At 43.6% G+C, this 136,710-nt stretch overlaps 10 protein-coding genes, 1 long non-coding RNA gene and 2 pseudogenes across 20 annotated transcripts; 4 read left to right on the top strand and 9 right to left on the bottom strand.

Moving 5' to 3' along the window:
* Positions 1-830: 830 nt before the first annotated feature.
* LOC120105895 (uncharacterized) lies at positions 831-12,363 on the bottom strand (annotated as a pseudogene). Its single transcript, XR_016395629.1, has 4 exons — positions 11,003-12,363; positions 7,410-7,632; positions 4,106-4,454; positions 831-1,312 (listed from the first exon to the last, which is right to left on the bottom strand). The product of XR_016395629.1 is annotated as an uncharacterized LOC120105895 (transcript).
* Positions 12,364-15,016: 2,653 nt separating this feature from the next.
* Positions 15,017-17,553, bottom strand: LOC103700882 (thiosulfate sulfurtransferase 18-like). Of its 2 annotated transcripts, XM_008782778.6 has the most exons (6): positions 17,371-17,553; positions 17,093-17,278; positions 16,938-17,011; positions 16,793-16,863; positions 16,653-16,706; positions 15,017-15,616 (listed from the first exon to the last, which is right to left on the bottom strand). In XM_008782778.6, the coding sequence occupies exons 2-6, from the start codon at positions 17,257-17,259 to the stop codon at positions 15,527-15,529; spliced, it is 456 nt and encodes a 151-aa protein (XP_008781000.2). In that variant the 5' UTR covers positions 17,260-17,278; positions 17,371-17,553; the 3' UTR covers positions 15,017-15,526. The 2 variants fall into 2 exon arrangements, with proteins under 2 accessions (XP_008781000.2, XP_017696745.2); XM_017841256.5 differs by lacking the exon at positions 17,371-17,553 and having other exon boundaries at positions 17,093-17,364.
* A 3,476-nt stretch (positions 17,554-21,029) lies between these two features.
* Positions 21,030-27,230, bottom strand: RMR1 (receptor homology region transmembrane domain ring H2 motif protein 1). Of its 4 annotated transcripts, none has more exons than XM_008782780.6 (5): positions 26,812-27,130; positions 26,448-26,690; positions 22,532-22,588; positions 22,193-22,408; positions 21,030-21,678 (listed from the first exon to the last, which is right to left on the bottom strand). In XM_008782780.6, exons 1-5 carry the CDS (start codon positions 26,990-26,992, stop codon positions 21,590-21,592), a joined length of 786 nt encoding a protein of 261 aa, XP_008781002.3. In that variant the 5' UTR covers positions 26,993-27,130; the 3' UTR covers positions 21,030-21,589. The 4 variants fall into 4 exon arrangements, with proteins under 4 accessions (XP_008781002.3, XP_038974584.3, XP_008781001.3 ...); XM_039118656.3 differs by having other exon boundaries at positions 22,193-22,414; XM_008782779.6 differs by having other exon boundaries at positions 22,193-22,588; positions 26,812-27,230.
* Positions 27,231-31,494: 4,264 nt separating this feature from the next.
* On the top strand, positions 31,495-35,201 carry LOC103700928 (endo-1,4-beta-xylanase 5-like). The gene is made up of 7 exons (XM_026802165.4): positions 31,495-31,652; positions 32,722-32,878; positions 33,293-33,465; positions 33,564-33,671; positions 33,790-33,936; positions 34,046-34,687; positions 34,818-35,201. The coding sequence occupies exons 1-7, from the start codon at positions 31,530-31,532 to the stop codon at positions 35,151-35,153; spliced, it is 1,686 nt and encodes a 561-aa protein (XP_026657966.4). The 5' UTR covers positions 31,495-31,529; the 3' UTR covers positions 35,154-35,201.
* Positions 35,202-45,420: 10,219 nt separating this feature from the next.
* Positions 45,421-48,924, bottom strand: LOC103700884 (thaumatin-like protein 1). Its single transcript, XM_008782781.6, has 3 exons — positions 48,272-48,924; positions 47,494-48,172; positions 45,421-46,458 (listed from the first exon to the last, which is right to left on the bottom strand). The coding sequence occupies exons 1-3, from the start codon at positions 48,342-48,344 to the stop codon at positions 46,272-46,274; spliced, it is 939 nt and encodes a 312-aa protein (XP_008781003.2). The 5' UTR covers positions 48,345-48,924; the 3' UTR covers positions 45,421-46,271.
* Positions 48,925-49,594: 670 nt separating this feature from the next.
* Positions 49,595-50,729, top strand: LOC149753421 (uncharacterized). The gene is made up of 2 exons (XR_016395630.1): positions 49,595-50,524; positions 50,621-50,729. It is a non-coding gene; the product is annotated as an uncharacterized LOC149753421 (long non-coding RNA).
* A 29,419-nt stretch (positions 50,730-80,148) lies between these two features.
* LOC103700885 (thaumatin-like protein 1) lies at positions 80,149-82,917 on the bottom strand. Of its 2 annotated transcripts, none has more exons than XM_008782782.6 (3): positions 82,578-82,917; positions 81,773-82,481; positions 80,149-80,838 (listed from the first exon to the last, which is right to left on the bottom strand). In XM_008782782.6, the coding sequence occupies exons 1-3, from the start codon at positions 82,633-82,635 to the stop codon at positions 80,673-80,675; spliced, it is 933 nt and encodes a 310-aa protein (XP_008781004.4). In that variant the 5' UTR covers positions 82,636-82,917; the 3' UTR covers positions 80,149-80,672. The 2 variants fall into 2 exon arrangements, with proteins under 2 accessions (XP_008781004.4, XP_088580134.2); XM_088724008.2 differs by having other exon boundaries at positions 81,773-82,472; positions 82,578-82,901.
* Positions 82,918-83,494: 577 nt separating this feature from the next.
* Positions 83,495-83,977, bottom strand: LOC149753422 (uncharacterized). Its single transcript, XM_089923747.1, has one exon. The coding sequence runs from the start codon at positions 83,975-83,977 to the stop codon at positions 83,495-83,497; it is 483 nt and encodes a 160-aa protein (XP_089779873.1).
* Positions 83,978-101,672: 17,695 nt separating this feature from the next.
* Positions 101,673-105,731, top strand: LOC103700886 (auxin transporter-like protein 2). The gene is made up of 7 exons (XM_008782784.5): positions 101,673-101,984; positions 102,083-102,268; positions 102,382-102,494; positions 102,608-102,791; positions 102,899-102,996; positions 103,744-104,209; positions 105,113-105,731. Exons 1-7 carry the CDS (start codon positions 101,811-101,813, stop codon positions 105,476-105,478), a joined length of 1,587 nt encoding a protein of 528 aa, XP_008781006.4. The 5' UTR covers positions 101,673-101,810; the 3' UTR covers positions 105,479-105,731.
* Positions 105,732-108,524: 2,793 nt separating this feature from the next.
* On the bottom strand, positions 108,525-110,319 carry LOC103700929 (ferredoxin--NADP reductase, chloroplastic-like; annotated as a pseudogene).
* A 5,588-nt stretch (positions 110,320-115,907) lies between these two features.
* On the bottom strand, positions 115,908-118,680 carry LOC103700930 (uncharacterized). Its single transcript, XM_026802157.4, has one exon. The coding sequence runs from the start codon at positions 118,085-118,087 to the stop codon at positions 116,189-116,191; it is 1,899 nt and encodes a 632-aa protein (XP_026657958.2). The 5' UTR covers positions 118,088-118,680; the 3' UTR covers positions 115,908-116,188.
* Positions 118,681-123,409: 4,729 nt separating this feature from the next.
* LOC103700887 (chaperone protein dnaJ 11, chloroplastic-like) lies at positions 123,410-124,348 on the bottom strand. Its single transcript, XM_039118652.3, has one exon. The coding sequence runs from the start codon at positions 124,337-124,339 to the stop codon at positions 123,764-123,766; it is 576 nt and encodes a 191-aa protein (XP_038974580.1). The 5' UTR covers positions 124,340-124,348; the 3' UTR covers positions 123,410-123,763.
* Positions 124,349-132,798: 8,450 nt separating this feature from the next.
* Positions 132,799-135,805, top strand: LOC120105603 (uncharacterized). Of its 4 annotated transcripts, none has more exons than XM_089923656.1 (6): positions 132,799-132,915; positions 133,958-134,347; positions 134,439-134,531; positions 134,760-134,864; positions 134,960-135,393; positions 135,538-135,805. In XM_089923656.1, exons 2-5 carry the CDS (start codon positions 134,219-134,221, stop codon positions 134,993-134,995), a joined length of 363 nt encoding a protein of 120 aa, XP_089779782.1. In that variant the 5' UTR covers positions 132,799-132,915; positions 133,958-134,218; the 3' UTR covers positions 134,996-135,393; positions 135,538-135,805. The 4 variants fall into 4 exon arrangements, with proteins under 4 accessions (XP_089779782.1, XP_089779779.1, XP_089779780.1 ...); XM_089923653.1 differs by having other exon boundaries at positions 132,819-132,915; positions 133,903-134,347; positions 134,760-134,868; XM_089923654.1 differs by having other exon boundaries at positions 132,821-132,915; positions 134,760-134,868.
* The last annotated feature ends 905 nt before the right edge of the window (positions 135,806-136,710 follow it).

Raw genomic sequence — 136,710 nt, forward strand, 5'->3', positions numbered from 1 at the left:
TAACGTTGTTGAAGTTGCGCCAACGCACGCACTGTATCTGGCTCATCCGATTAACGTAAGAGGATTGAATGAACCTACATAGATGATTTTGACTTCCATATGTCCATGCCTAAAGTCCATGCCTGAAGGAATAAAAGCTTTGGTTAATGCTGATACTGTCGAATCTGTTTTCTTAGAATCTAGCTCTCTTTTTCTTTTTTCTTTTTTGTTTTTGGGGGTCGTTGGACCCCAGATGCATTGGGGGAAAAATAGACTACATAGTAACGTGAGCATCGCACGTATCATCGTGTGCACATTTCTCTTAATAAAATCAGTACTGATTAGATTAGAGTACTTTGAACTGCAGTAACCATTGTTTTGATACACCTTGGACAGCCGAACCATTTTGTAGGACGTAGCCACGTAGGTGAAGCATTTTTGGTTAAACAGGCCACAAAGAAATATCAGAAGTTCCTTTGTAATCTGGTGCATGCAAGATTCTCCCGTGAATAAAAGTGAAGAAAACTTGGAATCTAGGAATATGTATACGAAGATGGTGGAACATGGAATGGAAGCACAAAACTCAAACAAAATATACCACAGTGCAAGCGAGCAAAACACAAACAAGCCATCACAACAAGAGACTCCATGACAGTGGCTTACAGAGGCTGTTCGCTCCTGGAAAAAGAACCTGAAATATGGGGAAGCTCTCCGAGGAAGACATGACAGCTCTTCGAGGAAAGGTACAGCATCACAAACCCTACAAGGTATTCTGAATTGCCCATGGATTCAATAAACAATCCAGATGCAACCAGAACTGGAGCAAATAAAGCATACAAGAAGCAACTTCACCATCAAAAGATGTCATATTATCAGAAGAAATATGATTGCATTACTTGTACAGTTGAGGAACAATCAATTTAGGTATCATGCAAGCGCTGATGATTTGGAGGCAAAAGATGTGCATGCAATTAGTTAACCTTCCTGGTGGCAGCAGAGCGCTTATTGCTCATGTCATCTCCATGAAATGACATTCTCAGGATTATACAGAAGGGTGAGAAGCAGATCATTATGCAACAAATGGAGTTCTGTCGTTAAGGAAGGCTCTACGATTTCTACTGACAGGGAGAAGTACATAAACCTCATGGACCTCCTGCTTACACGCTTCCCCTTTATCCCTGTCTATGGCATAGCACACATAAATGGTATCAATAACGTTATCCAACACATGAACAAAGTAACACAACACCACCATGAGCAGCAACCATGCAGGGGCTGCAACAAGATACGTTTCAACCCCGAGAGCACTAACAGCTTTCAAAATCGCATAAACCTGTTTCAAGACACAGATATACTGATATTCATCAGAACATAAAACAGAAATCCTTGGATTTCTGATTCACAAAATTTCACCAAATTTAGTTACATAACAGCATCTAACAAATGTGTGTTATTCATAACACCAAGAGAAACAAAAATCTTATGAAGGTGGATATGTTTTTTACTGGCAGTTTATTAATGTTCCAGTTTTAATATCTTGGCTCTTAGAAGAAGGCTGCTACAGAACAATTGTTATCAGACACTCCAGAAATAAAAAACTATAACCCACATGCTTAAATTTCTTGCATAGACAATAGATCTCAATATGGCATGTGTCATGATATAGGGAAGAAACATTGTTAAAAGGATCCCACTCTCATCACACACACACACACCCCACCGTAAACAATCAAACGGAAATGTCTATCTCGTTATGTGAATATATACATTAACTTGTTAGTATTCTTTTATAACAATGAATACCCAGAAGTTCCTAGATTCAAATTCTTTGGAAGTCCATGTATCGCTCAGGAATGAAACATTTTAAAGTTAATTTTGCCATTAGACAGAGATTAATGAGTATTAAAAAGCAATGAGCAATAATTATAAATTTTCAAAAGCTAAATTTGTATTGGTGGAGTTCTTCAATGCTCCAGAACTATAAAGGATGACAAAACAGCTATGTAGGGATCACAGCCTAGGCATTTCTTAGTTTACCTAACGAAAAATGTTCTGGTTTGGGAAGATTCTTGCTATCATAAGATGAGTGTAACAAGGATGAGAATGCCAAATGAACATGACGTAAAAAATAAGACAAGATACATAGACTAGATTTGTACTGCAATGTTTTCAGTCTAAAATGGAATGAGCTGTGGTCTACACAGAGCCCATCAAAACATGGTTTCTTCCAAAAGTTAATCCACCAGAATGCAATTGCATGAAGTTTTCAAATAAATATAAGTTTATTTGTCCCTTTGTCCAGACTGTAACAACTTTCTTTTCAGCACACTAACAGATTTCTAGATTGAGAGTCAGAAAGACCTTTCTGAATGGAATGAGAATTTTTTTATCTGCTCCATCCTTGGTTCTTCGCATAAACAATCACGAAAACAATGTTACACATGATTAGAACACTGGATGCCCATAATCTCAACAAAACCATGCCCATGCCATCAAGCCTTCTCCCAACATTATCTAGAAGTTATATTCTAACTATAACTAAAGCCCCTTAGCTATTTACATGGAAAGAGTTTTAGCCAATTTTACACAATTTTCTAGCATATTTTGTGATAGAGTTTTAAATTATAGGTGTGCTTCCAATCCTCATCATCCTATAGCTTTTCAAATCCTTACAAACCTTTTTGCCGGAAGAGTTTCTTTCAATCTTTCCAGTTTCTTGTGAAACATCTAGTGAGTATGAAGGTTGACCAGTCTTGACCTTACAGAATGATACAGTAAGGTTCCTTCATGACTTTAAACATAATATTAGGAGACATAAGGCTTGCCTCTGTTCAAGTTGTAATATCTCTCTCTTATGCCCCAAGTTTAATTGTTTAAGTGACCAAGGGATCTTGTGATAGAAGCGTGGAATCTTTAGGTGTCGCACAGCTCTCTAACAGCACGAACATCCTCTTGATGCCCAACGCCATAACCTCTATCCTTGGCCTTATCCTCTTAGTAAGAACTCTCAGCTTGGTGTATAAGTTTCATGGTACCAATTTGATTTATCTTCCTATAGTTGAGACATGTACAAGGTACAGGGAGATTAATAGATAGGATTATCAGTGTTTTAAGGGATTTATAGGTCTGCTATCCAGAAATTTGTCCTCCAATGGATCTAGACATATCTACAGAATTTGGGTAAAGAAGGGCGAAGAAAGGGGTTTCTTGGGACTATGATTAGTAGGAAACTAGGTTAAATTAGGGGAGGGGTGCAGGGGGGTGTTTAATTTTGGACTAAGAGCCAAGAAACGGCAGGACGTAAGAAAAAATAGAGAGGAAGAAGCGTGATATAGGGAAAAGAGAAAAGGGTAAAAGAGAAGCTAAAAATAAGCAGACATTACAAGGAGATGAAAGCTGGCTGAAGATGGCCCTTTCACTTCTTCCTTGCCTGGATAATGGAAAACTAGTCCCCTTTCTGACCAACCTCTGCACTTCTATAGAATTGATAGCTATAAAATATGGAGGATAAGTCAAAAAAGATTATAGACAAATGCCACTAATTTTCTCCCAAATTCTTGCAAAGGAAGAAAGAAATCTAAATTCATAAAAGCTAAATACGTCCCTTTAGTTTCTTGCTGAAGATTCCAAAAATTTCCATGATAGCATCCAAAGGATGTTATGCTGTCAACCACAAACATTAGACCATTTCTGGAAGAGGTGGGGGGAGGCCTGATCCAAGGATTACGAATGGATGCTAAATTAAAAAACTAAGGAGATTTTTGAAAATGCAAGCTCATGAATCAGTAGAATCAATTGTATGCAGAATCCAATTTCAATGAGATTTTGAACAAAATTGCAATCCATCCAAAGCATCTCAGTGTAAAACTAGACTATACATCTTTGTCCCAAAAATGTTCCACTAAAGACAACCACTAAACCTAGAGAGAGATAGCTGGGTGATAGCTTTGTTCACAGTAAAGATAATTTTCTAATTAGATGAAATATTATGGCCTAAATGTAAACACTTCATCCATCATAGGTATATGCATTATTTGTTGCTGACTGCAGACAGAAACTTACAGAAACTTATATGCATTATTTGTTGCTGAGATTTATGAAAAATAAATTTACAGGTTTCACATACCGCTATAGCATACAATGCTGAGAGAACAAAAATAATTCCAGCCAGTATGCGTGTGGAGACTGTCTCAACAAAAACAGCAGAAAGAAGATTTCGTTTTAGAAGCTCATATGTCATCTTAGAAGAAGAACAGTAACCTTCACCCATTATTGCAGCAAAATTTATGGTAAACTTGTTAACAAAGTCAAATGCTGACAGCAAGAAATTAGCACAGCACTTGAGCACTAGATTCACAAATCCTGGAGCTACATCTTCTTGCTTTGCACTATCTACAACAGCACGGACAACACGGATAGCACCCATTACCATTCCAGAAAAACATACTGTACCAAAGGAGGGACCAAAAGCATTCCTGCATATATTAGGAAAATAATCAAGAACAGCAATGAAATGTTTCCATGAAAGTATCCATGTATAAATATATTAAACCATTAATTTGAAGAGCAATAAAGAAAAGCTGAGGTTTCTGTTTGACAACATCTGCGACCCAGGTTCTACATCTAGGTCCTGGACCTAGTATCGGTCAGGGACCGGGTTGGGACTGGTATCATCCTGACACTTGGGCCAGGTTGGCATCTTGATAATTCACTGGGTACCTTTTTTTCTTATTTTTTCTGGTTGTTTGTTGTTTTTTTAATGTTTGTTTAGAGGGTTTTTAGGGTTTGCTTGTCATAATTTAGGATTAGGGTAGGTTTTCGGAGCCAATGATTGGATTTATGGTGCCCATACTGATGCCAATTTCATATTAGGTTTATGGTGTCACACAAAGATGTAATAGGCTATTGTATGATTATGAGTGTTAGCTTTGCCTTGTGAATTTGTTGTAAAAAAAGTGGTTAGTTTGACTCATGAAAAAATAAAGATTCTGATTTTAGATATTCTTCTTTCAACAGCTATATAATTTTATAATAAAAGCAAAGTAAGTATTGGTTCTCTACTTTCAAACCTTGCATGTACAAAAGATACATAATGGAGAAAAGAAGCTAAGTTTGTTCAGTGACTAAGTTAGATTACCAACCTTTTTAGGTTTTCAAATATTTTCTGGCCTCTAAATTTTTTCTAGAAGAATATTAGAACAAACCATAAAACAGAATAAAATTGTCACAGAAAATAGAATCATGAGTGCATATTATATTCCAGATCTAAATTTGAAAAATGTACATTACTCATTATCATCAAGTGAAAGCAAACAACCCCATAATCCATAATCATCACAATCAAGCCTTACTGCCTTACCAAATTATTTGGGAATCATCTTTATATCCTCATTCACCAATCTTTCCCATAAGCTTACTCCAACCAGTGTTACTGCTCCATCAATGCTAGTGTAGGCCGTCCTCTCCCTTCTCTAGACACTTCAACATAGATTCAAACACCTGTCACTATCAAGGACTCATCACTGCAACTCCTATGCCTCTAATATATGTTCTTAGCTCTGTCCTTCCTAGTTTTACCATTCTTCTACATCAACAATTTCATTTGTTCCATGTTCATCTTGTTCTCTCATCCTTCTTATTGCCCAATATTATAAAGCATACAGCAATATGGTCATATCCTTCTTATTGCCCAATATTATTGCCAAGGAACACATCAGTCACATAACACACAATAAGCATCTCTCCACTTTATCCGCCTAGCTCTAACTCTATTGAATGCATTAGTCTATCTTGCCACTATGTTTTTACAATAAATCCAAGAAAGCAAAATCCTACTGCCACGTAGTATGTCTTGGCCAGTAACTAAGACCTCATTTTCATTTGTAGTCCATTGGATTTCATTCCATAAACTATATTTTGGCTTTACTGATTTTTAAGGCCCTCATTTTCAAAGATTTTACTCCATATTTCCAAAAGAACCACATCCTATTCTCATCCATATCATCTGAAAATAACACAACCTATAATATATTTTCCAAAAAAATAGCAGTAAGTTCATCTGCAAACTGATAACAAAGTTGTATATCTGGTCCATTAATTTTCATGAAAGCCTGACTCTGTATGTATTTATGTATGTACATATCTATGTATGTATGTGCATATCTATGTATATATGCACATGTGCCCATTTAAAGCGCATTCCAACTGAACAGTCAAATCTCATCCGCTTCTCATTAATCACATAATAATAACAAACTTTCCTGAATATTATCAATAAGTTCAACTAGGGATAGACTAAGGATACAGAATATATCGCTAATCCTCGGCGTAAACTCACGGTGACTAAAATTGACTTTTCTCTCATCGTAACCGCTAGCAACTGTCACTGCCTTAAAATACATGCCATCAACAATTTCAATGTATCATTTACTCTCAACTTACTTCCTCAATTCCCACCAAAATGCATCTCACGATACTCCATCATATGTTTTCTCCAAGTTGATAAACATGTCTAGGTTTTATGCTTCTCCCAAAAACTTCCCATCTATTACCAAAGCAAAAAAGATAGGCCCCATTAGTTATCTGCCAAACATAAGGCCATATTCACTCTCCTTTAGTTTGTTATTATATTTGTTAATTCTTTGTTCTTTCTCTCTTTCCCATAATTCCCCATATTTTGTTAATAGTTGGTACAAATTTATGAATCAACTTAAAGGTCAACAGCATGCAAGCAAATGAAAACTAGGGCATGGATTAGGTCCTGCTTCTATACAGATAACTAGTTTGTTAGTCGAGCTCATGAGCTCACAAACGCAATATCTTGACTCTTGACCAAATAATCAAAACTAATCACCAATCTACCAAAAAACAGATGCATCCTGAACAAGGGAAATTCCTGCATAAAGCAGCCAGTGTAAACAGCCACCATTAGTTCTAAAATGCTTTCTTTCACTTCAGGAGGTGCATGCTTGAACCTATTAAAGGTTCTACTTCAAGATAGCAGAACAAAAGACAGAAAAAGGGCCACCAAGGTGGTAGCTCAGTTGGAACGGGGCGTTTGCTTCCAACCAAGTGGTTACAGGTTCGAAATGCGCGGGCGTCGATTAAATTCGGGGACTGGATGCCCCACGCCTGGACACGGGGTCTGGAAGCGCTACTGGTCGGCTGGTAGCCTTGGTGGTGCTAGGTGTGACGTACTCACATGGTAGGTTCGTGCCAGAGCCCAGAAAGGTAACCGAGCCGGCCCACGGGTGGGAAGGGTATGAGTAAAACCGGTCGGGGTGCCCAATACACGGTCATTTCTGCCCGCATCGAATATTCTTCTGGCGGGGTGGGGGCCCAGTGGGGGTTGCTATGCGGGGTGGGCTCCCCCCTTCCCCTTTTCTTTAAGCAGAAAAAAAAAAAAGACAGAAAAGGGATAAGAACATCACCTTAAAGAGCTCCTTATGCTCCGGCTAGGCTTGGACCCCTCCTTGGAGAAATACCACTGTGCGATCGTCCCACTAATGACATACACCTGTGCCTCCACCATTACAGCTACTGACCACACCATCGTGATGATCGCCAGTGCAAACTAAGCCGGAACCCACCCATCCTGCCTCCACACGCACAAATAATACTCCCCCCCACTGGCTCCCTCCTTCACCTTGGGCACTAGAGATGGGCACTGGGCCGGGCCGCCCACGGCCCGGCACGGCACGGCACGAAGCGGGCCGTGCCTGGCACGGCCCGCCAGCTACAGTGCCGGGCCGTGCCTGGCACGGCCCCTTTGAGAGGGCCGTGCTGGGCTAGAGGGTCCTGGCCAGCGGGCCGTGCCTGGCACGGCCCGCTTCGGGCCTGGGCCGGCACGGCCCGGTCTAGGCCCGCGGGCCAAGCACGGCACGGCCCGCGGGCCAGCACGGCACGGCCCATAAGGGCCTGGGCCGGGCTGGCACGCGGGCCTGGCACGGTCCGGGCCTGGGCCCGGCTCGGCCCGATAAAAATTAATGCTTCATAAATTTTTTTAATAAATTAATAAATATTGAACACTAAGAATTTATGATTTATGAATATAAAGCCACCTTAATGGTGGGGGGTTTGGCATAGACCCCTACCAGTTTATTAATTTAAATCAAAATGGTACATGAAGGGAGGTTTGGACCTTGGTCTGACCTCTAGAATACAATAAGAAACTAAAAAAGGGCCGAGATTTGGACCTTGGTCTGACCTCCAGAATACAATAAAAATGTACAATTATAAAAAATTAAGAAATCTTACTAATCATCAGTGATTCAATGAATCAGTATTCACTCTTCAGTCTTCAGTCTTCAGTCTTCAGTAGTGTTTGTATCATCATCATCAGAGGATGTTGTATTATGTCCACCTTTATCTTGAAGTCTTGCCTCAGCATCCAGCCAATCCTTGAAGCAGAGAAGCATCTCCACCGTTTCGCCCGTCATCCTACTTCTCTTTTCGTCAAGAACACGCCGACCTGCACTAAAAGCGGATTCCGATGCTACCGTGGACATCGGCACAGCTAAAATATCGCGTGCAATTGCAGACATAACAGGATATTGATTTCTAACACTCTTCCACCAAGATAATACATCTAGATTCTCTATTTGATTTTCATCATATGCAGAATGAAGATCATTTCGTAAATAAAATTCTAGTTCACTACTTAAAGATGAAGAAGATGAAGAGGAACTTGAAGCATGTGTGTGTCTTCTCTGTGCAATGAATGAAAAAATAGATGACGAACGAGAACTACTAGAAAGAGAAATAGAGGTTTGTATTTGTGTTCTAGATCCACGAATTTTTTCATCATATATAGCATAAATATCATAAAGAAGTTTTTTTACCTCATCTTTAGCAGATTCAGCATCTTGATTCATATTTTCAGAGTATGCATCAAGTAAAATTAGCACGCCATTTAATTTAACTCTAGGATCAAATACAGCAGCTAAGTTATGCATAGGACATATCCTGTCCCAATACTCATTCCATTTAGATTCCATTAGGTCAATAATAGGCATTAAAACATCATCATATCTATGTTCTGCAAATTTTTGACTAATTATATATGCTTGTTGTAAAAATGAACATGAAGTAGGGTAATAAATACCAGAAAGAACATTGGTAGCATTATAAAAACTAAGCAAAAAATCTTCCAAAATTTTTCCTTTATTCCAATCAGTTTCAGTCACTGTAAATCCTAATCCACGATCATTAATATATGCACTTAATAAATTTTTATATGGGTATGCATCATGTATCATGCTATATGTGGAGTTCCAACGAGTAATTACATCAAGTTTAAATTTTTTAAAACGTTTACCATGATTTATGCATAATTCCTTAAATTCTTGAAGTCTTGATCTAGAAGCATGAATAAAAGAAACTGCATTTCTAATTTTTGAAATCACATCTTGAATCATGCCCATGCCAGCTTGAACAGAAAGATTTAAGATATGACATGCACATCTAATATGCAGTAAATTTCCATCTAATATGGGATGCAATGAGTCTTTTAATAATACAACAGCAGAATTATTATTAGATGCATTATCAAAAGTAATAGACATAATTTTATCATTAATATTATATGAACATGCAGTTTGATAAATTATATTTAAAATTTGTTGCCCAGAATGTGGAAAATCAAAAGCACGAAAAGCAAGAATACGTTTATTTAATTGCCAATCATTATCAATATAATGAGCAGTAATGGCAATAAAACAATTACTACCTACAGATGCTGACCAAATATCAGAAGTTAATGAAATTTTTACATTTAAAGTAGAAAGTGTTTCAATTAAATTTTGTTTCATTGCTAAAAAATTGGTCATAGCTACTCTTCTAAATGAACGCCTACTAGTTCTTTTGTAAGCAGGTTGTAGGTTTAATTGAACATATTCTTCAAAATTAAAAGATTCACATAAACTAAAAGGTAATTCATCCTTAACTATCCATTTTACAAGTGCTTTTCTTTGATTTTCATGATTATATGCAAAATTACCTACAAGTAATCCCCCTTGTATATTAGGGGTACTTTGAGTTTGAGCATGAGAATCATGCATCCTATGACTCTCTTGATGTCTTTTTAAATGCCCTGTTCCCCCACTACTACTACAACTATAAAGTTTGGCACATTTTTTACATTTAGCTTTTCAGACTCCCTCAACCATAACTCTATCAAATTCATTCCATACAGTACTAGTCCTCTTACGAGAAGAGGTTTGACCTTCACTCGGTTCACCAGTTCTAGAGGAACTAGGAACAGGGGGTTGGGGATTAGTTTCTTCTCCCTCAGAAACAGGAATGCCAAACTGACTTTCCTCAAAAGATGACATATCTATGATTAATTCAAAAAATAAAAACTAACCGCAAGGAGGAATTGAGTAGAGGGTCGGAGGGCAGAGGCAGAGCCGAGATTCCGAGCTTCCTCTTGTGCTCTCAACAGAAGCGACCTTCTCTTCTCAACAGGAACCTCCTCTTGTGTAGCACTTGAACAAACTAAAAATTAAATTGCTAGAAGAGCACTTTAGAAGAGAGAAATAATAGCAGTAGAGAAGGAGAGAATGAGAGGTTTGGTGTGGTGAGAATGAGGGAGGAATGGACTATTTATAGAAGCCCAAAAAAAAAATTTTCCCAAAATACCCCTCAATTCAGCCGTTATTGGACTGTTGGGAGGGGTAAAAGGGTCATTTTCACGAAAATAGCCGTTGGAAACGGCTATTTTCCTCCCCCCTCTCCAGACGGGCCGTGCCTGGCACGGCCCGTTTGGAGCCGTTACGGGCCGTGCCAGGCACGGCTCGTTTGGAGACGTTGCGGGCCGTGCCTGGCACGGCCCGTTTGCGCCCGTTACGGGCCGTGCCTGGCACGGCCCGTGGCGTGCCGTGCCCGGCCCGGCCCACCAATAGAGGGGCCTGGAGCCGGGCCGGGCTGGCCTTCCGTGCTGGACGGGCCGTGCCAGGCACGGCCCGTTTAGTCTTTGGGCCCGGGGGGCCTGGGCCGGGCCGGCCCGACACGGCCCGTTGCCCACCTCTATTGGGCACCACCTTCCCGTTCCACGTGGAAAACACCAAGAACACCACGACTGGGGCAAAGTAGACCAGGAGGCCGAGCCCCAGCGCGGGAAGCACGGCGAGCAGGCTCATGTTGCCGGCGAGGGCGGCGGCGGCGATCCGGACGGTCAGCTCGACGCGGTGCCAGTTGGCGACGATGATCCAGAGGATGATGGCAATGAGGAGGAAGATGAAGATAAGGGCGAGGATGCGGTAGGCAAGGGGAAAGGAGTGGCGGCAGCCGTGGCTGAGGGCGCAGGCGGCGAACCAGTAGACATTGACAAAAGCCGGGATGAGGATGAAGAAGGGAAGGGCTGCGTACACCAACTGTTTGGCGTAATGTCGGAGGAGCCAGAGGACGGCTAGGGCGATAGGGCCGGCGAGGAGGAGGGTGACGACGAGAGTCCAGCTGAGATCCTTCAAGAAAGGGGAAGAAGAGGAGGAGGAGAAGGAGAGGGAGTTGGAGGAAGACAGGACGCAGGAGGAGGTGGCCGGGTCGAAGACGAATGAGGAGGCGCGGGAGGCGGCGGGGTTGCGGCGGGCGACGGCGACGAGGCCGAGGGCGATGGTAGAGAGGGAGAGGAGGAGGAAGAGGACGAGAGCGGGGAGGTCGCGGAGGGGGCGGGGGCCGTGCTGGTAATTGATCGGGGGGTAACTCTCGTCGGCGGCGGCGGAGAGGAGGGGCTGGGAGGCGGAGGAGGGGTCGTATAGGATAGACGGCTTGGACTCGTCGCCGCTTCCCATAAGACGGGGCGGATTGTATGGACGGCTTGGTGATCTCGGGGGCGGTGGGTCCCGACCAACGATGAAGGGTCGGAGGGCCCGGGTTGGGTGATGAGCAAAAAGAGACGGCGATGTGCGATGGCGGAAATAGGCCTGCGAAAATTAGGCGTGTGCAACAAACCAACAGAATCAATCCAGAGCTGTAACGGGTGAAAAAATAAAGGGTTTGAATACGGTTCTTCGGCAGCCTGCATAAATACTGCAGGTTAATCATCCCCAAATCAAGCATAATCCTTAAGGAACGTTTAGTATAGGTGATCATCCCAGGATCAAGAATGATGTAAGTGGAAGTGATGAGATCACCGCATTTAGTTGCACCACAATGATCCTACGTTGTGGTGATTCTAAATTACCTCTACTCCTCAAATCACCGTCCAACTCGGTGATGGAAAATCCGTCCTTAAGATCCGAAATCCAAGAACACCCTAGAACAGTGGTTCTAAGTTAAAAGTTAAAGACAAAAATATCTTTTAATTTAGCAGAAAAATTGATATGTCAATATACCATCAATATATTATGACAATATTTATATATATATAATATTATGTTGGCATTATATATTATATTACGATTATCCAACAAGGCAGCATGTGATTGGAACAACAAGTCGTGGTTCGTGTGTTCACATGGGGCTGGACCAATCATGGGGAATCATTTTCCTTCACCAATCACGGCTATTACGCCTTGCAGTTTTGGCTCCCGTTACAGTCCATGAGAGAAGACCTTTTGAGCCATCCAAGGTATGATGTGCTCGCGAAAGCTAGAAATGCTGCAGCTTGCCTTTTGCAAATCAGGATTAATAACGAAGAAGGTCCAGTTCTAGGCTCCTTGATGTATGATCGACACCCCTGATCTCAAAGGGAAAGGGTTGTGAAAATATTCTTTGCTGCAAATCAGGAGACAAGAATGGGATGATGGAGTCTGCTATCAGGTACGAATAAAATGAAAACAAAGGTCGTGTTAAGAGTTAGGTTAAAAAAGTTACTAGTGCCATGATTTGAGTGGAAGTCGTCATCGGCCAGAGACAATCGCAGTGTTCCCATTACAAAAAAGTAACGGCTGAGCCAAAGGAGGACCTCTTGGATCAGCAACACAAACCTCCAAGGCATTTTCAAAAATAATGACATAAGACTCTAATATAAGATATTGGAAAGGAGTTATCAGGGAATTGACTCTTGCAGTATGTTCTCTCACGGGAAAGACCTGGAATCTTGCAATATGGAGCAGGTCTCCATGCATGGAGGCATTCCCAAATCTTACTCTTAAGTGCCAACATGGAGAGGAAGATGAGCTTTAATGACTAAGCCGCAGGCTCATTTGATCAGAGCGAGACAAGAGGTGTAACCTCGAGAGCAGTTTGAACTTGGATCCATTTGTATTTCAGTTTAGAGCGCTAAATCTTTAATTATTTATAATGGAGCTCGAGCATTTATTTCTCGATAAGTTTATAAGAGCAGCATGGGAAGGATTGAAGGATGCTGTTTGCCAGTTGAATGCCAGTAGAATATGATTGGAAGGGGATTCATTAACAGCCATTAATTGGATTAACAGCCCTCGGTTGTGTTCGGTTAGTCACCATCCTATTCTAAAAGACATCTGGATCTTGGAGAGAATCCTCCAACTATTCCATGCTAATCACATCTCACAAGGAAGCCAAGCTGAGACTGGCTGGCTGATACAGGAACAGAGGAAGATTACTTGTCTTCACAGGACAAGCAACCTCGTTATCATTATTTGTGCATGCTGATAACTTTCGTTGTTCTTTCTTGCCATTTTGAGTTCTTGAGATTTCAAATCCAAATCAGACAAAAAAAAAAAAAAAGAAGAAGAAGAAGAAAAATTCCTTGCTTAAGAAACTTGAAATGTACGACGATGACTCGAACTGATCATCATTTTGAACCAAACATCATCCATTCTAGTAATGGTTCCTGACTCAAATCCAAACTCAGCATAGATAGCATGATCTCTATTGTGGTTGAAATCTGACCTGAGAGTGACCACGCCGGAAAGAAGCTAAGGAGACGCCGGCCGGGATGGAGAAGAGGGCTACCTCCAATGCTCCGGGGTGCCTCCGAGAAGACGCCGGCTGGGACGGAGAAGAAGGGCCACCTTCTGCGCTCCGAGGTACTTGCACAGAGCCTTGGCCGGGGATTCCGACTAAGGCCCTTCGATAGCTAAGTTAGCCGGGCCTTTTTGTGGAGAGAAGAGTTTTCTGAGTGCCTTTGATGGCCTCTTGTAGCTCAAAATAGCTCGTAGAAGCTTAAGAATGCCTTTAAAAGCTTGTCCAGGCTTATCCAAACTTACTGAGGGCTTTTTCCTACCCCTTTTTTTATACGGTGAGGGTTTCAGCTGTTGCTTGAAGTCTCGGGCCGATTTGTGATTGATGGGCCATTAGCTGGAGGCGGCGTGTTGGCAGGTGCGGCAAGATATGACCCTTGGCAGGTGTGGCAGAATATGACCCTTGACAGCAAGCATGGCTGGGACAACAAAGTGTTGTCCTTGGTTGGCACGTCATGGCATGGCCAACAAGTAATGGTTCATAGAAGGGGGCTGGCTAGGCTGAGGTGTTCGGCCATGTGTGCGAGCGTGGGCGTGCGTGCAGGTACGGCTGCGGGCGAGGTCGGGCAGGCTTGGATGCCGCGACATATGCTTGACAAAGTCGGCTTGGGCCTCTGGCCGAGGTCCGCTGGCTCTTGGCGGGGCTGAAGTCTACCTCTCCGGCCGACTCGGCCAGAATTGGATGACTCCATGCCGGAATGGGATGATCCATTTTGTCTCCCATCAATCTCTTTTTCGTTTTTCTTTCCCTTCTTTTCCTACTTTTTTGTGGAATGCAATTAGATGCATCGGCTATGAAATATCATGGGCATCTTGAGAGCTTTGTAGACTCTGTTCTAAATCAAGCGAGTGCGAATTACTTAATATCTCGTATTTCATGCATGCACTGCATCGAACTCGTGCAAGGGCTGGAACAAACTCTAGAAGGTGTCATGCAGCCTAACGATGAAGTATTTTGATCGTTGTACCGGACATGTTGGATCAAATCCAGCCCTGGTCGAGATCAGAGAAGAGTTCAGGTGGATTGAGATTTGAGAGGATTGCTAATGGGTATATGATCCTTAAATGCACGCATATATAATAATCAAATATAAATTTCTTAGGTAAAAAAAAACATTTGCTGGAGCATTATGAGCTTTAACAATCATGGATTTTAGGTGTGCTAACATGATTGAATTTAATGTGCAAATTCAACTCTGATCTCAGTATCAAAATAATACAAAAATTCCCAGCATTTGGAACAACAACTGGGGCTTAGCATGGCAATTGGACAAACTGTCAAAGATCCTTGCAGTCCCTCATGCACCATAAACATATCTACTTTATCCTAATCAGTGCTACTGAATTCGGATTAGGTTGTATCTTTTGCACGAAAGAATGATTAATTTTTTTTCATGATATCAACTGTTGGAACCCACACATGTCTCAAAGCATTCCAAACTTTTCCTTTCATCCATCGATATAGATCTTGAAGCGGCTACTACATGATCCAACAATCGACATCGACGTCGCAAAAGAAGATGAATCATTCTTTACCATGAAAGATACAACCTGAACACATTAAATTCAAGAATAGCACTATACATATTCTTAGCTGATATTTGTTTCAATATTATTTTATTTCTATAGACGTACATATGTGAATCAACTTAACACGAGCACTACAGCTCTTCTCGAGGTTTCTTCACGGCAAACCCATTCTCTACCCATGCGGCATACCCACCTCCCATGTTCTGAACATGCTTGAAACCCTGCAATTTAATTGAAAACACCACCTCAATTTCATATAAAAAACAAAACCATGCATCTCCACTCCAAAAGAATGGCCATGTCTGCTAGCACCACAGAGCTAAGGGTTGAAAGTAAAGTAACCATTTTTTTTTCCCTTTCTGGTTCAAGCTGAACCTGATTGTATTCTTTACTAAAATCCACGGCAGTTCTATAGATTTGGCTTAGTTTTCTAGCCAAATTACAAGGTCATTGGATCTATAATAGATTAGAACAGGCATATAGATTAAATTATATATGGTTAGCAGATCAATTTAATCTATAGTGAAGGAGAAAGAGCAACAAGCTTGACCTAGTTTACCTCAGTGTGGAGGTTCTTAGCACAAATTAAGGTATAACAAATGAAAAGGAGAATTACATCAAAAAAAAAAAAACAAATTAAAAGGAGATAACCTATAAATGTAGACACAATTTTCTTAGGCTATCTTCTTTTTTTTCTTCTTGTTCTCTTTTTCTTTTTTTTTGCTAAAAAAAAAAAAAAAGAGAAGAGGGGGTGAGGAGAATCTCACCCGCGTAGCAACCTCCACTGGGCTCCCTCCCCACTGGAGAGTGTTCGATGCGGGTGGAATATTTTTTACTCATACTCTCTCCATCTGTGGCAGAGCTCCACCTGTGTGGTAGCCCTATCTCTGTGTGAGTACATCACACTAGCACCACCTAAATAATGGCACGACTTCACCAGACAAACCAGACGAAGGGCATCCGGTCTCCACATTTAATCGACGCCCACATGTTTCAAACCTGGGCCACTCCGGTTGAAATCAAAGCCCCATTCTCACCGTGCTACTACCTCGGTAATTTAGGCTATCTTTATGGTAGCTTACTCTTCAGATTTCTAGTAATCACATTAAAATACGGTGTCTTTCATCTAATGGTATAATAAAGTCTAGACATGGCTCTTAGCTTTCCCTGTAACTTCTTATTTATTTCAATGCCTTTGTTTTTATTTTCGCTCCTTCATTACCGAAATCTGTAAGAAGAAGGGAAGAAACCACTCACAGCGTCGAGAAGATCCACAGCAGCTTGGAGGGACCGCACTCCGCTTAGACATCCCTATTCAGGAAGAAGGAAAAAAAAATTATTTCCACATGAAAGGAGAAAAGGGCAAAAAGAGAGAGGAAAAATTGAAGATGAGCTACCACAACTATGTGATCATCCTTGTCGCAAACCAACGAGACCTGCTCCACGAACTTGGGATTTTTCTCCTTTCCTGATCCACGTTACCACAATTTCAATGACATGAAAGAAATCGATTCCAAGGAAAAGAAATTAGCAGAGGCTTACCTTGTGGGGTGAAGAAGAGATAGGGGACGTTTATGGCGTTCTCCAAATGGCCCTTGTTGAACTCCTCGACCGTCCTAATGAATTAGTAAAAACAAATTGAAGATTAGAATAAGGGGGAAGAAGGAAAGGCGAAGGGAGAAGAGAGGAAAGCGCACCTGACGTCCAGGTAGCGGTGGCCGGAGTACACGAGGCGTTTCGCGGCGTGGACGTCCACGGTCGCAACTGCTTCCGAGCTACCAGAAAGAGGCGGCCACAGGAAAAGAAGAAACAAGGCGATAACATTACAAGAACAAAACCATTTCAACGCCCAATGAGAAGCCATGGCCTTCTATTCTTTAAAGCTGGTGAATTAGAGATTAGAAAAAAAATAGAGGGGAAATTGGGAGGGAGAGTGAGGAGAGAAAAAAAGATTAGAGGGAATTAATTTGGTTACCTTAAAATGGGACTCGTCGACGGATCAAAGTAGAAGGAAGAGGAGGCGAGAATCGGAGGGCGGAGGAGGGAGGGTCTGTGGGTGCCGCCGGTGGTTTTCCAGGCTCTGGTTTTCCTCTCCAACGGCGCCGACGGGGATAGAAAGGTCCCCCGATTCCATATTTCCGTATTATTTTTCTACGAGCAAGAAGGAGAGGTTTTCCCCATACGTGACCTGAAGTGGGAATTGTAACATATCAACTTCCAATTGAACGCGAGGCGCGACATCTGTCCAGTATTTTTCTTGTACGGACGTAATGAGCGATGGCACGCAACACCATTTATATTTTTAAAAATAAAAAAAAATATAATTTAGAATTATTTCATTCTAAACTTATAATAATTTTAATTTATTTACATAATTTTTTTAACAATAACTTCTGATATTAGTCGTGTTAGAATGATGCTGGTGTTGCATGCAAAATGGCAAAAATTTTGGGCCTAAAAAAGAAGCACGCCACTGACGTGGTAGCTCAGAGAAATTGGCTTTTACTTCCACCCATGTGGTTCGAATTCGAAACGTGCGGGCGCCAATTAAATACGGAGACCGGATGCCTCTTGCTCAGATATGTGGGATGGGAGGGCTTATTGGTCCGTTGATAGCATCAGTGGTGCCGGGTGTGATGTACTCACACAGAGGTTCGAATCGGAGCCTAGAGGAGTAACCAAGCTGGACCACGGATGGGGAGAGTATCAATAAAAACGGCCGGCATGCCCAACACACGGTCAGTTCTACCAACATCGAACATTCTCCTAGCCGGATGGGAGCCGGGTGGAAGTTGCTACGCGGGGGTGAGCTTGTTCCTTCCTTCCCTCCTTGCCTTTTCGCCTAAAAAAAAAAAACTCTAAAATTTTAAAAATATTTGAATTATATATATGTATATAATTTTTTAATTAAAAAATTGATATGTATTAATAGAGCACCAGCGAGATAGAGGAAATACATGTAAAATCTTAGTGGTGGCTACGAGACCTGATGCACTTTAGACTATGGAAACCGATGCCATAAATGGTGCTCAGCTGGTCTTATTCTGCCTTCCAAAGCAAGTTCAACAACAATATTCGGCAAGCAAACAAGAAAAGCTGTTCTCGTGCATGGTCAAATAAGTATTTCTATGGAGAAGCCCTGAATATTCAACATCACCATCATTATTCAAGCATTTTGTGATCAAATTAATGCAGGATTGGCTATGTCATACTTACAGGAAAAAACATAGCTAATTAAGGATATACAAGTGTTCGGGAAACATATTTAAGGAACAAATTCAATTTGGTTGCTCCAAAATTATGATACACGTATTTGCAAACAGTGTGAAAACCAGGTTGTACTCAACATACTTCGGATATATCTATAACTAATGCGAGAGATTTGTTCAAACTAATCCTTTGCTGAAAGCACTAGAATTGAGAAAAAAAGAAAGGAGGAGACAATATTGGATTGGGCAAGATCTCATTAGAAGTGTATTATATATCCTTTTAATTATATATAGACCTCTTTTATGTCACAGTATATAAGATAAAAAAATAACTAACGATGGTGTCTGGACGCACACCAAGAGATTAAGACTCACTATAGCATAAGAGAAAAATAAAATATTAACAAAGAGTAAAGGTGTGTTTTAGCATGCATCCATGCACAAAAAGAGAACAAAATCAAGCCAACAAGAGGAATAGCTTTTGCTTAATTGGTTGACTAAAATTTAACTTATTTATAGAATTACCCTTACCTCAAAATACTCCAAGGAAAACAAGTAGAAACCAATTTCTCATTAATTTATATATACTCTTTATACATGCTTTTCTTTTATAGTTTCCACAACTAACATCCTTCGTCATTCTTTCCTGTTTTCCACTTTGCGGACTCTAGTTGTTCTCCCCGGTAGACTGAAGACCAAACATAGCCACCCGACTTCCATTTCTCTGCGTCAAATATATTTGTTACACAATTAGGTTGGTGTGTGGAAGCATTGCCAAACATCGACTTAAGCCTGACTCATCATGTAATACTCGTCAAAATCATTTTATACCGTGTCGAGACGGTGGTTAAGTGATACCGCTTGGAGGAGTCAATGACCTGCAATTTTTGGTCGTAAGATATTTCTAGATTTGGTACGCGTGAAACCGCGTCTAACTTTAGGTGGTTTAGGGTGGTGAATTTTTTTTTTTTTTTTTTTTTTGGTATGTGTGTGTGTTTCAGTCGGATACACCATACTATTCTAATATGAGTACATTCAAAAAAATCAGAATAAAGAAGTGATGCAAAGGAGAGGTGGAGCGAATTTTTAGCTCTCAGAAAGTTAGCAGCTGAAATGCTGCACAACAAATGAGACGACCCAATCAACTGCGTTGTTCATTTTATGATAAGCATGAGTAATCTGAAAAGCCACGGATGTTCCATAGCCGTGAGTGCTCATCTCCTACTCTCACACAGCCCTGGATCTATCTAATCATAGTAGCCGAATCTCTTTCTAGATGGTTGGTTTTGAATGGAGAAAAAATTATCAGTATTTTTTGGTCAATCAAGACTTTCCATATGCTAAACTGAGATGGTTTCATTTAATTATATTTTTAAATTTTTTGTATAGATATCCTTCTAAATATCGAATTTTGCATAAATACCATTTCAAAATTGATATTTGCATGTATACCCTCATAAAACTTTGTTATTGTATAAATGCCCCTAATATAACGATTGTTTTAACAATATTAAGAAAAATTATATTTATATTAATTAAAAATAAAATAAAATATAAAATTATGCTATTGTCCCTATCTTTTTCTACTATCGGGATCGCGATCTATTTGCATGTCTATCCATTAAGGATATTTTAGTTATTTTAATTTAAAACCGTTAATTTTTTAGCGTCGTTAGATAGCATTGGTATACATGCAAAAACAAAAATAAAAATAGAATATAATAGCAAAACAAGTATTTTACGAAGATATACATATAAATATCAATTTTGGAAAGATATTCAAGTGAAATCTAATATTTTAGGAGGATATTTATGCAAAAAACTCTTTATTTTTTATTGGCTCGTTTTTTTTTTTGGAGCGACTTTTCGTTTTATTCACTCTATTCTCATCTCATTATTCATATTTTTCATTTTTGATATCGTTTTATTTTTATTTATTTATTTTTATATGCGCAATGCGCACGCCAGTTTTCTAGATGATGCAAGGCTCCCGTTATTTAACCACCAAAGTGGAATCAACAAAACAGAAGCAAGCCAACCCGAGAAATTAAAAGACCAAAAAAGGGCAGGTCAACCGGAGAAGTTCCGCATGGCAGTCTGCCCTCCCACTTCTCGCCGTCATCATCCCCAGCCCCTCTCACCGTCGCCTCATCATCCCCGGCCCCTCTCGCCGACGCCGCGATCACAAAAGCCCAAGGCCCGGCCCGACGTCCCAAGCTACCAGGCCAGATGGGGCTCCAGTCTAGCTAGTTTTGGTCATATGTGGGGCTTAGCCTGGGCCGAACCCGGCCCGGCCTGCCTGATAAGCAGGTCTAGTAGCGGACGTACCGTCTCTCCAATATCGGAGGTAAGGGCAGAGACTCCCATACAAGGTTTATCACGGTACAAAAAAAAAAGAAGAAGAAAAAGAGGAGGAAGAAGAAGATTACAACAAACAGTCATTTTATACAGTCACTGTATGCTGACATCATAAAAATAGGTTACATGCTAAAAGAAGAGATCAATTCAGTGCCAGTTCCCGAGCAGCTCCGTATCAGCTCAACACCCTCTCATGCTCATCAAAAACCAAACACGCGAGTGAGACACATCCGCGTCAGAACACAGCTAAACACCGAGTACTCTCAGAAGGGTACACGAGAATACAGAAGATGCACAAATGGGTAGAAGGATTAATAAATGAGAGCATGACGAGGCAAACATGACAAGAAGCATGAAACAGATGGTTGGAAAGGACAGTTGATTGCTCCCAGCTTTTGCCTGCATTGCATTGTCCATAGAGAAGTGCATGCTCTAGATTCATATGCACACCCCTCGGATCTTACAGAAGGCACGAAATTCCTTGACATTCGAAGCGGAAGCGTAAGCTGCCAATCTTATTCCACTTACAGATGCAACACGAGTAGAAGATGGATAACTCGTAAATAGTTGCCAAACTTATTCCATCACTCAGCCCAATGCAAGTTGATTTGCTTAAAATCAGGTAGCCTATTCTCCCGAGCTCATTTCATGCTTGCAAATTGGGCAGAACGTTCCCCATTTCGTCAGCCATGAGTCCACACAAACTGCATGGAAATCTGTGAAGGAATTTATGAGTTAATGTTGACAAGTGGGGAAAAAGATGCAAATCGCATCCTCCATGATTAATAAGCTTAAAGTAGTCACCTGCGTCTGGCTTCATGTAACCAAATTCAAATGCAGAAAGTAATTTTGCCAGGTCCTTATCATCAGGAACACAGGTTTTAACTTAGTTAATACTCAGGAATTAAAAGATATTAACCGTTCCAAGGTTTGAAGAACACACGCTATTTTACAATTCACCATGCAGGGAACATCACATTTGACTTCAAGTGACAGTAGAATCTAAAAGTATAAGCTCTGGTGACAGCCCAAGAATCAAACATTCTAAAGTGGTCATGTTGCGGTTATAAATGCCAAGATTCTTGTCCAAAGAAGCATCTGGTTTTCAAGTGCACACAAGCCCCTCGGTTGTCATCCAACAACAGAATTAGCAATCAAGTAATGGTTCAACTAAAACAAGTATAACTTTTCATTGAATAGATTAAAACTAAATATGCGAATCCAGCTTACCATGAAGACAGGGAAGAACCCTCAGTCTCTCTCCATCTCTGTAATCCTCAAGACAAATGGCACAAGTTTCTGCCATGCGCTTGCTATTGACATAGGAACTTTTGAATGTGAAAGAAGGAAGTAGTTCCACTGCCTGTCTGTTCATACTAGGAGGCCGCTTATGGGCTCCATGCCTTAGAAGCCGACAATTTCGAGCAAAGAGAAATGCTGCAAGAACTGATACTATGACAACAAGTGAGACAAAAGAAATCACCAACACTGTTCCAGCAGTCTCATCCATAGAAGAACCTATACAACATTCTCCTTCTTCACCTCGAGCAAATTTCTTTAGTGTCTCACCTGCCATCTTTGAAACAAATACTGCATGTATATAAATGCCCGTGGAGTCCCCGATCACTACAGCCAAAAAACAAATGATTAATTGACAGTGTAAAAGAGGGACAAGAAACTGCACAAGAGACAAAAGTGTGCAGCATTATGAATGGACTAAAAGATGATATGGATCTGCCATAGTTGTCACAGTAGCAGTATAGGGCAAGCAGGTATTGGGATTGTTATATCAACCCAAGCAAGTGGAACAAAAGCCTAGGATAAATTTATCCTACAAGGTTGACAAAAAAGTCAAGCATAAAATCCACATATAGATTCGCTTCAAGTCAACCAAACCCTCCTTGAACTAATCTACAAATATGGCAAACCAACTACTTCCTGACATCACAATCTGGCCAAGACTTAGGATTGAATGCCAAGCCCATCTCAATGATATATCCTTCATGAAGCATGAAGAATAAATTAAGTATATTAATCGTAATAACCAATTACACAGTCGATATATACATGGATTTGACATCGCACAATTGGATACCAGTGTCGAACATAACAGGTTCTCAAAATCCAAGTATGTTGACACAGGGGTTATAGATCTATGCACATACATATGCATGTCCTCATGTGGCCTATGCTGCTAATGTACATACAATTATGTATGCACTAAATGAAATGTTTGCATGTGCCAGACACTGCAAAATGAAAACCTGTTCGACTAGATTAACAAAATAGGATTCTCAGTTTATGCTACATGAGACTCCTGTGGTGAAAACAAACCAAACTAAATTAGATAAACATGGAAATTTTCACTCAAGAAAAAAATGAAAACAATGAAAAGTTGAATTCTTTGTTTATTTGCATGTTATTGAGTAGTAAGGATTTTGATTTGGTGTATCAAGTGGAGAGAACCTAACAACTTATAAATTTAATTTTACCAATGTGCTAGCTTAACTTCTGGGGTGGACTCTGTAGTTTCCTAAAAGTTCTAGATCAGTTGCCTTTGGTCCAACTTCGCAATGCATGGTTATGTCTATTAAATTTAAGGGTCATTACAGATAGGTTGAGAGCCATCTATGATCACTGGAACCTTTTTGTGATGCATTTGGAAGTGATTCAATGTGGAAATGATTTCAAATAAAAGAACTCAAAATGCTTAGATGTTCTTGGCAAGAATCTATAAGAGCATATGAATCAATCAATATTGTTTGGTTGTCAGCTCCACATCTGTCTTCTTTGTCTTCTTTGCCTTTCTTCCACTTTCAACATCTCTTATTTACCACCACTGTATCAGACTATTTGCATCATGATCTGTTCCAGGGCCATCTGTTTTATGATTGTTTCTTTTGGCAGAAATTGGTAAAACTTGAGTTGTTTATCTGCCTTCATGAGGACTGTCTAATAAAGAAGATTTTTCTGTCATAACTTCTTTGAATAATAACTGAAGGTGTGTTAACCTTAAACAGTAATATAAACTTGTTCCATCAGTGTAACGTATCTCCTTACATTTAATCCCCGATATTCACAGTCATACTTCTATAACCTTCCCCCAACAAGATATACTACACATATAACCTGAACAACTCCATAACCACGGGGGGAATGAAAAATGTATATTCATACTTAGATTTATAAATCCAGCCTCTTACACATTGATCCCCAACCCTTACATCTTATTCATTTATACTACTTAGAGATATTCTCCCATTATCATTTTTGCTGACAATTAGTACCACTGTGGTCTTCTGTCTATCTGAACAGGTAAAATTACAGTCCAATTAGACCTTCCCTTAGGTTAAAACTCAATCAACCCTTTCATATTAGATTTTGCTTTCGACTAAGTAAAAAGAGGCTGTTCAAAAGTTGATCGCACCAACATCAACTGCTAGATAATAGTAACAATATTTGAAACTTATTCAAAAGAGACTACAATTCCAGCAATTGACGATTAGAATAACAGCATCACTATCAAACTTCATGAAAGTTAACACTCACCAAACATGAGTCATTTGGTTACACCCTATAGGTTTCGAACATGAATCTTTTTGGCTCATGAACCTATAAGAAGGAGAATACTCTATTACAAACATAGGATTAATCCACTATCATTCAGCCTTCCCTAATTCTCCTGAGGAACATAAAAGACAAGAACACTTAGCCATCAAAAGAGAGGGATTTTGGTTAGGTGGCAGTCACGAGTCAAATGGACTGAATTAGGCTAAATGAAATATGGCCCAACAAGGTAATTAACCTAATCTAAGCTTGTTAGAATTAATAGGGCTTTAAACAGGTGCATCCAACCCAACGACTCTAAAGGTCCGTCAAATAAATGTTGGGCCTGAGATCAAAAGTTAAGCCCCATGATTTGGCTCCCACTTCATCATAAAGGCCTGAAGTAATCAGTGCCAGGCTTGGGCTTAAATAGGACAGATATTAGGTGATTAATTTTCTATTGTAAGAGGAGCCCTTTGTAATTATTGCTCAACCTTTTCAAGTTACTTTGAACAAAACTAGAACTTGAGATGATATGTAGATGTTTACTTTATTCAAATCATAAAAATCATAAACCTGAAAGAATTCATATAAATCGGAATGGGAGTCTTACATGTTCAAATTCTAACTAGGCCCAATTTATAAAGGACGAACCACCAAAGTTTAGCTTGATATTGATGCCATAAATAAAATTTACATGTTCATTGTCCAAAACAAGTTGGATTCTGCTAGATTGAATATTCACTTCCCATTCAGATTGTTTCTGTTTTAAAAGACTTTTGATATAGCTAATGTTTATTAAAAATGATTGAGGATTTGTAACAACCTCTAGGGTATCAAGGTGACTTCTGTAACATATGTATCATTATATACTGAAATGATGCTATAACATGGAATACTCTTGTCTCCTTAAGGTGAATTCTTGTTTTCTTAGATCAAGCCTTTGCCAGTGAATTTATACATCTATCTCTTTTTCTCTCCTTTTTTTCTTCTAACGACTCTTAACTTATGCATCTTAGTTATTATGTTGGATCAATTCACAGAAAATTTAATTATCCAGCCATACTAACTTTGGTTAGTTTGTACTAGAGATAAAGATCCAAATGATTGGAGGCAACACAGAATGACAAGGAAGTACATAACAAGATGAATTAAATGTTTTGACAAGATGCCAATGCCTTTTCAACATAAAACTACAGAAGATGATATCCATGTTAAAGGCACTAAGATTATCAAATCTCATTCATCACCACATGTCCCATACCTTGATCAACATGAATTTTTAAATCAGGCATGACATACGACAAACCGAACCTCAAAATTGTGTGGATATGCCTACTGTAAAGCTAACAGACACCCATTCTCACAAAAACTTGAAATCTAACACTAGATCCCCTCCCATCAAAAATATACTGAGTCACCCTTGGACATACTTCCGATGAAATACCCATTTCCACTCCTTCAAAAATTAATCTTACCACTCCAATGACAAACAAACATATATAAGAGATTTTCACCATCTCAAGGTTTGCTTAACCAATAAATCTCCACCACCATTTTCCCAACAGCACCCGAATAACCATTAACCATCCTGAGAATTTAAACATCAACATCACTGTCTCGACATAAACAACAAACTTATTCCTGCATCTTTCACTTGATAATACCTTTTCAGGTTTGTGCAATCATATAGATGAATTATCGAATTGCACGTTCAGACTAAAGCATCCCTTTACCTTAACAAAGTATTCGCTTAAATTAGGAAACAATGATTAGACATAGCAAACCCGAAATTAATGGGTTAAAAATCCTATTCTGTTTTAATTGACAGTCAACAACGTGGACGCCACAGAAAAGCAATCCTTCAGAGATAACATTACATACATAGAGACATGAACAAATTTGGGAAAGAAATAAGAAAGACAACTTATATACTCACTCGAGTACAAGCTGCCCTTCTCCTGGTCGTCGTAGATGATTGCAGCCTGGTATCCAGCATCCTGAGCGATCCTGACCTTATTCTCGAAGCTGCAAACACCTCTCACGATAAGAATAAAATCGGAATGCGCCGAACCCCCGCCTCGGCCTACAGCGGTCCGATTGCTCGGGAGGGTAGAGCAAGCATCGATAGGATCGGCAGTGTGCAGAGCTCCACAGACCCCAGAGCCACGAACAGGAACAGCTGACAACAGGCAAAAGAAAGAAGAAGAAGAAGAAAATCAGGTCATTTTCTAATCTTTAAAGAAGGGGGAGAAAGATTTGGAAGCCCTAACCCTAGAAGTAGGAAGGAATTGGAGAAATACCGAAGCGGGCTGGGGCGTCGAGGAAGGTAAAGGAGAAGGACTTGGCACGGAGGTTGACGAGGGCGGCGGAGGGGCGGAGGAGGGAGGAGAGGGCGAGGAGGAAGGAGGAGTAGGAGACGAAGAAGGTGGTGGCGGTGCAGGGTTTGGAGAAGGAAGAGGAGGAGCGGCGACAACACTTCATCTCCTCATCTCTCTGTGTCTATCCTTGTAATCGTCTCCGTCGCCTCTCCGTGATGTGTCCGCACCGCAGGGAATGTGGGAAATTGGTAAAGGCCAGGCGGTCGGACGCATGGGATGATGCAACACGAAGGCGTGAGGATAACGCTTCATTTATCGCCCACGGCGCATACATCACTTCATTTGTCGCCGGGGAATACGTGTCACTGAATACGAGAGTTGATGAGAAGCGGCCTATCTACAGTGCTTTTTTTTCCCCCCTCTGCGGCTGATGAATATATACGATCTAACGTTAATATATTCAAAAAATAATAATAATAAATTTTAAAATATTTAAAATATTTTTTTAAAAAAAATAGACGGCCACAAACCCAATTTATAACCTTATTAGTCTCTTTACAAATATACTTTTTAATTTTTATAAATATATCTATATCCAAATAATCTAATTTATCTGAGTTATTAAAAAATATTTTTTATATTTTTTTGGGGCATGGGGCCATGGACTCCGAGAAATTGATATCCCATCCACATCATCTGCAGTTAGATTTTTACCAACGGCTATAAGAGCACAAACTGGTTTCTGTTGTCCGCATAGTTGTGGACTATTCAATGCACAAAGCATACTAACTATATAGAGAGGTGAAAAAGTAAATATGATATGACCGTTGAAATCAAGATTTGGGAATGAAAATTTTTGTCAACCATGATCAAATGTAAAATTTCAGCGAATCCAAGATTTCATATTTGGACAGTGCAAGGAAATATAATTTATATGGATAGATATTTTGAATACCAAATGCATGTACTGGTGCGTTGCACACTTACACACTGGAGTCTGGAGTATGTCTATGAAGCCAAGTTCAAAAATTTTCAAACATTGGATTATTCTTGAGAGAGGGAAAAAAAAGACAGCACAAATCTGCGAAATGGATAGTGAAGCAAGCTATTTTTGCAAAATACCCTTGTTTCAATTTTAACCTGAAGGTCGCAATGAGATGCAATGCATGTAAACCAACTAATCCAACAAATTTTCCAACCGAACAGCAAAGGAATAACTAAGTATGTAGCCCTAAGAAGCCTTTGAAACTGTTTTATGTTTGTCTCCAGTTCTCTCTCAGAACCATCATATCACAAGAGTCCCTCTCTATTTGGGAAGCAACATAATTTACATGAGTAAGATGCAACTTTATAGCACCTTTATATTGAAATATCGCTTGCCTCCATTGAGGCAGCTATATGGCTATAATTTACAGCTAATAGGCACAAGTTAAAAAGTAAACATAGTAGCACCTGAAATTGAATGGTGGGTACAAATTATATATACGCAACTCCTTGCAAATTATACTGGTTCCCTCTGAATGTGCAATCCCAATATGACTCATTTGGAATGGCCGTAATAGCAGAGAAACACTTGTAACCAAAGCAGCATCTGCTTCGATGTGCGAGAAAGAGATTGTGACTAATGAGTTGAAGCTTTCCAATTACCATTGGCTCTTTGGTTGTCTCCTGAGGCATCAATGATAACCTTCTTGCTTGGTTTCCCATCGTAAGTCTTAGCGATCCCCTCTATCGCATAGACTGTGTCCATACCCTGAATGACTTTGCCAAAGGCAACATGCTCGCCATCCAACCTGGAATCCCATTAATGAAGCAGTATCAGTTTAGGTAGACCTTTACCTGCAGCTTGCATTGACTGTCGTTATGAAGAATTGGGACCCATTAGTTTTGGGACCTGAGTTTGCCATGGAAACGATACCTGGAATAGAAAGCAACACTGAGGCAACCAAGGATCATGAACTCAACAAAGGACGCAGTTTAGCAAGCATGCTACACAAACGACACAGCTTTTTAAGTAGACTCCATACAATACATGCTTCCGAGCTACCTCGGCTTTGTGGGCTGCAATGTAGGTTTATATTTTCATGGAACATGTCCCAATAGATTTGAAGTATAGAAACACTACCCTTCAACAAGATGGACAGCATTTGAAGAGGAAGAGGTGTAAAGCAGGAGATTCAATCTCTCATAGTTGCAAGACAAATAGTTTGTGCTCAGAAAAATAGTGTGAAAAGGCATGATTCAATCTCTCATAGCATGATGGACAGCATTTGAAAACACAGAGGTGAAAAGGCAGCCTTATAATTCCCCTGGAAGATATAAGAAAGACAAAATAGTTTGAAAATAAACAAGGAATATGACATGGCTGTTGTGCTTAGATTTGATGAAAAACTGTGATGATTAGGATCCCAACAATTGAGACGTGTGTGATGTACATGACATCTTAGAGCTACTATTTGACATGCGCAATGCACGTGATAAATGTAAGGAGAATGTATCTGATTAATTGCCATGATCCCATCAACAGATGAAATGTCTCAAGTAATATTTTCTTATTTCCTAACGTGGTTGTTATATCAATTAAGGTTATTTTAGTAAGTTTTTAATTTTTTTTGTCATAGCATTGGAGTCTTATTTATGGTTGATGATTTGATTGATATTTTTCTAAGTTATGTGTTAAAATATTGGATAAAAATAAACTGTAAGAGAGTAAGCTAAAGTTTTTCAAACTATTAGATATAACGGTAATTTATCACTAATTCTAGAAGAAATTTTGTAATTTATTTTTTAAAATTATATAATAAAAATTATATATCTTTTCAATTATATATCTAGTTAAATATTATTTTATTTTTTGAGTAAAATATTTTTCTTGATCTCTTTCTCGAGCATACTTCACTTGATGTCTTAAATAAACACAACAAAACTAAGACTACCGCATTTTAAGTTGAGACATATTATTAATTTGAGCATTCATATGGTGAATAGAGAACTCAATATGAACCGAAGCTTTATTTTAGTTATATATCATACATAATAAACTAGCATATAACTCATGAAATATGCAAGGTAAATTTTTTTTCCTTTTTCCATGAAATACCATGTAACAATGTAATGTATTATAATAAATAGAAGGCTTTAAGAGACAAGTTTCTACCACACATTAAATAATGAATTTTAATGATTGCCTTGTAAGAACGCTCATCATTAATGAACTTTAATAATTACCAAGGAAAATTTTCATTATTAATACTAGTGTTGTTAATACCAATGTCGAAATAAATGATTCTATACAGTGCAAAAACTCTCATCATTAATACCAATTTCTTTAATATTGACCTCACTCAATGAGTGGCGCACATTTTTTTTAGTAATTTTTGAAATTCAATATGATAATGTAACAAATTTAAATAGAAGTTTAATAACCTAAATTTTGTTTCACATTAGGTAATGGATTTTAGTAGTGATCGAGCACATTAATATTTGTTGCATATTAAGTGATGGAGCACATTTAATGGATTTTAATTCTATTGTCATTAATATTTGATCAAGCATATTAATAAATTATAATGATGGTTGAGTATATTAAGATTGGTGTCGTTAATACTAGCATCCATATCAGAAGTCCTGTACTGAGCCTCTATTTTAGAGGAGATAATAATCCATTTCATTAGACAAATATTGCACGCACACATTATATACTAATCCATTTCATTAGACAAATATTGCGCGCATGCATTATATACTAATCCATGGCGTCAGATAAATAATAACCACTCAAGTTCCCCAGGGACAAAAGAAGAAAGAACGAAGGTTGGCACTCGCTTTTTTTTAAACTATTTTTTGAACTCAATATGACAGTGTAAGAAATTATAATAAATAAAATATTTTAATAACCTGATTTATGTTGTACATTTAGTAATAAATTTATAATGGCCAAGCACACTAAGACTGTTAATAAATTTATATATCATTAATGTTTATTGCATATTAAATAATAAACTTTATTAATGACCGAGATACCACTACACTTACAGTGTATGAAGAGCTGAAGAGCTTTGCACAAGCTGAATCTCTATTATATATATATACTATCTCAAAAGGTTTGCTTGGTGAAAGCTTGATATATATATATATATATATATTTAAATATTATTTCAAAAGGTTTGCTTGGTGAAAGCTTGCAAGGCTAGCTGCATGCAAACATAAATTATTTAACGGGTCAAATTAGGAAGCGTCCAAGCGTTGTATACCAATCCACGAGAGTTCCCCCGAGAGAGAGAGAGAGAACGAATGGGGGTTAGCATTCTCTATAAAGAGAACATATGAACGAGGCATGGTGAACCATAAACAAAAGACTAGCAGCGCGCTCCTTGTGAGCGAACCATAAATGAAAGACTAGCAGTGCGCTCCTTGTGATCTCAGCCCTTCGATCTCTTCGAGAATTCCGCCGGCACCCGTCAACCATCTCCCCCATCATATCATCAACTTCTTCATGCTCCCAAGCCGCTCCTCCTTTAAGCTTTCCACTCTCCTATATGAACACAAGCAGAGACCTGGATATAACGGACACTTCACAAACACAGCAAGCAACTTGCCAATGAGTGGGAGCATGAGAGGCTTGTCCCATGGTTTCTTTGCTCTATTTCTGAAACTTCTACCTTGGTTGATCTTGCCCTCACACCTTCTTGCTGCATCCTATGGTCAGTTTCTCTCTCGCTCTCTCTCTCATCTTATGTTTGATTGGCATTGACACGACATCATGTTGTATATTTCGTTGCACTGCAGAGGGACCGTGGTACGATTTTTCTGCTTATACCGAGGTATTTGTTATTGCCTTCGGCACTTCGTGATCTTTGGCTCGATATGTTCATTGGTAGTATCGGTTTAGTGGTCACACCAAGCCAGCTCGAGAACACACAGCCCAGCCGGAATCAGGCTCATTTTGGCAGTGATATGTATCCGGGCCGAGCCCATCGTGTGCTACTTCTTTTATGCCCAAATGAGGGCAGACTGAATCCAATGCGAATAGAAAGTCTAAATATCAAACAAACTATTCTGTTGCCACCAAGATAGTAGCACAGATGGAACGGGGCGTTGGCTTCCACCAGGATGGTCCAGGTTCAAAATGCTCCAGCGTCGATTAAATTTGGAGACCGGATGCCCCACGCCTGGACGCTGCTGGTGGGAGTGCTACTGGTCCGCTAATACCGAGGTGACGCTGGGATGACGTACTCACACATGGGTGACGAGCCCAGTGGAGGAAGCCCATAAGTTGGAGGGGGTACGCAGAAATTTACGACATGCATCGAACATTTTCTAGTGTAAGGAAGATTCAGTGGGGGCTGCTACGCGGGTGAGGCTCGCCTCTCCCCCTCCCCTCCTATCTTTGACCAAAAAAAAAAAACAAACTACTCTGTTCCAATAGGAACGCGCCGTGGCAAGGCTGGTGGGGTAGGGTAGAGCTGCCCCTTGTGCCCGATGCTCTGAGGAATGGTCACGAAATTAAGGTCCATGTCTTGAACGTGGATCCCATGCAGTGTGCGGCCGCACCGTGGAGTGCTGTGTAGTTCTCTATGACCATTACCAGAAAATAGATGACTATCAAAATCTAACAATCTATAAAGACATACCATACTATATGGTGCATATTGTTTGATGGCTATCTATTTTTTAATCGTAACTATTGAAGGTTGCACAATATTCTGTAGTGAGGCAGGGAATCTTGGTTGCCCTGTCTTACTAAATGTTTTCTTTTTCTTTTTTTGTTTTTTTGATGTGGATACATCGGCCAATTGATGGATGGATCCCAGATTTCTATTTAATAAAGCTCTTCGATCTCACAGAAGTCTCCACGACACTTGACATCGATTTCATCTGCTAATATTTCAGTGCAAACCAGACCCTGAGCCTCCTCTTTACAATGGTGGGATCCTACAATCCGAGAATGGGGAGATTCCAATGGCATACGATACGACGGAGACAGGAGCTCACCGACCGGCATTTGTGCTGGGCAACCTAACCGAGACCACAAGATACAGCTTCTCATGTGAGTCTCCAGCAACTTCACTCCTCATATATAGATGGTCCTGTCATGCTCTGCCAGATACTAGAATGGAGAGCCTGGTCTTATTACTGATACATTCATTACTTGTTTATCTTTTTTTTGGAAATTCTATTACTTGTTTATCAAACAAAGTCTTTGAAGTTCGAGGCACTGAAAAATCCCACACAATTATGTGATTCATATTAAGCATTACATTCTAGAGGCCTTTATCTGAATGCACATAAATAATCCACCCTTCTGTCAACTTTGCTCGATTTCCATAGGCGAGTGAACGTATTACATACTATGCTTGTCAATTTTGGCAAATCGTATTAGCTACCATGTCGAGCGAGAGTTCTTCACTCCGTAGTCGCAAAATACCCCAGAATTTTCATTTAGGTGATTCATCTTCGGCAGGTTGGGTGCAAATCCAAGGAACTGATTCAGCTCTCATAAGAGCAGTGTTAGCAACGGATGATTCGAAATTTAGATGCGTAGGAACAACAACGGCACAAAATGGCTGCTGGTCTTTTCTCAAGGGTGGCTTCATCCTCGATGCGTCCTCCAAAACCTCAGTACTTTTCCTTCAGGTGCCTTCAACTTTGACACTTTGGCATGCAACGTAACAACGATCCTGATTGCTCCCGAGTTAATTAACCGCACAAGTTCCACTTCTTTTTAAATTCAGAACACTACCAATGAGGTCGATGGGATCGAGATCTTGGTGGCAAGTGCTTCACTGCAGCCATTCTCGGTCGAGCAATGGGAGATGCACCAGCAAGACAACATCAGAACAGTACTCCCTGCTGCTTTCTATTGCTCTGTTCTTGAATATTGTAGCATTTTTAGGCCAAGGTTTCTCTTCACATCATGTAGTTGAAATCTCTAACAATGGCAGCGCTTTATCTGGGCAGAAAAGGAAGCGCATGGTGGTCATCCATGTGTCAGATACACAGGGAAATCGAGTGATCGGAGCATCCGTATCGGTACAGCAGCTCGCGAAAGACTTCCCATTTGGCTCTGCTATAGCCAGCACCATCGTAGGAAATTTACCTTATCAGGTTTACAATCTTTTGCACAACTTTAGTCTCTTTGCATTTCTACTACCGAAGTGCTCAAGAAGTATTTTGATCCAATATTGTTTTCTACTAAAACATATGTCGCTGCAAGGCTTGGTTTCTGGAGCGATTCAATGCGGCAGTCTTCGAGAACGAGCTTAAATGGTACACGACAGAGCCCCAACCAGGGAAGCTCAATTACACTCTAGCTGACGAGATGCTGGAATTCATCAGGGCCAACAAGGTTGTGGCGCGTGGCCATAACATATTCTGGGAGAACCCAAGCGTCACCCCATCTTGGGTTCGCAACCTCACCGGCGACGACCTCCGATCAGCTGCGAAGTCTCGCATCCAGAGCTTGATGTCCAGGTACAAGGGGGAGTTTGTTCATTGGGACGTCAACAACGAGATGCTGCACTTCGATTTCTACGAGCAACGGCTTGGACCCAATGCTTCTTTGGAATTCTTTGGCACGGCCCAACAAGCTGACCCCCTTGCTACTATGTTCATGAATGAATTCAATGTCCTGGAGACGTGTGATGATGTGAACTCAACGGTGGATTCCTATATATCAAGACTAAGGGAGCTGAAGGAAGCAGGAGCCGTATTGCAAGGAATCGGATTGGAGGGGCATTTCTTCACCAAGCCAAACCTGCCTCTGATGAGAGCTGTGCTGGATAAATTGGCTACTTTAGACCTTCCCATTTGGTTAACGGAGGTCGACATAAACCACATATTTGATCATCAAACACAGGTGAGAGGTTTCTCTTCATGTCTTAATATAGATTGCAACTATAAGCTCTTTTTGTTTTTTTTTTTCATGTCTTAAACGTAGACTATGTTTTAGCATCGATCTGATCTTGTGTTCTTCAAATCTTCTGCAGGCTATATATCTTGAGGAGGTGCTGAGAGAAGGATTCTCCTATCCATTTGTGAATGGAATAATGTTATGGACAGCACTGCATCCATATGGGTGCTACGAAATGTGCCTCACAGACGAGGACTTTCACAACCTCCCTTCTGGAGACGTTGTGGACAGGCTCTTACAGGAATGGGAAACAAAAGAAACAGCGGGGGTGACGGATGACCATGGTTTGTATACCTTCAGTGGATTTCTGGGAGAGTACAAGGTCTCTGTGAGTTACGCTAACAAATCGACAGAGACGACATTTTCCTTGGGTCGAGGAGACGAGACAAAGCATTTGAACGTTCAGCTCTGAGAATTCTTTCCTCCTAGCAACTAATGATCCAAATGGCGTATGGGAAGCCAATGTTTCCGATGCATCAGTGTCCTCGTGCTCGCATTGTCAAGTGGCAGTAGGATAATGACAAGCCCGCCGTAGGCAAATTTGCTGTACAATGCTGGACCTAATAGGTTTTTAAAAATTGAGACTCTGTTCAGCCATGTAGCTAATTGTTCATTGCACCGAGGCATTTGCACATGCAAAGGGAAAGCGGATGATTCATGTTATAAACAATACATGCCGCAATTTGTGATTCTTTTTCCCCTCAAGTCAAGTATGATATGGGAGGACCCATGTCGAACACTTGGGGAAATATATTTTGTGATTCGAGAACTCCTCCCATCTGAAGATGAGTGCATATACTGTGCTGCAGTAGTTTAGTTTCTTGTCCTTGACTTGATTCTTTACCTCTTCTCTCTGAATTTAACCTGCAAAGGGGAAGTTCCCACCATTAATTATCATCAAAAAGGACTAAGAGAAGGACCGTTTTTGTTACTATGCCTGAAGATATTATGCTAATGCTTTCGCTATGATTTGAGCCCCCCTCCCCCAAGCATAGCGGTCAGCTTCTTGTTATGGTAACGAGCCTTTCTCCATGAACTTTTTAACTTGCAGAGGAAGCTAAACACATGGAAAAATTGAAAAGAAAAGCTTGTTGAAAAAGACAATATCTTTCTTATTAACTCTTTGATGAATTAAAAAGATTAAAAATTGATGCGTCGAAACTTCTTGATTGTTATTTGACATGCAGCTTAATGTGTCATACATAATTTTATATTGCATGATACAAAAATTGCATTGAACAGCTATATTTGTGCACCGACAATTGACATACAGTTATTTTACATTGATTTACTGAACTAATGAATAAGATTGACATGATGGAATCTACTATTAACGCTGATTTGACAAATAAATGAACATGCATTAACATTTTGCTGAACATAAACTCCATCTCTTTGATTTTGAGACCGGATCCATGCTTTAGGGCATGATCTGGTGTTCGAAAACAAAGACTCGGGTTAAATCATGTTCCCTGCCGAAACATATTGAAATTGCCCTTGATTTAGGATTGGAGTTCTGCAAATATATACAAATACAAAAGGGGTAAGGAAGGCACCACCTAGCTAGAGGCAATGTTCTAGCTTCTCATGAATGTTTTACCTCCTAGTGAACTATCTTGAAAGGCACATGTCTTCATCATGAGAGATCTTTACCACTTCTTGCTGCAATTCCCACCTTGAAGTGGTGAGGAAAATAATGAATAGCTTTTAAAGAGGTCCCAATCAGCACTAAACAATTCAGGCACATTATGGTCCTTGTGCATTTTCAGATCAAATGTGTAAATTTTTAATTTATATGCTACGGCATGCGAACACCTTATCTTCTCCAATATCTCCAATTTATTCTCAATCCATACTTGATTTATAAATGGGATGCCTCCAAAGAATTTGAGTTTTAGTTTTCAAACATTTAATTGTTCTCAATCTTAACCAGCAATTCGGAATGTCATTCGCATGCTTCAATTCATACTTGCAGGGAAGTCATCCAACCCTCTGCCCCCTCCTCTCCCTTATGTACATACCTACGCTTGTCCATATTTACGATATATTACGCATCATGTAAATGTGTGCACGTATAGACATGCATGTGTCAAAGGGATGGTTGTAAAGCTTTATTGTTCACAGGATAACTTTGTTAGAATAACCTGGTATTGAAATTCATGGTGATCAGCAATCTGCATCTGCCATCATGATGACCTTTGTTCAAACCACCTAGAGACCAGTTTAGAGATGTTTTGGAAACTCAATTATCTCTTCATCAATTGGTCACAAAATGAATAGCTAGCTTTTCCAAAAACAGTAAAGTTTTTCTTTCAGAAACTCCATGGATTTTGGCACTAGGACTTAACTATGTTAGTTGCACACTTAAGCATGAGCAGATATGGAAGAGAAGTTTTACGCCAAAGAAAGCAGGTCTGTGTTCGTTGTCTAAATCTTCTTTAACTGTTAACTGCTATGTTTTTAACTTAATAGGATTCTTGACTGAAACAAGCTTTATTATCAAGGTCCAAAAGTGTAATTGAACCTGGATGAGGCCATGGATTAGCTGGATTGGTTATTGCTGTAGGCTCAGATGCATGCAAGGTAGTAATTTCTGATGGAAATCCACAAGTTGTTGATTGTATCCTATCCAGCAAGGTAATACTCCATATTCTTTTATAGTTAAGTAGCATTTATGGTTATTTCCATCAAAATGCACAATTGTACTTATAAAGTTATATAATCTGTTGCTTACCTGAACTTTGCAGGTGCTGTAGTAGGATAAGTCTCTCTGGAGTCTGTTTTAATAAATATCATCATAACAGTAGTCTATAATAACATGAGTGTACATCTATCATAAAGATTGTTGCTACTGGCTGAAGCCCATAAGATGATCATTAAACACCATTTAGCTAAGAATTTTCTTCACTTTTGAATTGTAAGGCTGCTAGTTTATGTGTTGATTGCATTTTAGCAACACAATCCCAGAGCAGGAAGCAGCACAAACAAAAAAGTCTCAGACCATACAGATGACCATCTTCCCTCGAGGGGGTCGCAAGACAAATAGTTGAATAAATAAATAAAAAGAAAAGTAAAAGACAGAAATTTGGCCAAATTTAGTGGTGTCGGATAAGATCAGTGTGTAAACATTATTATTCACACCATGAGCCTGTTAATTTTGCTTGCCTTGGATGGCAGTATGAGATCTCCTCGAGGCTGGATATTGGAATTGCTATACTAGGTTCACATTTCTTAGAAAATTGTACTGTGCATTGCATGAGGTACTGAAGTCCTAGTAGTATGTTGATTACTCTATTTCATGCCAAGGTTTAATTTAGACTTCCTAGCGATCCCTTCTGTTGCTGCTTGTACATAAAGAGACGGCGACTCCCATGCAGTAACTATGGCTCTTGATCTAGTCAGAATCACAGTTTGCCACTCTGGGAAGCTTATTGTTGTGCCTATCTGTAATTCTTTTCATTATTACATAAACATCTTTCTTGAGGACATGCATGAGTGGTCCTTGCAATTATTCTTCCTTGTTGATGTCACATTGCTTTGCCACTTATGACTGGTCCTTGCACCTTGAACTTTCAAAGCAGCAGATGATTCCCTATCCTCTGGCCTTGCACAACGATCGCATATTAAAAGTTTATTAAGCGGCCGTCCGGAGACATTAGGCCAAAAGGAAGTGGTGCACAGGCATGCTAAGCATAGCCAAATAACAATATGTAGCAAGTATTGTAGTTCAAGTAGCATCAAGGTGATTGAGGAATGTGATAGGTGCTTTGTTATTTTTCAATGATACACTTCTAACGCCCTTGTGCATTGAAATCAACCGTGAGTTGCTTGGCACAGAAGGAATTGGAATCTTGTGGGGCAAGTGCCATTATTTCAAATGCTAGGTTTTGTTTCTCTCAACAACTTAATGGAATTCCCTCATCATATCGAACATAAAACATAGTTTATGAATGTCTGCAACTGATTTTGGAATCCGATCTAGAGATAGCGTAGATTTAGGATGCTAGTGTTGCATTGTTTGGTGTGGCATCACTTTCACTATGTGGTCGCTTTGATATGCTTGATGATCCTTTAGTGGAGTTAATTGCTATCGATGATCCCTTTGAATTCCTTTCTTATTGATGCACAATAGCAACAGCGGAGAGTCCTTTTGCCCCTTCTTGTATGACATGCACTCAGGCAAATGGTTGTTAAGAAGACTTCAGCAGTTCATCTATGCCGGTGATGCTCTGAAAGGGTACACATAAAGCTTTAAGAGGGAGAAACTAACAACATGGTAAAAGAAAATGCGTAGTTCCACTTTCACTATGCTAAGCAAACTATAATTCTATCTGCTGGTCGGGTGAAGTAAGTACTTGTTCGGTTTGACGCCCACCCTATATTGATAGATGCCACAAGTTAGAACATGTTCTAAACTCTTTTCCTAGGCAGCAAACAGAAAATAAATAAATAAAAATTTAAACTAAATTTTTGGTCGCCGGGACTTGAGCCCTAGGTCTCTTGGGTGAGAGCCCGGTGTCCCAATCCCAACTAGGGCTGTCAGTTGGGTCAGGCTAGATTGAATACATAGTAGATCGAAAATCTATCAACTTGAATCTAAACTATTAATTAAACGAGTCAAAAGTCCGCTTTCGAATCTGACTATTTAACTAAATAGATAATCCAATCTAATTTATAATAGGTTGAAACAACTCAAACGAGTCAAATAGTTAAGCATTGTCAACCCTAATTCCAACTCATGGCTTCACCAACTGGAAATACGCTGCAACAAAAGAGAAAACTAACTTATTCCTTGTCATGTGAAATCACATGATGGTAGGACTCAGAAAAAGGGCTTTCTGTCTGCTAAAGTTTTTTCTTTAGGTCTCCGGTACAGTAGCAAGGTAGGTTAGTATAACACTATCAGCTACTAAAGTATCGTTTCTTCGATTGTTTCTAAACCCTCGCAGGCCTCCAGTGCACACAAGTTGGGACAGCAGAGTCGAGCACCACACGAAGCTGCTGCCAAATAAGAATAAGAATCCCCCCCTATCCGGAGTCCTTTGAGGCTACTTGCCCGAGCTTTTCCTGGGTTTCTTTCACTTTATCAGTATTTCTTTTTTTTCTTACTTGCATATTGCTGGGGACTTTGGCAAAAGGCTAGAAAACTGTATCCTTGAGGTTGCTTTTGAGTATTAGACTCTTTTGAAGGCCAGCATCTGCAGGTGATTGAGAGCATAAACTTAGAGGCAAGCATGTGAATACATTTGGGGATAAAGCGGATTGGGTGGGAGAACTGTTCCCTTGTGGATGGTGGCAATTTTAGGATGAGGAAATATGGATGGACAACATAGTACCTCATAAGGTAACGAAAGCAGCGACTTCCATGTCTCGGTGCCCAACTCTATTTTGCTTGGGCTAAGAACAATATCAGGCTGTGCTCAGAAAAAAAAAGGGACCTTTTTTTTTTTGTTGTTTTTGGATACAAACGAGGCGGATGCAAAGTTCCTGAAACAGCAAAATAAGAAGTTGCATGGTAATCCAGTTCATGATGGATCCCATCTGTTTCTGAGATGCTAAAGTCAACCTGACATGCCTGAGCAGCTTACTAATCTGCTGCATAATTTCCTTCTCTGCATATTTGTCGTGCCTCAAAACCCCTACCCGGGTCGGGCACCTGACACGGCCGGATACCCTCATAGAGCAAGGCCCTAAAGAATATCCAAGGCTTGAATTTTTTACGAGCTCAATATATGTGAACAAAAATTATCTCATTTCATTACAAGTAACAAACTTGTATAGAATTAAAAAATTATTCATCCAACCAAAAATAATGATGCTTTTTCTATTCATCTATTTTTCATGCGAACTTAATCAAAGCCAAGCAACTATAACAAAGTACTAAACAACCTGCAACTTACAACTCTAAAAAAAAAGAGGAAGGAGGTTGTGAGCTTTATAGCCCAGTAAAGATAGCTGCAAATTTGCACCAATATAATAATATAGTTTGAAAATAGCAATAAGCGACACCAAAATGAAAATATAAATGATGAAACTTCTTCTTAAATATCTAATATAACTCAATTAATCCAACAAATATCCATATACGCATGCATAAAATATCCGGCTTACTAAAAGAGATAAACATCATAAATACGAACAAAGACCCTCTATTGGGGTCAACCTAGGTCCACAAAGAGAATATCTAGGACCCTCCTACTGGATTTATTAAATCATGCAAAGAGAGAGGAAGAGAAAATAGAGAGAAAGAAAAAAAAAAAAAAGAGAGGAAGGAGAGAGAAGAGAGAAAGAAGAGAGGGCTCTCTTCTTCTTACCCAAAATAGGGGAAGATCCCATCTCTCTCTCTCTCTCTCTACTTTTTTCCGATCAAGGATAACGCCCACCAAGGCAGCCCAGCCAGCCCCGGCGACGGTGGCCATGGGCGGCCTTGAGCTGCGGCACCACTGGCGATAATGGTCGGCCAGTGGGAGAAAGAAGAGAGGAAAACGAATCACAAAGTGCAAGGGATGATCAACATCAATCTCGGCCTAAATCATGGCTGATTTTGCAGACCAATGGTCACACGATCTCAAAGGTCTTCGGAGATGGCAAAGCTCGACCTATTCCAACGGTCGGTGGCAGTGAATAAGGGAAGAAAATAACTGAAATAGAGCATCCTATTTTAGATTGAAAACTCGGCGATTTGCCGGCCCAAATAAAAATACCAACAGCTACAAAACTAGAAAAAGAAATTGAAGGAGACGTAGGGCAATTACGTTAGTTCGGCGAGGTGGTCCGATGGAAGAGAACCTTGGGATTGGCGGCTATTCCTCGGGGGATAGTTGTGGTGCTCAATGAAGGAGGAGGATCTTTAATAGATGAGTCCCAGAGTTTTAGATGAACTCGAATTGCCCTGGGAGTGTCCGATTCTGCCGAGATCGAGGGAAGAAGAAGACTCCAACCGAAGTCTCTTCTCTACCTGCTTTGTGCCATAGAGCGTGATTTTTCTGAGGCCTGGCCTCTTCGGGCTGGGCTGCTACAATATATGAGTAACTTTGGTTTCCCAAATAGAAGCCATCCACGTGTTAATATACTACAACAATGGAAAGTTTGCATATTTAGAGGAAGAAGGATTAGTAATCCAACTTATTACTCTTGTGGAGTCTCCCTCTATCTATAACTGCTGAGCTCCCAGCTTATGTACAGCAATTTGTATACCATTGCAGACAGCGGCAAGTTCAGCAAAAGCCACTGAACAACACAAACGCTTACCACCAGCTGTAATCAACTTCCCCTGAAAATCACGGATTATGAAAGTAGACCCTGCAACATTAGCTTGAACTGAGCCATCAAAGTTTAAGTTTCAATACTCCAAGGGATGGGTGCAGCCAAGAAACAGATATAGTATTTGCTGAGTTAACAAGGGTTATTCAAGACACTACTCTAGTACCTTGGTTGAGCATGAAACAAAGATTTTTGCTGGATCTGAAACATATAACAAGGTTTATTCGAAACACTACTCTATTACCTTGGTCGAGCATGAAACAAAGATTTTTGCTGGATCTGAAACATATCCACTAAAAACACAATAGAAGACTGAAACAGAGTCTCATTTCTAGTATTCCAAAGCAACCAAGTAAAATGGGCAACTAAGGCTCATTGCTGCAGTCCCATATTAGGTACAAACCAATCCGTAGCCATACTAGTTACTATGAGAGCAAACCGAGGATTACAAACACATTCCATGATCCACCGTATAAACCTGCGATGAAAGCCAAAATGGATGAGGAATTGAGATAAGTAGTGCCAAAGAACTTTATCATATCCTGAAACAAATGCATATTAATGACTTGATCTCTAATATATCTAACACAGCTAACCTTGGCGCATATACCTGGCCTCATGAAAAAAAAGAAAAAGTATGTCTTTTTAATCATATATTAGTTGCCCTATGTTTAACTAGTCTCATTATTCTTTCTCGGTCTTGATTCGTTCTTTTCTCCAATCTCATATCACCCTTCCTCAAAATGAGTTTCTCGCATTCATTTGTTTTATAAACCCTCTCTTAAGGAATAAATTACAGCACACAAATAACACAAGAAACAAGAATGGACAAAGGCCCGTGACAAGTAGCAGAGCTAACATATATCAAGTACAATTTGCTCTAAGATGTGACTAGTGCTGTCCCTAGCAAAATGTACTAATGCCTAATAGACAATAGTGCACTCAACAAAATTGGACTACGATAAATGCTTCAAGAGTTAAAATAGGATTAGTCACATATAACGTATGGTTATGGCTTTTTCCTTCCTTTTCTTATCCTCTTTCTAGATATTCAAAATAAACAAGTTATCTAAAAATCTGATAGCTACTAATTTATTCAATTTCATTTTGCATCATGTGGTCATAAAGTGAAGGTTTTGCACTTTGCTGGTATAGTCGTAAGGGGGAAAAGGAAGTCTTTTTATAAATAATGCGAACCTTTGCAAGCTTGCAAAGATACTTAATGTTACGGTAAATGATTAATTGGGATCCTATGTTTGGATGACTAATATTGTTACCTCATATCATTAAAAAAAAAGCATGGGAGCCGTGAAACTAGTTTATATTTTAACTTTGTTGTCTCCATCTGCTCGCGTTATGGATATGCAGCGGCTCTATTTTCTGCTTCTAAACCAAGATTTCTAGCGTGGACGGTAACTGCTGACCTTGACTGCGACTTCACACCAAGCATCACGTTGGCTCCGTCTAATTAAGTAATGGTCCCCGAAGCTGCTGATATAAATATTCTTGCATGAACAAATAAAAGATACATAGGTATTCTTGCACTTTGAATTGAAGCGTAGGTAAATGTTCTCAAATCACATGGTCAAATGCTTCAGCATGTCTCAGAAATAATCCGAAAAATTTTATTCTATACCGCATGCACCAACACGACCATCTACCATATCAATCACCTAATCTTATTTTTATGGGCCAATTTTAAAGACGAACATATGATCAATAGAATTTACAGAAAAAAGATAAAGTGATTGACATGGTGCACGATCACATGGCACATACGGTATAATTCGAGGAAAGCAACCTCTGCTTTAAATCTCTTCGTTGATAGACAATAGGTAAAGAATGGTGTTTTGCTTCCAAAAAAAATAACTAATTTAGTTGGTTGGCCATCCATTACTTTGCTTGATAATAACAGAAGATTAAAGACCCGAAAATATCGCAATCATTGCGTCCTCTTCTTTTTCTTTCCCCTTTCGTCATTTTCGTGCGCTTCTTGGACGGTACTCGAGTTCTCCATCACCATTATTGTGTCGCAAATGAATCCTTTTTACATTTCTCCTACTTAATTACTGCTTATAAGTGTAGCAATAACAATTTATTTTTTGGTTAGGCTGTGATTTGATAAAAAATATTACTTCGAAAATAAAATGCTAAGATCTTTGTTCAAATAAGAACTTTATTTAATTGTTATTCTATTATTTCAATGAATATCCCACTTTTACCCACATTGAATTATCTTACATCAATTTTTCTGTGAATATCTAAATATGCACATTTAAAAATTATACTATTATCCACTAACAATTGGCATTTATGATGAAGTATAGCCAAGATCTTATTTAATTGTACGTCACTATTATTTGAAATGCAATAAATTTTTTGGTACCTGTGCACTTCTATTTTTTTCTCGCGTAAGTGTTGGATTAGATTGTCGAGAGATAATTTAGGACTCTATGGAGAAAAACATTAGAAAGTGAATCAATAAAATAAAAGATTTAAAAATTATAATTAAAAAATATGGTTAAAATTATAACATTATATTATATATAAAAATATGTATAGCCGATTAGATTTACGAGCTTTCGAGTCGACTATTGTGCCGCTTGAGCTCGATTGGAGCTCGCTAACAATAAAGTCGAGTCGAGTTTGAGCAACTCACGAGTAGCTTGACTCATTTATATCTCTAATCTAAGCAAATGATAACTAAAAAATTATATTATTATTTTATTTTAAAGAATGCTAAAGATCATCTATACTGTCGCCGCTCGCTTCACCATATACGTGAAAGCCACCACTAGAATAGAATATAAGGCTTTTGACTAACGCTCTTCTATTTTTGGTCTATTGCATGAATCTTCTATTATCATCCAGCAAAAGCTACATGATAATATAGCACAAGCTATGTTGGCCTTCCTTAGAATCAAAAGAGCAAAAGAAAATGCAGCACAAGCTGAATTGGCTGATCTGTAGGAGAATATCCTTAGAGAGCCGTTATAATACTTGTCAACCGAAAAAAGAAAAAAGAAAAGAAAAAGAGCCGTTATAACGGGATAACGGCTATTAATGAACCGTGGGCATGCTCTCCGAGATATCTGCCATGATAATATCTCCCATTGTTTAATATGAAAAAGGCCCACTCGGTCTGACGATTTTTCTCACCTAGCTATCGCAAGTTCTTAAGCGGCCAACTTTATTATTGCCCCAAGACAAACTCATTAGTGGTGCCAACTTTTTTCTTAAAAAAAAAAGTTTTTCAACAGTCACCTCACATTCTTTCTTGCTCACTCTTGCCTAAACAAGAAATTATATAAAACAGGGAAGAGACATTAAACCCTGACAGCTGACCTACCAATAGCCCTACTTCTTTGCCGTTCTGGAGACGAAAAGCAGCACCGACGGCGTTCCTTTCGTGTGTGCACAGTTCTAGGCTATCTAGAAGTTGGGTTCCAATAACTTTTATCAAAAACAAACTAGCCTTTTTATTTTTCCCGGTCGAGTTAGCTAAAAAAAAAAAAAAAAACCTAAGACATCTGACAACTGCATTTCCCAGCTAAGCTGGATTCAAAACACCTAAGACATCTGACAACTGCATTGAAAAATATTTACTTACAAAAATTTGGAGCCATTAATTCATCATACAAGTTAAGTTTTCACTAAATCTGCTAATTGATTTGCAATTAGTAGCTCAAAAAGATAATTGACGCTATAAGGAAAACATATACATAGCTCCGGGCCTTTTGCAAGCAAAAATAAAGTTAGGGGGGAAGAAAAGTGCAGTTTAGCTGCTACAGAAGTCTATAAGGGAGATCATTGCATCCAGCCACCAAAGCGTCCCACTGAAGCAAAGTAACGAGAGGTCCAGCTCACCACCATCATCATCCTAGTCACTGAAGTTAATAAAACTATTCTTTTCCTCCGCTCTTTAGAGAAAAAAAAGGAATTAAAGAGTAAAAAGCCATCCCACATAATTCCTAGATCCCAAACACCCCCCGTGATCATCAAAACAACCATATGAATTAACGAGCATTCAAATGAAATCTATAAAATACAATACAAAACCATTGGGTTACATCACTTGGCTTCAGTCAAACTTCCATTCCTTGAGAAGGATGAGAACAGCCTTGGGTCGCCACAAGGCTTTTTCTCTTTGGAACTTGGAAGGCGACCACCTATTCCTTTCTGTGTCTTTTTTTTTTTTATAACCAGTCCTCTGAAGTGGGAGAGAAAGCAGTGTACAAAAAGAAAAGGACTGGAAGAATTTTTAATGCTATAGCAACAATAGGATGAAAGCCGTGGTGGAGAGGATCAGCAAGGATTGGTGGAGGAAAGAAACCCTCGTTTTGGTGTTAGGAGCAGCCCCGGCGGCCAGACTTGCAAGCCAAGAGTCGTCTTCCAAAACCACCCCTCCAGTTCTCGGAGTTGGATAATCTCTAGCGGATTTCTGACTGTTTTGGCTATCAAAAAACAAAAATTAGTAAGTTAGGCTTGATCAATATATTGGTTGTGTCTAATTTTAATAAATCAACAGTTAGGGAAATGACATTGAAGAAAAAAAAAATTAAGTCCAGTTTACTTGGCAAAGAGTGCTGAAGAGCTAACATTACAAAACCTTCTATTAACGGGATAAAGTTAAGGGAAGGAAAGCAAGAAATTTAATTTAATAAGCTAGTAGTTAAGGCAGTGATGTTGAAATTGACTGAAGAGGACCTTTCCAATTATATTGGCTGATTAATGAAATCAATCACCAAAAAAGAACTTCTATCTAAAAAAGAAAAAAGAGTGTTAAGGAGGAGAGTTAATTTACTGAGCTACCAGTTAAGGTGATACTTAAATAAAGCAAAGTCCATCTTTCCAATTTACATGGCCGAATAATGAACTCAACACACCCCGATGAAACCAAAGAAGAGCTTCGAAACGGGTGCGTGGGAACAGAGCAAAGTAAAAGAGAACAAGAAAGCAGAACAAAGCGGAGAAGACATCATTGTTTCTCTTTTTTTTTTACTTTGTTATTTTCCTCTTCTCTTAGCTCTGTGAAAAAGAAAAGGCAACAGTTTGCCAATTTGCCAAAAAAAAAAAAAAGCGAGAACCAAAAAAAAAAAAGTATGCAAAGGAACCACCATTTGTGCAAGCAAATATCCAACTTGGCAACTAGTCGTTGGAGATACCAGCTTTCCACCATAAAATTCCGTCAGAAGAAAACTTCCACCATAAAAACTTATCAAGAAAACCCAAAATCATAAAACTCACTCCGAGTTCCAGTCCACTACACCATCCAAAAGTTAGTGTGAAAGGCACTTCAAAAAAAAAACAAAAAAAAATTTCTATCTAGCACCATTCTATACCTCTCAATTGCGACATCAATTTGCAAAAGAGCACCTAACAAATACGAAATTCAAACACGGACAAATGAGAATCAAATTTACCTCATAAAAGCCTAGGAACCTGAAAGCAGAAAACCATCCATGCAAAAGATCGGTATGCTAGCGTACCTGGGTGCCGAATCCGGGCAGAAGGTGACGGTATAGTCGGCGCCGGAGCAGGTGAAGGTGCTGGTGGCGTCGTCGAAGGCGTAGCTGTAGGACTTGGGGCACGCCGACTTGAACATCTGGGAGTAAACCGAGGGCCGGCAGGTCCCCGGGCTCGCGTACGCCCCGCTGCAGCAGAACTCCGGCTTCCCGAATGCCTCGCACGCACTGCGGCACGCCTCCCCGACCCTCAGCTCCGCTGGGCACCGCCGGCTCAGATCCACCACGCATCCCGTCGACGCGCACCCCCCGGTGCCGCCTCGGACATCCACCACCATCGGCAGGTTGTACCCGTCCACCAGGCTCACGTCGTAGAAGTCCTTGGCCGACGCCGGCCCCGCCAGGGTGAACTCCGCCAGCGTCGCCGGCGGCGCCGCCCCGCTCCCCTTGCACTCCACCCCGCCGGTCCCGCAGTCGCCGGTGGCGCAGGACCCCTTGCCGGCGCCGTCGAAGCTGCACTCCGTCCGGCCCCAGAAGCGGCCGGACCACCCGGTCGGGGCCTGCAACGACCGGGAATCGCCGGTCGCCAGCTCGAAGCCGGTCGTCTCCAGCTCCGGGCTGCCGGAGCCCGACAGGATCCCCGGCCACACCGTGTAGCCGCACTTGTTCACGAATGTGAATGCGGTGCACTCCACCAGCATCTCTGCATGCATACAAATCCCAAAAAAAGAAGAAAAAATTAAAGACCCGGACCATAAGTATAGCCTAATTGGGTCAAAGGAATCGTGGCAAGAATTAATACCGCTTGAATGGAAAAATATGAGGAAGAATGAGAGGGAGAGAAAGTGGACTGGGGATGAAAGCATGGGATCCATTAAAATGAAACAATTGGTGGGCTTTGTGCCTCCTTTTCTTTCTACTTCTCGATTTGGTCTATTGCCTTTTTTTTCGTTCTTTGCTTTCTTGTTTCTTCAAATTTGGTGGGTTGATGTTCTTATAGTTCTTGTCAGGGTTTAGATGGATGGGTACTGGGAATGGTGGAAGTGGGGGATGGGATGCTGGTTATGGGAGAAAGGAAAGGAGGAGGGGGAGAAGTGAAAGATGGCAGTGAGAGAGGAGGAATGGAAGACCCAGTGCAGGGCACCAACATCCATAAAATTATCGAGAGGGGAGGGAGGTGGAAGGGGGAAATCTAAGTACAGCCTCTTGGCCTCTATTTATAGAGAGCTTCACTCATTCTTTCAGTGGAGAAGACCACTTTTTTTTAGTGGGTAATTAAGCAAGGTGACCTTGATATCCTCTTCGACTTTTCTTTTTGACGGAAAGCTTGAGCCCTTGGGTGCCTGGCTTTCAGCTGCTGACATGATAGGAACATGATGATGGGGGATGATAGCTGAAAATTAACCAACTTTGATAGGAAAAGCTAACCTACTGAATGCAATTTGCATTCATAAGATGGTAGTTAGTTCTTTTGTTATTATTATTTTAGAAACAATTTGAGCAATATTGAACATTCTTTTAGATTATATGATTTGCAGTGGGGGCATAACAATAATTGGAGCGTTATATCACCATTAGGTGACTCCTGTGTGCTGCTGGCCGCAGTGGGATTGGGCCAGGCCAATCCACAGCTATTTGCTCCAACAAGCGTAGCAAATGGGTGGGTTACAATACGTTCCGCTGACAATTGGAGAAGCCCTTCCATACCGTGTATTGAGCCAGATTCTCGGCTAAGCCGAATCTCACCTGGGTCCGGGTTCTATCTTTCGTGGCAAAGAATGATTCACCTCCTTTTGCATTATCCACCATTAGATTGTGCAATAGCTACTCCAAGATTTGTGAAGACGGTGCAAGAAAGAAGTTGGATTGCTTTGAAAGCTATACAAGATGCGATACGGTGGTTGATGTTGCAAAAGTAGATCGATCGTTCGTTTGCATGAAAGATGCAACCGAACCATCTCACTTTTTGAAAGTTTAGGTTACACTTGGAAAGATTGAAAAATGTTTGAGTTGGGCCGGGGTTGGAGTAGTGTTGGCCACCCTAGGCCGCACTAAACCTCAGTGGGGTGTCAAGGGTATGGGCTAACCAGTAGATAATCTCTGAAGTGGCCTAGTTCAATTAAGGCTGCAAATGGGTCGGGTCGACCCGGGACCCGACCCGACCCGACCCGCTTTAGACCCGACCCGACCCGAATTTTAGGACCCGCGGGGCCGGGTCGGGTCCTAAATTTAGACCCGATCTATTTTTCGGGTCGGGTCGGGTCCACCCAATCTTGATCCGGGACCCGACCCGACCCGTTACTATATAAAGCTAAATGCCTAAATCCTGCCTTCTCGCCTTCGGCCGCCCACGTGGTCCTACTCAAGCGCCGTACTGCATTCTCCAGTCCACTGTCCATTCTCCATCAGTCCGTCATTGTCCGTCTCCATTCTCTCGATATCTTCTCTAGAGACTTCTTCCCTGGACGCTGGTTCTCTTCCCCTGTTCCACTTACCATCCGATCTTTCATCCTTGAGGGTTTTGAGGTTCTTCGGTTCTTCCATCCACCGATCACTATAGGTACTCCATGAGTCTGTCCATCTCTATTCTCTTCTCTAGCAACTTCTTCTCTGGTTCTCCGCCACATTCCATCTAGTCTTTGAGGGTTTTGAGGTTCTTCAGTTCTTCCATCCACCGACCCCCGTTCCTTAGGGTTTCCAGGTTTTCTTCTATTGACTAAACTACTAGCCTACCCATTCACACCTTTGCCGCTTCCATCAACTGATCAACCAACTCCGAGCGGTGAGAGCCTGAAATCTTGCTGCATGGGAAAGATTGACCTCTAAGGCTCTAAATCCCTCTAGATCGACAGACTCCGAGCTTCTTTCCTCAACGATCTAGTCTTCCTCAAACCCTAACTCCCTCAAAAGTTAAAACCTCCATCAGCTTCTTCAAGATACCTCATCTCAAAGACTAAAACCCTTTCTATTCCGATTTCTCTCCTCTGTCTCTTGATTTTCCATCCTTTCAGCAAGAACTAGAGAATCTCCAAGGAAGAGAAGAAGAAGATGCACGGTAAGATCAACTTCTTTTTTATTTTTCATCTTTTTATATTTTTTCTCTCTCTTTTTTTTTTCTCAATATAGTTTTGATTTGCTCGATCTACTGCAGTGTGGTGTGGATCCCTCTGCGAAGAAAGACTGGTAAGAGTGGTGCTGCAGCAGCCACTGTGGCTCCTTCCATTTCCACTGCCCTGCAGCCCAAAAAACCAAAAGAAAAAGCTAAGCCACTATCTCTTTTTTTTTTTTTAGTTCGTTTTCTCTTAAAAAAATAATCTTACTATTTATGAAAATGTTAATTAATTAATTTGAGTTTTTTACCCGATTTCGGATGGGAAAGGGGAGGGGGGCCGCCCATATCTTTAGCCGTCCCATCATCATTAAGGGCGACATGATATTCGCCACGTGTCATAGATGCCATTTATCCGGACCCGACCAGATCCGGACCCGACCCGACCCGAATGACCCATCGGGGTAGGTATGGACCCGACCCGACCCGATCCGTTTTTCAACCGGGTCGGGTCTGGGTCCAAAATTAGGATCCGAACATGCAACCGGGTCGGATCGGGGTCACCTAGGACCCGACCCAACCCGACCCATTTGCAGCCCTAAGTTCAATGGATATCAATTGCTAACATTCGTTGTACGATAACATTCTAATCGATGGACGAGTCTAGTCTCTGCAGGATTGACAGCGCCATTATAAACTACTGCTCAAGTTTCGTTGGATTGTGGCACAACCGAAACAAATATACGTTTGGGTTTTGATTAGGTGGTCATTTTGATCCATAGTAGAGCAATCTAAGATACATATTGCCCTAATTTAACCCAAGTTTAATGGTTCTGGTTGCTTGGGTTCAGGTCGACCTGGCCTGAGATGTACCCCATGTAATGGATCAGTCAATAAGTTGAAACACCAATTTCCGCCATTGCACAACCATTGCAAATGTATGAAGAAAAAAATTATATGTATCTATTAAGATATGATCACAAAAAATCTGATATTTTCTCTACATTCTAAAACAAGCACGAGGCCATATACAAGCTCACAAATTTGTTGACCTAATTGTATTTAGCACTTAAACTATCCAATATTATAGAATATATCATGGAGTCACATTCACTGAATGACGCAATATGTTTCTCACTGATCATGACCAAGTTCTAAGAAATAAAACCTGCCAGGCCTGAACAAGATAAATGCACTGCAACTAATTAAGCTTGGATGGACTTGACTTGAACTTCGCAAACATCTTCATAGATCCAAATTTTGACAAAGGAAAGCATCACAGCCCCTCACATGTAATGCTAATGGGCTCGTCCATTATGATGCCTATTAATTAAATTAGGCTTACATCAATATTCATGATACCGCATAACTGAACTAATAGGATCCAAAATAATTGTATGATCACAAATTAAGTATGAACTCTTTAAATATTTATTTAAACAATTTAGTCTGTATTATATAATAAATTATAATAGAATTAGTTTATAATAAATGAAAGCTTATCTTATAAGAAATTTTAATATTATAACATTGGAAGGACCCTTCTTGGAAGATATCTTGTCTCGTGCTGCTGCAACTGAGTGGATGGTACCCGATTCTCAAAAAAATAAAAGAAAAAAAAAACTCGTGTTACTTGCGTGGAGGCGTTGTGATGAAGTGGGGCTGCCACATTGCGTGAGACACGCATTAGATGCCGCTGGTGGGGCATGATGATACGAGCCCGTGTCGGCACGTGTCGGCGCGGTACATGAAAGGAACTTAAGCACGTTCAACGACAGAGTTTTGATGGGATCTGGTACGCTAGAATAGGTGCCATGTGCATCGCTTGCCGACGCCAGCCCAAGAACTGGTTACTGAATCGGGCCTTAAAAGGCCAGGTCCGACCTACTGGGCTAACCTCCTGGGCCAATGACTACATGTGCAGTGGTAGATATTCAGGCCACAACTGAGTTTACAGTGTAGGTTTTGCAAAAATGGCCACTTTACTTTTCTTTGAAAAAATAGCCTAAATGGTGACTAAAAGCCTCCTGCAACACTAGAGGTGCTAATGAGTCGAACAGCTTGAACAATTTTTTGAATCTTACAAGCCTAGTTGAGTATATATTCTTAATAATATTATATTTTTTTAATATATATATTATTAATTTAATATTTTAAAATATAATATTTGTTTTAAACATATTTTTTAGTTATTACAAATGTTTGAACATGAGAGAAAGTATGGCTCGACTGGTATTTGAATCCATTTCGAGTATTATTATTATTATTATTATTATTTGATCGAGACGAGTTTGAGTATTAAGGCTCAAATCGATTTTGAGTTGAGTTTCAAACCCACGTGTTTTGAATTGAGTCGAGCTAAGGCTCTAGCTACTTGACTCAATTTGGCTCGATTGTGTCCTGCATGCAACAACATAGGGCATGATGGGCTGTATTTAGGGCTACTATCCTGTTGGAAAATCCAATTGAAAAGCCCAAAAAGTGCACCATCATCCTATAAGTGCCTATCTAACTCTAGTTTCTACTTTTTTTCCTTGGAGAATAACAATAGGATCGCTACCAAATAGAGTTTGATCTAACTAGTTATAATGCATATGCAAATGCGTACAATTGCTACTAATATACTGAATATAACTTAAATTTGAGAAGATTTCAGTGTGGATTAGATGGCAATATAACTTCTCTAAGAATTCTTTATGATGCATTTGCTATATTATATTTTTAATCTAAGTTAGTTTAAGTTCTGTTGTCCAACTGTATACGCTGCTGCAAAACAAATAAATAAATATATGTTGTTTTTTAAAAGAGTGAATTAGATGCTTATATGCTGTCTTCATGAAATTGTGTATAATTTATTCTGTATGCTATAATTGTTTTGTAAATAAGCTTAAGTTTTATTATGATCACAAATATCTATGAATTTCGGTTGAGGATCTCGGATTTTTATTATGCATAGAATTATGGAGATCTCTAATCTCAAAAAAAATTATGGAAATCTTGACTTAGTAAGATGTTTTTCCTTGGCACCTGAATTTTAGGTTATTTTCTAATAAAAATTAAACATGGCTTAAATCTTTAAGTGAGAAATATAACTAGAATTATTACGAGAATCGAAAAAGATGGGAATTTAACTGCTCTTGTAAAGTGATAGGATGATTAAAAAACAATGCAACTTCGATTCTTCAAAACCTTTCTCCGAAGGATGCAGCTATTCAAGCATAGTCGCGTTCACGTGGCTGCAATACTTTTGCCACGCCATTAATGCATCTTTTTACGCGAGAAGAAGAAAAGAAGAACAAAGAGAACTCTTGACCTCCAAGCCACGACTTCGGATAGACCTCCATTGATTGATGGATGTCGTGTAAAGTCCCTAAGGATGCTGTACCATAAAAAAAAAAAATTCCCTATCGATAAAGGGTCAAGGAATGAAGTCTTTCTCTTCTCCATCTGATGTCATTCTCCGTCTCTCTCCTTTATAAAAGGTTTTTTGTCACTGCCCACTACGTTATACCTCACGTAAAGGCTTTGCAGAATCTAGGGGAAAAAATGACTCTCTTCTCCGTATGGTTCTTCTATCCCTTGCTTATTTGTTTGCTTTTTGGGCATGCATAAGATGATAACTTAAAGCGAAATCGACCACGAGCCATGTCGCATAGCTTATGGAAGACAACAAAGATGCCAAGTAAGCTTTGCCAACGCAAGAAAAGCATGCGCGGACGTTAGAGTGGTTTCATCTGAATTGGGCCGGAAGGGGAGTAGCGACCTCATTGCTAAGATGGCAAAATGGCAATTTATGTAAAAAGGATTTAGTGTTAGCGTTGCTTTTGTCTGGTACCAAGTTCCTTGAAAGCCTGTTCGGATAATTGGACCGAAAATCATATGGGATTCATGGGTTGGGCTGGTACAATTAATAAAATTATATAATTTATAGGCTAGACTAGGTCTATAATTATAAATACCTATAGGATCGGGCTGGCTCACTCTAAAGCTACTCCTAATCCTAGATATTTATGAATATAGGCCGAGCTCGGCCCGTAATTCAATGATTTTGCTGGTTGTACTAAGCCAATTTGCGAATCTCATAGAATTTTCAGCCAAATTATCCAAACTAGCTCTAAATGCCTTTATTGCTTTTGTTGCTGGTGGTCCAAACCGAGAACGATTGGCACTGCGGTGTGAACGGGGTTCCGTCTGAGTTGTCTTGGTTGGTGTTGGTTGCGCTCCACCTTCCGCCAAGAAACCTGCAAACAAGCCTTGCACCACCACCAGGGTGGTGATGGCCCTCCGACGGTCAAGTCAGAGGAGATTGGAGGAGGAGGAGAGGTGATAATCGCAAGTAAGAGAGTGCTCTGGGAGATATTGCTCACCCCTCCTTTCTCCCCCCAGCCGCATATATACCTGGCTGGGGGGTCTCTCAGGGGGGTTCGTTATCGTGGGGCACGATGGTGTGGCCACTGACATGGCCGTTACAGGGCGTCGTGGAGCAGCACCGGGTACGGCCACGTCAGGGCATAGTGGGGCTCCGCTTTGTACGGCTGATGCAGGAGATCGTGGAGCAGCATCGGATACAGCCGTTGTAGGGAGTAGTGGAGCAGGAGGCCGCGGCGTGCCTCTGGGGAATAGCCTGTCGTTATCAAGAGATCTCCGACTCGGGGTCGGAGCGCTGGATCAAAGGGCAGCCGACTCGGGGTCGGGCTGCGGAGCCGAGGATATCCGACTCGGGGTCGGATTGCTGGATCAAAGGACAGCCGACTCGGGGTCGGGCTGCGGAGCCGAGGATATTCGACTCGGGGTCGGATTGCTGGATCAAAGGACAGCCGACTCGGGGTCGGGCTGCGGAGCCGAGGACGTCCGACTCGGGGTCGGAGCGCTGGATCAAAGGGCAGCCGTAGTCTTCCTGGGCGCGCGTGCCGGTCACGTGGGGCATGGCGGCTTAGTTCCCCCGTAACAGTAGCCCCCCACTTCCGAGCCTGGAACCAGAAGGGGAACAGGTGAAGGGAGTGATGTTTCGGGATTGCCGCCGTTCCTCGGAGAGGCGCGCGCGCTTCGAGCTCCCCGCCCTTTTTATGGCGTATGGCGGTTATTGCTGACCTGGCAGTCTGAGGATTTCGGCGGACATCCTTCCCTAATGGTGTCGATTCGCCTTTGGGGCGCGAGCGACCCTTTGGCAGCCAGGCGTCCTCTGGCGTCATTGAGGCGTTACTTGCCTTTCCGCCTATTTAATCGGGGGCCTTTCCCCGTCCGTCTTCTTCTTTACAGATATTTTCAAGTTTCCCCTTTGCGCTGCTGTTGCTGCCGTCGGACTGTTCACTCGTTTCTCCTTTGGCGCTCTCGGAGCCGTTCTTACCTCTTTTCCGGTGAGTTTTCCCCATTCTTCTGCTTAGGGCTCTCCATACTTTCCCCTCTTATACTAGTGTACTCCAGTCGCTCCGGTCTTTCCCCCCTTCCGGTCCCCGTCCTAACCGTAGGTTTATTGGCCATTAGGAATGGGCGAAGTGAGAGCAGACCAAATTAAGTCGGAGCTGGTCGCCACAGATTTAGACAGACTCGTGGCTCGGTACCACCTTCCCGAGGCCTGCAACGCCACGCTCCCGGGGCCTGAGGAGAGGATGTCCCATCCTCCTCCAGGGAAGATCGCCATCAATGAGGGCATTCTCCAGGCCGGGTTCCGCTTTCCCCCTTCGGACTTGGTCATGCAGGTGCTACGGGGTTTAAGAGTGGCACCGACGCAACTGGTGCCGAACTCGTGGCGGGCCCTGACGGTCTTCCAGGTTCTCTGCCGTATGCACGAGATTCCCGCCACCCTGAATATTTTTTGGGAGTTCTACAGCCTGAGCGGCCACCCCCAGGACAAAGGGTGGTGGTGCTTCGCAGCGCGGCGAGGATGCGGCCTCGTCAAGGAGGCTCCTACCTCCATTCACAAATGGAAGGAGCGCTTCTTTTTTGTTGATGCAGATCCCTCTTGGGAAATCAGGGCGACCTGGGAGACCCCAATGAAGTCTCCGATCGGCCTATCGAGACTGTGAAGGGAGGAGTCCGATGGCTTGGCCGCCTTGAAGGGGTTGGTTGCCGAGGGCCAGCTCCCCCCGGTGGCCCGCCTTATTTCCGAGGATACTTTGGTGAATGTCGGTCTGAGCTCGGTCCCCACCGACCGTGAGTCCGCCACCGATTCTTTCTTGACTTTTTTTCCCTTCTTTCGTCCCGTTCTTTCCTTTGGTTTCTCCGTCTCCGACTATCCCGTCCTTTTTGCAGAGATCGACGACGTCATGCGGTCGGTGAAGACAAAGGCTGTTGGTAGGGCGTCCCTGCTGGAAGCAGCCCAGAGGAGGAAACGAGCTCTTCCGAGCGGGGCCCCACCGGCGAAGAAGTCCCGTAAGGAGGTGCCTCCGACGCCGACCGACGAGTCCGGGCCCACCGATCAGGGAGACGTCGTGGGCACGGACCGGCAGCTGACGCTGTATCAGCCCTCCGGTGGTAAGATTGCCGCTACTCCGGAGGTATCATCCGAGCCTGCCCGAGACGGACGGGTCGGACGTGATCAGTCCCCGACCCGGCCTTCGACTCGGTCGGCTCCTGATGACTCGAGGAGGGACGCGCCGAGGCCCCGACCGAGCGGGACCCTATCAATTCCTGGGGTGACCCCCGCCCCGAGCGCGATCGGCCGGACTCTTCCCCAAGCGATGGATAGGGGTAAGGCTGCAGAACCACCGTCCGGCTCTGGGGAGAAATCGGGGTCTGCCTTCACTACCGATGGCGCCCGAAATCTCATCGAAACAGTGCTGCTGGAGAAGGACCGTCGGCGGGTCCGGGAGTTGGAGGTCTCTGACGTTGGGGCTGCCAGCTGTGTCTGTCTCATGTCGGTGAGTATTCTTCTGGCCGCTTTTCACCATTTATTGGCTCTGTTGTTCTCCGCCTGACTCCCTTATTTTTCCTATTTCTTAGCTCGCCCAGTACATGATCCGTCTGGAGGAGTGCTACAAGGAACAGGCGGGGCTTCTGGCGAAGGCCGAGGACCGGCTGAAAGCAGTGGAAAAGGGAGGCCAGGCTGTGGCAGGCAGAACAACCGGGGACTTCGAGGCGAGGCTCCGGGAGGCCGAAGAGCGGGCACTCGGCTTTGCTGCCCTCGAGAAGCAACTGTTGGAGGCTCAGGAGCTTGCCTCGGGTCTCGAGGGCGAGGTCAAGAAGGCGGATGAGCGGGCCGAGAAGCAGTCCCGGAAGGCTGCCGACTACCGGAAGAGGTGGGAGAAGGCCCAGCGGTCAGCCGACAATGCCCGCAACCGAATCCGGTCTCTTGAAGCTAAGCTGGGCGAATTGGAGTCGGCCTTGGAGAAGTCCCGTGCGAGCGATCAGGAGCTTCATTCGCGCCTGACGGAGGCTGAGGCTGCTCGCATTGCTGCCGAAGCGAAGCACAAGGAGGCTCGGGCTGAGCTGCTAAGGGTCTCCACCGAGGCGGAAGGCCGGATTGTGGCGAAGGTCTTGGAGGCGAAAGCCCAGATTATGGAGCGGGCAGAGGCGGCGCTGGCCGAGAGGAGTGCGGAAATCGGGCGTCAGGCGGTAGAGGCTTATCGCCAGTCCGCCGAGTTCGCTCATGATATGTCGGAGGCAGTACAGACCTATCGTCAGTCCGACGAGTTTGTCCGTGACGCGTCGGACGCGGGGGCCGAAGCCTTTATCTTAGGCTTCGAGGAGGGCCTGGCAAGGGTGTCGGCTAAGTACCCCGAAGTTGACCTGAGCGAGATTTCCCTTCTCGACTCCTCTCCGGCGCCATCGCCTGCTGGTTCTCCTGCTGCTTCCCTACCTCCTGCGGACGAGCCCGACGTTCCCGACCCGGGAGTTCCTCCAAGCTGACCTCTTGTACCTTTCGTTGTCTTCTCTTTTTTTTTTGTATACCGGGGTTTTGCCAAATTGTATGGGCCTCGGCCCTGAAACAATGAAAATTGATGCAAGTTGAATGTTTCTTCATCTCGCCTTCGTCCTTCTTTTTCTTTTAACTCTCGGTAGCGTCTTGCTGACTCCTGCCTTCCGAAATTCTTCCGGCGCTAAGCCAGGCATCCGAGGGTTAGGCCTCGGAAAATTCTTCCGGCGCTAAGCCAGGCATCCGAGGGTTAGGCCTCAGGAAATTCTTCCGGCGCTAAGCCAGGCATCTGAGGGTTAGGCCCCAAGAAATTCTTCCGGCGCTAAGCCAGGCATCCGAGGGTTAGGCCTCAGGAAATTCTTCCGGCGCTAAGCCAGGCATCCGAGGGTTAGGCCCCAGGAAACTCTTCCGACGCTAAGCCAGGCATCCGAGGGTTAGGCCTCAGGAAATTCTTCCGGCGCTAAGCCAGGCATCCGAGGGTTAGGCCTCAGGAAACTCTTCCGGCGCTAAGCCAGGCATCCGAGGGTTGGGCCTCAGGAAATTCTTCCGGCGCTAAGCCGGGCATCCGAGGGTTAGGCCTCAGGAAATTCTTCCGGCGCTAAGCCAGGCATCCGAGGGTTAGGCCCCAGGAAACTCTTCCGGCGCTAAGCCAGGCATCCGAGGGTTGGGCCTCAGGAAATTCTTCCGGCGCTAAGCCAGGCATCCGAGGGTTGGGCCTCAGGAAATTCTTCCGGCGCTAAGCCAGGCATCCGAGGGTTAGGCCTCGGGAAATTCTTCCGGCGCCGAGCCAGGCATCCGAGGGTTAGGCCTCAGGAAATTCTTCCGGCGTTAAGCCAGGCATCCGAGGGTTAGGCCTCGGGAAATTCTTCCGGCGCTAAGCCAGGCGTCCGAGGGCCGTCAAGCCTCAGGGAATTCCGCTCGTTGGTCGGCCAAGGCTGGCGCAAGCCGAGGCGACCGGTCGGGGCTTCAGGCTAGTCTGCTCCCGGGATGATCGTCGGGTTAGCCTGGCATCCGAGGGCCGAGCCTCGGGAAATTCCGCTCGTTGGTCGGCCAAGGCTGGCGCAAGCCGAGGCGACCGGTCGGGGCTTCAGGCTAGTCTGCTCCCGGGATGATCGTCGGGTTAGCCTGGCATCCGAGGGCCGAGCCTCGGGAAATTCCGCTCGTTGGTCGGCCAAGGCTGGCGCAAGCCGAGGCGACCGGTCGGGGCTTCAGGCTAGTCTGCTCCTGGGATGATCGTCGGGTTAGCCTGGCATCCGAGGGCCGAGCCTCGGAAAATTCCGCTCGTTGGTCGGCCAAGGCTGGCGCAAGCCGAGGCGACCGGTCGGGGCTTCAGGCTAGTCTGCTCCCGGGATGATCGTCGGGTTAGCCTGGCATCCGAGGGTTGTCAGGCCTCAGGAAATTCCGCTCGTTGGTCGGCCAAGGCTGGCGCAAGCCGAGGCGACCGGTCGGGGCTTCAGGCTAGTCTGCTCCCGGGATGATCGTCGGGTTAGCCCGGCATCCGAGGGTTGTCAAGCCTCAGAAAATTCCGCTCGTTGGTCGGCCAAGGCTGGCGCAAGCCGAGGCGACCGGTCGGGGCTTCAGGCTAGTCTGCTCTCGGGATGATCGTCGGGTTAGCCTGGCATCCGAGGGCCGAGCCTCGGGACATTCCACTCGTTGGTCGGCCAAGGCTGGCGCAAGCCGAGGCGACCGGTCGGGGCTTCCGGCTAGTCTGCTCCCGGGATGATCATCGGGCTAGCCAGGCATCCGAGGGCCGAGCCTCGGGAAATTCCGCTCGCTGGTCGTGCGCTTGTCGCTCGCTGCCCGACGGGGTTTCTCCGTGGCCAGCCGCGATCATGTTTCTCCTTTTCTCTAAGCGTTGCCTGGGGGAACACGAGAAGGGCATTAAACGCTAATTAATGCGTTACCTGGGAAATCGGATCGCCAGCTGCTGCTTGCGAGGAGTGTTAGTTGAGCGGCCGCGATACGCGGGTCCTTCGTGGAGGATACGGCCTGGGCGCGAGCGGAGATATGTGGACCTAGGGGTACATGACACCCGGATTGTCCTGCACAAAGAATGCGGTTTAAGGAGAATGACGCTTAGGAAATCGCGGGGAGATACGCCTCGGGAGCCGGAACGGCTCCGGTTTCAATGCGCCTGCATTTATTGGAGCCACCCGCATCGGAACGACCAGGAGGCCGCAGTTTGGCTATAAATACAGGTGCAGGTACGATGGAGTTTGCCAAGCCGGAGCTGTTCAGGTTGCCATGGATCGCGGACCTCCTCCTTGGCATATGACTGAGAGACTCCTGTTGAAGGAAAGGGGAGACGCTCCCCTTGCGACTTCAGCCAACTAGCCGTTTCATCTAGGATCAACAAGGAGGGTCTTCCCGGCGGAGCTCCGCTCTAGGCGTTTCATCCGGGATCACATCTCCCCTCCTTGAAGTTCAGCCTCCCGATCGAGCTCTGCACCAGACGCTCAGTCCGGGGCCGCACCTCCATATGCTCTTCCCCCTCGAATTCCTTCTCTTCCCTATCACTGGGGAGGATGGGAATATCCTTTGGAGGCGGCGTTCCCCTGGGGGCAGCGGGAGCTTCTTCTGCGGCGGCTCCTCGTCTTTTTGGTGAGGTGCTGGATGGCGCCTCCGGTTAGAAGCACCCACTTCCGGTGGGATTGCAGCTGCTTTGGATTGAGGGTTTGGGATCCTCGGTCCTCAGCTCCACGGATTCTCCACCTCTTCTTTGCTTTCTTTACTCCCTAATTCTCCTCTGGGAATTCCTTGTAATCACACGAGCACGCCATTGTAACCAGAAATTATTGAAATGAAAAGTGTTGCACCTTTCCAAATTGTCTTTCTGGCCTTGATTTTGTCCGGGTTGGCCTCGATCCCCCGCTGGTTGACAATGAAGCCGAGGAACCTCCCGGCCGAAGCACCAAAGGCGCACTTCGCTGTGTTTAGCTTCATACGAAACTTCCGCAAGGTGGCGAAGGTCTCCTCCAGATCCGCAATGTGCTGATCCGCATGGCGGCTCTTTACCAGCATATCGTCCACGTACCCCTCCATGTTCCGCCCGATCTGCTCCTTGAAGATTTTATTGACGAGGCGCTGGTAAGTAGCGCCAGCGTTCTTCAGACCGAAGGGCATTACCTTGTAACAGTACAGCCCCCTGTCTGTTATGAAGGCCGTTTTCTCCTCGTCCTGTGGAGCCATCATTATTTGGTTGTAGCCGGAGAAGGCGTCCATGAAAGACAGCAGCTGATATCCGGAAGTCGCGTCGACCAGTTGGTCTATTCGCGGAAGCGGAAAGCTATCCTTGGGGCACGCCTTGTTCAGGTCGGTGTAGTCGATGCACATCCTCCACTTCCCGCTCGCCTTCCGGACAAGTACGACGTTTGCCAGCCACTCGGGGTAGCTCACTTCCCTTATGAAACCTGCCTCCAAGAGTTTGTCTACCTCCTGGTCGACCACCCGGATCCGATCCGGGGCACAGTGTCTCTTCTTTTGCTTTACTGGTCGGTGGGTCGGGTCGACGTTGAGGGCGTGAGAAATGACCTCCGGGTCGATCCCAGGTACATCGGCCGCCGACCAGGCAAACACATCAGTATTGGCTCGGAGGAATTCCACTAACCGGAGCCGAGCTTCTGAGTCGAGGTTGGCACCGACCCGGACCGTGCGGTCCGGGCGGCCTTCTTCGAGGGGAACCTCGATTACGCCCTCGGCCGGCTCCCCGTGCCGCAAGGCCACTTCGTCTCTGGCGTCAAGGGACTCGACGCTTAGGGCCTCCATGGGCTTCTTCCCTTTGAGAGTTGCTAGGAAACACTGCCGTGCGGTTGGTTGGTCACCTCGGACCTCTCCAATCCCGGCCGCCGTGGGGAACCGCATGAGCAAATGGTAGGTAGAAACCACCGCGCGAAGGGCATTCAGTCCGGGTCGTCCGAGGATAGCGTTGTAGGCCGAGGGGACACGGACGACCAAGAACCCGAGTCGCACCGTGGCTTCTGCGGGTGCAACGCCCGCAGTCACAGGCAGCTCAATGACACCTTCGGCCGAGATAGCGTCTCCAGTGAATCCTATGAGGGGGGTGGATGTTTTGTGCAACAATTGTCGGGACAAGCTCATCTTTCGGAAGGCCTCGTAATACAAAATATCAGCTGAGCTTCCACTATCCACAAGAACACGCCTTACATCATAGTTCGCCATAGTGAGAGAGATCACCATGGCGTCATCGTGGGGAGTCTGAACCCCCTTTACATCTTCATCACAAAAAGTGATTACATTTCCGACCCGCTGCCTCTTCGCGACGGCCACTCCTGATGCTCCCGCCGAGCCCCCTGCGTTCCTCACGGGCCGAGAGCAGCCCCCAGTGATGGTGTGGATCACTCCCGCAACGGGTCGATTCTGTTCCCGAGGCTCCTGAGGGGCCGGGTCGGCCGGACGCGGGTCTGCCGGGGGACGTCGGTCGTTTACATATCGACCGAGACGCCCTCGGCGAATGAGAGCCTCGATCTCGTCTCGAAGCTGGAAGCAGTCTTCGGTATCGTGGCCGTGGTCTCGGTGGTACTCACAGTACGCCCGAGAAGGCCTCCTCCCAGGGATCTTCTTCATCTGCCTCGGGACCGGGAGGTCCTCCCGCCCCTTGACCTCCATGAGGATCTGGGCCCGGGGGGCCAGGAGTGGGGTGTACCGGTTGAAGCGTCGGTGCGGAGAACGAGGGCGTGTGGCGCCGTGGTTCCTTGCTGGTGACGGGCTTCTGCGCCGGCGTTGAGGCGTCGGGCTCCTCCTCTGGGGTGCCTCTTTTCGCCTTTTCTTCCCGGGCTTTAGAGGGGCCTCGGCGGCCTCCTTGTTCCGGTGGGATGCTGCCTCCTCGGCGTCTGCATACTGGTTTGCCCGAGATAACAGCTCCGGGAAGCTCCGCGGCAGGCGTTTGTCCAGGGAGAAGGTGAGTCTGCCCTTCCGGAAGCCACGCTTCAGGGCTGAGAGAGCCACTTCCTGGCTCAGGTTCCGGACCTCCAGTGTAGCCTTGTTGAAGCGGGTGAGATAATCCCGCAGGCTTTCTCCCTCGTTTTGCCGGACATCGAAGAGGGAGTCGGAGACCAGTCGCCGCCTGCTACTGACGGCGAAATGGCTGATAAAGAAGCGGGTGAACTGGTCGAAGGACTGGATGGAGTTAGCCTCCAGGCCGGCGAACCATGCCCTTGCCGGGCCACGGAGGGTCGCCGGGAAGGCCTTGCAGAGGAGCGGATCCGATGCTCCATGGAGGAGCATAAGAGTCCTGAAACTCTCCACATGATCCCGCGGGTCCGCCGCCCCGTCGTAGGGTTCGATCGCCGGCATTTTGAACCCCGGCGGGTTCGGGGTCCGCAGGATCCTCGAGGCAAGCGCCGGCTGGGAGGAGATCTCCAAGTCAGCGAAGGGATCTTTGGAGTGGCCCTTCAGGACCTGGAGTTGTCTGTGGAGATCGTCCACCCGCCGGTCCAGGGAGCGCGACCGGTGGGTGGGGGACAAGGAGCGGCGCGAGGGGGACCGACTGGCGTGCGGGCCCCTCGAGGACTGGGGTGTTTGAGAACGCGCCCGGGTCCGCCTCTCGTACCCCGCACAGCTCCGATGAGAAGGTCCTGGCAGAATGGACCGCACTCGAGAATCCTCCTCGCGCCGGCGCTCCTCTCCATGGGAGAGGAAGGAGCGCGGGTTGTGAGGAAGAGGCGAGTGCTCGGGGGGCAGCGGCTCCTGAGCCCGTTGCGGCACCCGAGAGATCACACCCTGCAGATTCTGCACTGCCTCCGCGAGGGTGCGAACCTGCTGGGCTAGCTGGTCGAACTGAGCAGCTTCGACCGTCTGAATGGGAGAAGGGGCGGTGGAGTGCTGCTGAGAGTGCGTTGGGGACGCAGCAGCCTCTCGGCCGGAGGCGCGAGAGGCTCCGCGACCGGAAGCATTGGAAGCTCCACGACCACCTCGCCGTGCCATTACGATCGTTCTAAGATTCGTCCCTTCCTCTAGCGCCAACTGTTGCTGGTGGTCCAAACCGAGAACGATTGGCACTGCGGTGTGAACGGGGTTCCGTCTGAGTTGTCTTGGTTGGTGTTGGTTGCGCTCCACCTTCCGCCAAGAAACCTGCAAACAAGCCTTGCACCACCACCAGGGTGGTGATGGCCCTCCGACGGTCAAGTCAGAGGAGATTGGAGGAGGAGGAGAGGTGATAATCGCAAGTAAGAGAGTGCTCTGGGAGATATTGCTCACCCCCCCCTTTCTCCCCCCAGCCGCATATATACCTGGCTGGGGGGTCTCTCAGGGGGGTTCGTTATCGTGGGGCACGATGGTGTGGCCACTGACATGGCCGTTACAGGGCGTCGTGGAGCAGCACCGGGTACGGCCACGTCAGGGCATAGTGGGGCTCCGCTTTGTACGGCTGATGCAGGAGATCGTGGAGCAGCATCGGATACAGCCGTTGCAGGGAGTAGTGGAGCAGGAGGCCGCGGCGTGCCTCTGGGGAATAGCCTGTCGTTATCAAGAGATCTCCGACTCGGGGTCGGAGCGCTGGATCAAAGGGCAGCCGACTCGGGGTCGGGCTGCGGAGCCGAGGATATCCGACTCGGGGTCGGATTGCTGGATCAAAGGACAGCCGACTCGGGGTCGGGCTGCGGAGCCGAGGATATCCGACTCGGGGTCGGATTGCTGGATCAAAGGACAGCCGACTCGGGGTCGGGCTGCGGAGCCGAGGACGTCCGACTCGGGGTCGGAGCGCTGGATCAAAGGGCAGCCGTAGTCTTCCTGGGCGCGCGTGCCGGTCACGTGGGGCATGGCGGCTTAGTTCCCCCGTAACACTATTGTATGACTATTTTATAATAATATTATATTATCATTAAATATGTATATAATAATATTGAACAATATAATATTATGATACTATAAAATAGTATAATCCATTATTAGATTAGATTCTAATCCAATATATTATATTATATTACAATATTATTATATTATATTATATTATAATAATGTAATATTATATCATCATATTACATTATATTATATTTTAGTAATATTATTCTATTAATAAAATATTACTATCTATATCACATCATATCATATTATGTCATATTATTATGTTATGGTATTCAGTATTATATTACACTATATTATAATAATGTTATACAAAATAATAATATTTTAATATAAAATATTATGTAAAATTTAATTGTACTATACTCCACTATGCAATACTATGCAATATTCTTTATTGTCATTTTATTATGCTAAAAGTACTTTTTCATTTTGGTACTAAACATATGTTAAAATTTCATAATACTTTAGAAATGTAGTTGATAAATAGCAAATAGCTTTTCATAAAAACTCTACCTTTAAAAGCTCTACTTTCCGAAAGCACTACGTCTAAAAGTTTTACTGCCAATAGCAATCCCAGATAGGACCTAAGATTGAGCTCAAGCATAAATTTCTTTTCTCAGAAAATATGGTGGCATCGCTAGCATCTTGGTTCAAGAGTAGAGCCGCTCAGCTGGAATGCACACCACTGATAGTGGTGTCAAAAAATAGGCCGAAAATTAGGCCAAAGCCCGATGAGCGATATATATGAGTCCCATCTTTTCTCTCTATTTAAGAACCTTTTGATCAAGGCAATGCCGATGGGCAAGAACTAGTAGAAAACAAAGGCCCATCCTCAAGTTACGAATATTTCTATGTGGTTCATGTTGTTCATGTCGCAGACTCCTTAGCTTCATTATAATGTACATTTGATTGCCTCCTTGCAACTAAGAACCAATAAAATTCTTTGAAAAGGTGTCCTATGTCAAAATGAAAGCTGTTACGGGGGAACTAAGCCGCCATGCCCCACGTGACCGGCACGCGCGCCCAGGAAGACTACGGCTGCCCTTTGATCCAGCGCTCCGACCCCGAGTCGGACGTCCTCGGCTCCGCAGCCCGACCCCGAGTCGGCTGTCCTTTGATCCAGCAATCCGACCCCGAGTCGGATATCCTCGGCTCCGCAGCCCGACCCCGAGTCGGCTGTCCTTTGATCCAGCAATCCGACCCCGAGTCGGATATCCTCGGCTCCGCAGCCCGACCCCGAGTCGGCTGCCCTTTGATCCAGCGCTCCGACCCCGAGTCGGAGATCTCTTGATAACGACAGGCTATTCCCCAGAGGCACGCCGCGGCCTCCTGCTCCACTACTCCCTGCAACGGCTGTATCCGATGCTGCTCCACGATCTCCTGCATCAGTCGTACAAAGCGGAGCCCCACTATGCCCTGACGTGGCCGTACCCGGTGCTGCTCCACGACGCCCTGTAACGGCCATGTCAGTGGCCACACCATCGTGCCCCACGATAACGAACCCCCCTGAGAGACCCCCCAGCCAGGTATATATGCGGCTGGGGGGAGAAAGGGGGGGTGAGCAATATCTCCCAGAGCACTCTCTTACTTGCGATTATCACCTCTCCTCCTCCTCCAATCTCCTCTGACTTGACCGTCGGAGGGCCATCACCACCCTGGTGGTGGTGCAAGGCTTGTTTGCAGGTTTCTTGGCGGAAGGTGGAGCGCAACCAACACCAACCAAGACAACTCAGACGGAACCCCGTTCACACCGCAGTGCCAATCGTTCTCGGTTTGGACCACCAGCAACAGTTGGCGCTAGAGGAAGGGACGAATCTTAGAACGATCGTAATGGCACGGCGAGGTGGTCGTGGAGCTTCCAATGCTTCCGGTCGCGGAGCCTCTCGCGCCTCCGGCCGAGAGGCTGCTGCGTCCCCAACGCACTCTCAGCAGCACTCCACCGCCCCTTCTCCCATTCAGACGGTCGAAGCTGCTCAGTTCGACCAGCTAGCCCAGCAGGTTCGCACCCTCGCGGAGGCAGTGCAGAATCTGCAGGGTGTGATCTCTCGGGTGCCGCAACGGGCTCAGGAGCCGCTGCCCCCCGAGCACTCGCCTCTTCCTCACAACCCGCGCTCCTTCCTCTCCCATGGAGAGGAGCGCCGGCGCGAGGAGGATTCTCGAGTGCGGTCCATTCTGCCAGGACCTTCTCATCGGAGCTGTGCGGGGTACGAGAGGCGGACCCGGGCGCGTTCTCAAACACCCCAGTCCTCGAGGGGCCCGCACGCCAGTCGGTCCCCCTCGCGCCGCTCCTTGTCCCCCACCCACCGGTCGCGCTCCCTGGACCGGCGGGTGGACGATCTCCACAGACAACTCCAGGTCCTGAAGGGCCACTCCAAAGATCCCTTCGCTGACTTGGAGATCTCCTCCCAGCCGGCGCTTGCCTCGAGGATCCTGCGGACCCCGAACCCGCCGGGGTTCAAAATGCCGGCGATCGAACCCTACGACGGGGCGGCGGACCCGCGGGACCATGTGGAGAGTTTCAGGACTCTTATGCTCCTCCATGGAGCATCGGATCCGCTCCTCTGCAAGGCCTTCCCGGCGACCCTCCGTGGCCCGGCAAGGGCATGGTTCGCCGGCCTGGAGGCTAACTCCATCCAGTCCTTCGACCAGTTCACCCGCTTCTTTATCAGCCATTTCGCCGTCAGTAGCAGGCGGCGACTGGTCTCCGACTCCCTCTTTGATGTCCGGCAAAACGAGGGAGAAAGCCTGCGGGATTATCTCACCCGCTTCAACAAAGCTACACTGGAGGTCCGGAACCTGAGCCAGGAAGTGGCTCTCTCAGCCCTGAAGCGTGGCTTCCGGAAGGGCAGACTCACCTTCTCCCTGGACAAACGCCTGCCGCGGAGCTTCCCGGAGCTGTTATCTCGGGCAAACCAGTATGCAGACGCCGAGGAGGCAGCATCCCACCGGAACAAGGAGGCCGCCGAGGCCCCTCTAAAGCCCGGGAAGAAAAGGCGAAAAGAGGCACCCCAGAGGAGGAGCCCGACGCCTCAACGCCGGCGCAGAAGCCCGTCACCAGCAAGGAACCAAGGCGCCACACGCCCTCGTTCTCCGCACCGACGCCTCAACCGGTACACCCCACTTCTGGCCCCCCGGGCCCAGATCCTCATGGAGGTCAAGGGGCGGGAGGACCTCCCGGTCCCGAGGCAGATGAAGAAGATCCCTGGGAGGAGGCCTTCTCGGGCGTACTGTGAGTACCACCGAGACCACGGCCACGATACCGAAGACTGCTTCCAGCTTCGGGACGAGATCGAGGCTCTCATTCGCCGAGGGCGTCTCGGTCGATATGTAAACGACCGACGTCCCCCGGCAGACCCGCGTCCGGCCGACCCGGCCCCTCAGGAGCCTCGGGAACAGAATCGACCCGTTGCGGGAGTGATCCACACCATCACTGGGGGCTGCTCTCGGCCCGTGAGGAACGCAGGGGGCTCGGCGGGAGCATCAGGAGTGGCCGTCGCGAAGAGGCAGCGGGTCGGAAATGTAATCACTTTTTGTGATGAAGATGTAAAGGGGGTTCAGACTCCCCACGATGACGCCATGGTGATCTCTCTCACTATGGCGAACTATGATGTAAGGCGTGTTCTTGTGGATAGTGGAAGCTCAGCTGATATTTTGTATTACGAGGCCTTCCGAAAGATGAGCTTGTCCCGACAATTGTTGCACAAAACATCCACCCCCCTCATAGGATTCACTGGAGACGCTATCTCGGCCGAAGGTGTCATTGAGCTGCCTGTGACTGCGGGCGTTGCACCCGCAGAAGCCACGGTGCGACTCGGGTTCTTGGTCGTCCGTGTCCCCTCGGCCTACAACGCTATCCTCGGACGACCCGGACTGAACGCCCTTCGCGCGGTGGTTTCTACCTACCATTTGCTCATGCGGTTCCCCACGGCGGCCGGGATTGGAGAGGTCCGAGGTGACCAACCAACCGCACGGCAGTGTTTCCTAGCAACTCTCAAAGGGAAGAAGCCCATGGAGGCCCTAAGCGTCGAGTCCCTTGACGCCAGAGACGAAGTGGCCTTGCGGCACGGGGAGCCGGCCGAGGGCGTAATCGAGGTTCCCCTCGAAGAAGGCCGCCCGGACCGCACGGTCCGGGTCGGTGCCAATCTCGACTCAGAAGCTCGGCTCCGGTTAGTGGAATTCCTCCGAGCCAATACTGATGTGTTTGCCTGGTCGGCGGCCGATGTACCTGGGATCGACCCGGAGGTCATTTCTCACGCCCTCAACGTCGACCCGACCCACCGACCAGTAAAGCAAAAGAAGAGACACTGTGCCCCGGATCGGATCCGGGTGGTCGACCAGGAGGTAGACAAACTCTTGGAGGCAGGTTTCATAAGGGAAGTGAGCTACCCCGAGTGGCTGGCAAACGTCGTACTTGTCCGGAAGGCGAGCGGGAAGTGGAGGATGTGCGTCGACTACACCGACCTGAACAAGGCGTGCCCCAAGGATAGCTTTCCGCTTCCGCGAATAGACCAACTGGTCGACGCGACTTCCGGATATCAGCTGCTGTCTTTCATGGACGCCTTCTCCGGCTACAACCAAATAATGATGGCTCCACAGGACGAGGAGAAAACGGCCTTCATAACAGACAGGGGGCTGTACTGTTACAAGGTAATGCCCTTCGGTCTGAAGAACGCTGGCGCTACTTACCAGCGCCTCGTTAATAAAATCTTCAAGGAGCAGATCGGACGGAACATGGAGGGGTACGTGGACGATATGCTGGTAAAGAGCCGCCATGCGGATCAGCACATTGCGGATCTGGAGGAGACCTTCGCCACCTTGCGGAAGTTTCGTATGAAGCTAAACCCAGCGAAGTGCGCCTTTGGTGCTTCGGCCGGGAGGTTCCTCGGCTTCATTGTCAACCAGCGGGGGATCGAGGCCAACCCGGACAAAATCAAGGCCAGAAAGACAATTTGGAAAGGTGCAACACTTTTCATTTCAATAATTTCTGGTTACAATGGCGTGCTCGTGTGATTACAAGGAATTCCCAGAGGGGAATTAGGGAGTAAAGAAAGCAAAGAAGAGGTGGAGAATCCGTGGAGCTGAGGACCGAGGATCCCAAACCCTCAATCCAAAGCAGCTGCAATCCCACCGGAAGTGGGTGCTTCTAACCGGAGGCGCCATCCAGCACCTCACCAAAAAGACGAGGAGCCGCCGCAGAAGAAGCTCCCGCTGCCCCCAGGGGAACGCCGCCTCCAAAGGATATTCCCATCCTCCCCAGTGATAGGGGAGAGAAGGAATTCGAGGGGGAAGAGCATATAGAGGTGCGGCCCCGGACTGAGCGTCTGGTGCAGAGCTCGATCGGGAGGCTGAACTTCAAGGAGGGGAGATGTGATCCCGGATGAAACGCCTAGAGCGGAGCTCCGCCGGGAAGACCCTCCTTGTTGATCCCAGATGAAACGGCTAGTTGGCTGAAGTCGCAAGGGGAGCGTCTCCCCTTTCCTTCAACAGGAGTCTCTCAGTCATATGCCAAGGAGGAGGTCCGCGATCCATGGCAACCTGAACAGCTCCGGCTTGGCAAACTCCATCGTACCTGCACCTGTATTTATAGCCAAACTGCGGCCCCCAGGTCGTTCCGATGCGGGTGGCTCCAATAAATGCAGGCGCATTGAAACCGGAGCCGTTCCGGCTCCCGAGGCGTATCTCCCCGCGATTTTCTAAGCGTCATTCTCCTTAAACCGCATTCTTTGTGCAGGACAATCCGGGTGTCATGTACCCCTAGGTCCACATATCTCCGCTCGCGCCCAGGCCGTATCCTCCATGAAGGACCCGCGTATCGCGGCCGCTCAACTAACACTCCTCGCAAGCAGCAGCTGGCGATCCGATTTCCCAGGTAACGCATTAATTAGCGTTTAATGCCCTTCTCGTGTTCCCCCAGGCAACGCTTAGAGAAAAGGAGAAACATGATCGCGGCTGGCCACGGAGAAACCCCGTCGGGCAGCGAGCGACAAGCGCACGACCAGCGAGCGGAATTTCTCGAGGCTCGGCCCTCGGATGCCTGGCTAGCCCGATGATCATCCCGGGAGCAGACTAGCCGGAAGCCCCGACCGGTCGCCTCGGCTTGCGCCAGCCTTGGCCGACCAACGAGTGGAATGTCCCGAGGCTCGGCCCTCGGATGCCAGGCTAACCCGACGATCATCCCGGGAGCAGACTAGCCCGAAGCCCCGACCGGTCGCCTCGGCTTGCGCCAGCCTTGGCCGACCAACGAGCGGAATTTCCTGAGGCTTGACAACCCTCGGATGCCGGGCTAACCCGACGATCATCCCGGGAGCAGACTAGCCTGAAGCCCCGACCGGTCGCCTCGGCTTGCGCCAGCCTTGGCCGACCAACGAGCGGAATTTCCTGAGGCTTGACAACCCTCGGATGCCAGGCTAACCCGACGATCATCCCGGGAGCAGACTAGCCTGAAGCCCCGACCGGTCGCCTCGGCTTGCGCCAGCCTTGGCCGACCAACGAGCGGAATTTCCCGAGGCTCGGCCCTCGGATGCCAGGCTAACCCGACGATCATCCCGGGAGCAGACTAGCCTGAAGCCCCGACCGGTCGCCTCGGCTTGCGCCAGCCTTGGCCGACCAACGAGCGGAATTTCCCGAGGCTCGGCCCTCGGATGCCAGGCTAACCCGACGATCATCCCGGGAGCAGACTAGCCTGAAGCCCCGACCGGTCGCCTCGGCTTGCGCCAGCCTTGGCCGACCAACGAGCGGAATTCCCTGAGGCTTGACGGCCCTCGGACGCCTGGCTTAGCGCCGGAAGAATTTCCCGAGGCCTAACCCTCGGATGCCTGGCTTAACGCCGGAAGAATTTCCTGAGGCCTAACCCTCGGATGCCTGGCTCGGCGCCGGAAGAATTTCCCGAGGTCTAACCCTCGGATGCCTGGCTTAGCGCCGGAAGAATTTCCCGAGGCCTAACCCTCGGATGCCTGGCTTAGCGCCGGAAGAATTTCCTGAGGCCCAACCCTCGGATGCCTGGCTTAGCGCCGGAAGAGTTTCCTGGGGCCTAACCCTCGGATGCCTGGCTTAGCGCCGGAAGAATTTCCTGAGGCCTAACCCTCGGATGCCCGGCTTAGCGCCGGAAGAATTTCCTGAGGCCCAACCCTCGGATGCCTGGCTTAGCGCCGGAAGAGTTTCCTGAGGCCTAACCCTCGGATGCCTGGCTTAGCGCCGGAAGAATTTCCTGAGGCCTAACCCTCGGATGCCTGGCTTAGCGCCGGAAGAGTTTCCTGGGGCCTAACCCTCGGATGCCTGGCTTAGCGCCGGAAGAATTTCCTGAGGCCTAACCCTCGGATGCCTGGCTTAGCGCCGGAAGAATTTCCTGGGGCCTAACCCTCAGATGCCTGGCTTAGCGCCGGAAGAATTTCCTGAGGCCTAACCCTCGGATGCCTGGCTTAGCGCCGGAAGAATTTCCCGAGGCCTAACCCTCGGATGCCTGGCTTAGCGCCGGAAGAATTTCGGAAGCCAGGAGTCAGCAAGACGCTACCGAGAGTTAAAAGAAAAAGAAGGACGAAGGCGAGATGAAGAAACATTCAACTTGCATCAATTTTCATTGTTTCAGGGCCGAGGCCCATACAATTTAGCAAAACCCCGGTATACAAAAAAAAAAGAGAAGACAACGAAAGGCACAAGAGGTCAGCTTGGAGGAACTCCCGGGTCGGGAACGTCGGGCTCGTCCGCAGGAGGTAGGGAAGCAGCAGGAGAACCAGTAGGCGATGGCGCCGGAGAGGAGTCGAGAAGGGAAATCTCGCTCAGGTCAACTTCGGGGTACTTAGCCGACACCCTTGCCAGGCCCTCCTCGAAGCCTAAGATAAAGGCTTCGGCCCCCGCGTCCGACGCGTCACGGACAAACTCGTCGGACTGACGATAGGTCTGTACTGCCTCCGACATATCATGAGCGAACTCGGCGGACTGGCGATAAGCCTCTACCGCCTGACGCCCGATTTTCGCACTCCTCTCGGCCAGCGCCGCCTCTGCCCGCTCCATAATCTGGGCTTTCGCCTCCAAGACCTTCGCCACAATCCGGCCTTCCGCCTCGGTGGAGACCCTTAGCAGCTCAGCCCGAGCCTCCTTGTGCTTCGCTTCGGCAGCAATGCGAGCAGCCTCAGCCTCCGTCAGGCGCGAATGAAGCTCCTGATCGCTCGCACGGGACTTCTCCAAGGCCGACTCCAATTCGCCCAGCTTAGCTTCAAGAGACCGGATTCGGTTGCGGGCGTTGTCGGCTGACCGCTGGGCCTTCTCCCACCTCTCCCGGTAGTCGGCAGCCTTCCGGGACTGCTTCTCGGCCCGCTCATCCGCCTTCTTGACCTCGCCCTCGAGACCCGAGGCAAGCTCCTGAGCCTCCAACAGTTGCTTCTCGAGGGCAGCAAAGCCGAGTGCCCGCTCTTCGGCCTCCCGGAGCCTCGCCTCGAAGTCCCCGGTTGTTCTTCCTGCCACAGCCTGGCCTCCCTTTTCCACTGCTTTCAGCCGGTCCTCGGCCTTCGCCAGAAGCCCCGCCTGTTCCTTGTAGCACTCCTCCAGACGGATCATGTACTGGGCGAGCTAAGAAATAGGAAAAATAAGGGAGTCAGGCGGAGAACAACAGAGCCAATAAATGGTGAAAAGCGGCCAGAAGAATACTCACCGACATGAGACAGACACAGCTGGCAGCCCCAACGTCAGAGACCTCCAACTCCCGGACCCGCCGACGGTCCTTCTCCAGCAGCACTGTTTCGATGAGATTTCGGGCGCCATCGGTAGTGAAGGCAGACCCCGATTTCTCCCCAGAGCCGGACGGTGGTTCTGCAGCCTTACCCCTATCCATCGCTTGGGGAAGAGTCCGGCCGATCGCGCTCGGGGCGGGGGTCACCCCAGGAATTGATAGGGTCCCGCTCGGTCGGGGCCTCGGCGCGTCCCTCCTCGAGTCATCAGGAGCCGACCGAGTCGAAGGCCGGGTCGGGGACTGATCACGTCCGACCCGTCCGTCTCGGGCAGGCTCGGATGATACCTCCGGAGTAGCGGCAATCTTACCACCGGAGGGCTGATACAGCGTCAGCTGCCGGTCCGTGCCCACGACGTCTCCCTGATCGGTGGGCCCGGACTCGTCGGTCGGCGTCGGAGGCACCTCCTTACGGGACTTCTTCGCCGGTGGGGCCCCGCTCGGAAGAGCTCGTTTCCTCCTCTGGGCTGCTTCCAGCAGGGACGCCCTACCAACAGCCTTTGTCTTCACCGACCGCATGACGTCGTCGATCTCTGCAAAAAGGACGGGATAGTCGGAGACGGAGAAACCAAAGGAAAGAACGGGACGAAAGAAGGGAAAAAAAGTCAAGAAAGAATCGGTGGCGGACTCACGGTCGGTGGGGACCGAGCTCAGACCGACATTCACCAAAGTATCCTCGGAAATAAGGCGGGCCACCGGGGGGAGCTGGCCCTCGGCAACCAACCCCTTCAAGGCGGCCAAGCCATCGGACTCCTCCCTTGACAGTCTCGATAGGCCGATCGGAGACTTCATCGGGGTCTCCCAGGTCGCCCTGATTTCCCAAGAGGGATCTGCATCAACAAAAAAGAAGCGCTCCTTCCATTTGTGAATGGAGGTAGGAGCCTCCTTGACGAGGCCGCATCCTCGCCGCGCTGCGAAGCACCACCACCCTTTGTCCTGGGGGTGGCCGCTCAGGCTGTAGAACTCCCAAAAAATATTCAGGGTGGCGGGGATCTCGTGCATACGGCAGAGAACCTGGAAGACCGTCAGGGCCCGCCACGAGTTCGGCACCAGTTGCGTCGGTGCCACTCTTAAACCCCGTAGCACCTGCATGACCAAGTCCGAAGGGGGAAAGCAGAACCCGGCCTGGAGAATGCCCTCATTGATGGCGATCTTCCCTGGAGGAGGATGGGACATCCTCTCCTCAGGCCCCGGGAGCGTGGCGTTGCAGGCCTCGGGAAGGTGGTACCGAGCCACGAGTCTGTCTAAATCTGTGGCGACCAGCTCCGACTTAATTTGGTCTGCTCTCACTTCGCCCATTCCTAATGGCCAATAAACCTACGGTTAGGACGGGGACCGGAAGGGGGGAAAGACCGGAGCGACTGGAGTACACTAGTATAAGAGGGGAAAGTATGGAGAGCCCTAAGCAGAAGAATGGGGAAAACTCACCGGAAAAGAGGTAAGAACGGCTCCGAGAGCGCCAAAGGAGAAACGAGTGAACAGTCCGACGGCAGCAACAGCAGCGCAAAGGGGAAACTTGAAAATATCTGTAAAGAAGAAGACGGACGGGGAAAGGCCCCCGATTAAATAGGCGGAAAGGCAAGTGACGCCTCAATGACGCCAGAGGACGCCTGGCTGCCGAAGGGTCGCTCGCGCCCCAAAGGCGAATCGACACCATTAGGGAAGGATGTCCGCCGAAATCCTCAGACTGCCAGGTCAGCAATAACCGCCATACGCCATAAAAAGGGCGGGGAGCTCGAAGCGCGCGCGCCTCTCCGAGGAACGGCGGCAATCCCGAAACATCACTCCCTTCACCTGTTCCCCTTCTGGTTCCAGGCTCGGAAGTGGGGGGCTACTGTTACGGGGGAACTAAGCCGCCATGCCCCACGTGACCGGCACGCGCGCCCAGGAAGACTACGGCTGCCCTTTGATCCAGCGCTCCGACCCCGAGTCGGACGTCCTCGGCTCCGCAGCCCGACCCCGAGTCGGCTGTCCTTTGATCCAGCAATCCGACCCCGAGTCGGATATCCTCGGCTCCGCAGCCCGACCCCGAGTCGGCTGCCCTTTGATCCAGCGCTCCGACCCCGAGTCGGAGATCTCTTGATAACGACAGGCTATTCCCCAGAGGCACGCCGCGGCCTCCTGCTCCACTACTCCCTGCAACGGCTGTATCCGATGCTGCTCCACGATCTCCTGCATCAGCCGTACAAAGCGGAGCCCCACTATGCCCTGACGTGGCCGTACCCGGTGCTGCTCCACGACGCCCTGTAACGGCCATGTCAGTGGCCACACCATCGTGCCCCACGATAACGAACCCCCCTGAGAGACCCCCCAGCCAGGTATATATGCGGCTGGGGGGAGAAAGAGGGGGGTGAGCAATATCTCCCAGAGCACTCTCTTACTTGCGATTATCACCTCTCCTCCTCCTCCAATCTCCTCTGACTTGACCGTCGGAGGGCCATCACCACCCTGGTGGTGGTGCAAGGCTTGTTTGCAGGTTTCTTGGCGGAAGGTGGAGCGCAACCAACACCAACCAAGACAACTCAGACGGAACCCCGTTCACACCGCAGTGCCAATCGTTCTCGGTTTGGACCACCAGCAACAAATAGAATATAATATAATGATGTAATCTAATATATTATCTTGTTATATTATTAATAATACTAATAATATATTATATTGTGTTTATAATATAATAGAAGAATATATTATTTTATAATTATGTATTACTACAATAATATAATATATTATACTATTATAATATAATACTGAAAATACTTTCAAAAGTATTTTTATAGTGAAATTAAAATAATATATACTATTATACTATTATTATACTATTAGGAAACACCACAATATTACTTAAAAATATTTTTGGAGGGCTACAAAATACTTTCTCTAAAAGCTTTGCCAAAGAAGGCCTTATCATACTGAAATTTGTTTTATAGTGCAAGACGCCAGGACCCAAACTAAGCCCATTTAAAGCAAAGTCTCTTAAAGTTTGGATCACATTTTATGGACCTTAAAGACTACTTATGTTAGTAAAGACTATAATGGTTAGTGTATTTTTTTTCTTTCCCATCTAATTTTACTTAAAAGTCCAATCTTTTGCCAACAAAAGAACATCCCAAAAATGCGGCCGAAGCGGAAAACATGCAATGAACTAAGAAGACAAGTAGTTCTTGAATTGTGTCCCGATCATGATGACTAGGCCCCAAGCGCTTTATATGTATAGGCCAAGTGGCAACATGTGAGCGAGACACCGAATGGCAATTGTGGATTAGAGTGGTAGTGGGCTAAAGACCAATTTGATAGTTACATTTCCAAAATTCGCATCCCAAGTGGTTCCAAAGCAATACACTAGATACACATTTAAGAACTTTGGCTAACTTAGTAAACAATTGGAATTCTTATTGCCCGGAGAAGACAAGGCAGCATTGTGACCTGTCACACTTGCTGCCTCCTTCCAAATAAACGTGTTCTCTGAAAAAATTTCTTTAATCCTCTCCACTTAATAGCTTGCACCAAATCATCACGAGTGGCCGACCAGCCCTCGTCCCCGAGCGGGACCTCCACCCAGCTAATGACTCAATACCAGCTAGCTATACCTGAGGACAAGAGAATGATTCATCCATTAAGTCAAACTGAATCCTTTTTTCTGACTAGAAGAAGAACACTTCACTGCCGAAGCATAGGCTGTATTATTCAATATTTAGCCACCATCACCTAATCTATACTTCTTCCTGACAATGCATTCATGCTTTCCACCTTACTTGACTAAGCAACTTGTCCTATCTCATTGAAATCGATATGCTTTTACTAACTATGCTTTGAATAAATATGGCCTTCATCATTTTTGTTTGGCCAGGTCATGAGCACAAGAAGCATGTGCTATATGGAATGTTAATGAATGTTTTTTTTTTTGAGGAAAAATCTTAATGCATGTCATAATCTTCAGTATGTTGGGAGAAGATGGTCAGCATACGCAGTTCAACCTAGAAAAGGATTGGATATGGTAGCCTCTAAGGTTAGGAGAATTAATAACCAGGCAGTTTTGCTCTTGCGACGGATTACCAAACGTTAGTTGATTCAAGTTTTACGACCTTAGTTGGGCTCATTGGATTCTTTGTTTGTGTTAGCTGGTGGATCACTATCGAGACTTTGCTGCAGAAATTAGGTGCAGAAGAGTCCTTATCTAAAGCCAGTTTGTGTATTAAATTTGGTGGGTCTTCCATGGAAGGTGGAATAGTATGAGAACAGGAGATAGCAACCCTCTCAAAAGGGAACCAGATTCAACATTCGTCTCAGACTGAAAAAAAAGGAGCTGGGAACCAGCAAGTTTGCCAAGCAGATGGCCATCATCAGAAGATGAACGACTATCAACGATAACGCATCGTGTATGATACATAAAACTATCTTGTTTAAACTGTGCAATGCATAGGATCCTGGATCCCTACACTTGGTTCAATGCCTACTTACAATGGTGCCTGTGCTTGGCCTTGACTCAATTCAACAAGAGGGAAGGGTCCGGGTGTGCAGCACGCCAATAGAAAAGGATGGATAAAGTGGGTCCCAGGACTTATCCTGTGGTGTCGTGGCGCCACCTCACGTTGGTTGATCCATCAACCTCGGCACATTTTAATGGTGAGCTCTGTTCAGTCGGTGTGTCTCTATATTTTGGTTATGTGGTTGTGGCCAACTCACCAAGTAGAACTAATAAGCGTGGTCAGCAAGCATATCAAGCATTGACATGGAGGCAATTAGCAGTTGCATTTCCTATTGTTGGGTCTTTTCCTGGCAGCCAAGCGGGTTAGAGGAAGACACGTAGAAAGCTAAATTAATGTCCAAAAACATGGTGCGCCGGACCAAATAAGATTCGCCGATGTGAATCTAACTTGGTGAGGTTGATGAGTTGATACATAGGTGAAGTGAAAAGGTTTTTCATTTCAACTACGAGAACCTCGCTATTTTTCAGGTCTATGAAATAGTGACAGGATAAGACTATAGACATTGGGTCATATTGCAATCAAGACTACTAAAGCATATATGCTCTTTCTCCATTCTTACTTTCAATTGTAAAACTACAGCGATGTCGCTCTGTTTTTTTTTTTTTTTACTCGTTGTTGTGTTCTTGTATTTGCCATTCAGATGCAATCTTGATCCTAAATCTTTGCCTTTGTTCTCAGCTAACATAAGAAGCTTTAAAAATGTTTGTTTTTCCTTTTGTCAGAGAGAGAAAAAGAAAGACAGGAGGATCCCCTTGCACCATACTTATTTAAATCCTAATACTGGGGATATATCATCTAAACATTCAAACCCAATTATTATTGTTCTTAAAAATGTTAATAATGAAATTAAAATTATCTATCTCCTGTGATTTATGCCCACAAGTTGCCATTTTGTAGCCTCAATTTTTTCCTAGTTTTCTGAAACTCTTTCCTTTTTTAAGATTCAAATACTCATCTAACAAATTTTCATGCATCATTCATTTGGAAGGAAGGTTATCTACTTTTTTTTTTCTCTCCATGTTAACTGGTTTTTCAAACGGTGGTCAAAATTTTTAATTGAGAACAAATATTAATTCCATTAACCTATCAACTTGCAAGGTTTTTCCCAATCTGTTGAGTTTGCTAATATTTTCAGGGGCGCATGTATAAATAATTCTGAAATGCACGTGTACCGTTAAAATAGTTAATATGCATCTCAAAAAGTCTAATGTGTATACTTTTCTTATTTAGTGACTCGGCAAATCAGCTAGCTAACTAAAGCAGATCTTGACACGCAGGACCATTGACCAGATGATGCTTCTTTACGGACAACGAAAAAAAAAGGAAATAAATCCACTGCAACCCAAGCAAAAAGAACACAAAGGGCTCGTGCTATCTTTACTAACATCACAAGATTTTACTAGGAAAAACTTAGTCCTTTCAAATCACTTCATTCACATCAGGAAATAAGGGACCTCATGAGTACGTGGTGCCCTCTTACCCCCAACCTTTTGCCAGTGAAAATTGCCGCCGGTGATTGGCAGTTCCTTTTGACTACTTTAACCCCCTTTTTAAGTTACACGCTTTTGGTCACGCACATACAGGTCAAGATCAGATATGGTTTTACTCGATTTAACTATTGGACTATGCCATGCGCCATCGACCCTAGACCGAAGCCATCGACAAGCCATGCTGATCGACTCACATAAAAGTAACCTTCGAAGACCTATACAAATATAAATATATATATAAACATAAGAAAAACTTTAAGATAACAATATTTCATCCTTGAATTTCACATCACGGAGAACGACGTGCCACCTCTAGGCGTGGCGCAAATACGGTACACAAAATCACCATGTAATTAACTATAAAATCGATTGCGACCACCCACTGCGAAGCATGTAGAAAGATAAAAAAATATAAAAAATCATCCAGTATATTTATTTCGTACAGGCGGAAGCCTGAGCCTTTCTGCAAGAGAGAAAAGAAAAATAAAAAAAGCCGGATTCAGACTTCGGTCATTGTCGCACTATCGTCACCCTCGCCAGCAGTAGAATCTCCCCTCAAAGAGAGACAAAGGAGCCCGGCCGAGTAGAGAAAAGGTGGTCCACGTCTTCTCAAAAACGACAACAAAAAAAAAAAAAAGAAGGGCAGAGAAGTGCGGTGGTTGTGGCGGTCGGCCCTCTCATGAACGATGCAGCAAGGCGGGCGCGGAGTGGGCGAGCGAAACCGCTACGTGCGCCCCCTTCCGCACGCTAGTTACGTATGGGATAGCGTGTGGGCGGTTTAGACTTTTAGGAGGGCCGCGATAGCAGCGAGGACGGCGAGAGTGACGGGAAGAAGCGCCGCGTGCGGCATGGAGGGCGAGGCGTCGCCGCTCAGGAAGGCCATCGTGCTGTTGATCAAGGGCAGCCCTGCCGCGGCCTCCGGATTATCGGCCGCTGATTTCTGACTGTTAAGATATCAAAAAAAAAAAATGTTAGGTTAAGATTTCATAAAAATCTTAGTAATCTATTAGAGGAGGCCACGGAGAAGTGGGAATGGGTTCTGTGGACTGGTGCGCGAGGAGGCAATTCAACTACCGCGAGTGCAGACAAAGTATGGGAGGAGGGAGAAGGAATATGGGAAGAGAAAGACGGCGACTCTTGCCTCTTGGAAGAAAGATGATGGAAAGAGAGAGACGGCGATTCTTGGAAATCTGGATGTAAGGCTCGCACCAGACATCAAGGACACGGTTGCCGACTTGATTTAATAAGCTTTTTCCTCAGGCCGCCATTCTCCGGGGCTTAGAAAGGCGGTTGGCAGATTAGATATTTTAGCATCGAGTTGCTGATGTCTCATGACGTTTTTGGCGTTGTCCAATAAATAAACTAATCATAACCTGCCATGTCATCACGTAAGGTTTGACCAGCGAATGAGCGACAGCTTAGCGAAGCTCGTCAGGTACAGGAATAGGAGATGCCAAAATGTCACGTCTAGTGGTCAGGACATCTGCGGAAACAGCCAGAAAGTTTGAGACGAAGGGCAAGGTGCAGCACCTGTGCACGCATCGTTGCACGCAGCCAGAAAGGAAAGGAAGTCTTCCTTGCCGCGCTCGTTTCCAACTCTCTTTGCTACGGATTGACGCAAAGGTAGCAAACTCGGCGAAATGACCCCTCCGAATCAACGTCTCGCTCAAAAATTCCCATATTATCATGATGAAATCACTATTCGTAGCTGCCCGAATCCAAAACACTGGGCTACATCTATAAGGCCACAGCGCGGCCTTCTAGTGCGAACCACCGGACCAAACTCAATTTAATTTAAAGATTTTAAGCGAACGAATGTAAGAAAGGAAGAAGCAGAGCTTTAATTTTGCTGCCGCGAGGAAGGTTAAAATACCATACCTGGTGGTGCTGGGGCAGAAGGTGATGAGGTAGTTAGCGTTGTAGCAGGTGAAGGTAGAGGAGGCGTCGTCGTAGGCGTAGCTGTACGCGCGGGGGCAGGCATTCTTGAAGAACTGAGAGTATGACGAAGGCTTGCATGTGTTCGGGTTCCCGTAGGCCCCGCTGCAGCAGTACTGCGGCGACCCGAATGCCTCGCACGCGCTTTTGCACGCTACGCTCTCGCTCCCCCCGTCGACACCCGCGAGCACCACCTTCAGGTCCGACGGACAAACACCGTTCAGGTCCACCAGACACCCCGTCGCGCTGCAGTTCCCCCCGGGGGAGCTGGCTCCTTGCGGCACCACCAGCATCGGCACGTTGTAGCCATCGACGAGACTGACGTCGTAGAAGTCCATTCCCCCGCTTCCGTCGAGGGTAAACTCGGCCAGGGTCGCCGGGGGTGCGGCGCCGCCTCCGGAGCACTCCATGGTGCCAGATCCGCAGTCGCCGGTGCCGCAGGTGAACTTGCCGGTTGCGGAGTCGGTGGAGCATAGGGTGCGGCCCCAGAAACGGCCGGACCACTTGGCCGGCGCATTCAGGCTCCGTGACTCTCCTTTCTCCAGCGCGAACCCCGTCGTCTCCAGCTCCCCCGTGCCCGCCCCCGACAGCGACCCCGGCCACACCGTGTACTCACAGTTATTCGTCAGCGTGAACGTCGCCGCTAAACCCCCTGAAACACGAAGAACAACCCATCTTTATAACTATAAATCCTCAAAACAAAGGAAAACAGAGGAGAGCAGGGAGTAGATCTAAGAATGCTCATTACCTGAAACAAAGAAGAGAAGAAAAGAATGAAGGACCATAAAAATTAGGAATCTGGACATCTTATTGGATGGAGAGGATGAGTCTGTTAGTAGTTTTTCTTGAGAAAGAATGCAGTGGAAAACCAGCGAGCATTTGGGATTTATAAGGAAGTCCTACGGGAGGCGACGGGGGAATGTACCATCTGGGAGTCTGCAGAATGGGGCCCGCAAGGATCGCAATTTAAAATGCTTTGAGGTAATTTCGGCAACCTCTTCCAGATATTTGCTCGTACTCCTGGTGCGCCGCTCTGTTTTCGGAGCAGGGAGGGGCATACGAGTGTTCGGGACTAGAAGAGCCGGGGCAAAGCGAGTTCCAATAAAAAGCGATGAATATGGACGACATTGACGCTTTTACCCCCTTTCTTCTATCGCTTGCCTTCTTTTGACTTGGCACGGTGTATTCACATTAAAGCTTACAAAAAAAAAATGACTCTTTAAATATTCAAACAAAAAATAATAAATAATAAAATTATTTTTTTACAAATTTTCTAAATATCAAATTTTATATTAATATATATATATATATATATATATATATATATATTTTGTGAATCGGCAGCTCACACTACTCTAGCATGAGAACTGCCAGCTACATCACCATCAAGCAAACAACGTAAAATAAAAGGAACAGAAAAATTCTGAGTCCACAAAAACTCTCCAGAGTGATGTGCAGCGAAAGAGACGACCCAGTCAGCCGCGAACCACAGAAGAATGCTGAGCCCATAAAAACTCTCCAGAGTGATGTGCAACCCCCTAAAGGCCGAGGCCTCGAAGGAGCGGCAACCCCCTGCTGCAATCAGCCTAGCGCCATGATCTCTGATGACAAAAGCTACTCCCGCCTGATCGCCACCGCCGGGTAAGCTTCCATCGAAGTTCACTTTTAGATAGCCAGGGGGTGGGGGCTCCCAAGAGATAAAGACAAAGCGAAGAGGGGGTCCCATATGTCCCTAGCTATTCCAGATGAATCAACCTCAGTGGCCTCCAAGATCTCCACTGCCTGACAGAGAGCTCGCTCTACAACGGACCTCAGGGAAGCCCTTCTCCTCTCAAAAACTCTGGCGTTCCTGTCCAGCCAGATATAATATGCCAGGAAGATAACAGCAGTACCCCATCCAGCAGTGCTCGGCGATCGTAAGGCGTTCCTCACCTGCTGTAGAAAATCTCCCACACCAAAGGTAAGCCCTGGGAAGGATGCCCTCCTCCAGATCTGAGCTACTCGCGGGCACTCAAAAAGCACATGGCTAATAGTCTCCACCGCCTCCGGGCAATCCATGCACATCGGGGACACCTCTATCCCCCTCCTGGCCAGCATCCTCCTGGTTGGCAGACAGTCCCAGACCACTTTCCAAATGAAAAGTGCCATCCGCGGATGAGCTCGCATCCTCCAAATTCACCTGCCCTCACAGCGCCTGACCGGCTCACCCCTCAACAACGCCTGTACATCAGCTGCCCTCACCCTAGCTGACCCAAATATTAATATTCTTTCAAAATTAATATTTATATGTATGTTCTCTTAAAACATATATTTTATTTTTTAATTCTCATTTTTACATATGTACCCACGTCATCTAACACTATTAAAATATTAACGGTATCAAATTAAAATGAATAAAATATTTTTAATAGATAAATATGCAAAAATATTCATTAGACTATTTCATTGGAGGAAAAAAATAATTTTAAAATTTTATTTTATTTTTAATAAAAAAAATAAATATGGCTTTTATTAACGGTGTTAGAAAAACCATTATATTGAGGATACTTGTAAAAAAAAAAAGTGTTTTATAAGGATATAAAAATAAATATAAATTTTAAGAGAATATTTATAAAAATTTAAATTTTTAGAAAAATATTTATACAAAAAAATCCTAAATAATAATATATTTTTTACTATTTTTATTTTTTTAATGGTGGGTTTTGGAATTCGAATGGACCGGTTGTTGGTTAAACGGTTTCACGGAAAATTTCCGGGGACGTGGTGAAAGTGGGGTTGAACCTCGGATAGTTGCAGGTCCCAGGAGATTTTAATGTATTAATGTATTAATATTAATAAATTAATTAAAATAAGGACTCGTTTTATAAATTTTTGAGTCTAGTTTTTGATTTTTTCTAACAAGTCTTCTCCCGATTTTAGGAGTTCAAATTCTTCCCTTCATGAAATAATTCGAAGTGTAATTTGTACAAGGATAGGTGCCACCAATTGATGGTTGTTGAGCGAATCGAGAAAATTATGTACCCATTTTAATGGTCGTACCCATGTCAATGAGAAAATAACCGAAACTGTCCACTACTAGCACGAATCGAACGGATTCCCAACTCCCATATCCATTGCCCAACTACTACCCCAACTAAATGTTTGGGTCTTGTTGATTGGGTGAGCCTATTACTCTATATCACCCCAGGTCCCCAGCTAAATGCATTAGTCTTCGCGTCTATGAGTTGAATTTTCCAGAGTTTCTTTTCTTGTACGTACTTCATGTTTTTTAAATTTTTCTTGGGAAGATCAGTATCGATATAATATTACTTAATTGCTGACTGTCAAATTTGGTCTCTCGTGAGAATGTGCCTAACGAGAAGTAGGTGGGATTCGGCGTTAGCTACAACCGCACAGCCGTAACCCAATATCACAGTAGGATTCACCTAGCCGGCTAATGGTGGCAGGGTTTGACATACTGATTTAGAATGGGAAAAATGTCTCCTAGTTGGTGGCCGTCTTCCCCTTGCAGTACTATTGATAAGGTAAACAAATACCGGACTCCAAATAAAAATGGGAGACAAACCTTACGTGACATAATGGACGTCTCTGCAGTCTCTGCAGCTCAATTAATATTCATAAGAAATGCAGCTATCCAGTGATGGTCCGTGGAGGGGGTTAGAATGGTAGAAGACAAGATGATCGATTGGATATTGAGAATTGATCGATGTAGAGACGGTCATCTACTGATTTATAAGACTCACAAACTGATCAGAAGTTTGGCTCCTTTCTAAACAGTGCACGTATATCGAAAAGCTAAAATAGCTGCAAATTGGGTCGCCTCTTATGTAGCTCGGCACTTTAGAGAAATTTTTTGGATTAGTGTCATAGAGATTTCTTCTCTTTTGTATCATTTTATTACTTTTGACTTAGCAGGCTGTACTCATGTAAGTGCTATATGAATGTTGTTTTTATCAAAAAAAAAAATCAAAGTTATTTGGTGGGAAAAGAAATTCCAGCACAAGGGTCTAGGGTGATCACAAGAGCTTGCTAGCTAAGATACCCTCGGATACATTTTAGTGATGATATGTGCGATTTCAACATGATGATAGTCTAAGAAAATGTACTGCACATCTTGCACCACCTATCCTAAGACCAATATTGTGATTTGTCCGACAATTGTAATATAACAATAATATTAAGAATTATTAAATATTTTCTCTTTAATATAAATAAAATTATCTTTTAATTCAAGTTTGGATGTAAGAAAATAAATATTTCATTTGATTTGTTATTTGATCAATATGCAGAGTTTTTTATTATTTATTATTTTATCTCAGTATTCGAAAATTATATTTAATTTAAAATAAAAAAAATAGTGCTAAATGGAAACGTAATGCTAATAGTTTCTTGATAACCAAAAATTTGATTTGCAAAGGATATCTTTTATTTGTTGGCGGCAACTATGCATTATAGAGACCTTACCTAAAGCAACCATCGGGGGATAAAAAAGAATATTTTGCAACATGGTTAACCGCAGTTGTCACTTTTTTCAGAAATTATTTTCTATACTATTTGTACCATCTGGCTGTGCACATCAATCATTGTTGCTCTTTTATGTTATAATGTATTAAGATATGTGTTTGGTGAGTGAGTTTATAAAAATGAATGGTTGTGATTGATGGTATGCATGGTGGTGCATGTAGTTAGGAAACAATTTCTCCATTTTCTTTCCCCCGTCCGCGTTACCCTTAGCTATGCGCGCTAAACTCTCTTGCAGTACAGTGTACGAGGGAGCTAGCAGCCGTAGCACAGCGTTGTCCTCGCAAGCGTTTTCTTTCTTTCGGTGACACGTTCTCTTGAGAATTGAAGGATAGTACACGGCCCAACGCATGGTGACAAAATTCAAATCGTTCATTGACTTCGTTGAGCAAGCTTGCAAAGATTCCCCAACTTTCTTGCAAATCTGGTGTCCTAGTTTTGTTGCTTTGTGATTTCGACTATTGTGGGAAACAAAAGCGTAGACGCATGGTGTCTACGAATTGATGTCTTTGAATGCGAAATTAAAACTAGCGAAGGATCGCCGTCGACTCTTTTAGGAAACAAAAGTGTGGGTCATGCGTCTTTCAACACTAAATTAACGTCTACAAAAGATTGCCGCGAATAGCAGTCAGCCACTGAGTTCACTTTTAAGGAGGATCTCCATCGAGATAGCAGAAGTCATCTACTCATCTTCCACAGAAGAACCTGTGATAACTTGAGATGTCCGGAGTTTCACCTCAGCTTTTGTAGCAACCAAGACGACTTTCATCACTTGAGAGCCTCCATCTCAAAGCTTTCACCAAATAAACTTTGACAGCAATATGAGCGAAGATAGAAATAGAGAAGATGTCGGGTTTATGATTATAGGTCTTGATTCTCATCTTATCGTTGCTGGTGGGAGTTGGATTTATAATACTACTATCTATAAAGCCGGGCCGAGAGTTGTTTGGGCATATATTTTTTTAGCTATGCAAAGCTCTATTTCTAGGCAAATTTTATTCATCTAGAGGATGACTTAGTTACTATAATTGGATGGATTCAGAAGCAGACTCTGCTCTAAAATACTTAGCGGTGTACATCTGACTATACCATCTTTAAGTCATATTGTCGCAATGCCAATAAAGCTACATGTCACATTTTTTTATGTTAGAGCATTTTAGTGGTGCCATTTTTTTTAAAAAAAATAGTTTTTGGATTTTTGGATGTATTCATATAAGCTTTACGTGATTCTCGGGTCCTATAAAAACAAGAGTCAATCGCCGTCGACTGCTCTAGGAAACAAAAACGTGGACGCATGGAATCTATGGATTGATATCTTTGAATAGGAATTTGACGCTGACGAGACGAAGGATCGCATCGAAGACCAGATTTCTTACGGAAGCCTTGGACGCCGGTGATCTTTATCGTTCACATTGGTATGATTAGTACTCGGATCTGATCTGCTGGGCTCACTCAAATGATTTGAACCCTTAACTTAGTAAGAAGAGCTTTCCTGGACAACAAGGTCATTCAACTGTACTTTCTTTAAATGAGATACCAGCAAATTTTTTTTCTCTGGATATGGTGTTTGTTCATCACCATTTATATTTGAACCCGAAATCTCTTGCATGGAGAGAAAGATACCAACTAATTGATCTCAAAACTACCGGTATATGGTAATGGGACACGACTAATAACTCTGTGAAAATACTTAAAAACCAAAAAAATCTAGAAATTTAGTCGGGCCTAACCATGGGTTTAGGTGAGAGAGTGCAAGGAGACAAAATATCTTTGAAAAATTATGATCGGGAAACCCCACCAAAAACGAGCGAGGATGGAAGTAAAACTCATAGACATTGACACCAATCCTAAATGACGTTACCAGCTACCTAGTCGGCACTCTTTTTGACCGATGACATAATGTTAAAGTTGAAGATTCTACATTAAGGTCCACATCATTGATAATAATCTAAAATATATAAGATATCTAAAAACTAATAAAAAAACCGTATTCGTTATGATGTATATGACTAATATAATCTTTTTAATTGATTGGGGACCACCGATGTCAGATTGATTACTCCACAATTAATTTTAATTGCTTGAACAAAGTGCGCACATGGGAGGTGTTATGTTCATGCTAAGAAATTATAATTTTCTATTACTCTCTAGAAAAGAGAAGCGTAGAGATTCATTTGAGCTTTTAATTAAAGGAATTGATGGAGTACAAGTCCAATTACTATAGAGAAACATACAAGAACAGAAGTTATGATTTCTAGAGGTTCTCATAATTTTGGGATTTGCAATATAATGGTGGCTAAAATATAGTAGCATGTTTCGAGGATCAAGGACCTTATAAAGGGCGAAGAAAGTAGTGGTGCAAATGACTACAAGCAATCTCTTTTCTGAGCGTATGTATTTCTTTTCCATCTTTAATAGAGGGGGCAAAACAAACATATCAAACAAGAACAAGAATATCTATTAACACATACAAATACCTCTGTGCAAGGGTGTTATTGAGAATTTTTCTCGACTGTATGATAGCATCGAAACTTTTGAGTATTCAGGAACATAAGCATCTTTGTAGCACCTCCGTGCAAGTATTTATGACACTTAAGACAATTCACCTTTCTCCTGATATTATCGTTACACAGCTAACCTTCAAAGTTTCCATTTGAGTGCAAGTTCTCTCCGAATAAATCTCTATAAAACCCACGGAGTATACTTGCATTTGAGTGTAATTCAGCACGAACAGGATCCTATACAAGGATCCCCTTGGGTGCAATGTGACTCTGGCTCAACCATTTCGTAAATGCCATGTTAATACCTGATAATTGGGATGCATGGAATTAATGGCAAACTTCAGCAATTTTAATTATTTTTTGTACCAAAGCACAAAATTTTATTTAAAAATTAAAGTTAAAGAGGATATTGAAGCTTAGATTAAGCAAGAAGGTTCGAACTTTGCTTCTTCATAGTATATATTGAGACGTAGCATGTGGTTTAAGAATGTCAGAAAATACCATAGTTTGGCAACGCTTTTTAAGTTGTAAGGTGAATCTAAACTGCAGCTGCAACGGTCTATCAATCCGGTGGCCGACGAGTCTAATGCGGCGATGGTCGCCGATAGTAACTAAAGTTGGTAGGACGCATGAATACAGTAAGGAAATGTAAAATATATAAATAAATTTATGCTGATGAAAAAAAGTATGGGAGCCAAACCAACACAAATCTCCCTCCCTCCGCCTTAAGATCGGGCCCGCCACCATTGCGGCTGCTTTGCCATCCAACGCAGCGCCAGATCGGGCGTGACACGACGCGGTGCCAACGGCACGCCCGGACGTGCATTGGCGAGCCTTCATCCACGCCTCGTTCCATCGCAGTTATCCGTTTTGTGTGGATTTTAGTTGGGCCGCGTTGCCGTTCGCTTCCATACCAATTCCAATATTTGACGTGGGATGCGAGGCCGCGGCCGCAGGATGTGGGATAAACTTATTCCATCGGGTGCATGCCAATTGGCCGCAGGTTGTGGGATAAACTAATTGGCATAATTGTTATAATTGCTTAGTTAGCATAATTGGTGAGCCCCCGGTTTTGCAATCCCTTTTTTATCACTGTTATGATTAGATATGACTTGGCTGTCTCTTACGGTTAATTTGGAATCCACGTAACACAAAACCGGGGGCTCATTGCAGCATCTCTAAACTCTTAAAGTGGTTCAAAAAGGAAAAAAAAACGATATTAAGGGATGCAACCTGCAACGAACAAGTACCTCAACGCACAATAAATGCAGAACTAAAGACACCATCACACCACTGTTTGGTATAATCGGATATTACAACCAGTTTGGTATTAAAAATAGATGCTTCTCAACCATTCTTGTCAGATACTAATGCAATCATAAATACCGTGATAGATCCTGATCACCATCATCATCAAAAAAAAATTATATTATAATATTAATGGTAGCCTAGGTTTATAAACAATGCTCCATCTCGCTTTAAAATATAATCAATATGGCATTAAATACATATCCATACAAGTCATCATATAATAACAAATATTTTATCAAGCTTTGAATAAAAATTAATTATACCATCTACAGCCCATATAAAAAAAATATTGTTGACGCTAGTATATCTAATTCTACATGCCATAGATTAGTCTTACTTTAATGTTTTAGAAGGTATAACTAATCTTAAACTTGCGACGTCTTTTCTTATGCACTGCGTTACTTTTTATCTTAGGTACAAAGCTAGCACTATATATCATGCAACAAACCATAACTATTTAGGCCCATATAAAACCAAGACGTACTATCCTCAATCAACATGCCAAATTAAAACATCCTATCCATTTTTCACATGTATATGCAGCACATCCATATGCTTTGCTCTTGAACCTAAAACCACTCGTCTTTCATGAGGACCGCATATGAAAAATTAGAGAATACCCCGGTGTTCGCATAGAATTAAGTTCACACGATTTCGAAGCATTGGCAACGATATTCCGCCGGTAGACGGTCCGCCCACACAATCCACGATAAAGAGGGGAAAGTCATGTTCCTCCTCAATTGGGAAATCAGCAAACCAAATCCCTGCACGTTAAGAAATATAACATACTTAAATACGTAGATGATAAGTAATAAATAGTGATTTAAAAGTATAATGCATTGAAAAATGGGCAATATTGTTTCTTCCCCCCTTGACATGCTTGAGAGTATGAATCTTTTAGAAAGATCCTTCAAATTCAGAATTCTTTTTCTTTCAGTATATAACAAATAAGATACATCTGTTGATTATTAATTTATTACAATGTAGATCGCTCAACAGGACTTATTACCTAAAATTTAAGCAACAAGGCCATCCATCTTCTACATCACAAGCAATTGAAAAAAAAAAAAATAGTAGTATAGCCTACATGGTGTCAGTGCCTTGCATTGATGTTAGAGTTGGGTACCTAAAACGTTAGAAAATTGAAAGAAGGACAATTATGACGTTGGGGAAATTTTAACGTTATCCCAAGTCTCGACAAACCAAATTCCAACGCCCTACGTCTGCAGGTTAGGTGCTTGTGGCCCAACGTCTTATACCGCCCTTAGCGGCCGTTGTTATGTGTCGTTCAACGTGCCCTAAGGTCCCTTTTCCTTATTCCGCGAAGACGTTCACCGAATTGAGATGTTTTAATTATACTGTTCGTTTTTATATGGAGGGAAGATAAGGTTTCACGTAAAGGCGTTCTGACCACTGACGAAAGCTCCAAAAAATAGCTTCCGAAACAATCATGCACCTTGGATTCCTTCCACACGAGATGGCCCAAACGACTTGCAAACTAGGGTTTTAAACTTTATTCATTTTTCCTCCTCCTCCTTTTCTTTTCTTTTGGATCATAGTTGCTTTGAGATCTATGTACATTGAATCTATCTTATTGATACGTTATAAAAAACTCCACTTGAATTATTAGATTCGGCTTTATCGACAAAAGCCCGTACTCGATAAAATTTATTATTTCGAGCATGAGTTTTTGGTCAAAATATATCTTATCTTTATTCTGTGTTATTTTCTTTGGTTAACAATACTTGCTGTTTGCAAAAAATAAATAAAGTATAGCACTAAATTCAGTAATTTGTAGCGAACAAGTATTTAGTTCATCATAATAAAAAAAATTAAAAAGAATGGTGTTTTCTTTGGATGGCAAGTATCTTGACATCTTTATGCGATATGATCTAATAATGATTGACGTTACAAAAAAAAAAACCTATCATTCTTTTATGCAAAAGATACAATTCAAATCCTTTGATACCGCTTTTTAAAAGTTGGTGACGTATAACATTTGAAAGTTTCGAGTGTAAAGCATTTAAGTATTTTACCAAAAAAATATAAAAAAGCACCATTCAGAAGGAAAATATACAAGCTCAGAGCAGCACGATGAGAGCCATTGAATATATTGGATTTGATGGCATGATATGTGGCCAATCACACAGAGGATATCTTACAGATTATTGTGATGGATGTTTGTTTTGAGTTTTTTTATATTTTATTTTTTGATTCTCATGATTGCGTTTATATTAGATGGCAATAATGAATCTGATTTACAGAAAAAAAAAGTCTTTGAATAGGTTTAGGTGGTAATGCACAATGTGGAGAATGTTGTTAAGAAAAGCAACGACCGAATCCTCCGCCTCACCAAGGATTCCAAGGCTTGCCAATGTGAAAACTGCCCATGGAAGCAGGCAAGGCTGGCTTATCTTGCTTCATATAAAAATCATGGAAATGAATGATTAATCAACAAGAAAAAGGTGCCTCAAATCATTCGTCAAAAAAAGACACTACGAGTTGTTCCTCTCGCATACTTATCAGGAATCTCCAAAGAAAAAGAAAAAAAAAAAAGGAATCTGATTAAATAGTAACCCCTATCAGAGTTCTCAAAAGTACTTGAATAATTGATGCCAATACGAAAGCTTCCAAAAATTCCTATCACAAACCACATCAGCCCACAAGCGATCCACGAGTGATGCTGGCAGAATGTTTTCTGAAGAGTGACGACTAACCAGAATTTTTCAAGTCATGGTTTGTCATATCACTGACCGACAATGTGAATAAAAGATCTCAAGCAGTTCTCCATCTGGCCATATTTCACAGTTTCATTAATAGTGGTCTGTCTTTATGCTAAACGAGATTTTTGGGTGACCCACTAGCACTAGCAAACAATTTAATTTCCGGACAAAACCCACAAAATGATGCAGTTTGAACATGCGCATAGTGTGCCATTCTGTGATGTCTTCCAAGATGCTCCAGCTGAGGTTAATGAATAAAATTTAGATTGTTTCAAGGCAGCATGGATTTTATAACAGTCCAAGGGTTCAGCTATTTTTGGTCGGTTTAGGCCGGAACCAGCAAGAGGTTTCAAATTGATCTCGACCAAAAAATCGAACATTGCTCCAATTTATAGATCTTGTGCTTTAGTGAACCCCAACCTTACTCAGGAAGTACAAGTCCAACTCAACAAATCGTTAATGCATCACCACCTTGAAGTTAAATTGTTACTAAGGGCTGGTAATGGGTTGGCTTGGGCTGGATTGGGTCTAGGGTTGAAAGAAACATGGAACTTAGAGATCAAGCTCGAGCCCAACCTGGCCTCAAACATGCCCAACCCAAGTAGAGCTTATTATGGGCCGAGTCTCGGGCCTACACTTTTCATTTTAAGTCAGAATTCCTGATGGGCCTATGTCATTGTTGATCCATGCTCGGCCCATGATAAGCTCTAAACCCAAGGGTCCCAAGCGAAGGCCCGGCTCAACCGTGGGTAATATTTTGGACTGGGCCGGGCCAAGTCAAGCTCATATTTATGTTTAGTGGACAACTGAACCCAGGCTCAGCAGAGAATATTTCAGGATGACGCGGCTTCCAAGTTAAAATTACAGCCCAAGCCCGGATTTTCTCAGGTTGGATCATCGAACCATGCGGACTAGCCCAACCATGGATGCCCTACCTGTTATCACTTCATCTTCTGCGTGCTTGATATGGAGGATAATGAAGCCTTCAACTCATAAAGATATTAATTATGGCTAAATGATGGAAACTTAGAGAACCATGCATTTAGGATCCATTTTCAAAACTGCTAGAGTTTATCTTCTTTTGAATAAGACACGTCATAATTGAATAAATTGATATTAACATGACGAAGTCAAAACGTAGGTACTACTTATTATTCTATTTCATGTCATTTAGGAACCAAGAGGTGTTTATTAGAGTAAGATCTGAGTCAAGTTTAAAGTCAGCAAGTGCTTAAATGAAGCAAGATGACGGGCAAACATTCAATAATATATATATATATATATATATATATATATATATATATATATATATATATATATATATATATATATATATATATCATAACAACAACCAAAAGCTCCAATAATATATATATGAAATCGGCTGTGCTCCTCTCGGATCAGCGTACCTGGTCTACAACTTGGGTTTTGACTAGGCCTAGTCACCCATTTTGAATTAGACTTGGATACAAAATCTGGAATAGAATCAATTTTAGGTACTGTTAATCTCCATCTTGGTAAACAAGAGCTCTCTAATTTCCTTAAAAATCCCGTTTGCCTTGCAAAAAATTTTATAACACCTTTTGATGTATCAAACACATTTTATTCATACTAAGCTTACAATTTTATTCAAATAAATAACTATTTTACAAAAATATATATTCTTATGAATTTTATAATGTTATCATTGAATTACAAAAGAAAATAAAATGAAGAACCTCACTAATCTATGGAACAATTTGATTTTTGGCGCATGCCATCTTGACTTTTCCAGTCACCTTGCTTCTAAATCAACTTGGCCCAAATAAAACCTGAACTAAGGTGAAGAATCGAAAGTCTATGAAATTTTGTCGAGTTTGAGCTTGAAGCGACCTAACGAGTAGGTAGTAACGGCTCTTGGGTCGAGTTGGGCCGCCAGACGTCAGCCTGTTCAAACTGGGATCTTGACTTGTTCATTGGGTTCAAGTCGAATGTGGCTCTGGCTCGTGTCAAGTCTTGGTTTGCCTCCAACCTAATTTTTAACACTGGATACGCTTTGAAGCTTGTAGCTCATTTGAGTGAATGAGCATCTCCAATCTAGTCTAATAAACTCGTATTGATTCGAGTCCTCTACTCATTGGCACACACTAGTCCAGGCATGTGCTTCGCACGTGAATTTACTTCATATCGATGCAAAAGATAAGTTATTTTATAAAATTTCAAAATGCTTGTTAAAAAGGATTACAATATAAAATCTAACATATCAATATGTTGATAAATAGAGGTATTATCTTGAGCAATATCCTAAATTGGACGCTTGCATTTATTTACATCTTGCCATCAAGAATTTTAAGCTATATTGCTTAAAATAAAATTTACTTCGTCACCCGACAAACAAAGATACATCTGCTGATCAACCAAACTGTATCATCATCTTTCAAGATATAGAGATTAAATATTTTTGCTTGTTGTTAAGTTCGCAGCCGAACATGCATTTCTAATCAAGTTGCAGTGTGTACAAACTATTATTGTCGTAAATTTTAATTAAAGGGATACTAAAACGTATTTTTATTTTGGAGTCGAAAAGAACTTTGGGAACAATCTGTCCATGGCCCAGGCAACAATAGAGAATCCCAACAGCGTAGTCCACGGCCCCATAGTACTATTGTCGCTGGAAGACAGCCTCACATGGTTTTCTTATGTTGTTCTTCTATTCCTCAGCAAGTGAGGGATATTGGAGGGACAAGCATAAGGAAGAGAGAAAGCTGTTGCAGTGTCAATGCTTGCTAGCTTTTCTATTAGATTCCTGCATGTGTGATAACGCTCATGATCTCCTTGCACCACATTATCCCACTCCTGCTCTCATGGTCTCCATATGGGTCCCAATGGTGATGCAAGCCCATTGAGTACAAAGTTTAACGAACCACTTAAACAAAGCAAATCTTTTGCCACCTTTTGGCTTAAATGAAGGCCTCTTTACGCAATGCTGATAAAGGATGGGATCACAATTCATGAAAACTAGAGAGCTTTGACCACATTACTCTCGACCTCTACGTGTTAGATAGCTATAATGGGAACTTGGTTTTGGTCCCTTCATCTTGGGGTTAAAAGGAGGAGGAAAAAGGAGCTCCTCAGGAAGACAATATGATGTTGGTTCTGGTGGGATGATAAGAGATCTCATCATACTGTGCATACGGGCAGAGGCACAGTTTGTGCTTTGCTATGGAATTTGGGACCATCATGGAGTCCTATAGCTACTGTTGGGAAGTGAGAGGGGGGATCTCCCGAGTCCCACAATTGCTCCTCAACCCCTCATGCTCTTCTGTTGTTCATTGCTCTGAGATGGTGGTGCACTAAAAGCTAAAGATCATTTACCCCATGCCCAGCGCGTGAAAACTCTGAAGAAATCATGAGAAGGTCTGCACTTTACGATGGCTTCAATAGTTCGCAAAGGAAATTAATGTAGAGTCCTGCTCTCTAAGGCTGGACAAAAGGATCTTTCTTTAAAATTCTTGAAGCTTTATGTGTCCATCCTATCCTTTCTCTGCTTTCAAATTTGAATTAATGCTGTCCCTGGTTTGTGACTTGACCGGGTCTTTTAAATAACTGAACTAGGAAATAAAGGTTCAGCAAAGCATTTGTTTGGTCAAACTTTTATGGTCTGTAAAAGCTTCTCTTTCAGAAGCAGTAGCACTAAAGCAATTGGAAACCAGTTCTCTTATATACTTTTATGATGGAAAGCCTTTAGTATATCGATGTTGAGAACTGGAATAAGAAGATAATATGAGTAGCAACTGAAGTAGTGGGACTTCAATCATTGCTAATCATATGGTATGAACTGCCAATCTGGAACTAGTTACAATTTACAAAAGAGCATAAACTCAGCACAACACTTCCTGGTTTTATGGACTGGCCAAATTTATAGGATTGAGCAGGCATGACCTAATGCTTGAACTCTAACAAAAGGCTGAGGTAGAGCAATTAGAAGGGGTCTGATTTGAGATGGAAGAAGATTCATCAAATCATGGCATGTGCAGGCTCATTATATTCACTAGGCATACTGCTTGAAACAATACATGAATAATACAAGAGGTGCATGGAATTCTTGATGTCAAAATGGGCAAAAACAAGCTACTGTTTGAATATATGCGCACATTCGATCGTAGCATTTAGGTTGGCTAGAACCGTTTAAGGCATGCTATCATGCGATGATTGCATAGACCTACCATGTAGCTAAACCTAAAACTTCCTCTAATGTTGTCAAGTATTCTTATAATTCCCACCATCATAAGTGATGGGGGAAAAAGTGGATCACCCAATGCATAGGATTAAAACACCCAAATCCGATGGTAAGCCTAGCCTCGGCGAACGTGATCTCGGTAAGCATGGTCTCGGCAGGCATGATTTCGGCGAGCATGGTCTCGGCCTCCGCTAAGCAAAGTTTGACTGACCTCGAGGCCAAGAAAGATCTAGTCAGAAGCTGAGACCGACCCCAATTCCACCGAAGGTCAAGCCTGTCTCTAAATCGGGACGTCTGCATAAAGAAGGGATCATCAAATCCTCCATATTCGGGATCAAATTCCGCAGTCTCCATCACAACAGCCGTCAAATTTGAATCCTTGCAATCTCAACCGATTGCCAGCTAGTTTGAAATTCCGTGCCATCTAAGGTAATTTATTTAACTCAAGATTTGCGTAATCGCATCCGATTGCGAATAACCGCCACACCCCCTCCTATAAAGAGGGAGGAACTCCCCCCTCGACAAAAAGATTTCTCCATTAAAATTTCTAAAAATCCTCTCTGACTTAAATATCGGAGGGCCTTCATTGGATCTCCCGGCCTGAGCTTCTTGCAGGTCTGCCGAAGACAGCCATAGGCCACAGCCTGCGGCAGAAGCTCCTTCTCCTGGTTTCCGATCACCCCTGGATCCAATTTCCAGCAATAACAATAAGAATGCTAGATGAGACAAAATTTGCATTGCTATAATCACCATTGTTGACACAAGAAACTAATACTAGATAAGAGTAGGGTAAATAATATATAGCATCACATTGGAGGGATTGGAGGCTTTTTTTTTCCGGAGGAAAGAGGCCAAGAGGGATTTTAATTGGTAGCTCGAGAAACAAAGAGTTCATGCAGTGAAACAGTAGATGTGGTTAAAGAACATTTTTTTGAGAGAATATATGGTTAAAGAATTTGATTTTGACATATTAAACTGCGTTTGCTGGTCCTCTTTTTCTCAAGATGATGTTGGTCTTCTTATTTCCATACAAGTGCTTTCAAATGTGAAACTTAATGCCCCATTGTTGAATTCATTATCAAACTTGACCTCTTCTCCCTTTTGAATACTTGTGGAAGAATCACGAGTTGTTTCGTATGAATCATGGAGAACTAGCCACAACTTTTTTCTTTTTCTTTTTTTCTGTAAGAGAACTACCCATAGCAACAACCCTTCCAGCTATCAGCCTGACATTGAGCCTTGTAATTTGTAAATTCAAAGCCGTAGTTGTGCTCGAAATTTCTTGATCATCTCTGAATGAAATTGCTCACATCACAAACAAAATGTAACGGGCCGACCGGGGTAGAAAACCTGCCGACTATCTTCTTTACAGAAAGGGCCTCGTAAATTCAAATTTACAGTTATACTCAAAATTTCTTGGCATTTCTCTGATTGAAAATGCTTATATTAGTTTAACCAATTAATAGCTTTAAGGTATAACCATCACTGCATATTCTCATTAGTTCCTAGGGCTCGTTTGGTTCGCAGGAAGTATTTTCTCTCCTAGGAATATGATTCCTGGGAATCAGATTCCTAGGAAGAGGATACCTAGGAAAGTACTTTTGGCATGTTTGGTTAACCATGGGAAAGTGACAAATTTCCAAAGTACTTATGTTTGGTTGACCATCCACTTTCCTAGGAAAGTTAAGTATAATTCCTATTATGCCCTTAATAAAAATTAGGTCTTTAATGCCTCTTTAATGCTTCTTTAATGCTGAAGGGTCTTTTTGGAAAAAAATAAAAAAGGAGTGATTCCCACCTCATGGGAAAGTAACTTTCCCATGTTTCTCATGGAAAAGACTTTCCCATGAAGGGCTCGTTTGGTTCGCGGGAAGTATTTTTCCTCCTAGGAATATGATTCCTGGGAATCAGATTCCTAGGAAGAGGATACCTAGGAAAGTACTTTTGGCATGTTTGGTTAACCATGGGAAAGTGACAAATTTCCAAAGTGCTTATGTTTGGTTGACCATCCACTTTCCTAGGGAAGTTAAGTATAATTCCTATTATGCCCTTAATAAAAATTAGGTCTTTAATGCTTCTTTAATGCTTTTTTAATGCTGAAGGGTCTTTTTGGAAAAAAATAAAAAAGGAGTGATTCCCACCTCATGGGAAAGTAACTTTCCCATGTTTCTCATGGGAAAGACTCTCCCATGAAATGTGGGAATCATATTCCCATGGGAATACAACTTTCCCATCTCTCTCCTTTGAAAACTCCAACCAAACAAGAGGCATTTCATTACTTTCCCGTTGACCACACTTTCCCCCCTCCTTTTCCTGCGAACCAAACGAGCCCGAAATGTGGGAATCATATTCCCATGGGAATACAACTTTTCCATATGGAACTCGTTTGGTTTATGGAAATAATTTTTATTCACTAGAATATTTTTTCCTAAAAAGCTGATGCCTGATGCCTAACTCCTGGGTATAATATATCTGAAAAAGTGGTTTTTATATGTTTGTTGATCATAGAAAAATGCCATATTTCAAAATAGCTTATATTTAGTTAAGCATTTACTTTCATAGAAAAGTTATATAAAATATTGATTATGCCCTTATTAACGAAAAAAACCTTACCATATTCTATCAAAAAAACTTAGGAGCACTTTTGGAAAAAAGGAAATTCCAATTTTCAGCCAGTAGGAATTGAACTTTTTCATGTCCCATATGAATTTTTTTTTCTTATCAGATATAGAAATCTTATTTTCATGAAAAATTTACTTTCTATCTCTCTTCTTTAAAAACTCCAATCAAATACAAAGTATTTCTTTATTTCTCCTTCGACCATACTTGTTTCTTCCCCTCCTCCGCGGACCAAACTAAGTTCATATGGGCAAGAGAAGATGGGTATGACAAATATGTAGCAAGATGGTTTAGAGCCAAAGGGGCGTGTATCTCTCTCTCACACAAACAATTTGGTGATAAAAAGAATTCCAGCATGATGGGGGTGTGGGATGCGTTCCAAAAGAAAGTGGTGGAGCAAGCACTAGGCCTCGAGAGAACAAAAGTAAAGGGAAAACAGTAAGGGAAAGGAGGGAAATGTTACAGAGGAGTTTGCCGTTTCCCCGGGGCACACGGCCCAAACACTCGATCCGCCTGTCGGCCCCAACCTGACACATACGGCGGGCCCAAGCTTCTCCAACCTCATTGTTTTGGTTTGTTTTTCTTCCTCGACTCCACCGGCCCCCATGTGGTGAAGCGCCTTTGCGGCCCCTCCCCTCGCAAAAGCGAACACGCTCGCCCGGATGCAATAATGTGGTCTTCCTCCTTCTCAGCTCTCAACTTTTCTCTTAATTTATTCCTTCTCTCTCCTTTGAGCACGTCCATTGCCGAGATCCTCCTTAGGAAATTCCTCTCTTCACCTCCGAGATTGCACATTTTAAACCATGGATCGAAGCCACATAGAAAAGATTGGCAATCATAGCCGTCCATCGCCATCATGGACATGCTAGGTAAATAAGTTAAAAGCTTCTGCTTGGTTTGGATTCATCTAAACTCAACCTAGACCAACCCCAACCCTGGATCAAATTAGGCGGCCATGTATACTTTTTACTTTAAGAAAAGTTAGGTGGCTGTATGTCAAAATTGGACTAGATGTTGACTTGTAGAATTGGATCCACTGGATCCATTTATATTTAAGGTTGAGAATGCCGACAAGCAGGGTTGGTAAAATCATTGGATATTGAAATCAGAGAATATTGGCTTGAATCTTGACTTCATTTGATTTTATATCTTAGTTCTTAAAAGTAAAAAGAGATTCTTGAGTTGGAGTTGGACCGAACGATGCCAATACTGTCTATAATTTTCATCTATACTTTGATCTATTTATTACTGCATGCCAAAGCTGCTCGACATGGTCCGATTTGGCTTACGCAAATTTAATTCGATGATCAGTTCAGTCTCTACCGGTGTTAAATTTCAATAAGAAGCAAAAAGAGGGAGAATGATAGAATGATAAATATGCTAAGAAACTGGTTTCGAGGCAAAAGTGGAGAAGTAGACAGAAACTAAACCAATCAGGAGAGACCCCTCTCGTCCCGGAAGTCAATGTTCCGGACTGAAGTTGACATGCTTAATTAAGATCTTGTCAAAAGAATCTAGAATAAACCGAACCCAAACTTAGACCACGATCCAACCAGGCCTACAATTGGTAACATCTAATATTGAACGGGTCCGGTATGCGAGTACGTAAGAGTAGAGCCAAGCGTCATGGGAAACCCACGTATAATCCAAAATTAGTTAATACTCTTCATGGGTGCGGCGCCACACACTTCAGGGCGTTTCAGTAATTTTAGCGGGCGGTGGAAAGCTACCGGGAAAAGAATTAATTAATGTAATAATTTTAATATGACTTTATTCTTAATTAAACATAATAATAATAATAATAATAATAAGGCCTTTACTCTTAATTAATCACGATTGGCGAACCCTCGTGGTTCGGGTGCAGAGGACTCGCGAGTGAACCGGGTAGGGCCGCTCGCGTGGAGCAGGAAGGCAATATAAATAGAAGGCCAACCCGCTTCTTTCCCAGCGGAAGTCCAAACGGTAGCTTCCTAGCCGTGCCATTTCGTCGGCTACAACACAAACAAGGGAGAGAGGGAAAGGACGAAGGAATAACGAACAAGAGAACTTGGAGCTAGTAGAGAGAGCACGCAAAGCTAAGGAGGGAGATGGGGTCGACCTCGAACGGGAACGAGGACAAGGTGGTGGAGACGGTGATGGTAGGGAGGTACATAGAGATGGAGCAGGAGGGGGACTCCAGGACCGTCAAATCAAGGCTCTCCAGCCTCCTCTGGCATGGCGGCTCAGCCTATGACGCTTGGTTCAGTTGCGCTTCCAACCAGGTCCAACACCCCTTCGCTACTCCCTTTCGTCGTTTCCTTCCCTTTCTTCTCATTTCTCACCACAAAATGAACTGACATTGGATTGGTTTGGCACTCAGGTGGCCCAGGTGCTACTTACACTCCCGTACTCTTTCTCACAGCTGGGAATGATGAGTGGTATCCTGTTCCAACTGTTTTATGGTCTCATGGGTAGCTGGACGGCTTACCTCATCAGCATTCTCTATGTGGAGTATAGGACTCGGAAGGAGAGGGAGAAGGTGGACTTCAGGAACCATGTCATCCAGGTATTTCTCTCTCCACTGATCTTTGTTTACTGTCAACTACCGTCCAAGGCCATTTTCTTGGGTTTTTTTTTTAATTGTTATGCTTTTCGCTCTTGTTTTGTTATGAAAAATAGTGGTTCGAGGTGCTAGATGGGATGCTAGGGAAGCACTGGAGGAACGTGGGATTGGCCTTCAACTGCACTTTTCTTCTCTTTGGATCCGTCATTCAGCTCATTGCTTGTGCTAGGTATTAGCTGCTCTTTGCTTGTTCCTTCCTTTTTTTCCAAAGATTACTACAGGGAGGGTAAAGAGCACACAGAGGGCTGATCTATGGTTGTTTCCGTGTCTCCTCGGTGTCAGCAACATATACTACATCAATGACAAGCTGGACAAGAGGACATGGACCTATATTTTTGGGGTTTGCTGTGCCACCACAGTGTTCATCCCATCCTTCCACAACTATAGGATATGGTCCTTCTTGGGCCTCCTAATGACAACCTACACTGCTTGGTATCTCACCATTGCTTCCCTTCTTCATGGCCAGGTGTGTAGTCTCCTCTTGTATCACAGGAGCCCGAACCTATTTATGTTTTGTTCTCTCTCTAGCTTGTCTCTTGAAACGCGGAATGTTGGGTGATGAAATGACGCCAGGTGGAGGGAGTGAAGCATTCGGGACCAACGAAGCTGGTTCTCTACTTTACGGGCGCCACAAACATTCTCTACACATTCGGTGGGCACGCTGTTACAGTGTAAGGCGACAGCTCTTGGGTTCCCCACTGTACGCGACGTAAACAAACACAACCCGCACATCAAACCCATGTGATGTGATCTGTCCCCCTCGTCCTTTCTTTTCTCTGATATTTTTTATTTTTAGTGGTGCATGCATCATCCGGATCTGTGTTCTTCTTTGACCAGCAAATGGGACCATTAATTATACTCCTCCCACCACTCGCCCTCCATCTTATCAACTTACTTGGAAGACCTTCACAATGCACACTTTCACTATGTTAGATAGAGTCCCTAACGCTTTAAATCTCACGTTCACATGTGCTTCTTTCTCTTTCTTTCTTTTATTTCAAAATAAAGAAATTAGAGACAGCTGCTTGCAACATTTGTTCTCTTCTGCAGCTTCGCTCACTTCTTTGTTATCTTTATCCATCCACTCGATCACATAAACACTGCTACTAGCTAGCTCTTCAAAGTAGAGCGCCAAGACCCTCTCTCTCTGTGAAAGCTGACAGTATTCGCATGCTTAATTTTGACGGTCAAACAAGTTATCATTGACTGCCTTTAAGGCAGGAGGCAGTCGCATCCACTGATGCATGCTAACTGCATGCTCGACTAAGACAGATGCATATGGACCAATCGACGTCCTGCATAATCCTGTTCTTTTGCCCTACAAGTAAAAAAAATAGTTTGCTAATAATACTAATAATAACACTAGATAAATAGCCATCTAGGACTAATTAATGAGAGAAAACATATATCATCATCAGGGAGATCATGCATGCGATGTGGAAGCCTCAAAAGTTCAAGGCGATCTACTTGCTAGCGACGTTGTACGTGATGACGCTGACTTTGCCGTCGGCGGCGAGCGTCTACTGGGCGTTCGGCGACCTACTACTCGACCACTCGAACGCTTTAGCTCTGCTGCCGCGGACGGGGTGGAGAGATGCGGCGGTGGTGCTGATGCTGGTGCACCAGTTCATCACGTTCGGGTTCGCGTGCACGCCGCTCTACTTCGTGTGGGAGAAGCTGGTGGGGCTCCACGACTGCCGGAGTTTGTGCAAGCGGGCGGCGGCGCGGCTCCCCGTGGTGGTGCCCATCTGGTTCCTCGCCATCATCTTCCCCTTCTTCGGGCCCATCAACTCCACCGTCGGCTCCCTCCTCGTCAGCTTCACCGTCTACGTCATTCCCTCCCTCGCCCACATGCTTACCTTCCGCTCCGCCGCCGCCCGGGAGGTAATTTTTTCCCCTTTTTTTACAAAAAATAAAATCTTCAGCCTTTTCTATTCTTTTTCTTTTGGTTTGCGTTTAACCCCTTGGAAAAAAATTATTATTGCATTATTTTTTCTTAGAAGATAGAGAGTAATGAGAGGAACTCACATTACTCACTAAATTTTATTCAGAACAAATGAAAAAAAAAAAGTATGCAGTCTGCATAAATTACATCGTAGAAGAAGAAGAAAAGAAAGCAGATAATAAGTTACAGAATGAGAATTTATAACATCAATGCAGGATCAAGATAAGTGAAAAAACCCACCCCGGCAGACAACTGGGGCGTACGCAATAGATCTGACCACATTAAATATAGTAAACAAATGGATTTGACTGTCTCCAGAGTAACATGCCCCTTATGCTTTTCTGGGGAGAGCAACTTGTTCCTCATGCTAATTTGTAGTTTTGTACGAAAATAAATATTTTAAAAGGCAAATTTCTGTAGCTATATTTCATGCCTACATTGTTGCATCATTCGTACTAGAGTGATTGATGCAGTACAATATGAATATTAGTGGTGAAATCAATTAATTAATAATACCTGTATTAACCTTGGACTAAAATGCATGCAACATGCAAGAAAATCACATTTCAAGAACGAATTTCGAATTTAATAGATTACTTTATATATATATATTATATATATATATATATATATATATATATATATATATATATATATATATATATATATATATATATATATATATATATATATATATATATATATCAGATAATCAATCGAATCAATAGCTTTCAGCCATGGCAATAAGCAAGTATCCCAAATCCGAGGAGTTCATAAGTACGTAGTCGTTGCGATAAATATTGCTAGCTAAACACTAACACGTCTTTTGTTGCGCTTTGCAGAACGCGGTGGAGCCACCGCCGAGGTTCGTCGGGAGGTGGATTGGCACGTACACAATCAACTCATTTGTGGTGGGTTGGGTGCTGGTGGTGGGATTCGGGTTCGGGGGTTGGGCTAGCATGGCCAACTTCATCCACCAGATTGACACTTTTGGTCTCTTCACCAAATGCTACCAATGTCCCCAACTCCCACCACCACCACCACCACCACCATATGGTCTTCCGCTTCCTACCAGCACTCAGGCTCCTTCCACTGCTCCATTCCCCACTAATGTTCATAACCACACCATTCCAACCATATCTAGCAGCATGTCTCCCTCTCCCTCTCCATCGCCTTCTTATATTGTCCACCACCATCTTGGCCCATGAGCTTACCAATGTGAAATGAGACCAAGGTATGGCCTTTGAACTACTAGGCTAAGCCGTGAAAAAGAGGAAGGCAGGAAGAGGCAAGTAGTTCCATGTAGGCAAGTTGTCCCATGGTCGTTTGGTAGAGAGAAGGTGAGAGAACAAACGCTGCCAATGTTTCAGTACTTCTTGTTCTTTTTCTTTCTGGGGTCAATTCAGGAATGTGAGTTGAATGGAATTATCAATGCGATGTGGCAGCAACAGTTGCATCTAACTTTATCTTCTACTCATGCTCTCTCTCTCTCTCTCGTTGCTGCATGATTGCTTTACTTCATTGCTAGCTAAGAGGAGAGCACTGCCATTTCTTGGTTCTTGGAAGCTTTATTCCTTACCGATACCAAGCAACGCAGTTTTAGACAGTGATACATTCTGATTTTAAGGGAAAAGAGTCTGATGAGTACTGAGGGGAAAAAAAAAAAACACACATTGTTGCAGATCTAACTATATATTCCAAATGCGCCAAAAGATGGTAGCTGGTTTAGATTGTCTAAAACCTGCCCCTTACGGGTTGCAAGCATATATTCATCATGAAACTCTAGTGGAAAAAATTAATGTTGCAGTGCTATATTCAAGTGCTCACGATTAGATGACTATCATCAACGGGTGGATTCTTGGTGATCTTGGAGAAGAAACATGCAAATAGGGGTATAATGTTACATTAAGAGGTGACACTGTTCATCTGACAGTAAACAACACTATATATGCTCCGTCCGCAGTGTTCTGCGAAGTCCCAACAAAACCATAATTAATATCCGTCTTAATTTCATTAGCTAATCTTCGCATTTAGGTAATGCCTTGTCACTCTAGATACTTAATGTGGTACCTGATTCTTGGCCCTATATCAACTAGAGAACATCGGACAAATGGGGTAAAAAACAGCAACTTTGTGGGAAAGTTGTCTCCTCTAAAAATGCAAGACCAAGAGGAAGAATTTGTCCTTTGCTATTGCAGTGTAGTTGAGAGAACCAGGAAGGGAAATGACATATGGCATGGCCATTACTTATTTACTTTGGACTAGATAAAGCCATTGCTTTATCCATGGATTGGCATACATCATACACTGGAACTATCAATAAAAAGAAGAGATACTTTGCAGCCTTCTTTTGCTTAGCTTTCTTTCACTTTTAGAGTAACAGGTAGGATACGAGATAATTTGCACCATGCATCCCTCTCTTCAGCTACGAAATATGGGTCAATGGAGAAGCTAAACATATTATAACTATCTTACTTCCAAAAAAAAAAAAGAAAAAAACACACTATCAGAACCAGAAGCATCAATAAGTTTGTTAGTTTCCTGATCTCAGAATTTGTAAATTATCTATCAAGCAAGCCCATAATTATCAAATTTCATTCCAACTATTTGATAAATTCTTATTTCTATCAAAGGCCACATGTGAATTATCTGATCTGACAAACATAATAGTTTGTTGGATGTTGACAAGCATAATAAAAAGAAGTGAATCTTTGCAGCCTTCTTTTTCTTAGGGTTCTTCCACTTTTAGAGTGGCAAGTAGGTCCAAGATACTTTGTTCGATGCATCTCTCTCTCTCTTTCCAGCAACAAAATATGGGTCAACAGAGAAGCTAAACATAATACGACTCGGTACGAGGTTAAGAATTAATAGGTTCGTTGCTTTTCTGATCTCAATATTTGTAAATTATCTATTAAACAACCATAATTATCCAAGTTTGTCCCAACCATTTGATAAATCCTTATTCCTAGCGAAGGCTGCATGTACATTATCTGATATGACAAACATAGTAGTCTGTTGGACCTTGAGCAACAAACACCAAGCATCACCAGAGGACTATCAGAAACTAACCCAGGTTGTTTCATGTAAATAGGGTATTTTGGGGGGTCTATTACCATTGAAGTTTTTAAAAAAAGAGCTGAAAACCAGGTTATTTAGTGATTTTAAGTAAATCCAAGTAAAGATAACAGATGACCTTATACTTTGACACTATTGATGTAATCAAAGAATTGAATAAAATGATTTATTACAAGCACAACTTTTGTGACAACAACAACTCACAGAATATCCACATATCCCACACAGAAACAAGGATTCTTCCAAGACAATTTTTGGGAATTAGGTCCAGATGATTTTGTAATTGTATAGTAGAAGTCCAGATATTGATAACTTCTAACCAATATCCAGGTATTGTTTCACAGAGAAGCCTAACTATAGGAGTAATTTAAAGATTCTAACCAATAATTTCTTTTGGTATCGGTAGCTGCAAACTGATGATTTCTAAAAAACTAGTTTGATTTGGGATTGTCCTCACCCCAAATACACATCAACACCATAATGTCGCATTTTCGTCACTTCTCTCCATAATAAAAATCTGATTGGAGGCAAAGACAGGAAATTCAGGAGCAATGATGATAAAAATTCACCAGCTTCCAAAAGAAGGATGTTAAAACTTAGAAACATAAAATTTGATTAAAGAACATAAGATAGAAAACAAGAACTAATGAGCTAAGATGTTACCTAGAATGTTTCCAAAGGCTGCAAGAAAGCAGGGACGTGCCAAGCAGTCAAATACTATGATGCGTATTTCCCATCAAGACAGCACGGATATCCATTGGAAACAGAGCAGCTGAATGGAGGTAAGAGACCCAGGCGCTTGAGAATTTCAAGTACCTACAGCCTGCAAGACACAACCATAGATTTATTAGGCAGTGTTAGACAGATATAAACTCTGAGTTGAGAGGGAAAGTGGATGAAAACAGTATCCATGTCACTGGTATATATATAAGAGAGAGTTTCATGACAGTCATCTACCAACTCTCTTACAGGAAAAACACTAAGGATCATTGTGCATGAGGAAATCCTCTCTTTGTATTTCCACGTAGAACACCATTTCTTCAGCTGCTCCTTGCAGAAAATTAGCAGCGAAACTATAACGGGAGCCGAGGTTCATTACATGATATTGAATTCAGCTAGAATTACAATTTTAAAATTCCTCCTGAATAAAATTTAAGAGGCCAGAATAATACAGTTGCCTCACAAGAAGCTAGCATAAAACACAAAAGAGGATTGCCCATCTACATACGAGTAGAGTATAGGATAGGAGTAGGCTCCATGGAGGAGAAACACAGCATACACAAATGCACGTACGTCCACATTCCACTGCTCTGCCCTCTTCAAGTTCCTTCTGTATTCCGACCAGTCAATACCTGCAAATTTAGCAACAGAATTAAGAAAATTAGTATGCATAACATATGACTTTCCCCCCTCAATTTGTCACACATACCAAAGATACCATAATGTTATCAATACCAAACATATATACATAGGTATTACCATGTCATACGAGTTTGTATGTACATTTCTTCTCCCATCTCATTCGTTTGCTCTCTACCGACAGCAAAGTCGACCCTAAAATTATTTGGTGCCTTCTCTTTCATCTTCTCAAATTCCTACACATTGCAAGAGTGTGAGGTGTTAAAATCACCACTTGTCCTAAAAAGCTTAAACTAATAGGATAAAGTAGATTTATTTATATATTTTATATTTTCTTTTGCTCTCCCTCATATGTTGGCTAGAGTTTTTTTTAATGGGTGAGCCCAACATGTGAAATTTTTAATAATGAGATTAAAGAGTGCGAAAACATGGTTCGAACTCAAGACCTCTCCTCTGATATCATGTTAAAATCACCACATGAGGTCCATTAAGAACATAAATATAAGCAGTAGCTGATTATGAGATTTAATGACCAAAAGAAACATAAAGGAATTTGGAATACAATGATTATTTCTTTTTTAGAATTGTAAATACATAATGATAAGCCTACCTCTTCATACAGCAATGAGGTGCTTGTAGGAACTCCCAAGAAGAGCCATGCTGGTCCATTGAGCTGCATAAGAATTTCAATAAATCAATCTTGCTCATCCCATGACGAATTATTTGAAACACCATAAGCAAGTAATGGAGCATGGGTAGCAAGCAATCCAAACTGCGATTTTCTAATAGTTTAGTCACACGCATGACATAATTCATCTAGAGCCTTTTTTAGGCTTATAATTCATTTACAATTACGAGACATTTACTATAGCGGATGACATCAATCTCCCATGTAGATTAAATTTCAGAAGTAAATTGCCACTAATATTATCCAATGGCTTGCCTAATAAGTTGCATTTATAAGACCACTTCACTTCTTGTTATGCAAAGCCTGACTTGAGCAAATTCTTCTAAGCATTCGCTGTCGCATTCATTGCCTCGCAGTCATCATGCTTCTCAAAGAACATTTTCCACAAGAAGGAGCGGAAGGGTGCAATCCCAGTTCCAGTTGCAGGCTGCAGCCTGCAAGGCCATCGGTAAGCCCTACAAAATCTATTTAATGGGCCAATGGATTAAAATACGATGCAGAACTCAACATCTCCAAGTGCTAACAAGAATAAAGCAAGGTCACCAGATTGCCATTATAATATTTGCATGGGGCTCCTTAGGCATAAGCATTTCTTTCCCAACCCGGTCCTGTAAGCTTGACTTCAGCACCAGGATTCATGTCACCTTAAATACAACAGCATAACATGAGTGGAATATGATCAGTCAATCAAGAAAACAATAAAACATTGGGTTGGTCAAAATTATGACAACAGGAGTAGGGGAGTTAAAGTACCCATATAATAAATTTGAGCAGACTCCTTTCACTATTTCTCCTTGCTCATTGGTATAAACAAGCCGCTTTACACACAGAGAAACCTGTAAAGAATATACTTGCATCTCGAACTAATTGTAGTGATGACACAAACATAGCTATTAGCTTATAACTCAGACCAATTAAATTAAACATCACACAAAACACATTTCCTTCAAAATTAATCATCAAGCAGACCCATGAAATCATGAATTACAAATTTCGAAAGGGCACATCCTAAAACATTGACAGCGAATACTCATGGCCAATGGGACTTTGGTCCGCTTGTTGGCACCTCTCTCCTCAGCGCTTGTGCTGGAAGAGTTCTGATTGTAGCTTGGAAGTGTACGTTGTTCTTAAAAAAAGGGAAAAAAAAGAGGTAATGATTAGGGAAAGAATGGTGGCTTAGAAAGTCATGAATTGGAACTACTTAGACAAATAATTTCTTATCATTGTTGATCAAACCTAGAAGAAAGATCATCTAAAATTAGTAGTTGCAAGTACCTGATGAAGCTACTGCAGCAAATTAATTTATGCAATTGATCACTGGGATCCTACACAGATTGCACAGGGAGTTGGAAACTACTTCTAAGCAAATTGATATTGCTAGGCAATCTAACAGCACCACAGCCAGTCCGAAGTCTGGATAATTAAGAAAGGTGAAAGGTTGATGTCAGGTTGACGACCAATCATAAAAATATGTCAATAATTATAAAATAGATTCTAATTTGATGCACGTGAATTTTAGGGCATCCATTGTTTTATGTAGCAAGCTATAAGTTGACCCAATTGTGGTGAGAAACGTGGATGATTGGACATGCCTCATGAACTAACACATTGTGGGACTTGGCATTATGTAGTAGAATAGAAAAATTATCGAAAATTGATCCCAAAATGAAACAGAAAAGAAGGATTAATAGCTAGTTTTGGTAAAAGCACTAATATTGCACCAATGGAAACTGCCTAATTCCTGAAATTGGGGGTTACTCTCAGTTTGCTCTTGACCAAAACCGATCCACATTAGGCTATGCTCATATCTGAGCTTTGGGCCTTGAGCTAAAAGGCTAAAGGGCTATTGGGCTTGGCCTGTTTAGACTCTACCCCATTTTTCGTTTTCAATTAGCCAGTCTTAAAAAGTCTCTTGAAGTAGTGTAAGCATAGTCGAAAGAGAGCAGATGACCGTCTTCTCAAAGAAATCAATGAAGCAGCAATACAGCTGTTGGCTGCGGAGGAACACCGTCATTTTCGCTACACACATAAACTTGATAGAGATAACCTGTAGCTCCAGAAGAGAAAACAAATATAATTTTTTTTTAATAATCTAAGAAGTTTGGTTTCCAAGACAGGTTTGGAGTCCGTATAATATGAGGCCACAGACCCCATGCCTTTTGTAGTCCTAGCTAACTACTTAAAGTAATATTAAATTTCTAGTCTCACACAACTAGAACTTCACTATGAGCCACCAACTTGTGCCACCAGTTCACAGTGCTGCACGCCACATTGAGGAAAGGAAAACAAAGAAAACTAGTATATCAAATCCAGGAGTCATGTATGGAAATTTTGAAAACTTTACAACCTGGACACCCGATTTATTCTCTGTGATAAACTTCGAATCTAGCTAGTATAACTGTTAATGGGCTATCATTAGCCTGACTATTTTGTTGACCTTTTGATTCTTTATTTTGTATTTTTCTACTAGCTAGATTTTTCTTAAATTTTGTCCAATTTTCTTCTCCCAGCTATCTAATTTCTTTCTAGATAGCATAAGGCCTTGCAACTGGATTCCTGAGGCTTGTGGCTATCGCAGCGACGCTCAGCGGGTGGAGATTGCCGTATCCTGGGAGAACCTGGTCGATTAAGCTCGTGCAATAGAGCGCACTGTTCCTTTTTTTAATCGCAATGCCTTGAGCATGCTCCACCTTTATTTCCCTCTATTTTGTTTTTTTGTTTTTTTTTCCTTCTTTAGGTTGGGGTGCGGGGGTGTAAAAAGGAAGAACTCTGCGTAAATGGCCTCAATGAAACCGCATATAAGGAAGTCTCATACAATCAATTTGTAATAACAAAGCCAGCTCAGGATGAACATCATCATTTGGATAAATATCATAATTAGAATCTCTACTTGCCAGCCAATTTGCCGCGGAGTTAGACTCTCTAAAATCATGATTAGCAGCAAATAAATCCAAAATTGCAAAAGGATGGCGGACATCAATAAGAAGAGGGCTGGATGATGTAAAAGAAGACTTCATAATAATTCAATTAATGATAACTTTGGAGTCACATTCAAGCAAAATTCTTGTGCACTATAAGTGACGATTGCAATGATATGCCCTTTCCATGCAGCTCTTAGCTACAGATGTAGCTGCAAATCGCCTAGTACAAGCATTAGATGAGACGGCCATAATGATCTCGAATAAGAAATCCAGCAGTATCTTAATTATCTCTAACAAGGCCATCAAAGTTGCGTTGATTTTCAAAGTTCCAAGAGGTGGAGGCCGGTACCCGATGAACTTCTTGTAATGGAGAAGAAGAATTGCTAGAGCTGCAGGTTTCTCAGTACCTCGAACGATTGAAGCAAGGAGCAAAAAATTCTTCCTCATATTCAAAAGCCAAATGAATGGATTGATGGACAATCAATCTTGGATTTGAGGTAGCTTTCAACAGCGGGATTAGAGTCGTCTACGTCATGCTCATATGCATTGCACCTGCGGAACAGTAGCTGATCATTGCAAAGTCTCGATTTGTTCTGCCAGCCAATGCAATTTTCTTCATCACTGCTATTTTGGTACAGAGTTCAGAACGAAACATGATCTGGATTTTCAGTAGTTCAGAAATCCTTTAAATAAGATTGCATCGACGTCACTGCTGTCTGTTGTCCTTTACACTGGTGCATTAGCAGCAACGCGACATGATGACAGTCCTGTGTCCCCATAAACGACGTCCCAAGGTCACAAAGTTTCCTGCCGTCTGGTGCCAGTGGGTCCTTCATGCGCTCTTCTTTGGAGCCTAGCGCTTAAGATTCTTGTCCCATTGGCCGTCTCTTGCAGTCCTGCGATGATCACCGGCCATGCCCCCAAAGCGACGACAGTCGGCAGCGCATGAAATGCTGGCCAACTTGCACCGATGGGATGCACACGTGCGTCGGCAGGAAAATCTAGCGACCGCATAAAGGACAAGAAGGGCTTGAGAAGCCATTTGCTATGCTTTTATTTGAGCCTCGTTAATATAACTGAGAGTCCTTCAGCGATCAGTGACGCTTTCGGTGCTGGCGATGACAGCGTGCCGAGTACGCCCGGAGCCGGATTGTTTTCTCCGTTTTTCTAGATGGATTTTACTGCTCTTCTCCACTTGGTTACAGCTGATGGGCTGCAGGCGACTTTTCAAATGTTGTGTATTCCTTTTCGGCTTTTATTAAATGTCGCGCATGACCTTATTCTTTTTTATATTTTCACGAAGTTCATAAATTTTTTTTTTTTTTGATGAAAAAGGAGAGAGAGAGAGAGAGAGGGGTAGTGGTCGTCATCTAAAGTTTAGTCAAAAAGAAAGAAAGATTTACAAGAAAAAATAGGGGAGAATGTACGGAAGAAGAAACATGGAAGACACAGAACTTACTAGAACAGCTCAATATAGTAGTGCATTTATCGAGACTTCAAATGATCTCAATTCATGAATCGAGATATCCTTGGTCTTATAGTTCCATATGATACTGGCCTAGGTTTAGGGGAGACTTCTACGAGCCTTACAAATGTGATTATAGTATAGAATTATGGAAACCACTCACAAGCAGCAACTACGCAAGAAGTTCTAACCATTTTCTCATCGAAACATGGCTTCTGTGGCCGCCGAGAATCGGCCCGACCAAGCATCGAGCTGGCTGAGCTGCTAGAGTGCTCAGATAATTGGCAGTTCAAATCGCAGAGATTGGTTGAAGATCACGAAGTGCCTCTAAGGCGGCGAGTTGATGGTCATTATGCTCGGATGACAATGGTTATGATGCTGGCACTTCCGAGACGGTGCTGGTAAGAGAAGATCGTGCTCTGATCTTGGCTCCGACGTCAGATCCGACATTAGGTAGTAAAGACGAAGAAGTCGTTTTGCTGGAAGATTATCCGACGGGAGACCCTCTGATAACTAAATCAAACGGATTCTCAGAGAACAACGAAAGTGTTGTGAGAACAATAAAGCGTCAGCATAGGGGCATAAGAAGGCTCGAGAGCACTCATTTGGAGGGTCCCCTCTGGAATGGTTTATACAGAGGAGAGTTGACGTCTGTCGTTGAGGAATTTTGGTGTGCAGATCCATCGTTTTTGGTAGCCTATCACACGTCCCGACATCTCGCCCACGTGATTATGAATCGCTAGTGATCATAACCAAGATGTCGCCTACTAGGGAAAGAATTTAAAATTTAAAGGACTCTTTATGCATATCTGGATCAGTCATGTAGCGGACTGTGACTGATTGATTGGAGACTTCGTGGCAATCTCTAATTGGTCAATATGCTACCCTGGTTGTTGTTGGTTCGAAGGCGTATCATTTGTTTACTACATTTGAGGCTGAGCTAACTTGTTGGCTCAGGCGATATAAGTAGACTTGCCGAGCTGAGCTAAGCAGTGAAGTCTAGAGGTGATTGGGCACATTGATATGTGCCCACCATGCCTCTTGATTATTAGATCATGGTTGCACAGAATTTGGCATCAATATTAGATCCAATACAAAGAATTCGTTACGATAACTCACAAAAAAGTCAATAAGAACCGGTCAGTCTTTTTGGCAACAAATGTTAGGTGAGGAATAAAGAAAGAAGATGACGACGGAGATAAAGCCCCAGTTACAAAATAATATATGATCGGCTCGATACACTTTCAAAAGATATCCAATGGCCAATTAGAAGCATTGGCCATGCGTGAAAAATCCTACTGAAAAGTCAAGATTCTGACAACCAATTGTAGCTTTACATGATGTCCAAATTCGAGCTACAGCCTGCAGAATCTCAAGCATGGAGAAACACACGTTTTCAAAGCATTTCCTAACAATTAAAACCCCTCAATTCGATGTTGCAGCATCAGTAGAAGCTGCTGGCTCCTGTTTAATCTTGGGTTTCGGTCCTTCTTGTGCCAAGAAGATAAAAAGAAAAATAACCTACAATTTCAAATAAATTTAGAAGATTTAAATTACTGATTTAATGGAGCAGACAGGAAGGATATTGGATAGGTTTGGGTTGAGGCAGATGCAAGAACCATTGTCGGATTCCTTATGCGATCGTTTGAATGGCCTGGCAAAACGAGTTGGGTGATATGTTTGGAAAAAACGAACAAATATAAATAATTTAAATAAAACTAAAAATAAAGTTTCTTTCGTAGATTAGCTCACGAAATATTTTGTATTTACATGTTAGTTCCTGTCTTTTCCATATTTATATAATTATATTACAAGACCTGAAATCTTGTAACTTAATGGTTATACATGCTTTACGTTAAGCTAACTAGCGAGAATAAAATATTCTACCTTTTTTTAAAGTATTATTTTTTTTTTATTTTCTGGATATTTTTGTTTTTGATTCTTCAACTTAACGAACCTTTTAACTCTCAATGGCCAAGCCTCGGACGACAAGACGGCAGCATTAGAGGGAAAAGACTAAGTTTTGATTTTTATTTGCTATTAAAATGAGGATATTTTTGGTTTTCATAATCCTGGTTAATCTTAACCTAGATTCAATCAGCCAACGCTAGTGCAAGAAGTGATCCGTATAAACAGAAAATATTATAAAATATATATATTAGGCGATGATAGAACGCTCACAGCAGACAAATCCACTTCATCTATCCAGCTCGGCTTACAAAATTCCTTAAATCGGAACAAGCATTTACGGGTCATCCCTACAGCAGCCGCGCAAATCACAGTAGAGGTGTACGCGACCGATTGAAACGGTAACAAGAACTTGGACGGAAAAGTTTGATGTATCTACACCGAGCAACCCTCTGGTTTTGGATTGCCAAGAAGAAATCTCGCCCTGCATCAATGTCGTCGATCATCGAGATCCTCTTGACTGATAGAGCTCCATCCGACCTCTGGCCTCCGGTAAGGAGGAGTCCACCCTGGAGTCCTGCACCAAGTGCCCCTGCTTCGAAGCCCAGGCGAGGACCGCAGGGACCCCTGCCTGTGCGAGATCCTCACTCTCCGGTACGTTGAGGGAGATGTAACACAAGAGAATCAACGCCTCCGTCTGGAGCTGCTCCCCAAAATACACCAGCTGGACGAGGTGCTTTGCCCCTCCGGCTTCGATGATGGCCTTGGAATGCTCGACGCGAAGGAAATTCTCCTTGCACACGAACTTGGTCAGGGCAATCACCGCCTCCCTCGACACGATGGCTTCCCTCTCGTCCAGCAGCCGCACCAGAGGCCCGATGATCCGCGTCTCCGTCGCCCGGAAGGTCTTCGACAGGCAGCCGAGAGCGGTGATGCTGGGAATCAGAAGATCGTCGAAGACGCCCTTGTCGGCGATCCGGAGGAGCTGGTCGACGACCGCCTTGGCGGCAGGCGAGGTGGGCTTGAAGGCGGAGTGGCGGAGGTCGGGGTTGTGCTCGGCGACGCGGGCGATCTCCATGATGGACATGGCAGAGTAGTAGCGCACGTCGCCGGAGCCCTTCTCGAGGAGGACGGCGAAGCAGAGGAGGGCGCGGGACTCGGTGATGCTCTTGCAGATGGAAGGGTTGTTCTTGGCCAACTGCCACAGCGCCATGGCCGCCATGGCCTTCATCTCGGCCTTGGTGGCCGGGTCCTCCGCCTCCCTCCCCTTGGTCCCGAACCCGGAGGACACGTGGGGCTTCCAGGAAGGGACGGCGCCGTTGGCAGTTGCGGCGGCGTGTTTGGAGGATTTGGCGGAGGCTATGGTGGATTGGATCACGGAATGGATCTGGGACTGCGCATTGGGCTTCGGGAAGGGGTTGCTGCTTCTGTCTTCCGGTTTGGTGGTGTAGGAATTGGGGGGTTTGTTGTTGGGGGTGGTGGCGAGGACGACGGAGTGGATGGACGTGGCCTTGGAGGAGGGGATGATGGAGTACCTGCTGTGCTCCTCAACGGTCTCGAAGGCGAGGTGGCCGACAAGGAGGCGGATGACGTTGTTCTGGGCGAAGAGGTCCTGGCAAGCGGGGTGGTTGGCGGCGAGCTCGGCGACGGCCCAGGCGGCGGCCGCCTGGGCTCTCATCGGCCCCCCGTCCTTGAGGAGCTTGGTGAGGGCGGAGCAGACGCCGGCGTGCAGCATGCTGTTGACGCCCTCCGGGTCGCGGCCGAGGAGGCCGAGGGCGCGGGCGGCGTTCTCCTGGCCGTCGGCCAGGCCCTCCTTGACGAGGCGAAGGAGGTACCCCACGCCGTCCTCCTGGATGATGAGCTTGGCGTAGTGGAGGTTGTCGCGGGCCAGGGAGGCGAGGGCGGCGGCCGAGTCGGATCGGGCGTCGAGAGAGCCCGTGTGGAGGGTGGCGATGTGGCCCCAGATGAGGAAGAGGATGGGCTCGTTCTGGGCGATGGGCGGCAGCCCGTTGAGCTGGTCGTCGTCGGCCGCGGCGGTGGAGACGCAGAGGAGCCACGAGACGTCGGCGATGGAGTTGTCGAGCTGGGTTGACATCTTGGCGAAGGCGGTGGTAGGGATGATGGCGAAGACGCGGCGCATCAAGCCGTGGGCTCGGCACTTGGACGCCAGGGCCAGCGCCTTCTCCAGGACCAGCTCGGTGTCCAGCATGATGCGGTGGGCGGGACGCTCGTAGAGATCCGCCCGCGCGGCCTGCCGGAGGAGGGCCGCCAGCCTCTCGGTCTTGGCCTTGAGCTCCAGGCACTCCTGCCGGGACGTGGGCGCATCGCCTGCCAGCTTGATCACCTGATCCGCCAGCTGGATCAGCTTCGCCAGGATCTGCATCACCCCGTCCCCCATCATCGCATCTCCACCTCCGCCCTCCTAATTCCCCACCACCACTTGTTGATCCGCCGATGTGGGGCTAAATCGAGGACCTAATTAGTTTTACCCTTCTCTTGATCTTTGGGGAGGTCACGATGGGATCTTTTCTCCTGCTCTTGTTCTGTTATCCCGAGAGGAGAGGAAGGGAGAAGGGCAACGGGTCAAACGCGTCTTTTATCATTCAACCGATTTTATTTATTTCTTTTATCGACATCTTTGGAATGGAAAAAGAGAGGCGGAATCCGCTATTCCGCTGTCCAGCCATTACTGCCGGGGCGATTGGAGAGCCACCTCTGACAGGGGGTCGACTTCGGGTCATCTCCAGTTCGCGACGGTCATCACCAAGAACCGGGTTCTCCAAGTCATCCAGCCGCCCCCGGAGAGCCCCAAAATCGAGCCGGCACCGGTTCATCAATGTCCATGCGAATGTGTGGAATTCTATTTAGGCATTCTCTTGTTATATGAGTGGCTCTAGCTTTTTTCAAGATCTTTCGCTCCGGACTCCCGAGACGCCCATTCAGAGCTACAACATTTGCAGGTGAAAAGAAAAAAAAAAATAGAAAAAATAAATCATCCTCACTCCCGCCTCTTTTTCTTCTTTTCTTTTTCTCTTTCTTTCTATCGATCCTTTTCATCCCCGTTAGAGAGGATTGACCGACATATAAAAATGAAATGGGGCGTTCATGCAACTCTCCATGTAAGAAGGAAACCATAGTTAAATAATAATAATCGTTACTCACATCTTGCATTAGAAAAAAAAAAGAAAAACCTTATCCGTTGCAACAAACTATCAGAGCCCAAACAATTTTTTCTCTTGGAGAAGAAATGGAACATAATAGTTGCAGCTTCCCTCTAGTTACATATCTAAATAGAACACTGCGATAAGAGATGGAGTGAGATACAACTATATAACCAAGTCCATCTATATGCATGCGTCTGGACTATGCGAGAATTCATATGTGCCAAGAATTCTCGTGCAAGAATAGTAGTTTAATGCGTCTGGACTCTGGATGCGCGGTCCTGATCGTGCAAGAATTCTCGTGATCAGCGGTCCCAAGCTTCCTCATGCGCCGGTGGATGGAAAACGGACGAACTCAGCTTGGTGGCTGTGCCCCTAAAGGTGCTCGCGTGCAGTCAACCCAAGGTCCCTAACTCTTGGATGGGGCAAAAAAGTAAAAAAAACCTTGTTGACGGTAAAAAAAAACCTTGTTGACTCCCTAAGAGGGCCTAGCGCGACTGGACTGCGCTTACTTCAATATTGGTGTGGCATTTGGGGCCTTTTCTGGAACACTTGGGGACTCCAAGGGATGGGCGATTGGAGCACAAGAGCAACAACAGAGGCCATAGCACAAGAGCAACAAGATCGGCCAAGAGGGCATCTGGCAGTAAGGATTGGCCACTCCCGAGAGTGACCGATCCCGAGAGTGGCCAAGACCAATCCCTCATGGTTGATGATGGCACAGGCTCCACCCCAGCAGCCGGCGTGGACTAACCACAAGATATCAGAGAAACTCAAGATCCTCCAACGACACTTCATAGAGATCCTCGAGCTGCCATCGGAATGGGTGGAGAAGTCCAGAAGAGCATAGCAGTTCAACGACGATGATAGTACGCAGCCTAGGGCAACGAGTCCCGGCAAAATGGGTTGCTCAGGAGCTACATCTCAAGGGCAAGCTGGACGACAATATGGAGGTGTCCCAATAAGCAGAGGAACACCACACTTGCCGCTTCAAGAATGAAGGCGACCGAAACTCGACGCTGGCCAATGGTCTGTGGTTGGTGGCAGGCCAGCTACTGACTATGGAGAAATGGATGTCGAACTTCGTTTCAGGCATCAACTCGGTGAATGGTGGTGCAGATTGAGCTCCGATGTCTCCCTCTGGAGTATTGGGACAGGGACTCGATCCTAGACATCGCGTCGGTGACTGGTCGGCCGCTGGCCTTGGATGCTTCACTGACCAACTTCAGAAGCTCGGCTATGCTATGGTCAAAGTGGACACCAGTAGCATAAACCCCCTCAAATCTAGCATCTTCATTATGGGGTAGACGCACAAGTTCTAGTAGGCCTTCGTCTACGAAAACCTGTCGGTGTTTTGTAACGTTCGTGCCTGAATCGGCCGTGGAAGGTGAGTGTCGGCATTCCTCCCCCATGTCGGCTTCGATGAAGAAAGGAGCTAGGGTTTCTCTGGCGCCCATGGTTGTGGAGACCCCTACGAAGACATTGAGTCTACCAAAGCTGGATGGGGGTTGACCGCGACTGCCGTCCAGTCTTCGATTCCTGGTTGACCACCAATCGAATCCGGCAGCCGAGGGCAGCCAATATAGAGGTCTAGCCGAGGAAGATGATCAATTCCACCCTCAAGACCTACATAATATGGTCAGTAGGAGGACGACTCGACGAATTGATGGAGGTTGGGTCTAGAGGATGTGCATCCACTCCCATGTTGTCTTGTTCATCTAGAAGGTGGCATGGGGATGTTTAGCGACCATGAGTGTGTTGGCCAAAAGAGGAGTGAGAATCACTACAGCTTGCAAGGGATGCCCTGATGTGGAAGAGTCTATCATCCATATTGTTTTTGGATGTCCATGGGTGGCCCAGATTTGGAGGTGCGCTCTAGCTTCATCTAGCATGCCGCAGTTTGTGTCATCGACAGAGAACTTTTTAGGCCATCTAAAGGAGTCCCTATAGAGTGGGTATCAAATATGCCTATACGACCTTTCATATTTGGCTTGACAGAAATACCTAGATCTTTGAGAATAGAAGGATGTATCCGAGGATAGTGATGAACAGGGTACTACTTCATGCTGTTGAGATCACTAGGACTACTGCGGTAGTTTCATTTAGAATGGCTAAGGATATTTGGAACTCCCACTCAGTTTTTACAACGACCAGGATTGCTTTTGTTTTCTAAGAGCCTCTACCTCCTAGTTTTCTTAAAGTGAACTTTAACGATAGTGCGTCCGAGGGTGGAGGCAGAGGAGGAGTGGGCTTTATGATTAGAAGTCATGACTTCAGACTCGTCATAGCTGGAGGACGACATATATTCGACATGACTATCATCGGAGTACAATTGAGAGCTACATAGGAGGCAACCTATGCAAGGGTTATTCTGGGTGCGGACAACAGCTATGTTGAAGGGGATTCTATTACGGTGATCGAATGGATTCAATACTAGCATAAATATGACAACGAGCAACTGCTGCTTTGGAACATACACAGGCTTTTAAAAAAATGTGGCTCTTTTTGGGCCATTTATATCTACTGGAAGGCAAATAGCACTGCTGACTAGATCACCTTCGTTGTTGTACAACACTCACGAAGGATCTTTGAGAGAATCACTGATTAATTCTATTTTTTCTTCATTTTTTTAATTATTTTATTAGCTATATTCATATACGACTCATGTGAGTCGTCGTTGTATATATAAAAAAAAAATATTGTCACATGTTATGTATATCGGTTACCGAACCCTTGGGTACCAATCACCACGGCAAAAAGCGAGGCCTAAGTCAAAGTTGAAGCCGTAGAAGCAAACGGAGTCTTCTCATCCGTCCCTCTCAGCACCATGCTGGCACCCTCTCATCCCTATTATTTTTACCTTTTTTCTATCTTTCTATCCATGTGCTTCGCCGTCGTGTAGTGGCCACATAACAGATAGACCGACACTAAGTCTGCCCCGATTTGGACGGACTAAGTCTCCCCCGATTTGGACGGCTATGCTCTAGAAGCTTAGCTGATAGAAATTAGAGTGGACTCATTATAAATCCATTCATATAGCGTACCCATTTCTTAAAAAAAAATTGCAACCACTCGGTCACAATATACATAATTACCTAGATCCTCTACCGTGGCTTTGCAAACACCGCATATTTTTGGATGACCGTTATCAAAAGATGGACCGCTATCAAATAATATACACCAAAAACAATGTACGGTGCCGTGCCGGGCCACAGCCATTCCGTCTCGAAGGAGCAAAGCCAAAAGTCACCCCACCCGACACAACCGGAGCCAATGGGTCTCCACTAGCTTTGAAGTCCCATGCACGCCGAGAGCGATGGGGGCCCGGAAACCCATTGGATAGGCCATGAATTGAATTGGTAAGCACTTTTGTCATCGTTGCAAGACTCGTTCCAAAGGCTCTTTATTGCGCAGGGCAATTTCTCCCTGCCTGTTGACTTGGCATTCACAAAGGAAGCTCCAATGCTCCCCACCGTTCTCTGCATCTCGCACGTTACTCCATCATACGCTACTATCTTATTAGTTTTCATCCTCGTCATAATGGCTTGATGAATCCTTGTCTTTTTTTTTTAATATATTTCTCAGATCTTGGGTGATCTCTGTGTCACAATAAGTGAATATCACGCGAAATTTGGATTCAAAATATGCCAAGATATTCTGGATCGGATTAGGCCTAAATTAAGATCTAGTACATGATCCACCTTTTTTCATAAGAAAATAGTCTATGATCCATTATTTTTTACGAGCTATTGTGGAAATAAAAATTGGATTTAAAATTTCCAACATTGGATTTGCAACGGGATCGGGCTTGTACTCGAGCTTTAAAAAGCAAAAATTGTAGCCACTCGAAATAGTTCCAGATAGATATAACCTTCTGGCCTCTTGAAATAGTACCCACTAGATATGACAATTTTGTCATGCTGCGTTCCAACCTCACCTTTCTCTGCCCGTGCAATCCGTCTTTGCTTCATTTCATGCGGTAGATGATGATGGTGAGCGTAAGAACTAGTAGCAGAAAAATAGAAAAAATCCTAGAGACGTCAAGTGTTTCTCAGTGTTGATTGATATAATGATGTGAGAGAAAAAAATTACCACACCACAACACTGCCTCCCAGTTTTTCGGAAGTAACTCTGTTTCGGTGGGCTATCGATGTAAGTCACGACCACAAATGTAATGCTCTTAAATCTTTTTCATCGAAGAGAAGTTAATTACCATGATCATATGTCTTGTAGGATTAGCAGCATCAAAAGTCTGCAACTGTTGCGATATCGCCTAAAGCAAAATGTTGAAACGAAGTTCCAACAAACAATTTTTGTGAACATATAAGTCCTCCAACTCCTCATGTTGAAACAAAAATTAGGTTTCTGGCAGCCTAGTAATCTCGACCGGCAAAACTTCAAATTTTGAAAGTTTTAGACTCAGAAAAGAAATGCCCATTAAAGAAGAATACATCCAAAGATTCCTACTAGCTAAACGGAAGTCGTACCTTTCCACCAAACTAATTCAAACCATGCACCTAACCAATTCCAGCCAGGAAAATTAAAAGCCAACACGAAACGCAGACAAGAAACATGTAACATCGCTACTACGTTATGTTAATAGTATTTTACATATATCAATTTCTCATGGATGAGAAAGTGTGACAAAACCTGAAATTTTTTTACAAGCAAGTACCAGAAGAAACAGGAAGAAGAAGATGGCTGTGGCAGCTTTACATAATACCTGGCTCCATCCACACCCACGCCTTAAGCTAACTAGATCCGACCAAAGCCCAACGATATCAACTCACGGCGCCGGCGGCCGCAAGTGACTACGGATCCGTCAGTAGAAATGATGGAAATCTTTAGAGGTTTAGATCCACTCCGTCCGAATCCCATCGGACGGCTCCAGCGATACTGGATCCCGCTCGGCGGACCTACCAGCACTGGTCGGTCTCCCAGGTCCGGCGGCCGTAGCTGGGGAAGGACGGGGAGCGGGAGAAAGGCCGGAAGGAGGAGGAGGAGGAAGGCGTCGGTGGTGAAGAGTGGCGGACGGTCCGGCGGTGGCGGCCGAGGAGGAGGAGCTTGCGGTCGTAGTCAGCGCGCTTCTCGGGATCGGACAGGGTGGAGTAGGCGGCGTGAATCCGGATGAACTCGTCGGCCGAGGTGCCCTTCCGGTCGGTGGCCACCACGTCAGGGTGGCGTGCGAGCGCCAGCCGACGATACGCGGCCTTGATCTCCTGGCCGGTAGCGCCTGAGGGGAGGCCGAGTACGTCGTAGAGCGAGGCGAAGGATGATTGCAAAGCCGGGGGTAGGGCGGCGGCCGGGGGCTGGCGCTCCGCCGCGGCCGTGTACGCGGCGGAGATGCCCGGCGAGCGGAGGGAGGTGGCGGAGCGAGGGGAGGAAGGCGCGACGGAGCGAGGGGTAGAGGGGGTGATCCGAAGGCCGAGGAACTGGGAGGACGTGGTGATCATCATAGCACTAAATCGATCGGGGGACGATAGGATCGGCATGGGGCTGGGGAGAGTCCCTCTTTTATAGAAATATGCTTGGGTTGGGGGTTGAAGCGGGGTTGGTTTAACCGTGGTTAAGAGTTAGAAATAGAATTATTATAAGATCTCTGACTCCATGAGGAGCGTCGGTAACTTATTCCCGGTTAAATGAATTACTTTGTCCGCGGATAACCACAACTTGGCTTGGCCGAGTCAGCAGTGAAGGGGCGGATTAGTGGGATCGTGGCCCTTTTTGCCTTTTTTATTTTTCCCCGATGAAGTCGGATTACGTTAGGCAGTAAGAACAACTCGGGACGGGGTCTGTATCTTTTGCCTAAAAGAAGAATTTCCTTGCTTCACACCAATCTACTATTGGATCATACAATGACCACTTTGAGATCTGTACAGATAGCAAGCGAAAAAAATAGTGTGCTTTGAGATCTCAGCGGGCTACGATCCAATGGTTGGCGTTGTGAAAAAATTCGATCATTCTTTTGGGCGAAAGAGACAACCCTAGGGCTCGGATTCTTGCAGATCCTGTCAAATATCAATTAATTAGCTGTGGAGCATTGGAGAGTTCAGATATAATGGGTTGTGTACGGTTCGACCATCCATAGATGATTAGTGGGACTCACCCGCATGGATGACAAAGATGGACAACTAGACTATACGGTTAATTGAAGAACTTGAAAGGATCTAAACTTGGCAAGAGGAAGAAGGGTAACTAGCGTCTTCTGATTAATTGCTTTCTTTCCCGCAGTATAATGGAGGAGGAAGAATTGAATTTAAGAGCTTGCAACCTAGGCAATAGAAAGGGTTTTGGTAAGGAAAGTGGGGTTTGGATGTGTCCATGATGCTCATATGGTAGTTGAAGATCGATCCGATATACTATAGGACCACCAGTATCAACCAAATCCGTCCTCCAACTGCTCAGGCAATCACCGAACCCTATACTGAGCTGGTGAACTGAGCACTAATCTGATGATGTACAGTATTTTCCTCATTTGTGGGGTATGGAATGCACTAATTGTCGAGCAAAAGGCGTGATGGAGCCATGAAGGAGTTCATCATGAGAAGAATAGGAATATTTGGATGATTAGTGAGTTTTGAGAGGATTCCCAATTTATCATATAAATATCTAATTAAGAGAATTTCTTGTCCTTTATTGGCTATCTAGTCTTCTAAAATTTTATATTAGACCTGCTCTTCTTCAAAGTTGTATTCTTTAGACACTGCGACACAAATTCAGAGTTTGCTGCAAATTAAACTGGGTCATATAAATTTCTTCAACTTTGAAGCATGGATCAAAGATTAATCATTATAATATCATTCCCATATAGATTTTTTAGGTTATTCCTTGACCGTTGAAATGGCTGTATCTTCAACCTATGCAAATACTATAGATTGTCTCTTGGTTTTCCATGAGACTAGGCAAAGCACGATTAAATAAGCAAATCCAGGGCATCGAGACATAGGCCTCGAGCAAACTTAATTTAAACTGATAATGAATTAAATTTATCATGCAAAAGCAAAAAAAAGGTCTTTATGGGACAGATTTTAAAATGCTACGCGTAGGTACCAACTTCTATGGTCTTATTATATGTTACAGTAATTCACATAAATGAAAAAGCTTTTTGTTTCTTCATTTCTGCTAGTAACTAGGGAAGCTTCGTTCTGGCATGGCAATTTTAACATGTTTTTGGGAAAAGAAATTAAACTTTTAACATGTCAACTGTATGAATCTTCTTGTCCCAATTGAAAATCAGGAATGCCAAAATAGATTTCTTTTCTACTCCGGATTTCATTTCAAGGTTCGCAGCACCGAAATAGATTTCTTTTCTAATTGAATGTCAGGAATGCCAAAATAGACAACGTTTGCATGCAGCCTGAACCTCGCTAGTTACACACACTTGTCATCCGCAGCAGGTTTAAACTGCTGGCCGGCCATCAACTGCAAGTTAATGTATCCTCACAGCGGCACATCCCATGCCAGCTTCTGTGTACAGTATTTTTTTGCATCGTCCTCAAAGCAACAAGCTTAGGTTACATTGAATGTAGACCTAACTACGGAAACAAGCATTGCATCACCAAAAGAAGAAAACATGTACCCATAAAATTTAGTTTAATGTTCCCTATCGGTTGAGCAGTTATCATCTATCTGCCTTTGTGGCTGGGCTACCTTTGTATATTGAGCTGAAGGCTACCTGCGGGATAAGCCAAAAGGTTGTCGGAGACGGATATATTAATATGGATAAGAGGTCATTAGATGACAATATTTTACTAGGAGGTGTTACAGATTTTTCAACAGCAAAGACATATGAGATTAATATACCAAAGAGGACTGGGCCCCGGTCATCCGTCTAGAAGCGAAGGAGGTTGGGACTTCAGCTGTCACTGGACTAGGTTGGATAGTAGAGGGATAACTACTAATTTAGTTGTCCGATTTCAGATACTTGCATGTGGTATTAGGTGATCAGTCCATTGTGCCGGACTTTAAAAGCGAAACCCTGGCAACTCCACCTTTAAGCTGACTCAATGTTGCATTCGATATTCTTGTCATCTTCTGCAGATCGCTTCCTCTTTTTCTCTCTCCCATAAACATAGAGATAACGCCACATATAATAATCCAAGATTTCATCCAAAATATCTAACTGAGATGTACTATTAGGATTTCTTGATTTTTTATAAGTAACTAAGATCTACTCAACGAATAACTGATGTGGAACTAAATACACGTTCGTACGAATCCTCGCATACTCTACTGTTTAAGTACTGACGCTCTCGTCAGACTAAGAATTTAAATCTAATCAGGATCACCATGATCAGCCCGTAGTCAGCCTCAATGAATCTGTGCTGTAGCGTTTCCTAGTTGATATAGGCTATAGACTGAGTTTGCTCTAAATCATTTGTCACAATTCAGGATCTTACCGAAAAATACTAACTGGTAGGATTTTTTTTGATTCGTTAGTCCTGTATAAGTATCCACCAATCAAATTGTAATAATCTCCGACGTTCAGGCATTTGGCAAATACACCATGAGCTATGGATGGAATAGCTAGTATCGCATGATTGAGTTAACATGACAAGCGATCGGCCTCAATCATGGTTTCTTTTGGTTTCTTCGTAACAATATTGATTTGTTTTAATTCTGCAGTTAATATTTGGAAGGTATATTATGCTAAAAATTATTTTGGCAATCCTCTGTATTGATGCATTACTTTGTATCCATGTCGGGAATAATATTGCAATCCTTCGACAGTAAATTGTTCTACTAGATTTATCTTATATAGGTCTTTGCACCCCTGCCATGAATGCAGCGAAATCTAGCGGATCGATGCAAGTTAAGGTCACTCCAGCCACATAACTTTCTTTATGTTTGATCAAATAATAGCTCGCCACACTTTTGGTGATAGAAAAAAAAACATTACTAATATCCCTAAAAATCATTGTTAGCCCTTTTACGTGTTTCGAACCCTCTAATCAGCCAAGACATATCATATAGTTGTTATTGTTATACTTGTAGAAACTATATCTTTGTCTTTAAATGATAATTATGTTAAGATATTTTAACAAGCAATTCTATTCTATTTAAAGGAAGAAAGTGGACGCACCCACCATTTACCATACGTGCTAACTGTTTCTCATTTTATGTTTTGATACGATAAGAGAGGAAAAGGGCGTTACCTAATGTGAATTAGCTTCAATTAAAAAAGTAACCAATCATGCAGCCTGAAACATGTTAATTGAAGTGGAAAGCCCACCACACGCTTTAATGTCTTCTTGTTGAGTGTTTTAGTTTTAGTTTTTATTTTTTTTAAAAATCCTTTTTTTCTTCTTTTAAACAACACCGACCGTAGCTTGAAGCAGTAGGTTGGGTATTACTTGGATGTCATGTAACCTGTAGCGCCATGACACATGCCAACCTTGATGGTTTGCTTTTCTTTGCAACCTCTCCATATGAAATTTACCGCAAGCATTGATGATGCAACATCCAGTATGCCTTCCACCGATAACGCCCTCATTGGACTCACATGCAAAAATAAATAAATAAATAAATAAAAAGGCCCAAGTGGCACAGGGTGTAAGTGAGCTAAGTAGCTCGCGAGCTAGTGGAGCTCGATTTGGATCCAAATTCGTTTTAACTCGGTTATGACTATGCTTAAGTGGAGCTCGAGTAGCAAAATACTCATCTCAAAGCTTGCGAACCTAATCATATATATGTGTGTGTGTATATATATATATATATATATATTATTAATTTAATATTTAAAAATATAATATTATGTTATATTTTGTTTTAACTATATTTTTTTCAATTATGACTAAAGTTCGAATTCAAGCTCAAGAATGGCTCGGTTGATATTCGAGTCCAAGCGATTCGATCCCGAATATTGATTTTTTTTTTTATCGAGTTGAGTTCGAGTTTGGATATTAAAACTCGAACAATCTCGAGTCGAGTTTCAAACTCGAGTGTTTTGAATCAAGTCAATCTCGAGCTTCGAACTACAGCTCGGCTTGATTGCACTCCGAAATACAGTTGATCGAGAGCTGAATAAAGAAAGACTCGTTATAAAGTCATATAGATTAAGTAGTCACCAACTTCATTTGTGGCATCAAGAAGTAGAGAGCATGACGCTCCAAGAATTAAAAAACAAACTTTCTAGAAGGAAAATACCGACCTCAATCAACTTTATCTATTGAAGCCGGCGAGCACCTGTCCATTGGGCGTGAAAAATGGAGGAGGGGTCATTGGATAACAAATATATAACAAAAGGTTCTGTTGGCTTCTTTTTGCACTACTGGAGGCATCTAAGTTTAATAAAATTAAAGGGGGAAGGGACCCAGATCGTTTCTCTAGAAGCTAAGGTGGTTGGGATCTAAGTTGGCATGAAGGTCACATTGGATCCCTGGCCTTGCGACCCTACGAGGTTGGTAGTCCAATTATAAAGCCTTGCATGCAAGTATATTAGGTGAGCAGTCCATTTGCCCAACTTTAGAGCGGAAAGGCCGGCGACGCCAGCTTTAAATCGACCCTACCGTTACAGTAGGTAGTTGTCTGGTGCCAGTGATGCGGGGACCTGCACCAACGGAAGTTTCCTTTAAAGCTCCTCTATTTTATCTTTTCATCTAAAACAAAATCTTACACTCATTTATCTTAAAATTAGAAATTGGTACTTGTCTGTCGAGGGCATAGAAACTAAAACTTGGACCATCTTTAGCTTGGGAGTTGGGAGTGCCTCCAAAAAAAGGCCGTGCATTCACATGGGCAGTGAGTGGATCCAACAACCCACAGTAAATTCTTTTTCGGTTACTTTTAACCAGTTTGTCTGTTTATTTTGTACTGTTTTCTTTCATTTTCTGAATGAAAACAATTAAGCTCTGTTTAATCTTTTTTCCAATATATATTTATTCATGATAATTGTTGGACCTTCTCCACTGGCTAAGCGTCATGCATGGCATATTAAATTCTTTTATTCATCTTGCAAGGTAATGTTCACAAAATCATTAATTATGACTTCCTGCAGATTTCAGATCAAGTAAAACGTTTTATCAAGAGAGCAGCGACCAAAGTTCGTTGTACTAGCATATTGTATTGATTCCATACTGATATATGGTACGAAGAACGTATTAATACTGAGTACGTCGAATGAATTCTGTATCATACCGTACGGATATAGTGATAGTGTGTCACTGGTATAAAATTCAGTACCCAGATAGCGTATCTTGGTAATGATGCTATAATATAGGAATTTTACAAAATAAGATTCTTATGCACTGGTTGTGGAACTCTCTCTCTCTCTCTCTTCTTTGGTGAAATATGTTTTCACTAAACAAAAACTGACTATACTCTATTTGCAAGGAAAACCTTGGAATCTCGATGGCCAGGAAACATATCACGGATCTTATACTAACAAATGCTTGGCCTGAGACTGCGGCATATTAAATCGAAAACATGATCACCCCCTCAAACATGTCAAATACTCCTCCCAAGCGTGAAATTGGTGGAGATAAATGACCCAATCATTCTATGGAAAAAGAATGCATAAAAATAGAATGCAGGAGAAAGAAAAGGCAACTCACCGTTCAATCCATCTTCACGAGTTCAATCCATAGTAGTGTAGAGGCTTAGGCTCCACCTCCACACCAAAATATTGGGAGTTCAACGAGCACAACCCACCCCCATCACCGCTTGGCTCAGTAGTTGGGCTGTACTGGGCAACAACGACTCCACCTACTAACCATGGTATATATATATATATATATATATATATATATATATATTCATGTTTATGCATGATTAGTTAGTGGATTTGCAAGAGCTCTTTGCAACACCATGCAAAACTCTCCCCTAATGTAGTAAGACGATGAACATGTTCAGCTTCGCCGGTTTCTCCCTAAAAGGATAATCAATGTAAGGTTGTTCTTTAACCACTTTTTTCTCTCTTGAACTGAATGCAACTAAAAATTCATGAGCTACATTTCATTTACCATTCAGTATGTCAACCTGCGTGGAAACAATCATTTGGGAAAATAAAGGACAAGGATAATGAAATTGACGGGCAATCAGAATGCCCATTAACAGTACACCTACATTTTCTCTTCATCAACATATTGCCTACTCTCATTTTCAAAATATTTTTTAACCTATCAGGAATCTTTGCTGCTTCACTAATATCCTGTGAAAGTAGAAAGCTTGTTTTTGGTTAACATGCTCATCACTTTCTGAGAGATATGATTAGATTGCCCTATATTAGAGTGATGATTCAAGGTGATGGTTTATTATTATAGGCACATGGTGGGCTTTATCACCTATTTAACTGGCCCACTTTTCACATTGGCTGGGCCTCATTTTTGCACATCCTACTGAGTTTGGATTAGATGGGCCAAAGAGCCCGGGCAAGCAGTTTTAAACCATGAGCTTAGCAGCTAAACACAACCTGGGGAGCAGACAACCAAGAGATGCATGTTCTGCATAATAATCCACATATATTCCATATATATTTGTTGTACGATAGATAAATGTTTTATTTACTTTTTTTTTAGTTTTTCTCTCTTTGTTATCTATTTTATATGCAATGAAATGAATATGGTACTGGTCTTTCCTAACGTTTGCTGGGTCAAAAAAAAAGAGGAAAAGATTGCACTAAAATACCTCACAAGTAATTATTTGAATAATCAATATCATACCACCAAGCTCTTGCTCGATGGTACCACCCTTGGGCTAAAAAATGTTTTCATTGACCGTGTTTCAATGTTACCACCCTTGGGCAAATAACAAGCCATTTTATTTCTCTCGAATAACCAGAGATGACTTCAGGCCAATAAAAATTTTACTATTTTACCATCTTATGAACTATTAAACAAGAAAAAGTTAAAAAAAATATAAAAAGTATCACTACAAGAAAATACACTTTCAGCGACCACTTTCGGCGACTACATGAATCGTGGTCGCGGCAAATAAGGCTATTTGCGACCAACATGCTTATTAGTTACTGAATGGTTATCCTACACCGACGAAATGGATATTTGGTCGCGGAAAAGCAAAACCAAGTTGGCGGGGTGGAGGTAAACGTTTGGCGACTAACGTTTCGTCGCGGATAATAAGGCTATCTGCGACCACCATCCTTGTTAGTTACGGAATAATTATCCTACACCGACGAACTGCATATTTGGTCGCGGAAAAGCAAAACCAAGTTGGCGGGTGGCGGTAAAACTTTGGGCGACTAACGTTTGGTCACGGAAAAGAAGGCTATCGGCGACCAACATCCTTGTTAGTGACGGAATAAATATCCTACACCGACGAAATGCATATTTAGTCGCGGAAAAGCAATACTAAGTTGGCACGAGTCTAATATTTCGCGCGGGCTGGAGGTAAAACTAACGATGTTGTGCTAGCCCCTGTAAAATGCTAATTTCTAAGTTCAAAAAAAGAAAAAACTACTTATTTTCAAACGGTGCCATTGACATCTTAATTCACTTAGGCATGCATATTCTTGTCTCTTCGGCTAAATCTCAATCCCACAACTTTTCTTCATACTTAAATTCTTTTTTTTATTATTATTATAATATAATTTTAAAAGCTCGAGCTCGATGCTTGACTCCTTATCAAATAAATATATGGATCGACAGGATACGCGACATGAGGACGTGGCAGGAACGAAAATTCGCTTAAAAATATATAGAATTCTTGGACATCCTACGAGCAGGATCGAAAATCCGCTCCGAAATAAATTTGCACGCATCCTTTTTAGTTACTGAATGATTGTTTTATATCAATTAAATGCATATTTGATCGTAGAAAATCAAAACCAAGTTGGCGCGAGTCCAGTATTTCGCGTGGGCTGGAGGTAAAAGTTTTAGCGATTAAATTTTGGTTCCTAAAGGTTCATATGTAGCGACTAAACCAATTTAGTCGCGAAAAGTATGAATGCAGGGAAACCAAATAAAAAAAAACCTAATTCCCTATTCTTCTCCTTTTCACCCGCACGTCGCCTTCATCCCGCCTTCACCCTGCCTTCACCCGCACGTCTGCACGTCGGCATCGCCCGTTCGCCGGTTCGCCCGTTCGGTCATCCCTTCGGCGTCGGCGTCCCAAGGTACGTTCTCTTCTCGATTTTAATTTAGCAGAGGCCGGGAGGGAGAGGGAGAGGGAGAGGGAGAGGTGGCCGGAGGTCGTCGGGAAATTAGGAGGCCAGCCGGGAGAGGATTGATAAGCTGGGAGAGAAACAGAGGCCGGGAGGGAGAGGGAGAGGGAGAGGTGGCCGGGGGTCGTCGGGGGTCGTCGGGAACCAGTGGAGGCGAGCCGGGAGAAGAAGAAACCCTTTTATTTTGCAGAGGCCGGGAGGGAGAGGGAGAGGGAGAGGGAGCGGTGGCCGGGGGTCCTCGGGGGTTCTCCTCCTTCGCCGCCGCCGCCGCCACCGGGGAATTTGGAGGCGAGGCGAGAGAAGAAGAAACCGACGAGGGCTTCTCCTCCTTCGCCGCCGCCGCATCCACCGCGGAGGGCTTCTCCTCCTTCGCCGCCGCCGCCGCCACCGGGGAGGAGATTTGGGGCTAGGTCCTTTTCCTAGGCCGGCAGGGAGAGAGAGCGAGGAGGGATTTGGGGACGGTGGTTTTGTTTTGGGTGGAGAGAAACAGAGGATGTTTTGGTCTTGGTTTTCCTTCCCTCACGTTACTCCGATCCAGCTGGGCCATCGGGAAGAAAGATAGGGGGATTGGAGAGGGTGGAGATTTTTTTAATTTTTTCTTCCCATTTCTATTCGGGTTGAATGGTTGCCGTGCTGTGGTATCGAAGGGGAGATGGGAGATGGGATTTTTTTTAAACTAAATATATTTTCATGCTCCTATTCAAGAATTATATTAAACTGAAGAGGCTTTTTTATCTTTGTTAGATTCATGCATCTTTGTTGAAATAGTATACTTGACAGCTATCTATTTTCATATCATTTTTTAACTATTTTGTACTTATTAAAATTTAGTATTATTATAATAATAAAAAAAAGGAAATGTCTCATTTACTGAATTTGTCTTAGGCCTCCAAATATATTGGGCCGTCTCTGGTTTTCTGCTGCAACTTTTTTTTGCAGGATACAAAAATAAATCTATAAACTAATCAATCTAACTTGATGAAGTACTTTGTAGGTCAGTCAAAATGGACAAGAGTTGGATGACAATAAAAAATAGAATGAAGAGTAAAGAGTATAGAGAAGGGGTGAAGTCCTTTATTGAATTTGCGGTGGCAAATTTAGGCTCAGCAAATGATATTTGGTGTCCTTGTGTCGAGTGCATGAATGACAAAAAACAAAGCATTCAAGTTGTCAAGATTCATTTAATGTTAAAAGGAATCTCGCCTTCTTACAAGACTTGGGTGCAACATGGAGAATATGCAATTGAAGGCACAATATGAAATTGCATTACAAGCATGTTAAGAACGTCTTACATGTGGATCCTTATAGTCATCCATACGAACATGTGACTCAAGAGGATTGGCGCCACTTAATTGACGATGTGTGGAAAAGCAAAGAACACAAGGTAACTTACATATTTAGTGCTTCAGAGTTTATAAGTAAAATATTTGGTCATAATGTTTTCTTTAGATTTTTAATTTGTATTTTTTTTGAAGGTGAGATCAAAAGCTGGCAAAAAGAATAGGAAAAAGCTTGAATACAATCATTGTTCAGGATCTCGGTCATTTGTTGCAACAATGACTATACAGGTAATATATTTTTGAGTATGTACTGGCTATATTTTTAGTGAATTGCCTGTGAAACAGTCTATGGGATAGTTTTGGCTATTGTAAAATAGATAATTTGCTGCAAGTAGATTTTTTATTCTAGTTTGCTGCATGTATATTTTTGGAATCATTTATGCAAGTAGATCTGACAGTTATTCTAATTTTTTTATTATATAGTGGCTATATGCTAATCTAAATTACACTTTGCAGCCGGAGTTTAATGGTTCTGAAAACCTTGAATTTCCAGAATTCTATAAGAAAACTCATACCAAGAAGAACAAAGAGTGGATTGATCCTATTTGCGCCGTGAAACATGTAGGTATCTAAAATCTCAATAATAATTTAAATCACTTTATGCTTTTGCAAGATTATATATACATTTAATTCTGTTGTTACCTTTGCATTGACAGTCAAAGATGTTGAGCTTGCGAGAAGAATCTTCCTAATCCGGTGTGCAATTAACATCAGAGGAGATGTCTAGGCAGGCACTTGGAAAAAGGAAGAGATACATTCTTGGATTTGGGGATGGGCCGAAGCCCTCTTCATCTTCTTCCACACCTAGTCGTGTGTCACAAGACCATGTTGGGGAGTTACAGAAACTTAAAGCTGAGATGGAGGAGATGAAGATGGAGCGTGAGATGGAGCTTGAGGAGCTGCGGAGGCAATTGGAACAGGAGAGGAGAGAGCGTGAGGAGGAAAAGAAAGAGCGAGAGGAAGAACAGAAGCAAATTGCACATCTTACAAGTTTGGTGACAGAGTTCTTAAAGGAAAAGACTCAAACGCATAAGTCGTCTATCCATCATGATGGGGCCATGTCATCAACTGGTGGCACAAATACTCGTTGGTATGTATTCTCATTTATATTACGTAGGTTATTTAGAGATTTGGACCAAATTAAGTGAAATATCATTGTGAACTTATACTTGAATTTTAGTTTATTATTTTTCACATGTGGTTATTGATTGTGTATTCTTTTTTGCTTTCTCAGATACATGGTGGAGTTATGAGCATGTGAATCTAGTTTTTGGTACATGGATAGCTTTTGTTCAGATGATCATGGTGGAGTTGTCTACAAGCAGAAATCAGTTTTTTGTTTATTCATATTTTTATCTACATGATGGTTGTTTGGATGAATTGCAAGATCAGATATTTTGGGATTTTTAATTTACATTTTGATATGTTTGGTGATGATTATCACCTTAACATATGGTATGGATGAAACATTTTGATGAATGGTTAATAGGTTTGCTTGACTTTAGACTTATAGATGATGATATTTATAATGAATGATTATGGATTCTCCAACATTGTATATACTTCTATTTGGATGAGCAAATGTATTGTGCAATATGGATAATGGATAGGCTGTGTTGGTTGTACAGGATTTGGAACGAGCCCAAAAATAAATATTAAGCTTATAATTTGAATTATTAATTAAATACAGGTTAATACTTTCTGCCACCAAAAAATGTTTGTTGCCAATGCATTCCAATACATTCTATGACCAAACTATTGGTGGGGGAAGATAGACATTCAGTGACCATATTTTTGGTAGCGGAAGACAAACATTCCACGACCAACTATTTGGTCGGCGTGGGAATTAGCGACAACAAATTTGGTCGCTGAAAAGTTGCTTTGGCAACCAAACGTTGGTCGTTGTTGGTGTACCTTAGGTGACCACACAATATTGGTCGCCAAAACCTTTCAGTGACTAGGGTTCGGCGACGAAGAGTATTCTAGTCGCGAAAAGGTTTCGGCGACCAAATATGGTTATTCGGCGACTCAAATCTTAGTCGCTGAATATGTATTTTCTTGTAGTGTATATCTAAAGAGGACTTCAAAGACCGGAAGAATAAAATAGATCCTACAATAATAAAACTCTATTTAAATATTAAATATAACAAATATTTATGCTACATATAAATATTTATAAGATATTAAATATAAATATTTAATCAAACTCTATATATATATGGGAAATTGGAGATCAGCATACTGCCTGATACTAAGCATCAAGTGGGATGCTTTTTGATCCGTGCGAATACTCTTTCCCTTATTGATGGCCTGTGTTCCAAGAAATCAGGTTGTTGCCACCAAGTCCAATCTGTTTGCTGTTAGTTCCTTCCACTGCTGCTGTTCTTTCTTCTGTTTTGTTCTCTGT

The sequence above is a fragment of the Phoenix dactylifera genome, chromosome 6 (assembly GCF_051530095.1).
Source record: "Phoenix dactylifera cultivar Ajwa chromosome 6, Ajwa_hap1_PhDact_Kaust_v1.1, whole genome shotgun sequence".
In the NCBI taxonomy this organism is placed as follows: domain Eukaryota; kingdom Viridiplantae; phylum Streptophyta; class Magnoliopsida; order Arecales; family Arecaceae; genus Phoenix; species Phoenix dactylifera.

What these genes read in the sequence shown, in the direction of transcription:
- LOC103700884 (XM_008782781.6), bottom strand. Translation starts at nt 48,344, where the DNA reads ATGGATCCCATGCTTTCATCCCCAGTCCACTTTCTCTCCCTCTCATTC. An exon ending in CATATTTTTCCATTCAAGCG is followed by an intron (nt 48,173 to 48,271) that starts GTATTAATTCTT and finishes GTATGCATGCAG; the next exon opens with AGATGCTGGTGGAGTGCACC. An exon ending in TGCCCGGATTCGGCACCCAG is followed by an intron (nt 46,459 to 47,493) that starts GTACGCTAGCAT and finishes GTTTTTTGATAG; the next exon opens with CCAAAACAGTCAGAAATCCG.
- RMR1 (XM_008782779.6), bottom strand. Translation starts at nt 26,992, where the DNA reads ATGAAGTGTTGTCGCCGCTCCTCCTCTTCCTTCTCCAAACCCTGCACC. An exon ending in GAAGGGCAGCTTGTACTCGA is followed by an intron (nt 22,589 to 26,447) that starts GTGAGTATATAA and finishes TTTTGGCTGTAG; the next exon opens with TGATCGGGGACTCCACGGGC. An exon ending in GGTTCTTCCCTGTCTTCATG is followed by an intron (nt 21,679 to 22,192) that starts GTAAGCTGGATT and finishes ATTCCTTCACAG; the next exon opens with ATTTCCATGCAGTTTGTGTG.
- LOC103700887 (XM_039118652.3), bottom strand. Translation starts at nt 124,339, where the DNA reads ATGCCGATCCTATCGTCCCCCGATCGATTTAGTGCTATGATGATCACC.
- LOC103700930 (XM_026802157.4), bottom strand. Translation starts at nt 118,087, where the DNA reads ATGATGGGGGACGGGGTGATGCAGATCCTGGCGAAGCTGATCCAGCTG.
- LOC120105603 (XM_089923653.1), top strand. Translation starts at nt 134,219, where the DNA reads ATGAAATTGCATTACAAGCATGTTAAGAACGTCTTACATGTGGATCCT. An exon ending in TTGCAACAATGACTATACAG is followed by an intron (nt 134,532 to 134,759) that starts GTAATATATTTT and finishes TACACTTTGCAG; the next exon opens with CCGGAGTTTAATGGTTCTGA. An exon ending in TTGCGCCGTGAAACATGTAG is followed by an intron (nt 134,869 to 134,959) that starts GTATCTAAAATC and finishes TTGCATTGACAG; the next exon opens with TCAAAGATGTTGAGCTTGCG.
- LOC103700882 (XM_008782778.6), bottom strand. Translation starts at nt 17,259, where the DNA reads ATGGCTTCTCATTGGGCGTTGAAATGGTTTTGTTCTTGTAATGTTATC. An exon ending in CACCGCTACCTGGACGTCAG is followed by an intron (nt 17,012 to 17,092) that starts GTGCGCTTTCCT and finishes CTAATTCATTAG; the next exon opens with GACGGTCGAGGAGTTCAACA. An exon ending in TCTCTTCTTCACCCCACAAG is followed by an intron (nt 16,864 to 16,937) that starts GTAAGCCTCTGC and finishes AACGTGGATCAG; the next exon opens with GAAAGGAGAAAAATCCCAAG.
- LOC103700928 (XM_026802165.4), top strand. Translation starts at nt 31,530, where the DNA reads ATGGTCAGTTTCTCTCTCGCTCTCTCTCTCATCTTATGTTTGATTGGC. An exon ending in AGCAAGACAACATCAGAACA is followed by an intron (nt 33,672 to 33,789) that starts GTACTCCCTGCT and finishes TTATCTGGGCAG; the next exon opens with AAAAGGAAGCGCATGGTGGT. An exon ending in TAGGAAATTTACCTTATCAG is followed by an intron (nt 33,937 to 34,045) that starts GTTTACAATCTT and finishes TGTCGCTGCAAG; the next exon opens with GCTTGGTTTCTGGAGCGATT.
- LOC103700885 (XM_008782782.6), bottom strand. Translation starts at nt 82,635, where the DNA reads ATGTCCAGATTCCTAATTTTTATGGTCCTTCATTCTTTTCTTCTCTTC. An exon ending in TCTTCTCTTCTTTGTTTCAG is followed by an intron (nt 82,482 to 82,577) that starts GTAATGAGCATT and finishes TTCGTGTTTCAG; the next exon opens with GGGGTTTAGCGGCGACGTTC. An exon ending in TTCTGCCCCAGCACCACCAG is followed by an intron (nt 80,839 to 81,772) that starts GTATGGTATTTT and finishes ATATCTTAACAG; the next exon opens with TCAGAAATCAGCGGCCGATA.
- LOC149753422 (XM_089923747.1), bottom strand. Translation starts at nt 83,977, where the DNA reads ATGGCACTTTTCATTTGGAAAGTGGTCTGGGACTGTCTGCCAACCAGG.
- LOC103700886 (XM_008782784.5), top strand. Translation starts at nt 101,811, where the DNA reads ATGGGGTCGACCTCGAACGGGAACGAGGACAAGGTGGTGGAGACGGTG. An exon ending in TCAGGAACCATGTCATCCAG is followed by an intron (nt 102,269 to 102,381) that starts GTATTTCTCTCT and finishes TATGAAAAATAG; the next exon opens with TGGTTCGAGGTGCTAGATGG. An exon ending in GCTCCGCCGCCGCCCGGGAG is followed by an intron (nt 104,210 to 105,112) that starts GTAATTTTTTCC and finishes TGCGCTTTGCAG; the next exon opens with AACGCGGTGGAGCCACCGCC.